The sequence below is a fragment of the Moschus berezovskii genome, chromosome 12, assembly GCF_049115385.1.
Source record: "Moschus berezovskii isolate FMDL1 chromosome 12, NW_MosBer_1.0, whole genome shotgun sequence".
NCBI lineage: Eukaryota > Metazoa > Chordata > Mammalia > Artiodactyla > Moschidae > Moschus > Moschus berezovskii.
The window spans coordinates 64249460-64393638 of record NC_142471.1 but is presented as its reverse complement, the minus strand read 5'-3'; the positions used below and the strand labels follow the sequence as shown (position 1 = coordinate 64393638).

At 43.1% G+C, this 144179-nt stretch overlaps 3 protein-coding genes and 1 non-coding gene across 4 annotated transcripts; 3 read left to right on the top strand and 1 right to left on the bottom strand.

Moving 5' to 3' along the window:
- The first annotated feature begins 17469 nt into the window (after positions 1–17469).
- FRAT2 (FRAT regulator of Wnt signaling pathway 2) lies at positions 17470–19699 on the top strand. The gene has a single exon (XM_055424967.2). The coding sequence runs from the start codon at positions 17640–17642 to the stop codon at positions 18327–18329; it is 690 nt and encodes a 229-aa protein (XP_055280942.1). The 5' UTR covers positions 17470–17639; the 3' UTR covers positions 18330–19699.
- An 8793-nt stretch (positions 19700–28492) lies between these two features.
- Positions 28493–31052, bottom strand: FRAT1 (FRAT regulator of Wnt signaling pathway 1). Its single transcript, XM_055424968.2, has one exon. It carries the CDS (start codon positions 30886–30888, stop codon positions 30058–30060), a length of 831 nt encoding a protein of 276 aa, XP_055280943.2. The 5' UTR covers positions 30889–31052; the 3' UTR covers positions 28493–30057.
- A 7429-nt stretch (positions 31053–38481) lies between these two features.
- On the top strand, positions 38482–38613 carry LOC129556053 (small Cajal body-specific RNA 11). The gene has a single exon (XR_008685892.1).
- Positions 38614–47408: 8795 nt separating this feature from the next.
- On the top strand, positions 47409–108632 carry ARHGAP19 (Rho GTPase activating protein 19). Its single transcript, XM_055424969.2, has 12 exons — positions 47409–47478; positions 71805–72070; positions 73006–73086; positions 75012–75221; positions 78534–78760; positions 80224–80310; positions 92519–92584; positions 95014–95205; positions 97779–97877; positions 99910–100020; positions 100537–100615; positions 104802–108632. The coding sequence occupies exons 1-12, from the start codon at positions 47423–47425 to the stop codon at positions 104804–104806; spliced, it is 1479 nt and encodes a 492-aa protein (XP_055280944.1). The 5' UTR covers positions 47409–47422; the 3' UTR covers positions 104807–108632.
- The last annotated feature ends 35547 nt before the right edge of the window (positions 108633–144179 follow it).

The following is a 144179-nucleotide window of genomic DNA, read 5'->3' as shown; positions in this document are numbered from 1 at the left end:
AAAAATCCTGGTCCAGATAGCTCCACCAGCACAAGTTTAAGAATAAAACTGCATCAATATTGCACAAATTCCTTCATACAGTAGATAAAAGGGAACATTCCTACCCATTTTATGAGGCTAGAACGACTCTGATTTCAAAATCTGTCAAAGCCATTATAGGCATACCTTGGAGATATTGCAGGTTTGGTCCCAGACCACCACAATAAAGCAAATACTATTACAATAAAGGGGGTAACACAAGGGGAATTTCCTGGCAGTCCAGAGGTTAGGACTTCACACTCTCAATGCTGATGATCCAAGTTCAATCCCTGGTCAGGGAACTAAGATCCCACAAACTGTGGGTGGGGCCAAAAAATAAACAGGGTGGCAGGGGAGTAACATGAATGTTTTGGTTTCCGCATGCATAAGAGTTATGTTTAAGTTATGCTATGTTTATGCTAAGTGTGCATTACTGTCATAGCTAAAAAAAACCACCAATGCTGAGGGACTTCCTTGGTGGTCCAGTGGTTGAGACTCCATGTTCCCAATGCAGGGGGCCTAGGTTCAATCCCTGATCAGGGAATTAGATCCCACATGCTACAACTTGGAAGAAAAGTTATGACCAACCTAGACAGCATATTAAAAAGCAGAGACATTACTTTGCCAACAAAGGTCTGTCTAGTCAAAACTATGGTTTTTCCAGTACTCATGTATGGATGTAAGAGTTGGACTATAAAAAAAGCTGAGTGCCGAAGAATTGATGCTTTTGAACTGTGGTGTTGGAGAAGACTCTTGAGAGTCCCTTGGATTGCAAGAAGACCCAACCAGTCCATTCTAAAGGAGATCAGGCCTGAATGTTCATTGGAAGGACTGATGTTGAAGCTGAAACTCCAGTACTTTGGCCACCTGATGCGAAGAGCTGACTCATTTGAAAAGACCCTGATTCTGGGAAGGATTGGATGAAGGAGGAGAAGGGAACAGCAGAGGATGAGATGGCTGGATGGCACCACTGACTCAATGGACATCAGTTTGAGTAAACTCTGGGAGTTGGTAATGGACAGGGAGGCCTGGCGTGCTGCGGTCCATTGGGTTGCAAAGAGTTGGACACAACTGAGTGACTGAACTGAACTGAATTGAACTGATGCCGCAACTAAGAGTTCTCATGCCACAGCTAAAGATTCTGCATGCCGCAATGAAGATCAAAGATCCTGTGTGATACAACTAACATCTGGCACAGCCAAATAAATAAATTAATTTTTTTAAGTTAGAAAAAAACAATGTCTATACCTTAAAGTACTTTATTGCTAAAAATAAAATAGGAAATAGGATGAACCCTTTAAAAAGACAAACATAATTTTTTAAAAGCAACAAAGAGCTAACAGCATAGCAAGGAATTACCTGACCAAGCCTCAGGAGCAAACAGGACTCAGAGAGTCCAGCAAAAGGCAACCGTTTGTGTGAGTGGGTGAGTGGGGTACAAACTGTGTGGCTGAAATGCGCTTTTAGGGGTCTTGTGAGGTTAAGGGGACAAAAGTTTGAGTTCAGGAATCACGAAGAATGGAGACCCAAATAAATTACACACACGTCTTCAGCTGGGACCTTAATGGATTACAATCTTGGAGTAAGGGTAAATCTAAGGTGTATCACATACACTTGAAAGTTACCATCAAGTAGTCTGGGTGGCCCAGAGAACTTTGAGGCTAGGACTTGGAGTAAAGTGGTTTCAGACTGCTAGTGTCCTCACGAATTTGACAGAAAGAAACAAAAATCTTATGTGGAGGATCATCTTAGCTCCCAAATTATTTCTATTGTACAAACAATTTTTCAAATGCAATGTCCAGGATTCTATCAACAATAACCCGGCATACAAGGATAAAAAGTATGAGTAAGAGAAAGGAGAAGCAACAGCAAGAACAGACCACAGGCAATCTGTTTATACCTCTGTGACTTCACCCATCACACTGTGTTGTTATTATTTATCTTTCTTTCTCAGTGGGGATATTTCCTGGTTTCTTCCGCAGCAATTATTCCATTCTTTTCCCTTCCCTGCACTCTTGATTTCAGTTCTGATTATAATGTGATACTGGAGAGGTTGGCCCTCTCACCAGCTGTAGGAGTAGGGCATATGAACAATCCATGGACTCTCTCTTCCTGTCCACAGGATTGACTCAGGGGTGCACATGTGAACTAAGACAGTCCCGTGGGTGAATCCCAGCCTGTCTGGGAGAGAATGCTGATACACAGACTCTCTACTCTTGAACAGCGAAGCATGTCCCTCTAAGAGCTGCAGGCTGTAACACTGAGAGTAGCTAGCTCCAGGTTGAAATCAATGCTGTGGAAGATCAAACTAGAAAGAAATCAGGTCTTGGGTAACACTGTGAATGAAGCTACTAGATCAAGGTTCACCTGTAGCTAGACCTACTTCTAGAGCAGCATTGACCAATAGAAATATAATGCAAGTCACCTGTGAAAATTTTCTAGTGGCCACACTTAAAAAGCAAGAAGACTTCCCTGGTGCTCCAGTGGTTAAGACTCTATGCTCTCAATGCAGGGGGCCCCAGTTTGATGCCTGGTTGGGGAACTAAAATCCTGCAAGTCACATGGCACTGCCCAAAAAAAAGGGAAAAGGTGAAATTCATTTTAGTAATATACTTAATTTAATTTAATATATCCAAATACTATCATTTAACATATGTAATAATTATGTTCATATTAACACATGTAATAATGTAAATAATTACTAATGACTAGCTTATATTCTCGGAGAAGGCAGTGGCAAGCCACTCCAGTACTCTTGCCTAGAAAATCCCATGGATAGAGGAGCCTGGTAGGCTGCAGTCCATGGGGTCTCTAAGAGTCGGACACGACTGAGCAACTTCACTTTCATTTTTCACTTTTACGCATTGGAGAAGGAAATGGCAACCCACTCCAGTGTTCTTGCCTGGAGAATCCCAGGGATGGCGGAGCCTCGTGGGCTGCCGTCTATGGGGTCACACAGAGTTGGACACGACTGAAGTGACTTAGCAGCAGCAGCAGCAGCAGCTTATATTCTGTTATTCATGCTAAGTCCATGAAATCTAGTTTGTATTACAGTAAACAGCATATCTCAATTCAGACTAGGTATATTTCAAGTGCTGATTAGTCCCGTAGCTGGGGACCATCAAAGAGCCCTAGAATTTTCTTTTCTTTTCCTTTATTGAATCTATATATATCCTTAGAGCAAGGTTTAAACTGCTTTGTGCTTGCTAAAGTCGCTTCAGTCGTGTCCAACTCTTTGTGACCCTATGAACTGTAGCCTGCCACGCTCCTCTGTCCATGGGACTCTCCAAGCAAGAATACTGGAGTGGGTAGTCATGCTCTCCTTCAGGGGATCTTCCCAACCCACGGATTGAACCCATGACTCTTATGTCTCCTGCATTGGCAGGTGGGTTCTTTACCACTAGCACCACCTGGGAAGCCCTTAACTGCTTTATTGATGTATAATTTATATACCATTAAATTCACCCACTGTAAATGTACGGTTCTAGGCTTTTTAATAGAACAAAAGTTGTGCAACCACCACAAGCCTCCAGTTTTAGAACATTGCCATCAACCACAAACTTTCCCTTGTGCCCCTTTGTTGTCACTTTCTACTCCGATCCACAGCCCCAGGCTGCTCTACTCCACAGCCCCAGGCTGCTCTACTTTCTTTCTGTACATTTGCCTTTTCTGGAATTTCATATAAATGGAATCAAGTAATATGTAGAGTTTTGCCTCTGGCTTCTTTAACTTAATGTAGTTCGTGTTTTCTGAATGTTGAGCTTCAAGCCAACCTTTTCACTCTCCTCTTTCACTTTCATCAAGAGGCTTTTGAGTTCCTCTTCACTTTCTGCCATAAGGGTAGTGTCATCTGCATATCTGAAGTTATTGATATTTCTCCCAGCAATCTTGATTCCAGCTTGTGCTTCTTCCAGCCCAGCGTTCCTCATGATGTAATCTGCATATAAGTTAAATAAGCAAGGTGACAATATACAGCCTTGACGTACTCCTTTTCCTATTTGGAACCAGTCTGTTGTTCCATGTACAGTTCACTTCATGGGAAATAGATGGAAAAACAGTGGAAACAGTGTCAGACTTTATTTTTTTGGGCTCCAAAATCACTGCAGATGCTGATTGCAGCCATGAAATTAAAAGACGCTTGCTCCTTGGAAGGAAAGTTATGACCAACCTTGATAGTGTATTAAAAAGCAGAGACATTACTTTGCCAACCAAGGTCCGTCTAGTCAAGGCAATGGTTTTTCCCGTGGTCATGTATGGATGTGAGAGTTGGACTGTGAAGAAGGCTGATCGCGGAAGAATCGATGCTTTTGAACTGTGGTGTTGGAGAAGACTCTTGGGAGTCCCTTATACTGCAAGGAGATCCAACCAGTCCATTCTAAAGGAGATCAATCCTGGATGTTCATTGGAGGGACTGATGCTAAAGCTGAAACTGCAATACTTTGGCCACCTCATGCGACGAGTTGACTCACTGGAAAAGACTCTGATGCTGGGAAAGGTTGGGGGAGGGAGGAGAAGGGGACGACGGAGAATGAGATGGCTGGATGGCATCACCGACTCTGTGGACATGAGTTTGAGTGTACTCCGGGAGTTGGTGATGGACAGGGAGGCCTGGCGTGCTGTGATTCATGAGGTTGCGGAGAGTCGGACACGACTGAGCGACTGAACTGAACTGAACTGAGTTCGTGTTTTTGAGGTTCCTCCATATTTTAGCATAATTCAATACATTTCTTTCTATTGCTCAATAATATTCTAATGTATGGACACCTATTGTGTTTATCCATTCACCAGTTGATGGACATTTTGAATGTTTCCACTTGTGGGTGATTATAACAAAAGCAGCTAGGAACATTCTTGTCCAAACCTTTTTATGGATGTGTTTCCGTTTCTCTTGATAGAGTCTTAGGAGTGGAATTCCTGGGTCATATGCTAAGTTTATATTTAACCTCTTAAGAAACTGCCAGACTTCTTTCTTTCTGGCCTTGTCTAGTAGCTTGCCCCAGGGTCTTATTTCCCAGACCAGGGATTGAACTGGAGCCCTCAGCATTGAGAGCATGGAGTCCCTACTGCACCACCAGGGAATTCCCAAAACTCACCCTTTCAAAGCACATAATTCAATGTTTTACAACTATCACCACTAATTCCAGAACATTTCCACCACTCTAAAAAGAAAATCTACACCCGTTAAGTGGTCATCCCTCATGCCTTACTTCCTTTCCCCAACTCCTTGGAAGTCTACTTTCTGTCTTTATAGATTTGCCTATTCTGGACATTTTATATAAATGGAATTATGTAACACGTGGCATTTTGCATCTGACTTCTTCCACTGAATGTAACATTTTCAAGTTTTATCCTTGTTTAGCGTGTATTGGAAAAGGAAATGGCAACCCACTCCAGTGTTCTTGCCTGGAGAATCCCAGGGACAGGGGAGCCTGGTTGGCTGCCGTCTATGGGGTCACACAGAGTCGGACACGACTGAAATGACTTAGCAGTAACAGCGTGTATTAGTGCTTCATTCCTTTTGTTTGTTGTTGTTTAGTGGCTCAGTTGTGTCTGACTCTTTGCAATCCCATGGACTGTAGGCCACCGTGCTCTTCTGTCCATGGGATTTCCCAGGCAAGAATACCAGAATAGGTAGCCATTTCCTCCTCAAGGGGATCTTCCTGACACAAAAATCAAACCCACGTCTCCTACAAGTCTCCTGCATCGCAGGTGGATTCTTTACCAGGAGCTCCTGGGGAAGCCAAGTCACTTCATTCGTTATTAAGGCTAAATAACACCCCATGTATAGATGTTGTTGTTGTTCAGTCTCTAAGTCGTGTCTGACTCTTTGGGACCCCATGGGCTGCAGCACTTCAGGCATCCCTGTCCTACACTGTCTCCAGGAGTTTGCTTAGATTCATGTCCATTGAGTTGGTATACCATATTTCATTTATTCATCCATTAGTTGATGGACATTTGGGTTATTTCTACTTTTTGGCTACTATGAATAATGTTGCTATGAATATTTTTGTACAAGTGTTTGTATGGACATATGCTTTTAGTTCTCTCAGGTATATGCCCAGGAGTGAAACTGCTGGCTCATAGGCTTCCCTAGCGGCTCAGATGGTAAAGAATCTGCCTTCAGTGTAGGAGACCAGAATGGGTAGGGAAGATCCCCTGGAGAAGGGAATGGCTACCCACTCCAGTACTTTTGCTTGGAGAATTCCATGGACAGAGCAGAGAAGCCTGGTGGGCTACAGTTCATAGGATCACAAAGAGTGGGACACAACTGAGCAACTAACACTTTCACTTTTTTCATGCCAAGCCCATGTTTAACTCTTAAGGAACTGCCAAAATGTTGCACTGTTTTACATTCCCATCAACAATGTATAGGGGCTCCAATTTCTCCATATCTTTGCCAACACTTGTTAACATCTGTCTTTTTTCCTTTTTACAGGCAACTGGTACTTCTTTTTTCACTGTGATAAAATAATTACATAGCTTAAAATTTGCCATTTTAGCAATTTTAAGTGTATAGTTCAGTAGCATAAAGTACATTCACTTTCACATTGTTATGCAACATTTATCAACACCATTCATCTCCAGAAATTTTTCATCATCCCAATCTGGAACTTCATATCTGTTAACTTCCATTTCCCTTCTCCCCCCAGTCTCTGGAAGCCACTGTTATACTTTTTGTCCCTATGAATTTGGCTACTTTAGATATTCCATATGACAGGAATCATGAAATATTTATTCTTTTGGGACTTGTTTGTTTCACTTTGCATAATGTCCTGAAGTTTCATCCACATTGTCATATGTCTTAGAATTCCCTTCCTTTTTAAGGAGGAATGACAGCCCATTGTATAGCTATATCACTTTTGTTCATCTGTTCATAAATCTGGATGGACATTTGGGTTGCTTCCATTTTTTGGCTGTTGAGAATACTGCTGCTATGAATGTGGTGCTTTCAATTCTTTTAATTTAGGGTATATACCCAGAAATGGAATTGCTGGATCATATGGTATTTCTGTCTAACTTTTTGAGGCTTAGAGCCATTTCTATAGGACAGGGGCCACTACTTAAGGACCCTTGGCCCTTGAAGTTCCTACCTTAAGTTTGATTGGTCTGTTTACCTTTTAGAGGGTTTTCCCTTTGTGTGGTAACCATGACTCAACCATGTTTTGAAGCAATTTTATTTACAATGTACTTTCATTGTTCAGAAAAGAAAATAAGAAAGTCCCATTTAAGGATTCATAAGGATTAATGGAGGGAAGCACCGAACAGCAGCAACAGCTCAGAGTGGGTGGTTACTCACGGATGTATTCAGCTGACTTTGCTCTTCTCTTCAGCCAAGCTTTTTCTCCTGATCAAAGGCTGCATGGGACGGGGCAGGCTCAGAGCTCTCATCCTAGCTCTGGCTGAGCCAGAAAAGTGGGCTCTGGTTAAAAGCTGTAAAAAAAAGTACAAAAATAAATAAATAAATAAAAGTATGTGCCTTTTACCTTGGGTACTCCCAATCAATGCCTTCCCCTTTCTGTAAGTATGGGAAGGGGTTTGGTGGAGTGGATAATGTACTTTTGCCAGGATATAGTGGTGGTAAGGATAGCGAGGGTGAGAAGTTAAAAAATTATATGTGGTAGTAATAGGGATACAAATAATGATAACTGCCATTAATATAACAAGCACTGCAGAATGTCTTTGAGGAACAATGTTGTCCCCCATGAGGACCACTGAGTTACTGTGACTGACTGTCCTGCTTGGCCTGAGATAAGGGTGGTTTCCTGGGACAGCAGATTTTCAGTGCTAAAACAGAGCGTCTCGGGCAAACTGGCGTGGTGGTTCACCCAAAGGTAGTCCCCCACTTCCTAGCTGTGCAACCCTGGGCTGGTTCCTTTACTTCTCTAGCCTGTTTCCCTAGACATAATAGCCTCAGAGATAATCATATCTAAGTCAAGCATTTGTTTTGAGGATAAAATAAAATCTATGCATAAAGCATTCCCAGTATGTGGCACAGAGTGAAAAAGTTGGCTTGAAGCTCAACATTCAGAAAACAAACATCATGGCATCTGATCCCATCACTTCATGGGAAATAGATGGGGAAACAGTGGAAACCGTGGCAGACTATTTTTTTAGGGTTCCAAAATCACTGCGGAAGCTGATTGCAGCCATGAAATTAAAAGACGCTTACTCCTTGGAAGGAAAGTTATGACCAACCTAGACAGTATATTAAAAAGCAGAGACATTACTTTGCCAACAAAGGTCCATCTAGTCAAGGCTAGGCTATGGTTTTTCCCGTGGTCATGTATGGATGTGAGAGTTGGACTGTGAAGAAAGCTGATCGCCGAAGAATTGATGCTTTTGAACTGTGGTGCTGAAGAAGACTCTTGAGAGTCCCTTGGACTGCAAGGAGATCCAACCAGTCCATCCTAAAGGAGATCAGTCCTGGGTGTTCATTGGAAGGACTGATGCTAAAGCTGAAACTCCAATACTTTGGCCGCCTCATGCGACGAGTTGACTCACTGGAAAAGACCCTGATGCTGGGAAAGATTGAGGGCAGGAGGAGAAGGGGACGACAGAGAATGAGATGGCTGGAGGGCATCACTGACTCGATGGACATGAGTTTGAGTGAACTCCGGGAGTTGGTGATGGACAGGGAGGCCTGGCGTGCTGTGATTCATGGGGTCTCAAAGAGTCGGACACGACTGAGCAACTGAACTGAACTGAATAGCCACAAATACATGTTAGGAATTATTACCTAAATTCTTTTTTTTTTTTTTTGCTGCTGAAAGATCCAATAGCTTTATTTTTAATTGGAGCATAATTGCTTTACAACATTGTGTTTGTTTCTGCTACACGACAATGTGAATCAGCTATTTGCACACATATATCCCCTCCCTCTGAAGCCTCCTTTACACTCCTAAATTCTTATCTACTTTAATCTTGTAAGGTTTGTTTGTTGTTTTGGGGAGAAATTTTATTTGTTTAAATGTAGAGTCCATTTCCATTCGCAAATTTATATAATAAAAGCCAAAGATACAGCGAGACTGCTAGAAAAGAAAATATTAAAACCACATAGTAGATGAGAGAAAAGAATGAGCCCTTTCAAATCAAGGCCAATAGATTTCTAAAAGTGTGCATTCCTGGGGCCTAGATTAAGAGGGTGGGGTCATGGTTTACTTGGGGTTGGCAAGCTGAGCACTGGGTGCAGATGGCTCCTCCTTCCCTGTTTAGAGTAACTCCTAAATTAGATGATTTTATTATGTTCATTTTACACAGTTGGAAACAGAGTAAAAAGCACGAAGTCTCCCAGCACCCTTGTCAGCTTTTCCGGCACTAGCTGCTAGCCATCCTAATTTTGCTAGATAGAGGACCATGAGGGAGGGTTAGAAATTACAAGCTTGGATATCATAGCCCAACTGCTTGCCCAGTATCCCAGAACCAAGGGAGCCCTTAGGAGTTGAGTCCAACCCCTGGCTTTACAAATGGAACCATGAGGCCCAGAGCTGGAACTGCTGTCCCCAGCATCCAGCTACTGGAGAAGAACCCAAGTCACCCCACTCCCAACGAGGTGTCCCCTGTAACGTTGGTCAGGACCAGACAGACTGTGGTCCCTGGACAGCTCACTAGACCTAGGGACACAGGCCTGCAATGGGCAAGAATGAATTTATACAACATCCTCAAGTCTGCATTTCCAAATGGGCTTGTCTTCCCATATGAAGTTGTGTGGTTTTTCTGCGCAGACCAGCACTGACTCCGAGGCCGTCTGCTGTCTGCCTGCAGGAGTCTTAAACAGGAAAGAGAAGGCCTCAGCGCACCTGTGTGCAAGGTCTACAGGTGAGTCCAGTTGCTGAACTCCCTCACCTCAAGATACTAGAAGCAAAGCTGCTCCGGCAGGAAAATCCAGAATGGCCTACTAGAAGTGAATTTCCCTCTATAGGACAAACTGTAAGATGGTGAAATGCTTGGCCTGGCCTGCAGGACAGGGATGGGAACCCAACCTGGTTGTGGCTCATCGGAAGCTCATCTGGGCTGTGCACGATCAGATCACAGAGTGCTTCCTTGAGCAGGGAGGCCTCCCTTTCACCATCATCCCAAACTGGCATCTGGCCTTTACATTCACTTCTTTGGGGTTTACTTCCTCTGGGCCCTGGCGCCTATAGGCAGATTACTACTTTTATTTATTTTTATTTTTTGTATACATGCATGAATTTATTTATTTTGGTTGTGCTGCATGGCATGGTTACACCACCAGGGCCCCAGCAGTGAAAGAGCTGAGTCCTAACCTCTGAACTACCAGGGAATTTACCAGATTGCTCTTTTTAAAATGCAAATCAGGTCTCAGGTGGCCCACCTGTGCTCACAACCCACCCAGTGCTTACCTGTGCAGCTCAACCTGCACCCCATCCTTCACATACCCCCTTTTGTGCCTCCTCTAGACACTGGTCCAGCCATATTTGAGCTTTTTCAAGTTGCTTAGAGGTGCTACTCTTCACCTCTCTCTTCCCTGTTAACCTTCCTCCATCCCTGTTGCTTAGTGTTATGCAGGATGCTGTCACAAATCTCAAACTTTTCAGCACTTAACACAAAAAGTGGTTTTCAAATTCTCATGAAAAGCTAAACATCTGGTGTTCCTAGATGTTGGGTGATAGGGTTGGGGGCGGCGTTGCCCTTTTCCATGTGTGGCTTCCAAGATTGCCCTGGGCATTGACATCGCTGTGAGTACAGTGGGAAAGAGCATTGGATGAGCACATGAGGAGGTTTTGTTGGATCAGCACGCATCGTTTCTGCTCAGGTTTCACTGACTAGAGCTCAGCCACGTGGCCAGAGTTAGCTGCAAGCGAGTCTGGGAAACATATTCTAGCTGTATTCCCAGACAAGAAGGAATGGGTTTTTGTGAACACGTTGCCACACCATCCTTGAGGCATCAGTCTGGGTCACTTTTGTAGAAAGTAATTCCTAACTCATTGAGTGGGTTGAGGGGCTCCTTGATTGAACCATCACACTTGGTACTCAATCTTTTTATGACCCATGTTTAAGGTAGGGTACAATAATTTTTTATACATTTTTCTGCATTAGACCATGCATTAGTTTCCTATTGTTTCTTAACAAATTACCATAAATTTAGAAGCTTAAAATAACACACACTTATTATCTTACTGTCTAGAGGTCAGGAGCCTGAAGTGGGTCTTCCTGGGTTAAAGTCAAGGTGTCAACAGGGCTGTGTTCCTTTCTGGAGGTTGTAGGGGAGGAACTGTCTCCTTTTCCAGCTTCTAGGGGCTGTCTACATTCCTTGGCCCATGGCCCCTTCCATCTTCAAAGCAATCACAGCATTCTACCTCTAATTCTACCGTCACATCTTCTCTGACCACCTGCTTCCCTCTTCTTTAAAAAAAATTTTTTTTTCATTTATGGTAGCTGGGCATGGACAAACTCTAGTTCCAGTGAGCAGGGGCTACTCTCCAGTTGAAGTGCTCAGGCTTCACACTACAGTGGCTTCTCTTGTTATGGAACACAAGCTCTAGAGCACGTGAGTTCAGTAGTTTTGGCTCATGGGCTTAGTTGCCCCACGGCACGTAGAATCTTCCTGGACCAGGGATCAAACCCATGTCCCCTGCATTGGCAGGCAGATTCTTGGTCTAACCACTGGACCACCAAGGAAATCCTGTCTCCCTTTTGTGATTACATTGGGCCCATCTGGACAATACAGGATAAACTGCCCAACTCAAGAGTCCCTTAATCCCATCTGCAGAGTCCCTTTTGCCATGTAAGATAACATATTCACAGGCTCCAGAGCTCAGACCGTGGACATTTTTGAAGGGCCATTATTTTTCCCACCACAGACTGTTAGGCTCTGTAAGGACACTATGCAGGTACCCTTCAATGTGTTGGGTGATGGAATGAAGGGAAGTCACAGCCTCTCAAGCTGAGCTCCAGGCTGTGGTGACCCTGCCAGGATCTCCCTCACCCCACTCCCTGCTGGTCTGTCACACAACCATCATCTTTCCTACTTCCCCATATATGATTCACAGAGAATGTATAGGGCATGTCTTTCATGTCCCAAGGCAAATTTTTGAAAATCAATTTTATTGTGGTATAATATAATTGTGTGTGCTTACATGCTCAGTCGCTCAGTTGTGTCCAACTCTTTGTAACCCTAAGGACTGTATCCAGCCGGGCTCCTCTGTCCATGGGATTTTCCAGATAAGAATACTGGAATGGGTTACCATTTCCTTCTCCAGGGGATTTTCCCAACCCAGGGATTAAACCTTGGCCTCCTGTGTCTCTTGCATTGTAGGTGGATTCTTTACTGCTGAGCCATTAGGGAAGCCCTATAATATAATTAAGTCACTCATTTAAAAAGTCCACTGGGTTTCTTTTTTTTCCCCACACCACAGCATGTGGGAATCTCAGTTTCCCTACCAGAATTGAACCCATGGCCCCTGCAGTGGAAACTCAGAGTCTTAATAACTGGACCACCAGGGAAGTCCCTGTCCATTGAATTTTGACAAATACATATATACCCATGCAACCACCACCATAATTAATATAGGTATGTGCGTTTAGTTTGTTTTGGTGTACAGTTCTAAGTTTTAAGATCTGCGTAGATGTGTGTAACCATTACTGCAATCAGGACATTGAGCAGTTCCATCGGCCCCCAAAATTCCCCTGTGTTCGCTTTTGTAGTCACAGCCTTCCCTCTACCAACTTAACCTTTGGCAATCACTGATCTGCTACCTGATCCCATGGTTTTGTCCAAGGCAATTTCTAATCATGATTACCTAGGTAGACATTTTATTAAAAATAATTGCAAGGTACGCCAACATGTGACCTTAGCACAAAGAAGAGAGGATGGAAAAGATGACCGAAGATCTTCATCAGGACCACTGGGGTCCCCTGGCTGCCGCTGGACTAGTTTTTGCTTGCTTGCCAAAGGAAGACAGCGACCCAGTTTACCTCAGTCAGAAAATCACACAGCAGGAGTGAGGGAATCAGCTGATTTGGCATTTTCAATGGACTTCAAAGTTGAAAAAGATCTGTGGCCTGCACTGGAAGCATGGTGAAGATTGGATGACTTCACATCCGCTAGTAGGTTGCGGTTACAATTACAGAGAAAGAACTAGATCAAATGTTAGGAGCCCTAACATCTGAGTAGCCAGGATAGGCCTGAGACCTTGCTTAGGCCTAAGTTTTGATTTCCTGGAGAGAGGGTGGAGGCTAAGTCCACAGAAACTCCTCCCTAAGAAGATCCCGCCGGCGCCAAAAATTAAGAAACTCCTCCCTAGAAAAGTCCCGCAGGCGCCAAAAGTCGAGCCAATCAGAGTACAAAGGGAAATCCCCCAGAAAAACCCCGCGCACGTATAAACTGGCCAATGAGCTTCCGCGCGCGCATGAATTGGCCAATGAGCTTCCGCCAGCTTGATCTTTTGAACAGAAATAGGTGCTTATGTAACCTGAGACTATAAAAACCTCTGTAAGCTGGGCTCGGGGCTCTTGTCCCACTCCACTGCGCTGGAGGAGGCATGAGCCCTAGCTCGAGCTAGAAATAAACCCCATTCTTGCTTTTGCATTGCTGCGAGTGTCTTATTCTACCAGTATGGGGGAACCGGACTCAGGGCATAACACAAATACCAGATACAACATAGAATTTCTTATTGAGGTGATATGCGCATAACATAAAATTAGCTATTTCGAAGTATACAATTCAGTGACACTGAATACACCCACAGAGCTGTGCAACCGCTACTATCAAGTTCCAAAATCTTCTCAACACTCCAAAAGGAAACTTCGCACCCTTTAGCAGTCTTCCCCCCACCCCCACCATTCTCGCTCCCCAGGCCTAAGCAACCACCAACCTGCTTTTTGCCTCTGTGGGTTTACCTTTTCTGGATATTTCCTGTAAGTGGAATCCCAATACATGACCTTGTGTTTCTGGCTTCTCTCACTTCACGTAATGTTTTTGAGTATAATGTGGCACATCATCACTTCCTTTCTTCTTATGGCTGAGTAATATTCCATTGTGTGGCTACACTGTTTACTTAGTCATCCATTAATGGACCACAGCATAGAACTTGCCTTTTTTTTTAGGCTTAAACATCTCTAAGACTATTTCTGCTTCTCTGAGCTTCATTCCAATATCACCCCCAGGGTCATGCGATGAGTTTTTCCATACATATTCTTATGTAATATAACAATTTTGTAAAGAAGGGATCACCCTCCGTTTTACAGATTCAGAATCTGAGGCACAGAAGGATGAAGTGGCTGGATGCAGGTGGGATTCCAAGCCTATAGTCTATCTCTCTTCATCCCTGCTGGCGTCTCTGAGTGCAGATGACTGAAAACAAAGTCCATGTGGAAACCAAACTCCTTGCGAAGAATTTCAATGCAGTCTAAACAAATGCAGAAAATCCTTGAATTCTGTGTCCTTCCATGGATGATGCTGAATACCCTCCATGTCTCTTTCCAGGCAGACGGCCAGCGTGCCAGGCACACAGCTCTCATCGTTTCCCTTTCTGATACCCTCTCATTACTTTTAATTGCATCTGAGTCTCTCTAGCATCTTGTATTTTGATTCCTAATCCAGGGCATTTCTCTGCCTCCCACTGGTCCAGCACTGCACTTTCCTCTCTCAGAGCTCTCCAGAGAAGTGCCCCCAGGAAAATGGAGTTGGTCTCCAGTAATGAATTCCTCTCTATAATGAATAGCATAATATCTGAGTCCCGGCATATTTACATAGCAATCTCCACACAAAAGCAACATTACAAAGGGAAGATTTTTAAAAGAATGCCATCTCAGCTCCATTTCCTATAGTACTAAGAGCACTGTGGGAATTACCCTGACAAGAAGACAAAAAACGACTTCCAGGGATGCTGGGTTAGAGACAATAGCTACACCAACCCCATTAATGTTTAAAGTCAATGGAGCATAAAACTGCTTTTCTCTACTTACAGGCAGGCATCATCTTACAGAGAGGAGGGGAAAAAAATTACGATTTAACTCTGCTGAAATCCATAAGACCTCCCCTAATTTTCATTCCCCTTGAAATTCTCTGGTAAGTGTCATCAGAATGAAAATGAGACTCCTCTCTCTCTGGGGGCAACGGCTTTCAGTTTGCATCCATAAAGTATGTGAAGAGCCCTCCACAGAGATGCAGGAGGAAGTCTGCACATTGGGAAAGGATCCGTCACCAAAACCTGCAGAACTAGTTGTGGGGTCACACCTTGGGATCTGGGAGGCTTTGGACTGACTTCAAGCAATCCCAGGTCCCATAAGCAGGAGGCAGAATTCAGGGGCCAGTCAAGTTCAAGGAAGTAATGCCTTGAGGGTACATTTTACTTAGTGGGCTGCAAGGGGGGAAATTCAACGTGAATGTATTAGCTGTGTTACCCTGAGGGAATGGCTGGAGTTAAGCCAGACCTCTGTTAGTAAACCACTGGACCTAATCCCACACTACTTTGTGTAATGCCTGACAAAGCCTGTTCCCATTATCTCATTTGATCCTGAAAGCAATCCTCAGGGGGAGGCAGGGCCAGGATTATTTTTTTCCATTTTACAAGTGTTTTCACTAGTAAACTGATTTGCCAGAAGTCACACACCCAGACGTGGCAGGAATGAGACACGAATCTGCTTAGGTCTTTGTACAACCTGTTCAGGTCTTTTTTTCAACTGATCATAATATTCCCAGTCACACCCAGACCTCACAGCCTTCGGCTTACCCGCCAGCTGGGAGCTCATCACGGAAGAGCTTGTGTCTATAGTACCCAAACAGTTCTGGCCCAATGAAGAAATACAGCCCTGCCTGTATTCCGCTGTGCCTGCAGCCTCGGGGTGGGAGGGTGTGGCATCATATTATCTCCCTGCACTTGTGACCAAAATTAATCCAGGTGGATTTGAAAAAAATCAAGACACTAGGAAAATCTCAGGAAAACAGAACTGAATATTTAATAACTTTCTGGAGGCCAGACTCTAAATTTAGCATTGTATTAAAAGTTTCAAAGGAAGGGACTTTATATAGATATGACTATATTAAAAGTTTAAGTTTTAGTGAAAAATAAAAAACTTCACAAGGCCAACAAAAACGGAAGAAAGAGTCACAGCAAAATATGAGAGAGAAGAGTTAGTTTCTGGTATGTAGAGGAGTTATGCAAATACAAAAAAACCCCAAAAAACTCAATAGGAAAAACTTATGAGACAACTATTCCCCCCAAAAAGAATTACACTGGTTAATAAACATTTAGAAAACTCCTCTAACAAAATCAAATAAATAAATACGGAAATTAGTTATCCATATCACTTACAAAACCAGAAAAAAAAGTAACTGTAATACTCAAGTACTCCTGAAGGCACAGTGAATACCATATGCTTACACATGAATGACTGCAGAATAAATTTACCCAACTGTTGGAAGGAAAGCAATTTGGTACGTTTATCAGAAATCTTAAAACATCCATATCCTTTAACCAGAATTTCCATTCCTGGCAATATGTTCCTAGGAAAGAATCAACACGGAAAAAATTTCTGCGCACAAAAATGTTAATCACATACTTATTTTCAACGGTGAAAGAAGGTAAACAGCAAACGTTAAAAGAGTTGTTTAATAATTCATGGCACAGTCATTTAATGGAAACTTACGTAATCATTAAATGTTCTCAAAGCGCAAGCAATAACACGAACACCATTTATGGTGTAATGCTAGTGGGAAAGTGAATAACGTTGTATACGAATGACTGCATAACACTTTTAATAGAAAAAGGCTGGAAAAGAAAAATTCTAATATGTAAACCATGTTTGAGTTCTATAATTAGAGTTTTTTTTTTCCATTGCCCTATATTTCTATTTAAATCTTTTTTTTTTTTTAATGAACAAAGTCAGCTCTTCCTTAGCCATACGGTGGCGCGTCCTTCTCTCGCGCTGGGCATGGAGGCCGGAAGCCTGGGCGGAGGGGGTAAGCTCACAGACCCCACGTCAGGTCGATTAGGCCGGCCAATGCGACGTCGCCCTCCCCGGCCCCAGTTTCCCCAGCCCCACCCTTTCCGAGCCGGCCGGCCGCAGGGCCCGCCCCTCCCCCGCCACTCGGGGTTCGGGGGACTGCGGGCGCGCGGGGGTGGAGCAGGCAGGCCCTGGCCGTGCTGACACGTGGGGAGGGAGGAAGCCTCCGAGGAGGAGGGCTTGGGTGTGTGGGTGGGTGTGTCTGTGAGTGGGAGAATCCAATACAGGTCTCCTCAAGAGTCTTCATTTTCTTGTGCTGCTGATCTGGCCGGGGAACTACGAAGTTCTCCCCACTCTCGTAATCCCCTCCTAGGCCGACACCGAGCGCAGATACAAGAAGGCTCCGGCTGCGCCCCTGCGCTTCCCGCGCCTGCCCGTGCCGCGCCGCCTCCTCGCGTGTTCCCCCCTCCCCGGCGCGGTGGTAGGGCCCGGCGGCGACGTCACCCATTGTTTACAAATCAACCCGAGCCAGTAGGATTCCGGCTCCCGCGGTTGCAGGCGCGCGGCGCGAGTGCCTGGCGGGCTCCGGTTACCTCCTCGGCCTCGGCGTTGGCCTCAGCACCGCGCCCGGCTCCGCCGCGGCCCACCGAGCCCCCGGGACAGCCGAGCCGCCAGCGACTCCCGCGCAGCTCCGGGTGCCGGCGCGGGGGGCCATGCCGTGCCGGAGGGAGGAGGAAGAGGAAGCCGGCGAGGAAGAGGAGGAGGAGGAGGACAGCTTCCTACTGCTGGAACAGTCGGTGACTGTGGGCGGCTCGGTGGAGGTGGACCGGCTGGTGGCCCAGATCGGCGAGACGCTGCAGCTGGACGCGGCGCGGGACCGCCCTGCCTCCGCGTGCGCGCCCCCGGGGCCGCCACTGCAGCCCCCGCGGCCCCCGGCGGCGGTGCGAGCGGACAAGGCCCGGGCTCCAGCGCAGCCGCTGCTTCTGCCGGCCGCGTCGGTCGAAGCTGGGGGCCCGGCGCCCCCGGGGGCCTTGCGCTGCGCCCTCGGAGACCGCGGCCGCGTGCGGGGCCGGGCTGCGCCCTACTTTGTAGCTGAGCTCGCCACTGGAGCCAGCGCGTTATCCGGGCCGTGCCGGCGAGGATGGCTGCGGGGCGCTGTCACCTCTCGCCGCTTGCAACAGCGACGATGGCCCCCAGCTGGGGCGCGCGCCAACGACGACGACCCGCACCGGCTTCTGCAGCAGTTGGTGCTCTCGGGGAACCTTATCAAGGAGGCCGTGCGGAGGCTCCAGCGAGCAGTCGCCGCGGTGGCAGCCACAGGCCCCACTGGTGCCCCCGGACCGGGGGCCAGCCGCAGCCGACCGGACCCTGTCTCCCTTCAACCCTCCGGCGCTTTGCACTGACCCAGGGCCCCTGGAAGAAGGAAAAGAAGTCGCTGCGCGGACCCTACGGCGTCCTACTTACCCCAACCTTGAGCTGAAGCCCCCGTTGGCGTTCTTGGAGCGACCGCCTAGACTGCAAGGAGGCGCGTGGGGAGAGACCTCGAGCCGAGAAGTTACTGGTCCCGGCGAGGCTGTCGGAGAAAACTTGACCGTGGAGAAATACGCGGGCCTGGGCGCGTGCTTGTCGCCTGAGAATTAACCCCGGCCCCAGGGACCTGGGACAAAACTGGGAGAACTATGGCAGCTATTTGCATCAATTTGTACCTGACTTAACCCTTGGGGATGTCGTGTGCTAGGATTGTTTAAAGATTCGGCTTCAAGGGGCGAGAATCGTGAGGGCTTTATAACAATACTTGAAAACTGATGACTCGAATACATTTTCTTTATTTTCCGGTGGAGGAGCTTAGTGAAAATGGTGCTACAATCGCTGTGCAAGGAAATTCCAGAGAGAAGAAGAATGTAAAAGCTTGGTGGTGGGTGGGTTGGGATGCTAGCCCCCTTACTCTCCCACCTCATCCGGTGACTAATCGAGGTGGGAGATGGGAACTTCAGTTGTTTGGGTCAGGGAGGTGGAGAATTTTGAAGGTGGGTCGACTTGGATGTGGGCTTTTAAATGCCTTGACCTTGCCACCTGTGATTCAAGGTCATGGTGTGCTGTAGGTGGAAGGCTGTGGGGTTCCTGGGAAAGCTAACTCACCGCTGTGTCTTTTTCTCTTGTTCCAAGAAGAGTCCTGTTTATGCTTTGCTACCTCTTGGAGCGGACATACAGATGTAAGGAGAATTGTTTTTTCTGTGCTTTCTTTTTATCCAGAACTCCGGTGAGGCCACTCTTGACCATGCCCTGAGCTTTCTCAGAGACAGTCATAAACAATCCCTTGAGTTTTTTCTGTCCTCCTGCCTGGCCTTTCTTATTCCACCGTTTCTGACGTCTGCACTGCACGGATGAGACCCTGGCTGTTTGTCTGCTCTGTTTTGGCCCTCAGTGGAGCCATGAACCTGAGTCTGAGGGTCCTCACCTCTTGTTTCCTCTAGGCACCAGCTCTTTGCGAGTGACAGAAACTGTGTATTAAATGTGACTCTCCAAGAGGAGAAACTGCTGGCTTTACCCGTATGAAACTTAGGAAACTTGAGGGCACTTTAAATAAGGTGCCACCCCCAAACTTTAAGGGAGCTAAACTAACTTTTTTAAAAAAGGTTCAATGGCTTGCTCATCCTTCAGATGTAGCTGTTGATGTACACTTCGCACCGGAGTGTCTGAAATTGTGGTGGTCCTGATTTCTAGGATTTCTTAATTAAAATGTCTGCTGAATAAATTGGGTTTTTGTTTTGGAGCATGGTTTGGCTTTTTGGTGGAAGACGGGAAAGAAAAGCATATAGGTGACACCTTTCATAATGAAGTTATAATGGAGAGGGCCCTTGGGGGGTTCAAGGTGGGAGGTGGAGACTGGTGGAGCTGCGGTCCAAGAGTGCTTCTGGATCAATATTCCACAAGATACAAAAATTCAGTCCAGGTTTTAGAGAACATGGTAGGTGGGCTTTCAACACCCTTTGTGGAATAAAAACATAGGCCAGAAACTTTCTAGACTGGAGGGAGGGCAGAGGCCAAGTGATTTGCTGTATCTGGAAGAAGGTGGAGGAAGGTGAGTTTTCTGAATGTTTTGTGTTTGAAGAATGGGGAGGGTATAGACGGAGCCTCGCTATTTTCATCTTTAAGACTTGACCCAGTCTTGAGCTGTGGCCTAGAGAAAGGACAGTAGGGTTTTATAGCAATGTACTTGGTAGTTGGTGTGGTTTGAGCAGGCAGAGTTCAGTTCATGAAAGTGGCCCTCCTGGATCCCCTGCTCTCCATCCCATCTTCCCCTGGCATGGGCCCCCTTCCCCCAAGGAAGCCTTACTTGGTACAGCCCAGCTCTGCTAACTCGCCCCAGGGGCACCGGTCCTGCCCAGTACCTTCCCACATGGGCTGCAGGGGAAAGCTAGTGCTCAGTGACTCGGTTTGACTCAGCCCTGCTGCTCACCATGTGTGTCATACCAGGCAAGTGACAGCTTTGCATTTTTCTCCTCTCATTTATAAAACAATACTGCTAAGTGTCATGAGGACCTGAGATTTCTGGGACACTTAAGGACTGAAAAAATGATAACTTGATTCTTGGCATCAGCACTGCGCCTTCTTCCCTCAGCAGGCCCCTATGTGTCTCTTCGATGTGCTCCACATGTCCTCACACTTAAGACACCCCTTGATCTCCACTGTGCTCACAGTCATTGCCACCTCTTTTGCTTCCATATTCTATAAGTCCCTTTTCCTGAATCCCTTCCAGAAGGCCACCTCCACACACCTTCCAAATGGTCTGTCTCTGCTGTTGTTATTACGGGGGTTGGCACTTGACACGTGCCAGGTACTGTTCTGGGTATTTAAATCATCTCATTATGTCACAGCTTTATTACTTGTTATGATGTAGGCACTATTTTCTCCATTTTCTAAATGAAGACACTGAGGTCCAGGAGATTAAGTGATTTGCTGAAGTCATCACCTTTTTAAGTTAAGGAGCTGGGGTTTGAACCTAGGCACTCTGGCTCTAGGTTCTCCTGGTGTCCTTAACCAGAGCTTCCAGTCATGCTGTGTACTACCTCCACAAGATGTTTTTGACAGCATTTTCTCCCATGTTGGATTTATTAAATTCTTAAGAGCATTCCACAAAAACCTTGACCTAAAAAATACCTCAACCCTGTAGCATCACCATTCTCACAAAGTTTTCTAGCAGGCCAGCCACATATGTGCAAGGCACTGGGGATCTGGGATGAGGCAAGGTTTCAGACATCCTGGAAGAAACTGCAAGCAGGTTTGGGGCCAAGACCTTCATATAAGTTAATAAGAATTGTGTTAAGAGAGGCACAGATAACCAATGGTAAATGGCTGCTCTTTTTAGAGCCTTGTGTCTTCTGTAAGATGAGGGCATAAGGCCAATGCAAACATCTTCTGCATCTGCAGCATGTCCTGGAATGAAATTAGAATGGTGACTGGACCAAAGGACCTGAAGATCTACAGGCCCTGACAAAGCATGGTAGAGAGAGAAGGAAACCAACCGCCCCATTTGTGCGGAACTCTGCCAGGCACCTTTAACAAGATGGCCCTTCAGAGATGAGACAGGAGAGATAGATATCGTGGGTGGTAGAACAGAATCTGAACTCATGACTCTTAACCTTTTATCTCTTAACCTCCTTCTGAGCCTACCCACACTTTTCCTCCTGAACCTCAGCCCCAGCTACTGATCAACCATTTGCAAAGGCTGTAGAGAGCCAAGTCCTGGCCCTGGGCCTGGGAAAGGGTCTCTGTGCAAAGGAGGCAATGGCTGTTTCACGTGTTGCAGCTTGGGCTAGCCCATTCCTAGTACCTGGCCCAGGGGTGATTGTGGCTGGCATATTCCCATTCCCTTGGAATAGGTGGGCATAGAACTAAGGACATGGGCATGGGCAGAGCTGAGACAATTCTATCTGCTCCAGGATCCGAAGCCTAGGTTTCCCTGGTAACATTCTGCAAGTTTTGAGTCCAGAAGGACTCGGGCAATAGGGAAGTTGTAAGAAGATGGTTGTGTGAGTGTGTGGTGGGGGGCTGGGGTTGATGAGGCATTTCATGTGGGAAGTTACAGCAACAGCAGCCTGCTGCCTCATCGATGGTTAGGAGTTGGAAGAGCGATCAGGGCTGAAGATAAAGACTGGGTGCTTAGTGCTAAGGTGGGTGGATGGAGCCTGGGAGACACTGTTGGTTGGGAAGGAACACCAACCAGTATACATAGCACTTACCAGGTGCCAGGCTCTGTTCTAAGCACTTTAAGAAGATCAAGAGTAGAACCCAGAAGCCAACGGAGGCTAAAGGGTGAACTGTGAGGGATGGTTGGGTGTGTGTTATCTACACACATGCACAGGTGCACACACACAAACATGCAGAGCTATAGGTACGTGATCTCTGTATACCCTCCGTGGTCAGGTCCAGGGTATATGGAATCAGATCTTGCTCAGTGACCTTCACTATCTTTATTTAATCCTGAAGTTATTCCACTTCTCTTTATCAGCACCATTAAGCAGTGTGTTTTGAACATCTACACTGTGAATCCTTGTCCTGCTTAACCCCGCTGAAGAGAAGTCCTATTTATGGTGAATTTGGAGAAAGGTGGTGATGTCTGGGAAGATTTTCAGGAAAACCTAGGAAACCGAATCTAATTCAGACAGTAAAACAGAAATGGGCAAAAGGTAGGGCAAAGGTAACAAGGTGATAACCAGCTTGTGATTCTCTTTTAACCCACCCGAATCAATAAGTCAAACAAACTCCCTGAATAGCCTATCAATGGGGGGTGGTGAATTTTACCTCCTGTGAGTCAATTGAGGAGGGGGAGTAGTTAATAAGCTCCCAGATACCAGACTTAGATTTCATTCTGCTGTAGAGTATGGTACAGAGAAGAAAGACTCGTTCACGCAAAAACATACCCAGCCATCTCAGGCACAAAGGGTTATACAAAGTTGTTTCAACAACAACTGGTCCCCAGCCTCTCTGGTAGGATAGTATGTGACTTAGAGGGCTATCACAGGGGACATCCACCTCTAAGGTCCCCCTGAGCCCTGCTCTTCAAACCTACGTAGACTGAGCACCCCATCCCTTCCTGTCTCCTTTAGAAGCCTCATCCTTTATGCATCTTCCCTTTAGTTCCTTCCTTTCCATGTCCTCTATCCGCATTTGGACGAGCGCAGGTCTCTCCTGCTTGAGCAAACCTTCCCTTGATTCTCATTTCCTTTTTTAGTTGCTGTCCTTACTTCATCCTCCCCAAATTCCAGACACAATTCATCGTCTGTGCCCCAAGCACTCTTTTAGCCTCCACAAGTCTGTTGAAATCGCCTATTTGTTTGCTTTGCAAATATTTACTAAATGCCAATACCCAGGTGTTGTTACTAAATGCAGCTATGTTTCAGGCAGTGGCCTAAACATTTTTACTGTCACTAACTCAATGAATCCTCGCAACCCGATGAGGCAGGGACTTTATTATCAGACTTGGAGGTGAGAGAGGTGAAGTAATCTGCCCACGGTCACAAGAAGGAGCTTTAAAATAAAACTAGGATTTTGACCCAGCAGAGACTTCATTTTAACAGCTACTGTGCTGAAGGCAATGCGTTTTCTTTCTGAAATGTGTCCTTTCTTGTCTATTCCTTTCTCTCTGTGCCCAGACCCTTATCTCTTAATGCCTGGATGCTATATAGGCATCCAACTGACCATAAAGGCTCCCTCTCCACCCCAGTCCATCCCCCACACTGCGTCGCCTGATAATCTGCCTGAAACTTGTCACTCCTGCTGTCAAAGAATAAAATAATCTCTTTGGAAAAAGAAGACATTCACATATGAGCCCCTGAGATAACCCTATAATAACAGTAAATAAAATGGAGAGTGAGAACAAGATGAACTTGAAGATCACCTCCTGTGAAGACATTGCAGTTTTCTCAGTACAAATTATAGATGGGAGTGGACAGGGCAGGCATGAAGACCTTCAGCTGAGCGCTGAATTTGAATTAGAAGGGTTTCTGATAGGAATGGTTGGAAAGATCCTCTGGAGAAGGGAAGGGCTATACACTCCAGTAGTCTTGCCTGGAGAGTCCCATGGACAGAGGAGCCTGGCAGGCTACAGTCCATGGGGTTGCAAAGATTTGGACACGGCTGAGTGACTAACACTTTCACTGATGGGAATGGAGGACTTAAGAGCTGTGTCCTCCAGATGCTCTCCCCACAAACCCTTTCCTTTGTTAACATTCCCTACTGCCCCTACTGTACAAGTCTCAGTCCTGAGCTGTTTTCAAGTTTCCACTTGAAGAAGACCTCCACCCTCTTCCCATTAAATCTCTTCTAGGCAATGGCAGCCCACTCCAGTACTGTCGCCTAGAAAATCCCATGGACGGAGAAGCCTAGTAGGCTGCAGTCCATGGGGTTGCTAAAAGTAGGACATGACTGAGCGACTTCACTTTCACTTTTCTTTTCATGCTTTGGAGAAGGAAATGGCAACCTACTCCAATGTTCTTGCCTGGAGAATCCCAGGGACAGGGGAAGCCTGGTGGGCTGCCATCTATGGGGTCGCACAGAGTCAGACATGACTGAAGCAACTTAGCAGCAGCAGCAGCAGACAAGTATTCCCTTCCTCTACCCTGCCCCAGTTTCAATCCCTGGATTGGGAAGATCCCCTGGAGAAGGCAACCCACTCCAGTCTTCTTGCCTGGGAAATCCCATGGACAGAGGAGCTTGGCGAGCTCTTCTCCGCAGGGACGCAGAGTCAGACACAACTGAGTGACTAAACCTACCCACCTCCCTACCTACCTACCCTTCCCTTAGCACTTTATACAACAGGAGTTCATGTTTAAGAAACGTCTTATCCTTGGAGCAAACAGGTTAATGCCTTTGAAGAAACATTGAAGAAGTCACTAAGAGGCAAGATTTCTCCACAAAAGACCTAAAGTAGTAAACTTAATGGAGTAGCTTCCAGGAAAGATGTTTTGTTTTGCTCTTAGAGTGCAATTAGAGATCTGATTTCTTTCACCTTCACTCAGTTCTTCAAGGCAGGGGCTATTTTTTTTTTTAACTTTTATTTATTTGGCTGCACTGGGTCTTAGTTGCAGCACTCAGGATCTTTTAGTTGCAGCACATGGGATCTAGTTCCCTGACCAGGGATCAAACCCAGGCTCCCTGCATTGGGAGTGTGGAGTCTTAGCCACTGGACCATCAGGGACACCCCAGGGTAGGTGCTCTTCTTATCCCATTTTGCAGATGAGTTAATGGAGATGATTGAGGTTAAAGATCCTGTCTGAAGTCGCACACTAGCAATGCAGAGCTGCCTGCACAGCCCACGCTCTTGTCTATTACCCCTCCTGGGAAACACTGTTATGGGCAGGTCATTTGTTCTCCCTTCTGTTATGGTTGGAAAACCAGGAGGAAGCGCTGCATGGGAGAGTTTTGCTGCTTCGCTTGCACCAGCCTCCTCGGTGTTCAAATGGAGTGCACCTTCGAGTGGAAACCTCTCTGTGCTTCCATCTCTAAATGAGGCAGTAGCACTAGACCACTGAAGGCTGAGCTCTCCAGGGGCTGACATTCTGTGATTACTGAGCATTGTGGAAGGGTGTGTGTTGGGGGGGAGCTAATTGAGTGAGTTAGTAATTTGGTTGCCAGGGTAACTCTTTCCTGATTGGAAGGAAGGGATCACAGGGTTTGACACAGACTTTGCTGGATAGGAAAGTGGTGTCTGATGTACTCTCCATGTTTCTGCTTGTGAGCTGGAAAAGGAAAGAGCAAAAAAATGGTAAAGTGGAATTCAAATATTGTAGCGTTTATGTCTAATTTAGAATGAAATCTTGGGGTGGCAGACTTTGGAGTTATTTGTGAAGTATGGCTTTCTTTTCTCCAAATCACTTATTTGTCAATTTCTGTGTTTTAGTTTATTTAGTTTTTTTTTTTTTTTTCATTGAGTTTAATAGCTTTGGTCTTTTATCTTACCCAGGCCATTTTTTGTGGACAGCTGTCTTCATAGGATGCTGAATGTGAGAAAACGGTTACAGCATACCTAGCTTTCCCTTGGAGAAGGAAATGGCAACCCACTCCAGTGTTCTTGCCTGGAGAATCCCAGGGACAGGGGAGCCTGGTGGGCTGCTGTCTATGGGGTCTCACAGAGTTGGAAACGACTGAAGCGAGTTAGCAGCAGCAGCAGCAGCTTTTCCTAGCTCAGCCTAGGTATCTGGGGCATGGTTTTCCATGGTTCCAATGGCAGGATTATCACGTTGGACAGCTGCAGGGGTGTCAGTCACATTATAGTATATGTGGGGAGTTGTGCAGTGAACAATATCAGACTGTGTATGATGACATCAGGCTATTGGAAAGAGGACTGAACTGGGAACCCAAAGACCTGGTTTCTAGATTCTGTCAGATATTTGACTTTGTAAATGACTTTCTAGGTCATTCTGCCCTGCCCCCTTCCAACTATTTTTCCACCTATGCCACTCAGTCGTGTCTGTCTCTTTGTGAACCCATGAACTGTAACCCTCCAGGCTCCTCTGTCCATGAGATTTCCTAGGCAAGAACACTGGAGAGTGAGTTGCCAATTTCATTCTCCAGCGGATCTTCCTGACCCGCAGATTGAACCCGAGTCTTTTGCGTCTCCTGTACTGGCAGGCAGATTCTTTACCACTGTGCCACCTGGGAAGCCCCTTTCTACCTATAAAATGGTCTAATTTTTAAAAATTATGTAAACCCTGACTTATCCCAAAAAAGGTCTTGGGGGTGACTAGTAAGACCTTGCAGCATTTTAAAAAATGGACAGTGACGGTTATAGGGTTGTAGTGCAGTTAAGGCTTCCCCAGTAACTCAGCTGGTAAAGAATCTGCCTACAAAGTAAGAGACCCCAGTTCATTCCCTGGGTTGGGAAGATCCCCTGGAGAATGGATAGCGCTACCCACTCCAGTATCCTTGGGCTTCTCTGGTGGCTCAGACAGTAAAGAATCCGCCTGCAATGCAGGAGACCTGGGTTCAATCCCTGGGTTGGGAAGATCCCCTGGAGGAGGGCATGGCAACCCACTCCAGTATTCTTGACTAGAGAACCCCCATGGACAGAGGAACCAGGCAGGCTACAGCCCATGGGGTCACAAAGAGATGGATAGACTGAGCCACTAAGCACAGTGCAGTTAAAGTATCTCATGGTAGGCATTAGTTTTCTCCAGTATTCCTTTTTGAAGAAGGGGGTTATACTACGTGAACCCTATAGTTGAACCTAGCCTTAACCATGTTTACAAGAAGCCAGCACGGTTTGGGCAGTGGCATTGAATCACGGCCAACTTGACCCTGGATTGCTCCTAACTCTTTGACCTCCAGGAATACCACCCATGTTAAGAAGCAAGGGCCTTAGGGCTCCTCCAATGCCAGGGAAGGTTGACACTTGATCAGTTTCCTCCTACGCAGTGCCTGGAGGTGATAGCTCACTGGATTATTGGATCCTGCCCCTCCTCCCCCCGCCCTTCAATTTGTATTAGAGCCTCGAGTCACCATTCCCTTGCTCGGTAGCACAGGACTGACTCCCCCACAACCCCTCCTGGGGAGGTTGAGGGAGATGGCTGCCTTGGTGTACTCTGCAGTTACCATTAGGATCTGTGTGTGCATTTGGAGGGAGAGAATGAGGAGGTATAAACAACAGGCATTGAGTCCAAAAGGGACTTGGGAAATCAGGGTTCTAAATCACATAGCACTCTATCCAGAAAGCACTCTTTGGATCATGGCATGCCCTTGTTTCATGACAAACCAAGGACCCAGTCGATTGGCTACCAAGGGACAGTCCTGGGAAGGAAGGGGTAGGGACTAGACTATTTTATCTCCAGGATGTGCCAGTCACAAGGAACTCATTTTCTTATCATCTCATTTCTCATCTGTTATACAAATGGGGCAACTGAAACCCATAGAGGTTAAGCAACTTGTCCAAGGTCCCCATTTAATAAGGGAACTTGAACTCGGATGCCCTGTTGTCCAGCGTGGCTTCTTCCTGGAGGAAACAGACTGAAGTAACTGAGAACGGGAGGGACAGAGATGGGCTGTTGGGGAGAAACTGGGAGTAAGTGTGCCAAGGGCAGAGAGAGGCGTCCCTTCATACCCCCCAGGCAGCTTTCCCACTGCACGCTTGCACCCTGAGTACCCCCTAAACAAGAGCTGACCTCAGCTCTTAAAGGGCCACCTTGTGGAACAAGTCCACTTAATGACCACAGTAGAAAGAAAAAAGCGGTAAGCTTCCCAGTCTGCAGTGACTGATCTGATGTCCTTTGCTAATACAGTCAGGGGCAGCTTCTCCAGCACTGACTAGTAATCCAGAAGCTCTAAGGTTTGAGTGAATGGGACTGGTCCAAAACCTGACCTCACTTTCATTTAATTTCATGCCAGCACCGATACACACCCAGCCGGAGCAGACCCTAACTAGGGAGCTGCTCAGACACAAAGGCGCTCTAATTACCATCCACAAGCCAGGCCTGACAAGGATTTCAAGTGTTTTCATGTTTATGGAGATCAGAGAAATGTGTTCTGTGCATCTTTCCCACCGCCGACGAGTATAAAATAAAACCAAACAAAAAACCCAACACATTTATTAAAAACAGATATTTCAGTTAAGTTAACATCCTATAATCAGGATAGCCACAATTCCAGACACTCCGGTGCGAAGTGTAGGTATGTCAATAGCCACATCTGGATGACGAACATGCCATTGAATCTTATAAAAACTAAAACATCAACAATACCATCTTAGAGCCTTTAGACTGCGTTAATATTATGTTACGAGCACTTCACCAGGTTCACAATGGCAAATTCTGCAGCTTCTCCATTCGGAGGGTCACATTTTTTTTACTCGGTTTCCTTCACTTACAAAGGCAGGCTGGCACGGCTGGGGGAGGGGCAGAGGGAGGAAATCAACTCCATCTATCCAGGGAATTGCAGCTGTTATTGCAAATGGCCCCGGAGAGCCCATTATAAGCTGCTGCGCTAGGCTGTGTGTCCCTGGAGTGCCCCATCACGTGGTGTCTCCCAGCCCCCAGCCTGGGCCCCCAGGAACCGCAGCGCCACCGGCTAGAGTCGGACAGCAGAGCCGAGGGGAAGAGCAGGGACTCGAGGCCACTTCTCCGGGCAGTTTCCGTGAAAGCCCGGGGCGCGGCCGCCCGCAGGAGGCACCGGCGCCTAGCACGTCGCCACCTCCCTCAACCCGCGGTGGCAGCGGTGCCCGTGTCCTCAGGAGACTCCAGCACTTGCAAAACACCGCGTACTACTCCGAGTACAGGCAGAACCGGGCGAATCTGCCCTGCTAGAGCCCCGCAATCTCGTTTGCGCCCAGGAAACGGTGACCTTGAACCCGAGGAGGGGCGGACAGTCTGTGAAAACACACATTCAAGAGGACCGCGGGTTCACTCCGTGCAGCGCTCTCACCTTTCCCCAGGACCTCTCACCCCCACGACCAATTAGCATCCCTTGTGCTCCGCCTTCCCCCGCAGCTCTGAGAAACGCAGACAGTTGCAAAGCGGGTGGGGGTGGGGGTGTGCAGAGAAAAGTTTCCTTCTATTCAGTTCTCCAAAATGTCCTTTCACGGTGCCGCGTGTTTTATACCAAGAACAAGCACCTCAAAACACACGATATAGGTTTTTTTTTTTTTTTTTTAAAGTGTCGTAAAATTTCAAGTCTGGCAGTTAGAGGTACTCCCTTAAATGATCTACAAATGTTCCCCTCTCCTAAAGTCAATCAGGAACCAGCCTTGGAAAGGTAAAGCAAGTAACTGGGATCATTTTTGTCCTTTGGGCGCTCCGCGATCCTGAGAAGCATGGACTCCGGCCACATGGTTGCCGCGTTGGAGGACCCCAGTGCACGCTGCGCCACCAGGGCTGGTCACACCAATGAGGAGTCCTACTGACTGCGAGCTTGGGGTGCACTCTGTAAACTGCCTTCAGTGGGACCAACGAAGTAAACCACGTCGGGGCCCTCGACCTCAGTTCCCGCGAACACATTCTCAATTTTTCCATTCCTCATTTTCATATAATGTATTTTCTCGCTTCCAGAAGTGCGACTTCACCAGTTTGAGTACAGACATAGCCCTCAGGGGAACCCCTTGCCCTTCAGGCAGAGGCTCGCGCAGTGGCCACTCTCGAGGTGTTAGCTGCCGGGGACTAGAACGCTGTCGCCTGCTCTGAGCTGCGCCCTCCTCCCGGACGCGCCGGGGTCGCTGCAGGCCGCGCGAGGGCTGCGGGGCGAAGGGGGCTCATGCACTGGGGCCGTCAGAGGGCCCAGGAGCTGACGCTGGGGGAGCTTTGCGTGCAATTGCAGCCGTCGTGAATGAAGCCTCCGCACGGCCTCCTTGATGAGGTTCCCCGAGAGTACGAGCTGCTGCAGGAGCCGGTGCGGGTCGTCGTCGCCGCTGCGGGCTGGAGGCTGTAGCCCGCGTCGGTGCTGGAGGCGGCGGGAGGCGGCGGCGTCCCGCAACCAACCTCGCCGGCAAGGGCCCGACAGCGGCTGCGGGGAGCCCCGCTTGTCTGCTCCCAAAGGCCCATCAAGGCTGGGCTGAGGGGGCAATGGGGACAGCGCGCTGGGGCCTGCGGCGAGCTCGGCCACAAAGTAGGGCGCAGCCCGGCCCCGCACGCGGCCGCGGTCCCCGAGGGCGCAGCGCAAGGCCCCCGGGGGCGCCGGGCCCCCAGCTTCGACCGACGCGGCCGGTAGAAGCAGCGGCTGCGCTGGAGCCCGGGCCTTGTCCGCTCGCACCGCCGCCGGGGGCCGCGGGGGCTGCAGTGGCGGCCCCGGGGGCGCGCACGCGGAGGCAGGGCGGTCCCGCGCCGCGTCCAGCTGCAGCGTCTCGCCGATCTGGGCTACCAGCCGGTCCACCTCCACCGAGCCGCCCACAGTCACCGACTGTTCCAGCAGTAGGAAGCTGTCCTCCTCCTCCTCCTCTTCCTCGCCGGCTTCCTCTTCCTCCTCCCTCCGGCACGGCATGGCCCCCCGCGCCGGCACCCGGAGCTGTGCGGGAGTCGCTGGCGGCTCGGCTGTCCCGGGGGCTCGGTGGGCCGCGGCGGAGCCGGGCGCGGTGCCGAGGCCGAAGCCGGAGCCCGCCAGGCACTCGCGCCGCGCGCCTGCAGCCGCGGGAGCCGGAATCCTACCGGCTCGGGTTGATTTGTAAACAATGGGTGACGTCGCCGCCGGGCCCTACCACCGCGCCGGGGAGGGGTGCTCCGTACATTTGGGGGCCGGGGCAACCTCTGGGCAAGAATCCTGGGTGAAGCCTTGCTGCCTCTGAGCTTTACAGCCCTGAATGCTGTTTGCAGGGGGAACTGGTGAGCCGATCTTCGCTCTCTGAGCCTGGCATGATTGACATTTCCAGAAGATGGACACCGGCGTGGCCTCTGTTGGTTTCTTCCACACACAAGCACAGACACTTACACCCACACACCCACACACTTCTCTAGGCGCGTCAACTTGTCTGGTTTTGGCATTTACCCCTTTGAGGTTAGGGATGCCGGCATTTGGGAAGTGATGGCAGCGTGAGTGAGGCGAGTGATGGAGAGAAGACGTCGGGCTAGGGATCTGTCTGGAGATTAGGGAAACGAGGCTGACAGATGAAAAGGAAGAAGGGGACCCTGCGGTGCGATGGGGGTGGATTGGAAATTGGCAAAGAAAAGCCACTGATTAATGTTTTTTTTTTGATCGGGAGCGTGGGTATGTGAGGACCTGGACAGGGACTGGAGAGGGGGTTGCTCGTCTTGGGAGGGGCGGCGAGCTAGAAAGTTCTTTTAAGAAGAATGCCTCAACCCAGTAGGGGAGTATCCTTTCTGAGGGTGGTAGCAGGAGAGAAAAATGGTCAGCTATTTGGATGGAAATGGAGACACGGCCATGGTAACCCTCCAAGTTATCGTGTTTGGCTTAATGATTAACCAAGACTTCATTTTTTTAAAAGAAAGAGAGATAGAAAACGATCCTTTATCACCATATTGTTTGGAGTTTTAAAACCTGTATTCAAAATCCCAAACCCCTCAGGCCTAACTTCCGAACATTAATTACCCTTGTAGGTACATTTTTGGTGGACCAACCTTTATAGGGGAGGGATAGTAACAGGGTGATTGAAATATTCCCAAACTGGATTATGGTAATGGTTGCACAACTCGGTAAATTTTCTAAAAATCATTTATTAAAATATATATATACTTTTTAAATTTAATCATTGACTCAATGGACATGAGTTTGAGCAAATTCCAGGAGATAGTGAAGGACAGGGAAGCCTGGTGTTCTGGAGTTCATGGGGTTGCAACGAGTTGAACATAGCGAGTGAACAATTTCTTACTGAAGAATAATTGCTTTACAATATTGTGTTGGTTTCTACCATACATCAGCATGAGTCATCCATAGGTATACATATGTCCCCTCCCTCTTGAATCTCCCTCCCACTTCCCACCCCATCTCACTGCTCTAGATTGTCACAGAGTGATTTGAGCTCCCTGAGTCCTATAGCAAATTCCCAATGGCTGTTTTATATATGGTAATGTATATGTTTTCATACTACTCTCTCCATTCGTCCCACTTTCTTCTTCCCCCGTGTGTCCAAAGTCTGTTCTCTATGTATGCGTTTCCATTGCTGCCCTACAAATAGATTCATCAGTACCATTTTTCTGATTCCATGTGTATGTGTTAACATACAATATTTATTTTTCTCTTGCTGACTTACTTCACTTTTTATAATAGGCTTTAGGTTCGTCCACCTCATTAGAATGGACTCAAATGCATTCCCTTTTATAGGTGAGTAATATTCCATTGGGGCTTCCCTGGTGGCTCAGAGGTGAAAGCGTCTGCCTCCAATGCGGGAGACCCGGGTTCGATCCCGGGGTCGGGAAGATCCCCTGGAGAAGGAAATGGTAACCCACTCCAGTATTCTTACCTGGAGAATCCCATGGACGGAGAAACCTGGTAGGCTACAGTCCACGCGGTCGCAAAGAGTCGGACACGACTGAGCGACGGAACGGAACGGAATATTCCATTGTGTGTATGTTCCACAACTTCTTTATTCATTCATCTGTCAGTGGACATCTTGATTGCTTCTATGTTGCTTCTATGTCCTAGCTGTTGTAAATAGTGCTGCAATGAACACTGGGGTACATCTATGTTTTTCAGTTATGGTTTTCTCAGGGTATATGCCCAGTAGTGGGATTGCTGGGTCATATGGTAGTTTTATTCCTAGTTTTTTAAAGGAATCTCCATACTGTTCTATTAGTGGCTGTATTAGTTTGCATTCCCACCAACAATGCAAGAGGTTTCCCTTTTCTACACACCCTCCTCAATTTTTATTGTTTGTAGACTTTTAAATGATGGCCATTCTGACCGGTGTGAGGTGATACCTCGTTGTAGTTTTGATTTGCATTTCTCTAATAATGAGTGATGCTGAGCATCTTTTCATGTGTTTATTAGCCATCTGTGTGTCTTTGGAGAAATGTCTTTTTAGGTCTTCTGCCCACTTTTTGGAGAAGGAAATGGCAACCCTCTCCAGTGTTCTTGCCTGGAGAATCCCAGGGACAGGGGAGCCTGGTGGGCTTCCGTCTATGGGGTCACACAGAGTCGGACACGACTAAAGTGACTTAGCAGCAGCAGCAGCAGCAGCAGCCCACTTTTTATGATTAGGTTGTTTGTTTTTCTGGCATTGAGTTGCATGAGCTGCTTGTATATTTTGGAGATTAATCCTTTGTCAATTGTTTCCTTTGCTATTATTTTCTCCCATTCTGAGGGTAAAAACTCATTTAAATGAGAGAGTTTTGTGAATGTAAATTACATGTCAATAAAGCTGTTTTAACAATTAGCCACAAAGTACACACATACAAACACAGAAGCCAGGCAGCAGAGAACTACTTTAAAATATGGAGCAGGAGACTAGCATTATTTGGAAAGAGACTGGAGCCTGGGGATCCAGGTAAGTAGAAACAAGGGTCTTGGTGGCCCCTTCCAAGATTATCATAACAGGAGCAAAGCTTCAGGGAGGAGTGGGATGGAGGGAGAGGTGGGAAGTTGTTAAAAAACAGTTGGGCTTATTTTTGTCAAGTTTGGAGGGAAGAATGTGAGAATAAAGGAAGAGGCAGTATGAAGAAAGCAAATGAATTTTTAAATCTTGGAATTCTGGACTTCTACAGGGTGTCTTAAAATAAATCACCACCTTATTTTAGTGGATTCTTTAGGATTTTCTGTATACAAGATCATATCATCTGCAGACAAATGAAGGTTTTATTCTTTCTTTCTAATCTGGATGGCTTTTGTTTTTCCTGCCTAATTCTCTGGCTGAAACCTCTAGAACAAGGTTGAAGAGAAGTTGTGAGGGCAGACATCCTTGTCTTGTTCCTGATCTTAAGGGAAAGTATTCAGTCTTTACTATTAAGTATGATATTGCTTCTAGGTTTTCATAAAGGGCCTTTCTCAGGTTGGGGATGTTCCCTTCTTTTCTCCTTTGTTGAGCCTTTTTTATAATGAATGGGTCATTTCTCTTTATCTTTACTTGAGTTATAATTGATGTATACCTTATGTAAATTGAAGACATTCCCTCGTTTATAATCATTAGTCATTTGAGAGTGGTCAGTGCAGCCAGTTATTAGCTAGATTATTCTGAACTTAATTAAAATTTTAAAATGAAAATAATTAGCAGCAGTTTAGAATTTTTGTTTTGATTTTTTTGGTTCAAAATATTATAAGTCTCATGCATTGTTCTATATGTGAAAATGGTACAACCACTTTGGGAAAAGGTCTGGCAGTTTCTTACAAAACTAAACATACACCTGCCCTATGATATAACTCCAAAGCTAGATATTTACCTAAGAGAAATGAAATCATAGGTCCATGTCAAGGCCTATAGGCAGATGAATATAGCAGCTTTATTCATAAAAGCCATAAATTGGAAAGTGCATAAGTGATTTATCAATGGATAAATGGATAAACTATAGCACATTCACATGATGATGGTAACAAAATACTCTTCAGCAACAAAAAGGGCTGGAGTATCGCTACAGGCAGTAACATGAATGAACCTCAAAAACAGTATGGTAATTGGACTTCCCTGGTGGTCCAGTGGCTAAGGTGCCATGCTCCCAATGCAGGGGGTCCTGGGTTTGATCTTTGGTTAGGGAACTAGATTCCACATACCACAACTAAAGATTCTGCAAGCCACAACAAAGATTGAAGATCCCAAGTGCCACAACCAAGATCCAGTGCAGCTAAATAAATAAATGTTTAAAAAACAAAAACAGTATGCTAACTGAAAGAAGCCAGACAAAAAAGATCATGTATGGCTTAATCCTCCTTATATGAAGTTCCAGAACAAGTAAAATTAATTTATGAAAACTGATTGCTTTTGGAGAGTTTGGGACAGTAGCAGGGACTGACTTGGAAGAGCCCTGAAGGAGATTCAGGGCGTGGTGGGAATGTTCTGTATCTTGATATCTTGATTCCAGGTTTCCCAGGAAACTCATTGAATCCTACACTTAGAATTCATTGTATGTAAATTTTACGTGAAAAGAAAAAACTGTTTACAAATATTGATTTCTAGTTAATAGACACACTGAGTGAGGTATACTGATGTTTGCAGTTTATTCTCAAGTGCCCAAAACCGTGAGATGGATTGATACATAGATAGGATGGTTAGGACAGGTAGGTATATGATAAAGCATGTATACTGACATGCTAATGTCACTGTATAATTGAGCAATTCCACTCCTAGGTATATATGTGGGAAATTTGAAAACATAGTCATTCAAAAATTTGTACCAAAGTGTTTACAGCAGCATTATTCATAATAGCCTCAAAGTAGAGCAACCTAAATGTCCAGTAGCTAATGAATGGATGAATAAAATGTTATCTATTCATACAATGGAATATAATTTATCGTACAAGGTATGAAATACTGTTATATGCTACAGTATGGTGAACCTATACACAGTATGGTGAAAGAGTTGGACATGACTGAGCAACTGAATTGACTGCTGGGTGAACTTTGAAGACAAAAGTGAAAGAAACTTGACACAAAAGGCAACCTATTGTATGATTCTATTTATATGAAATTTCCAGAATAAACATATCTGTACAGACAGAAAGTGGATTAGTAGTTGTCAGAGGTTGGGAAGAGAAGGGAATTAAGATTAATTGATAACGGGCATGAGATTTCTTTTGAGGTGATGAAAATGTTCTGGAATCAGTGGTGATGTTTGTACTACATAGTGAGTACACTTGAAACCACTAAAGCACACACTTCAAAAGTTTACACTTGATTTTATTTATTTACTTATTTTGCTGTGCAACTGTGGGATCTTAGTTTCCCAACCAGGGATCGAACCTCAGACCTTGCAGTGGAAGCATGGAGTCCTAACCACTGGACTACCAGAGAATTCCCCGAAGTGTACACTTCAAAAGCCACTTTAAAGTGAATTTTCTGTTATGTGAAGCATAGCTCAATTTTTTAAATGCTAAGCAATATTAATGATAGAATCTAGGTGCTGAGTAATAGGGTTGTTCACTATTAAATTCCTTCCAATTTATTGACAGTTTGGAACGTTTTAGAGTAAAATGTTAGAGAAAAAAAAAAGCCACCGAAAGGAAGCAACTACTTTTGTGACTTCTTTTAGAAATGGCCAGGGCACAGGGGGCTCTGGGCTGACTGTTGGGAAGGAAGGCAGGAGAAAGTGTACACCCTGCCAGCATGTTGCCTAATGCCTGACGGGGCAATGGTGTAGATTCACAATCCAGTGTTAAAAAGATGTAGACAGGCTGCTGCGGGTTGACTAAATTCTTGCCCACTGTGGAGGATTTCAAACTATATGGCAGGAATAACACTTGCCACTGTTTTAGAGGTCAGCGGCATCCTTGAGCAATGGGCCTCGGAAACAGGAAAGCAGACACAGTCTTGCTCCAATACCCCTGCTTTCATTGCCTCCCAGACTGGAGGCTCTAGAAGCTGGGTTGGTCAGGGAGGAGGAATTTGTACAGAGAAAATTTAGGAGATTTAGGGGATTCACATTGAGATGCAAAAAGGTGCTAATGAGTTATTAAACACCTCTCTGTAGAGTAGCAGCTGAGAAAGCTGGAAACACCAGGGAAGGCAAAATTTGAAAATGTCTTAGAGGCTGCTTATAGGATGGGAAAGATAACTGCCCACAGGTTAAACAGGGTGCTAGGAACAGTTAGGTCTGTAACTCAGTAGTTAAAATGGATTAAAGGATTGGGCTAACAGTGATGCAGTAATGTGGAATATTTTGCCATTTATAAAAGTAGAAAGGACTCAAGATTGGAAGGGTTTTGAGGGATGTGGCCCCAGAGGTGGAGACTTGAGTAATGTACTGAGTTGAATAGGATCCCCTCCAAATACATGGGGCCTTCCAGGTGGTGCAGTGTTAAAGAATTTGCCTGCCAGTGCAGGAGACACAAAAGATGTGGGTTTGACCTGGGTCAGGAAGATCCCCTTGAGTAGCAAATGGCAACCCACTCCAGTATTCTTGCCTGGAAAATTCCATGAACAGAAGTCTAATGGGTACAGTTGATGGGGGTCGAAAAAGAGTAGGACACGACTTAACAACTAAACAACAGCCACCACCAAGTTTGTGTCCATTGATGATCTGTAAATGTGACTTTATTTGGAAACAGGGTCCTTGAAGATGTAATCAGATTAAGATAAGGTCAAACTGGATTAGGGTGGGCCGTCATCTAGTGACTGGTGTCCTTTTTTTTTTTTTTTTTTTGGTGTCCTTTTAAAAAAGGGAAGTTTGGGGACTTTCTTGGTGGTACAGTGGCTAGGAATCCACCTGCCCATGCAGGGGACATGGGTTCGATCCCTGGTCTGGGAAGATGCCACATGTTGCGGAGCACCTAAGCCCACACACCATAACTACTGAGCCCTTGCTCTAGAGCCAGTGAGCTGCAGCTACTGAAGCCCCAGCACCTAGAACCTATGCTCTGTCCACAAGAGAAGCTATAGCAATGAGAAACCCAAACACCACAACCAGAGAGTAGCCCGCACTCACTACAGCTAGAGAAAGCCTTCCCGCAGCAATGAAGATCCAGAACAACCAAAAATAAATAAATATTTCAAAAAGAGGGAAATTTGGACACAGAGACACACAGGAGGATGCCATGTATGGATAGAGGCAGAGATTAGAGTGATGCTACCACAAGCCAAGGAACACCAAGGACTGCCAGCAACTACCAGAGAAGAAAGAGAAAGCATGCAGTAGCTTCTCCCCGCTGAGTCCCCAAGAAGGAACTGACTCTGCCAACTGACACCTTATTTATATCAGACGTTTGGCCTCCAAACCTGTGAGAAAACAAGTTTCTGTTGTCTTAAGTCACCAAGTTTGTGATAATTTATCACAACAGCCCTAAGGAAACTAGTGCAAATAGTTTTGAGGAATTGTTTAGAATGTATAAGCTATGGAGAAATTTACTGAAGATTCCTGGGGATCGTTCTGAGACTCAGTAGAAAAAAACTGAAGGACTATGAGTGTCTCTGATGGATTTTGGGTTATGCTAGGCCCAGTCAGGTCTACCATCAGAATAGGAGTAAAGAATGAAGAGATGTGGTCCTGGTTTATGCTTTCTCTACTTCCCTGTGCTCAGTTTTAACCAGGGAGTCTGTCAGGACACACAGCAATCTCCCTCTCGTAGTTTAGGAGGGCTGTCCTAAGAATAGGGCTGCTGTGAGGGGACAGTTAAAAAAAAAAGTCGGGGGGGGTACTTCTCTGGCAGTCCAGTGGTTAAGACGCTGTACTTCCAATTCAGGGTGCACGGGTTTGATCCCTCATTGGGGAGCTAAGATCCTACATGCCATGAGTTGTACAATCTAAATACATTTTAAAAAATACAAAAAAATATAAAGAATGAAGAGATGAAAAGACAAGGAGCCATCACACTCTCATTGTATTTTGATCATAGGTAAAAAGTGGCCATGTAGGAACACGTCTCTACAGGGACTATCAGGGTGATCCTACATAGGCTGATGCAGTTAGTGCTCCTGTTTCTGGGACTGCAGAAAGGGCAGTACTGCCCTTGCCAAACCATGGCAGTGAGAATAGAAAAGCAGATGCTTGGACTTGCAGAATGACTGGCTGCAGGTGTCAGAGGAAGGCAGTCTCAGACCTGCAGTAGCTTTGTGTGTGTGTCTGGATGCCTGGGTGTCAACAACATTGAAAATCAGGAGACACAGGTAGCATTGTTCAGTATTTCAAAAAAAGACCTTAGGACTTCTCTGCTAGTCCAGTGGTTAAGAAACTGCCTGCCAATGAAGGGTTCAATTCCTGGTCTGGGAGGATCCCACATGTGGTGGAGCAATGAAGTCCGTGCACCACAACTGCTACGTCTGTGCTCTAGAGCCTGCATACAGCAACTACTGGAGCCCACGTGCCCTACAGCCCGCGCTCCACAAGAGAAGCCACCGCAATGAGAAGCCCGTGCACTGCAGCAACGAAGAGTATCCCCGACTCACCACAACTAGAGAAAAGCCTGCACAGCAATGAAGACCCAGCACAGCCAAATATAAATCAATAAATAAAATTTAAATAAAATTTGCAAGGGTGGTTTGGAGGGCAATGCCAGTCAGGCAAGGCCTGAGATGTACTTAGATCAGGAAATGAGACAGATAATAGTAACTACCACATATTGATTACATTTTTATCAGTTTTATTTAGATATCATAAAATTCCCACATTTAAAATGTACAGTTCCGTGGTTTTTAGTATTTTTAACAGCTGTGCAACCAGCACCAAAACCTAATTTTAGAATATTTGCGGCATTCTAAAAAGAAACTTTGTACCCATTAGCTAATATTTTAATTTTAATTTTTAAAAATATGTATTTATTTATTTGGTTGATCTGGGTCTTACTTGTGGCTGCAGCATGTGGGCTCAAGTTCCCTGACCAGGGATTGACCCTGGGTGCCCTGCATTGGGAGCTCAGAGTCTTAGCCACTGGGCCACCAGGGAAGTCCCAAGAGCACTTTAAAGAGATTATTTTCTTTAGTCTTCCAATAACTTCTTTATTTAGTATTATCCTCTTTCATGGACAAGAAAACCAAGGCCCAGAGTTAAGAAAAACTTGTGCAAGATAACACAAACTGCCAGTGCCAGAACCAGGATTCAAACTTGGTTCTGGTTGATGCCAAAGGGTGCCCTTCTCAAACCATTACCCAGGTTCTGTAATCTGTTCTTCTAACTGCATGGTTCTTACTCCCTAAGGCCTGTTTCTTGCCCTCAGGGCCTCTGCCAATTGTCATGTCCTATTTCTGGTCCCACCGGCCATACCCTTCATGTTTCCTTGCCTGGGTTCCTGCAAGTTGCTTCTGGGCCCTACCTTCTTTCCCTTTAATCCACTCTTCTGGCAGACCAACTTTCTAATGCCCAGTCTTGCTCAGGTTACCCACCACCCCTACTCTGAACAGGTCCACAGTACCTCCTGAATAAAATCCTTAGCTTCTTAACATAGTATCCAGAACTCAAAGGCATGGTCCTGGTCCACACTTCCAACCTTCTCTTGACCTCACAGAAGCCCTTTTCTCCTATCACACTGGGCCCTTGCCACCTTCCACACGTACATAACATGATCCTGTCTCCCCATATTTGGTCCTATTCTTTCTGCAGAGAGTACTATTCCCCCAAATCTCTATCCAGCTAAAGCTTACTTGGTCCAGCTACAAACCTCCTCCAACAGGGAGTGGTTCCTTCTGCCCTCTGCCTTCCCACCCCATTCAGCTCACCCAGTGGGGCTCTTACTACATACTTTCTGTATTAACTTGGGTTGGTCCGAACTGTAAAATCCAGAGAGTCCTTTGATTGCCCGACCAGAGTAATTTGCCCACTCCTTTAAAAGACAGAGACAGCATCAGTGCCACCCAAAACACACCGAGGATAGGGGAGCAGAGAACCCCTAAAGAGATGCTGGGTGCATTGAAACAAAGACGTATGTCCAAGTATAGGTGGGATGTAGCTTTTCCATAAGACCTGTGTAACCTCACTATTTTACTTAATACCTCTTTGATATATTTGGTTCACATGTTCCTTTATTCATTCAAAAATAGTTCAGTTCAGTTGCTCAGTTGTGTCCGATTGACTCTTTGCAACCCCATGAATCACAGCACTCCAGGCCTCCCTGTCCATCACCAAAAAACCAAATATAGTCCTTAACTCATAGAACTTACAGTCTAGTGGGAGAAACCAAAACTAATCAATAATAGAAACAAACCTGGAAATGCTGCAAAACGGTAACCTGAGGCATAGTGATTGAATCTCCAGAAGGTTTTCAGGTTTTCTAATTCACACGATCCTGTAAATTATTTTAACTGGGTGATGAGCCTTTTATTTCACAATTAAACTGGTCCTTTAAATTTACATGTTCCAGAAGAGGTACCTTCGGATTTAATTCACGCTGAAGTGTGAATGAGCAAGGCAGGCCTCTCTTCCTAAATCCTTGAAAGGAGATAGATCCTGTGGTTGAGGATGACTTCAGAGGCCTAAGGGGGCTAAAGAACAGTTGCCTTCACTTTCTGATTTTGACTGGGGGATACTTGGAAGCTGGCTCTGAAGGATCCTGTCTAGAGGATAGGAGAGGTGTGGAAGTCATAAGGCCTTTGCTGACCTTCACTCTTCTTAGTAGCTATAGAAGCTTTATGTGCAAAATTTATCTGTGTACCAAAACAACCTGCACAAGAATGGGTTATGATGGCAGGAAAAAATGATCCCTCCCAGCGTCAGCTCACATGACGGTGGAGATAACACCCAGCACGGAGCGTTCATGATGTACTAGCCCATTTCTGAACATCACATATATGTTACTCCTTTGAAACTTACCATCAGCACCTGGGGCCTCCTTACCTGAGGTCTGGGGTGTTTTTGATTAGAGCACCAGAGAGATTCCAATTCAAAATGATTCATTCGGTTTGCAGGTCTTCCAACTCACCCTGAAAGACTGAGGACCACTGCCATCTCCCTCAACTCCACCTCACACCAAGCCTGGCTGCTTGCGGTACTTTCAGGCTTTCAGAGAGTTTGGTCTTTGCCTCTGCTATGGCCCAGACAGCCTGGCCCCCTTGCCCTCCAGCTACAGTCTGAGCTTTTGGAGTGTAGGATCCATGACTTATTCAACACTGTAGCCCCAGATGGTGACTCCCAATGAGTAATGCTTCAGGACTGTGTGAGCTTCCAGTCCTCTTCTCTGCCAGCTTCTTACCTCTGACCTTGTGGTCCTAGATGGGGAAAATGACCCTCAGAACTTTCACTCTGGGGTTCCAGCCCCAAACTTGTTTGTTTTTAGCTGTATAGAACTGGTTCCTCTCCTTCCCCTCACTGAGTTCCCTCCCTGGATTTCTGGCCCTGTGTCCAATTTTGAAGAGGATTCCGTAGCAAAGCTGGACAGTTTTTTTTTTTCAACATGTGAAATATGTAGATGTTAGTCTTTAGTGTGTCTGAAGGAGACTGAAGGGTTGAGCTTTGCCCCAGCCTGGAGTAACCATGTGCCCCAGGAAGTAAGCTATTGGGAATGATTTGTAGCACACATCTGTCCTTTAATTTTTCCCCATTTTTGCTGGTGATCCCCCACTGGGTGAGCTTTGTTGGGAGACAGAGCTCTCCGCCAGGAAGAAGGGTAGAGGCAAATGACCTCGGCCAAGTCAATTGGATTCTTCTGATGACTCTGCCTCTCCAGGGGTGTGACTTGGAGACCCATGGACAGGTGGGAAATCAGCAGAGGGGTGACTGCTGAGAGCCAAGTGACACTAAATGGACTGACCTTCGCTGGGTTTCCTGTTCCTTAGCCCCCTTCCTTCTTGCCAGCTCTTCAACCTAGTTTCATTCCAATGAATCCAGTTTCTGTTATGTTAGCCAAAGTTAGTTTCCAGAGCTTGCAATCCAGATTGACATAAATCTGAATGTATATCTGCAGGGGATGGTTTAAATAAACCAGGGAACGTCTATAAAATGGAATACTACATAGCATTTCAAAAGATTAATGGCAGGGAATTCTCTGGTGGTCCAGACGTTAGGACTCCAGGATTTACTTTAGAGGGTGTGGGTTTGATTCCTGGTTAGGAACTAGGATCCCACAAGCTTCGAGGCACGACCATAAGAAAAAGTTAAAAGAGTTATGGCAGATCTAGGTGTTCTGACACGGAAAAATCTCTAAGATGCAAGTCTAAGTACAATGTGTACAGCATTTCACCACCTATCTAAAACTTAAAATTATGTATTTCTCTGTGTATGTATGTATTACCAGTAGAATGAGAAATCATGAGAGTGATGTTGTTTTGTCATCCTATATTTTCAGGCCTAGAACAGTGGCTGGCACATTGTAGGCACTCAATAAATATTTGTTGAATAAACGTATTGCATAGAAAAAGATCTGAATGAACACACATCAAACAGAAAATAGGGGTTTCTTAAAGGAGGGACAAGAATTATTAGTATTTTTTTAAACAAGGAATATGTCTTCATGTATTACTTGTATTATTGAATATAAAAATAAAAGAACTAAATATGAACAGGTGATTAAAAAGCCATTAAAATGTTGATTTCAAAGACTTTAGCATAACAAATATAAGTTAGTTGGCAAGGAAAGGGGGAGAGAATGGGTATTCCAGATGAGTACATGATATTTTGGTGAAGTTGCTGGCCTGTTTGACAAGAGAACTAATCATTACATTTTTTAGGCCTTTTTCCTTTTTTTTCTTCAAATGCTCAATAAACAGCCTCATCCCATCCCTAACCAGGCTCAATATTGATGCAAGACTCAGAAAAACTTATTGTACACATGATATTTTTATATTTTGACCTAGGCATCAAAATGTCCCACTTTAATTCAAGGAGAATGAACAGCAGGAGCAAAAGTGGAAAACAGGAAGTTGCATCTGGGAATTCCAAGTCACTTGCTTTGTTGGAGGGTGGGAGTGGAGAGGACGATGTTGGAACTGCTGTCACGGGCAGATCCTCCTCTTCTTTCTCTTCCACCTTGTTCCTTCTTTTACTTCCCTCCTGTATTTCCTCCTCCTTTTTCTCCCTCTTCCCTTGAGGCGAGGGCCTGGAAACACAAAGATGATTCAAATACCCCCTCTGCCTTCAAACTCCAGATCTGTTGGGATAGGTAGATGGATTCAATCACATTTGTGGTGGACTCAAGTCCACGCCTCTGCTCTTTAACCATCCTTTAGATCCCTGGCCTTCCTTTCTCCACATTTCTGAATTCCTGCCAATCTGTTCTCTACTTGGATATTTAGACCGTCATAATTCTAAACTGTGTTCTGTTGTATGTGACTCATGTGTTCATTTGTCTCCCTGAGTTTACTGTAATCTCCTTGAGGGCTGGGGCCACTTTTCTGTGACCTTTTGTTCAGCCAAGCAGTTGGGAACAAGATGATTTTCTGAACGTTCATGAATGCCTGTTATACAGCTGTGCTTATCATCATGCTGACAATCAATAACTCAACAGGGTAAGGATGATTTCAGGGGAGCCGTGACATCCTTGCAGAAACAGGGTGTGCAGGCTTGTCAGCTGTGGGCTACTTTTACAGCACTCAGTCAGCAATGATACTTGCTTTTAATCAGAAGCCACAGAATAACAGTTGGTTTTGAGGAGGAACCCTCCCTTTTTCAGGGTAACCGATTAAACTGTAACTACAAGTGCAATGTATGGTCCTTATCACACAGTAATGGAGATAGAAGGGCTATCTGAGAAGGGAGTTCAGCTATTTTTTTTTGGCCACATGATGCAGCATGCCAGATCTTAGTTCCCTGACCAGGAATTGAACCCATGCCCCCTGAAGTGGAAGGGTAGAGTCTTAACTACTGGACCACCAGGGAATTCCCGTGGAGTTTAGCATTCTTAATACTTACCGTCTCACCTTGAACATTTATCAAGACCTAGTGTGTGCTAGGCACTCTGCTGTGAAGCAGCTCTTCAGAGAGGATCTTATTTAATCTTCACAATACCCCTTTGAGAATTATTATTGTCCTTGCTACTGCTGCTAAGTCACTTCAGTTGTGTCAGACTCTGTGTGACCCCATAGACGGAAGCCCACCAGGCTCCCCCGTCCCTGGGATTCTCCAGGCAAGAACACTGGAGTGGGCTGCCATTTCCTTCTCCAATGTGTGAAAGTGAAAAGTGAAAGTGAAGTTGCTCAGTCGTGTCCGACCCTGCAGCCATCAGGCTCCTCCATCCATGGGATTTTCTAGGCAAGAGTACTGGAGTGGCTTGCCATTGCCTTCTCCGATTATTGTCCTTACTTTACAGAAAAGGAAACAGAATCAGAAAATCAAGTAACTTGTCTGGGGTCACACAGCTCGAAGTGATGGAGCCAAAAATTGAAAGTAGGCTAACTTTACAGCCTAACTCTTAATTATAGTGCTGCAGTTCCCAATATTAAGGACATTGTGTAAAAAAAAAATGTCATCAAAACAGATGAACCAGAAATACAGTTGTATGGTCTTCTTCTAGTTGTGGTAGTAATAGTTTAAAGTTTTGAACATTTCATTTGTGTGAAAGCATCAATTTAATTCAGTCAATTAATTGATGTCCTGGGTGTCATGGGACCAGGAAAAAAACCTAAGAAACTTGTTCACACTTCAGGGAAATGGCAGGATTTGAGCCTTGGGTTCCCTTCTTTGTATATGCAGAAATTATACAACCTGGATTTTCCAAGGCTTTCTGGGGTTCAGTGAAAAATTTCACTGTTTGTTGAATTTTGCCTTTCTTTTCATGCATTTGCACAATAAGGACAATCTGTTCAACATAAAACTAAATGCTATTTTATTTAGACACTTTTACCCATTTTACAAATTCATCAATTGAAATAATCAGTTAGAACACATGATTCAATTTTTGGTTTGGATAACAGAGTCTGAGGATTTGCTTATTCATTTGTCCAAAAAATATTTATCAAAAGGCCACTATGTGCCAGATGCCACAGGGAGCAAAATAGATGTAGCTTCTACTTATGTGTGGCGGGAAGTCTAGTTGGGGACCCTCACATGAAAGGAACGGTCACGTAAACTATATAAGTTGTGGTGAGAGCTATGAAGGAAGAGTTCAAGTGCTATGTGAAAGTTTCGTAGGGGAACTGATTTATTCAGAGGGGACCATGGAAGCCATCTGAATCGGTGACTTTTATTTATTTGTTTATTTTGGCTGCACCACTCAGCTTGTGGGGATCTTGGTTCCCTAACCAGAGATCAAACCAGGTCCCCCACAGTGGATATGCAGAGTCCTAACCACTAGACTGCCATGGAATTCCCTGAACCAGTGACTTTTAAACTGAGATGTGAAAAATAATAAGGCAGGCCACCCAGGAAAAGCAACAGAGCAAAGGCTTTTGAGAAACTGAAATGTATGTGGATAGAACTTAGTGAAAGAAAAAGAGAGTGCTGGGTGATCCTCGGGTGAAAGGTTGTCAGAACGACAGGAAAAATATCCATAGAAAAACCCAGCAGAGGAAAATAACACAGAGAAAGAAATTAATGCTTTAAGTTTACAATGTTCTAGCATCTGTTGCCTCAGTTAATCCTCACCAGAAGCCTGTGACGGAGAAGGCAATGGCACCCCACTCCATTACTCTTGCCTGGAAAATCCCATGGATGGAGGAGCCTGGTAGGCTGCAGTCCATGCGGTCGCTAAGAGTCGGACACGACTGAGCGACTTCACTTTCACTTTTCACTGTCATGCATTGGAGAAGGAAATGGCAACCCACTCCAGTGTTCTTGCCTGGAGAATCCCAGGGAAGGGGGAGCCTGGTGGGCTGCCGTCTATGGGGTCGCACAGAGTCGGACACGACTGAAGTGACTTAGCAGCAGCAGCAGCAGAAGCCTGTGAGGCAGGGAGGGAGAGCATAATATGGTTCTTTCTCTCTTTGAGGATTAAAGCTCGGCCAGGGACAAAATAATGCAGGTTTTGGCTCCATGATTCAGATCAGAGAGGCAAACTGTGGCTTCCCTGGGAAGCCAGAAGGGAGCGGGTGGAATGAAGAAGTGACCCACTGGTATGCTGTTTGCAGAAAGCAGGCTGTGAAACAAATTTAGTAAGTACTTCTTGGCTGCCACTCTATACCTCTGCATCAGGACAGAAAACTTATCTTGCAATTTTAGAGTGACTCTTGAAGTCACTTTCAAGTTCGACAATTCTGTAATTCTGAGACTTACACATCAGGACCACATTTGAGCGTAGGCTGTATATTTCTGACTTGAAGCTAAAAGTCGGTGGAATCCGAAGAGTTAATCAAAATAAGAAACTACAACTCCCCGCAGGCCACGGGGCAAGGTTTCCCACCGCCCCCTCCTTAGCCCCTCACCCCTTTCTTTTCCGCCACCACAGGGGGCCACTAATGACGGTTAGTTATTTGAATAGACCAATCACATCATGAAGCTATTCGGGTTGAGGCGGGGCGGGCAAGTTACCCAATCGTATAAAAAAGGGGGTAACACTTTAGCCAATCCAGAGGCATGGGGGCGGGGCCAGGGTTGGGGGCGGTGCAAGAAGTTCGCTGACTAAGATGGCGACTGAGGCGCAGCGCGAAGGGGAGGTGCCAGCCCGGGAAACTGGCCGGAGGTGAGCCCAGTTCTTGGTCCAGCTGCCTAGGAAACGAGGCCGTGGGCTGGTCGTACTGACGCCTTTCTCTTGGGTCACGGTGACCCAGGGGGCCAGGCTTTGTTCCTTTTTTTCTGCGGCGTTTCTCATCTTTGCGCCTGCAGGGACTGAGGCTCGGTGGTCTAGGCGCCGGCGCTCGGCACAGCCAGGACCCTGCTTGGTCCTGCTGATGCTCTTGGGAGGTCCACTAGCGCGGTTGGCTGCAAACCGACCTGTTTGTGGTGGCAACGCTGCGTGCCTTTGCGCTGAGACTCATCTTGATGGTGAGGAAACAAGCCAAGAGCTGTTAAGCGAACTCCCCAACGTCGCACAGTGCCGGGAGAGAACGCTGTCAGTACTTTTTAATCTCTTCCAAGGCAATTTATATGGTTAAGTCGGAGCACAGATTTGAGTGTCGTTTAGATATGGATTTGAGTCCTTGGACCAGTTAAACATTTGAAAGATTTTATAGTAGTGAAAACACTTAGCATGAGATCTACCCTGTTGGTAATATTTTACGAGTACAGTGAGTGCTGTCGACGGTAGGTTGTGTCGTGCAGCAGATCTCAAGAGCTTATTCATTTTGCTTAACTGAAACTTTAAGTAAATAGTAACTTCCTATTGCTCTTCTTCCGGCTGCTAGCAAGCCCCCATTCCATTCTTTGATTCTGTGACTTTGACTATTTTAGACACCTCGTGTAAGTGGATACCTCATGTAAGTGGAATCATTTGTCTTTCTGCAACTGGCTTATTTCAGTTAGCATAAAGTCTGCAAGTTTCATCCATACTGTCACATACTGCAGGATTTTCTTTTTTAACGGCGAGTAATATTCCACTCTATGTGTATACCGTATTTTGCCTTTATCTATTCATATGTCCATGGACATTGAGGTTGTTTCCACATCTTGGCTATTGTTAATTGTGCCTCAGTGAACATGAGACTGCTAATAATTCTTTGAGATCCCGATTTCATACTTTTGGATAAATACAAAGAAGGGGATTGCTGGGTCCTAGGGTAGTGCTGTTTTAAATTTTTTTGGTGAACTTCTAGGCTACTTCCTGCTGTAGTTTAGTCTCTAAGTTGTGTCTGACTCTTTTGCAACCCTATGGACTATAGCCCGCCAGGCTTCTCTGTCCATGGGTTTCCTAGGCAGGGATACTGGAGTGGGTTGCCAGGAGATCTTCCTGACCTGGGGATCAAACTGGTGTCTCCTGCATTGATAGGTGGATTCTTTACCGCTGAGCTTTGCACTGCCCGATTTTGTTTTCCTACCAACAGTGTACAAAGGTTCCAGATTCTCCAGGTCCTCACCAACACTTTTTTTTAAAAAAAATCATAGCCATCCTGACAGATGTGAGATGATACCCACTGTGGTGAGGAACAAGGCAAGGCTACCCACTCTTGCCCCTTCTGCTCAATAGAGTATTGAAAGTCCTAGCCAGAGCAGTTAGGCAAGAAAAAGAAACAAGGAGGGATTGAAATAAGAAGAGGAAGAAGTAAAGTTATCCCTCTTTGCAGACATGATTTTATATATAGGAAATCCTTAAGATGCTAACAACAAAAAAAAACTGTTAGAATTTATAAACAAGTTCAAGTTGCAGGATACAAAATTAACATACAAAGTTATGATTCTATACGCTAAGAATGAACTATCTGAAAAGGAAATTAGGAAAAGAATCATAATTATAGGAGCACTAAAAAGAATAAAATACTTGGGCCAATTTTTAAACTTCATTCAGCTTCAGTTTCTTCATTTGTTAATGGACATAATGATGTCTACTCCAGAGAATGTCAGGATTAAACCAGACAATCCTTTTAAAGCTGTCAGTGCAGAACCTAGTAGTTAATAACCACTCCATACTTAATAGTTTTTGTTCTTCTAGTAGAAGAACTAAAGAACATATCAGAGGAATCAATTTAGGAAATCATTGCCTTATTTCTCCAGAGTGTTTTCTCCCAAGTTAGTACACTCCCAAGTTAGCTTTTCCTAGAAAGAATTTCTAGGTGGTTTTACCCCAGCTTTCCACAGCAAATTCCTGGTGGCTATCTCTTTTACATATGGGAGTCTGACTATTTTGCAACCCTATGGGCTTTAGCCCGCCAGGCCTGTGTTGTATACATTGCCCCAGTGTAAATGAGTAAAACTTTTGGATGGTATCTGTTGGTGCTGTTTGTACTGAATAGGAGAATCTACATCCCGGAAAGCTGGGTTTGTGGGTAGGACCTGGACTCCTTACTTAGCAGAGATGGGAGTGGTTGTATGTTATTTCATATTTTATAGGGAAGAATTTTCCCCTCTTGGTTCCCCCGCTCCAGAAACCATAGAGGAAATTGATGAGTTTGATTAGATCATCCTTCACTCTGCTCTAAAATTTTGAATTATGATGAAAATCTGAAGACAAATACCATTCAACAGCAGGAATGGTTTGAATTTCTTTAAAGGATATTGCTATTTGAATTTAAATTTGGGGCAATAGTATTAGTTACATAATCAGTCGATATTCACAGACTTGTCTGAATCTGAAATAGTTCATAGAGAAGTTGAGTTTTCTAAGGGCTTTTTGAGGGCAGGTCACGTATATTTTTATTATGTATTCCCAACAATTAGATTTGTGTAGGTGGTCTCCAGTTTACTGGCCAATACTTTGGCCGCTTGATGCAAACAGCTGACTCAGGAAAAGACCCTGATGGTTTTGAAAGATTGAAGGCAAAAGGAAAGGAGGGCAGCAGAGGATGAGATGGTTAGATAGCATCACCAATTCAGTGGACATGAACTTGAGCAAACTACAGGAGATAGTGAGGGACAGGGAGGCCTGGTGTCCTGCAGTCCATGGGTTCGCAGAGTCGGACACGACTTACTGGCTGAACAACAGTAACTAGGTGGTCGGTAGTGAATGAATAATAGTTTTTGGTATTTTTAAGACAAAAATATTACCTTGTGATAAATGCCATGCAGATTACTTTATGCTCTGCAGATATTAACCTTTCTACTGTTGGTGGTATGGTCCCTGTAGTCCATAAAGAAGAAGAAAGAATTGTCTGATTTGCACAAATCAGTATATATTTGCGTGTTGAATGGAGAATATATGATCATCTGTTTAGAACTGTTTAGCTTTCTAGTTCTATTTCTTCATTATTATTTTAAGCCTGCAACTAATAAGGGAAATCCACAAATTGAAGCTATCCACTCTACCGGTAGTAGTATAAAAATAATAGAAAAAAAAAGTAGAGACTCTCAAGGGTCAAAGAGAGAAAAAGCAAAAGCAGGAAAAGAATTATAGCCACCTACCCACATAATTGGCAGTAGGGAAATATGGCTCAGTATTTTTTTAGTTGAAAGGAGGCATAAAAAGAAAGTCCTAACTATTATTAGATGAAGAGGGGAAATTGATAACAGAGTCACAGGCTTTTTAACCTCAATATTCCCTGAAAACAGGAAACCCATTGTGAACCAGAAAAAGCAAACAAGAACATATAGGAGTGGAGGGAGGCAGAGCAAGTCATGGAAGCGATAGCATTTGTGAAAAGTTGGAGACAGTTAATATACCAGCAGTGTCTAAGTTTTGGAGCTCTGCCCGTGGGATTTAGGAATAGCAGGAAGCTTTTGAACAGACTTTGGGATAGTTACATCCCAGTTTGGAAATGTTTTTGGAGGATAAGGAAGGTGTCTGAAGAAGGGGAAAGTGCCCTGTATCCTGTTGAATCACTGCAGTGTAGATTTCGTAAAGTCCCTTTTTAAAATTACATTGTTCTTTTCTCTTAGAAGACAGCACTGTGGCCCTTCAAGAAAAGTGATAGAACCTGTTGATCTTAGGAAGAATTTTCTGTTCTCACTTGTAAAAGTAGAAAACATGGTTTAAATGTCTGAATCCAGTTTTTTTGGCTGCTGAGCTGTGAGGCATTCGGAATCTTAGTTTCCTGACCAGGGATTGATCCTGGGCCCATGGTAGCAAGATCTCCGAGGAGTCCTAACCACTTGACCACCAGAGAACTCCCTGAATCTAATTTTTTATTTGTACTGTCAAATTCTGTGAACCTAAATGAGAAATAGATTCTTTAGGAGTCTTTCTTGAATCAGAATTTTTTTATTTTGCATTTTTATCAGTTTATCTGGCTTAGAGAGTTTATTTATAGGCAAGGGCACTCTTGGTGGAAGGAGAGGGGAAGAAGAAAATAGAATTTTAAAGTTTTTTAAATCTTTATAAACCTGTCAATGGCCTACCTTTCTTTATCTCTAACCTTTAGCTGTAGAGTTTGTAAAGTTAAACAGTGTTGAAGAAGGAGGTTTCTGGGTGGTTGTGTGGAAGGTCCTCAGAGAGCCACAGTCTTTTTGTTGCTGCAAGTTCAAAAAACTGTTTTATCTGTTAAATGGATTTAAGGACTGATTCCATTCAGGTTCATAAGCCAATTGATAAGGCAATTTAGGTAATTTGCATAAAGTGTATAAATGAACTTATTTACAAACCAGAAGTAGATTCATAGACATAGAAAACAAGCTTATGTTTACCAAAGGAGAAAGAAAGGTGGTGGTGGGGAGGGGAGGGATAAATTAAAGAACTTGGGGTTAATAGACACATACTATATCTAAAATAAGCAACAAGGACCTATCCGTCAGTAGCACAGGGAACTATCTTCAATATCTTCTAATAATCTGTAGTGGAAAAGAATCTGAAAAAAGAATATGCATACACACATATATAACTGAATCACTTTGTCTGAAACATTGTAAATCAACTACGCTTCAGTGAAAAAGAAATAAAAGAATATACCTGATCTGTATGTCAGGTTGTCCCATTTTATGTTTGAAAGAGACTTATTACAGTTGATGGATTAGATTATTGCTTTCTTTTTTTTTTAATCAGCACTTATCAGTACTTTCTTCCTGAAGATACCTTCTGACTACCTTGAGTAAACCCTATTAATTGCATTTTATTAACCATGTTTCTAGAAATGCCAGAGTCCATCTATTTTGTGCTGATGTTTTGCTAGTTTTACCTGATCTATCAGTCAGGGTTCAACTAGGACACAGAAACTATACAGTAATTTGAACAAAGAAAGTTTAGTATAAAGAGTTATTGATTCTAACAGGGAATTGGAGTAACAAGGGATTGGCTAATAAATAAAGAGATCTCTGAAGAATTACAGATAGAAACCAGAATCAACTATGCACTGCATATGTATATCAAATCATCATGGTGTACACTTTATAAATACTGTATCTTATCATTTTGTCTGCTAATTATACCTTGATAAAGCAGGATAAAAAGAAAAGTTGACTCACTGGAAAAGACTCTGATGCTGGGAAAGGTTGAGGGCGGGAGGAGAAGGGGACGACAGAGAATGAGATGGCTGGATGGCATCACCGACTCTGTGGACATGAGTTTGAGTGAACTCCGGGAGTTGGTGATGGACAGGGAGGCCTGGCGTGCTGTGATTCATGGGGTCGCGGAGAGTTGGACACGACTGAGTGACTGAACTGAACTGAACTGATAATTCTTAGGGCTGAGATAGAATGTGCTAAGAAAAGACAGATACCGTAGGGCAGAGATCCCACGTTGGAGCCACAGAATGGCAGAGAAATAATGTGTGGTAGAACTTGTTGGAAATTCACCTTGAGGAACCTTCCAGAAACCCACCCCTTTAGGATACTTGGGAAAGCTGTTCCTAGGGAGATGTCTCAGGGGGGTGGGGGGTGGGGGGGTGTGGAAAACAGTTGGCTTATGGGTGCTGCTGACTGCTATAATCTGGAGCCTGTCAGTGGAGAAGCTGAACCCTAAAGGGAAAGGCCCTGCCTCCTGCTCTGTCTCTGCAGTGTTCTTTATTAGTAATGCTGAACATCGTACCAGCTAGAAAAGGAAGCACACTTAGAGGCTCTGACTCCATTTTGCAGAGTAGTCAGTGATGGATGAGAGGCAATAAGTTGATGACTGGCACATGGAAAATCATGTTATCTCCGAGTTCCTGGTTTCCCTTCTTGCAACACTATCTAGGTCTATTCTATAGAGAAGTATGAGGTGGAAGCTTCCATAAGCCTCTTATCCTTATCCGTCAGAGGGCAGATGGAATGAAAACCACAATCACAGAAAGCTAATCAAACTGATCACATGGACCACAACCTTGTCTAACTCAATGAGACTATGAGCCACGCCATGTAGGGCCACCCAAGATGGATGGGTCATGCTGGAGAGTTCTGACAAAATGTGGTCCCGTAGAGAAGGGAATGGCAAACCACTTCAGTATTCTTGCCTTGAGAACCCCATGAACAGTATGAAAAGACAAAAAGATAGGACATTGAAAGATGAATTCCCCAGGTTGGTAGGTCCCAATATGCTACCGGAGAACAGTGGAGAAATAACTTCAGAAAGAATGAAGAGATGGAGCCAAAGCAAAAACAACACCGAGTTGTGGATGTGACTGGTGATGGAAGTAAAGTCCAATGCTGTAAAGAGCAATATTGCATAGGAACTTGGAATGTTAGGTCCATGAATCAAGGCAAATTGGAAGTGGTCAAACAGGAGATGGCAAGAGTCAACATCGACATTTTAGGAATCAGTGAACTAAATGGACAGGAATGGGTAAATTTAACTCAGATGACCATTATATCTACACTGTGGACAAGAATCCCTTAGAAGAGATGGAGTAGCCATCAAAGTCAACAAAAGAGTCTGAAATGCAGTACTTGGATGCAATCTCAAAAATGACAGAATGATCTCTGTTTGTTTCCAAGGCAAATCATTCAATATCACGGTAATCCAAGTCTATGCCTCTACCAGTAATGCTGAGGAAGCTGAAGTTGAATAGTTCTATGAAGACCTACAAGACCTTCTAGAACTAACAGCCAAAAAAGATGTCCTTTTTATTATAGGGGACTGGAATGCAAAAGGAGGAAGTCAAGAGATACCTGGAGTAACAGGCAAATTTGGCCTTGGAGTACAAAATGAAGCAGGGCAAAGGCTAATAGAGTTTTGCCAAGAGAATGCACTGGTCATGGCAAACACCCTCTTCCAACAACACAAGAGAAGACCACACGTGGACATTACCGGGTGGTCAATACCGATATCAGCTTGATTATATTCTTTGCAGCCAAAGATGGAGAAGCTCTATACAGTCAGCAAAAACAAGACCAGGAGCTGACTGTGGCTCAGATTATGAACTTCTTGTTGCAGAATTCAGACTTAAATTGAAGAAAGTAGGGAAAACCACTAGACCATTCAGGTATGACCTAAATCAAATCTCTTATGATTATACAGTGGAAGTGACAAACAGATTCAAGGGATTAGATCTGAGAGACAGAGTGCCTGAAGAACTGTGGACGGAGGTTCGTGACACTGTATGGGAGGCAATGATCAAGACCATCTGCAAAAAGAAAGGCAAAATGGTTGTCTGAGGAGGCCTTACAAATAGCTGAGAAAAGAAGAGAAGTGAAAAGCGAAGAAAAGGAAAGATATACCCATTTGAATGCAGAGTTCCAAAGAATAGCAAGGAGAGATAAGAAAGCCTTCCTCAGTGATTAATGCAAAGAAATAGAGGAAAACAACAGAATAGGAAAGACTAGAGATCTCTTCAAGAAAATAAGAGCTACCAAGGGAACATTTCATGCAAAGCTGGGCACAATAAAGGAAAGAAAGGGTATGGACCTAACAGAGGCAGAAGAAGAGGTGGCAAGAATACACAGAAGAACTGTACAAGAAAGATTTTCACGACCCAGATAACCACGATGGTGTGATCACTCACCTAGAGCCAGACATCCTGGAATGTGAAGTCAAGTGGGCCTTAGGAAGCATCACTACAAACAAAGCTAGTGGAGGTGATGGAATTCCAGTTGAACTGTTTCAAATCCTGAAAGATGATGCTGTGAAAGTGCGGCACTCAATATGCCAGCAAATTTGGAAAACTCAGCAGTGGCCACAGGACTGGAGAAGGTCAGTTTTCATTCCAATACCAAAGAAAGGCAATGCCAAAGAAAGTTCAAACTACCGCACAGTTGCAGTCATCTCACACGCCAGTAAAGTAATGCTCAAAATTCTCCAAGCCAGGCTTCAACAGTACGTGAACGGTGAACTTTGAACTTCTAGATGTTTAAGCTGGATTTAGAAAAGGCAGAGGAACCAGAGATCAAATTGCCAATATCCATTGGATCATTGCAAAAGCAAGAAAGTTCCAGAAAAACTTCTGCTTTATTGACTTTGCCAAAGCCTTTGACTATGTGGATCACAACAAACTGTGGAAAATTCTGAAAGAGATGAAAATCCCAGACCACCGTACCTGCCTCCTGACAAATCTGTATGCAGGACAAGAAGCAACAGTTAGAACCAGACATGGAAAAACAGACTGGTTGCAAATCCGGAAAGGAGTATGTCAAGGCTGTGTATTGTCACCCTGCTTATTTAACTTTTATGCAGAGTACATCATGTGAAATTCTGGGCTGGATGAAGCACAAGCTGGAATGAAGATTGCCAGGAGAAATATCAATAACCTCAGATATGCAGATGACACCACCTTTATGGCAGAAAGTGAAGAAATACTAAAGAGCCTCTTGATGAAAGTGAAAGAGGAGAGTGAAAAAGTTGGCTTAAAACTCAACATTCAGAAAACTAAGATCATGGCATTGGTCGCATCACTTCTTGGCTTGGGAACAGATGGGAAATCTGTGTAATAGTGAGTGAAGTCCGTCAGTCATGTCTGACTCTCTGGGACCCCATGGATTGTAGCCTACCAGGCTTCTCCGTCCATGGGATTTTTCAGGCAAGAATACTGGAACGGGTTGCCATTTCCTTCTTCAGGGGATCTTCCCGACTCAGGGATTGAACCCAGGTCTCCCGCATTGTAGGCAGATGCTTTATTGTCTGAGCCACCAGGGAAGTCCTTAATCTATATAATCTATATATTTGTAATATAAAAGATGTATAATATTTTATATAACATATATATAATATTTTAAATATATATAACAATAATATTATATAATAATTATTTTATAATATAATTATAACATATAATATAATAATATTAATATATATATAATCTATATATACATCTATATAATATATATAATCTATTCCCAAATATATGGGAAAACAATGGAAACAGTGAGAGACTATTTTTTTGGGCTCCAAAATCACTGCAGCTGGTGACTGCAGCCATGAAATTAAAAGACACTTACTCCTTGGAAAAAAAGTCATGGCCAACCTAGACAGCATATTAAAAAGCAGAGACATTACTTTGCCATCAAAGGTCTGTCTAGTCAAAGCTATGGTTTTTCCAGTACTCATGTATGGATGTGAGTGTTCAACTATAAAGAAAGTTGAGCACTGAAGAATTGATACTTTTGAACTGTGGTTTTGGAGAAGACTCTTGAGAATCCCTTGAATTGCAAGGAGATCCAACCAGTCAATCCTAAAGGAAATCAGTCCTGAATATTCATTGGAAGGACTGATGCTGAAGCTCTAATACTTTGGCCACCTGATTTGTAGAGCTGACTCTGGAAAAGACCCTGATGCTGGGAAAGATTGAAGGTGGGAGGAGAAGTGGGTAGCAGAGGATGAGATAGTTAGATAGGATCACCGTTTCATGTACATGAGGTTGAGCAAACTCTGGGAGATAGTGAAGAACAGGGAAGCTTGATGTGCTGCAGTCCATAGGGTTGCAAAGAGTCGGACACGAACAGCAACAGCATGGATCTTTGCAGTTTCAAACTTGCGAAGATCCCAGCAGATACGTTGTTTACTGATAACTTTTCCCTCAGTTAAAACAGTGTGTGTCTTTGAGCTAGCTACTTTAACATTTCTTGTCTTTTTTGGGGGGTTACTGGTATATAGTTATATGAGGTTTTAAAAACTGATGTTTATAATGATCTGAAATAGGTGTAATTTAAAAATTATTTTATTTGTTTGTTTAAGCCCACGCACAGTGAGCATGCGTGCGTGCCAAGTCTCTTCAGTTGTGTCCAACTCTCTGCAACCCCGTGGACCATAGCCTGCTAGGCTTCTCTGTCTGTGGGCTTCTCCAGACAAGAATACTGGAGTGGGTTGCCGTTTCCTCCTCCAGGGAATCTTCCCGACCCAGGGATCAAACCCACGTCTCCTGCGGCTTCTGCATTGCAGGCAGATCCTTTACTGCTGATTTTATGGTTGTGCTGAGTCTTTGTTGCTTCATGGGCTTTCCTTTAGTTGTGGCGAGGGGGGAGCTACTCGCTAGTTGTGGTGCATGGGCGTCTCATTGTGGTGGCTTCTCTTGTTGCAGAACATGGACTGTAGGGTGGACAGGCTTCAGTAGTTGCAGCACATGGGCTCTAGAGTGCAGGCTCAATAGTTGTGGCTTGTGAAAATCTAGGAAGCACTGGAAAAATGGTATGGAAGGGAGCAGAGCAAGAGAGTAGATGAAAATGAAAAAAATGAAAATATGGGGACAAGAGGGTGACTTACTGTAGGGGCTGCCAGCCACAGCCACAGGGGCAGGCTTTGGAGGCAGTGCTGATGAGCCCTGTAGGACGGGGTCTTGGAGAACGGAAACTGTCCAAAGGAGGAGGTTGGGAGTCAGGGTGCTCAAGATGAGTACTGTCAAACTCTGTCAAACCCTTCTCATCTTTAAGACCTACTGCAAATCTCAACTCTCCTTGTATAAGAGTGAAAGATTCTCTCCTACCTCTGAATTCTTAGAGCTTTCGTTGTCTGTACCATGCATTCGGCAGTTAATGATCTTGTTATTGTCTTTTGTGTTACAGTTTTTAATGCCTACTGTAGGAAAACTGCTGTTCTTTTCTGTAATTTTAAAATATAGTGATGGATAAAAAAGGAACAATTTTGTCAGAAGTTCATAAGTTTTGTGATCTACTTTATAAATAATTTTAAAAGTATGGAGTGAGTTAATGACAGTACATTTTATAATGGGAAATGTGTTAATATCAAACTGTAAAATTGTATAAAGCCATAGCTTCTAAGATAATCAGATGAAAACATAACAATATCAGTTATGAAATTAAATATAAACGATTTGTCAAGCTGAACTATGATATTGAACAGTTGCTGTATGTGTCTTAATTATCTCAATACATTTGAGAAGGGGCAAACCTCATTAATTTAGGAACTATAAAGAATGACATTGGGATTATATAATGTAGAAGTTCTTCACTTGTTTTATTTTTATGCTGAACACAATTACAAAGATAAAACCAAGAATGTTAAAAAACAATGAAATTAAAGAAAAACTCACCAAATAACAGGAAACTAACAATTAGGAGAAGATGAGAAACCAAGAAAGTGTACAGCAATAGTATTTAGTAACATTCTTGACATTATCTTCAAATACTTTCTGTTCTCTAAGAAAGTCAAACTTTAATCAGAGAAAGCTACATGCACTATAATAAGCCCTTTGAAATCTGACTAGCTTTTTTTTTTTTTTCTAAATCTGACTAGCTTTTGTATGGTTAAGTCTATTTATCATTTTAAAGTTTTCTGAATTTCAGAATCCCTACAGTCTCTCATTGGTTGCAATAATAGTTGTTTTTTCACTCAAATAACAAGTTCTACTTTATTTTTTTTCTTTTGATCGGGTCATTTTGTAGTAGCTGTCCTAATGATCAAGCTTTCCTTAATTAGATCTGCTATTCAATCTGCTGCTTTTGTTAGGATGACCCTAAGCAAGAAATCAGTCATTTTTCCATTTGGATTTTTTATCAAATAAATATGGCTTTTAAATATTAAAAATAAGTATACCAGTATGAAGCATACACTTATGTCATTGTGTTAAATTTTCATTAAAATTTAAATTGAGAGTGTGTGTGTTAAGGTGTGTACAGAGGATAAAGCCTAAATTTTTCAAAGCCATAACTGTTTTAACTGACACAGTAGTTTCTTTTTAGGAGTTAAGAAATAAAAAGTGGTTCAGCAGTTAGGTCTCTGTGCTTTCACTGCCAAGGTCCCAGGTTCAGTCCCTGGTTGGGGAACTAAGATCTCATAAGCCCCGAGATATGGCCAAAGAAACTAAAATACTTTTTTTAAAGTGTTGAAAAGAAAATGGGATATTTAAATTTAAAAAATTTCATGCACCATAAAATTTCATATATTAGAATCTATCTTTTCGATATCACATATCTCAACAGTTGGTGTCATTCAGAAGGTGTTGAGTGAGAAAGTGTATGATGTTTCCCCAAAGTGGTGGTTGCCTAAGATTTACCACAGTGGAAAAAGCCTCATAATTACTTCCAATTTCAAAGGAGTTTTAGCAAATACCCAAAAATCTCTTTAAAATAATAACACATAAAAGACTAGCATGTATGTGCAAATGCAGTAAAAGAAAAATTATTTGCAGCCTAATTTTCAAAGACCTCTCATAGGGCCTTCTGGATGCCTATGTGCTAATTGCACCTGTAGCTGACCATTTGTATTTTTGAAAATAGAAATAGTGGAAAACAAAATAGCGTCTTATAGTATTCAGTGAAATTTAAACTTTTGGGCACCACAGACTTAGTTTAGTTTGCTTTAGTTTGTTCCTGTACCTTACAGCTTCTTAAAATTATAAAGCACTAGGTATATCACAATTAGTTTGAATTTAAATGACATGTGAGTAACTGTGATTCCTTGTTTGGCTAACATGTGCCTCAGAAAAGCAACTCACTTTCTTGTGCTAGCTGATGAAGAGACTTACTATTAGGTTCGTTGAGCCCTGACTAAGAGATTAATAAAACTCTTAAGAATTTTCAATATGTGAAGTTGTATAGATATGAACAGTCATGTGCCAGAGCAAAAGCATTAGCAGTCTCTTGCATAGTATCATTCTGGACTTTGGAACAAGTGGATTTAGAAGTAGTCTTTTGAAAGATAATCTGATAATAAGTAGAAATCCTTTGGTTTTAATTGCCTGAGACTCATGGTATTTAAAGTCTATAGGAAAAGAGTCTCCTGAAGCTTTGACTGTACTTTTTTGAGGGGTAAACAGCTTTTATGTAATGATAAGAGAGACACTCTTTTGTCAGTGAAGCATCCTATAAAACTTTCTCCAAATAAATAGGGAATTTTCATGTTACTTTTCCAAACAAGTAAACTTTCTTCCAATTGTTCACCAGCCTTGGTGAGAAAAAGTAAGTGAAGTGGCAGCAAAAGAATTAATACCAATTCTTGTGACTCCCAAAGGGATAAAAATTGACAAATTAAATATATGTTAATTAACTTGCATTATTGGTACTCAGAGGAAGACAAATTAGTCTTTTAGACTGAGAACTTTCCATTGTCGTTTCATAGGGTTAAAATCTTAATCACATTTGCAGAATGTTTAGGTTAAGAGGGTAAACGATCAGGAATTCCTTCATCTGCCACTTTAATTCAGATAAAGTTGCTCTAGTAGTCTGAAATTAGTTCAAGTTGGTATCAAATAAAGGGGCCAAATATATTTTTGTAGACTACTGAAGTCTAAATTAGTGATAAGAGGTCCATATTACTAAACCTTGGACAGCTACTCTTAAGGGCAGATCTTGAGATGTAAGCATTTCAAAATTTTTGTTTAAGGAATTAGATATTATTTCCTGAAAAACTATGGTACTACTTATCAACCTTAACCTGTGTTATAAAAAACCTGCCAGCTTGAACACCTGGAGCCTGCTTTATCCTTTTTGTTTATGTACAACTTTTATACCAGTTTAACTTTGGCAGGTAGAAAAAGGGAGAAATAATAGCCTCTTGTTTAATACTTGTATGTATTCATATGTAACAGCTCTTTAATAAAGTGACACATTTAAAGCCATGTTTCACAGCTAAGGTTGAAAACATAGTAAGAGAATGCATACTTCTCTTAGGGTGGTAAGTCAGATTTAGATGACTTTAAATATAGCTCATATTTTGAAAGATGTTGCCAAGATTGTGGTTCTTGGAGAACAAATCAAGTTAAGCAATTCACTAGGGAGGAAACATTTAGTTTTGTGGGTATGCATTTTTGGTAGTAGTCAGCCAAAAGATACATCTGTAGGATATAGGGTTTTTTTTTTTTCCCCACTGCCTTGAATTTTAAAGATTCATGGGTTCAAAATGCCTCAAAAGCACTTGCATTTCATTTTTATGTAATTGATTTTTCAGCTGTGGATTTTGTTTCCAGTCCTTCACTAAGCATATCACCTTACATGTAGAGTTCCATCTAGCGGTAAAAGTAATCACTGCAGACTATTGATATTAAAAAATACCCTTTCTAAGGGATAAGTCTTGCCTCTGTTACTCTTTGGGATAGTTGCTTAGTATATGCTTTTTTTTTCCCTTCTATTCTTATAGTCCTTTAATTAAAAAATATTTATTTTAATTGGAGGCTAATTACTTTACAATATTGTGGTGGTTTTTGCCATACATTGACATGGATCAGCCACAGGTGTACATGTGTACCACCATGCTGAATCCCCCTCCCACCTTCCTCCCCACACCATCCCTCTGGGTTGTCCCAGAGCACCGGCTTTGAATGCCCTGGTATATCCTTTCAAATACTGAAGTCTTTGCTATCTCTGTTTGCCTTTATACCTAACTACTAATTCTCCTGGTACTCGCCATCTATGCAAAAAATTTTGTGGTGAGGAAATTAACCTTTAGTATATACTGTATTTTGATTTTCTATGATATTTACATCAAATTGTAGCAAGATTTAGGTCAAATCTATACTTGGTTTTTTAAAAAAATTGTCATGAAAGATATTGGTTATACATACAAGTAATAATATAATCAATACTCTAATACCCAGCTTCAACAAATCTCACCATTTTCCATATTTACTTCAAATGAATCAGTCCCGTTTCCCCACAGCCTAATACTTTTCCCCAAAACAGTGCTGCTGCTGCTGCTGCTGCTGCTAAGTCACTTCAGTCGTGTCCGACTCTGTGTGACCCCATAGACTGAAGCCCACCAGGCTCCCTCGTCCCTGGGATTCTCCAGGCAAGAACACTGGAGTGGGTTGCCATTTCCTTCTAGCACCCTACAAACTCTCCTTATGCCCTCTTGTCTTCTCATAATCACTAACCCCCAAAGGTAACCATTATCCTGAATGGTAAATACATCTTTGCTTCTCTCTACAATTTGCTACTTAAGCAAGTACAATTCTTCCTTGCTTTACAATAGAGTTGAAAATTCATTTAATACACCCAACCTATTGAACACGATAGCTTAGCCTAGCCTAACTTAAACATGCTCAGACCACTCACATTAGCCTGTAGTTGGTCAGAATCATTTAACACAAAGACTGTTTTCTAATGAAGTATTGAATATCTCATGTACTATAGTGAATACTGTATTGAAAGTCAAAAAACAGAATGGTTGTAAATGTTTTGGTTTACCGTCATGACCTCATGGCTACCTGGGAGCTGTGGCTCGTTACTGCTGCCCAGCATCACGAAAGAGTATTGTACTGCATATCGCTAGCCCAGGAAGAGATCAAAATTCAAAAATTTGAAGTAGATTTCTAGTGAATGCATATTGCTTTCACACCATCATAGAGTTGAACAATTGTAAGTTGAACCATTGTAAATTGGAGACTTATCTCTAAACACTATTTTTTGTCTGTTTTTAAAATTTGATATGAATAGCATTATATGGTAAGTAGTTCGTGTGTCTGTGTGTGTGTGTATGAGAGAGAGGACATCTTTCGCTCAGTTATCTGTGAGATTCATTGTCCTTTTTCATTGCTATAAAGTCTGCCATTATTAAAGAATCTGCCTGCCAGTGCAGGAGACACGGTTTTGATCCCTGATCCAGGAAGATCTCACATGCTACGGAGTGACTAAGCTCATGGTCCACAACTATTGAACCTGTGCTCTAGAGTCCGGGAGTGGCAACTACTGAAGCCAGTGAGCCTGTGCTCCAGAGCAAGAGAAGAAACCGCAATGAGAAGCCTATGCACTGCAATGAAGAGTAGCCCTTGCTTGCTACAACTAGAGAAAAGCTCACATGTAGCATGGAAGACCCAGTACAGCCAAAAGTAAATCAATACATAAATTTAAAAAAAATTGCTATTATATATGCCACATTTTAAAAACCATTCTGCTGGACATTTTGCTTCCAGTCTTGGCTGCTTAGAAATTAATGTATCAGTGAACATTCTTGCTTGGGATTTTTGGTGCCCATGTTGCTGCATGCACATGGTAGGCATGTTTTTAGAATTGCTGCTCATAGGGTATACTTGTTCATTAATATTGTAGATAAGATGAAATAGTTACAGCCCCATTATCTGTATAAAAGTTACTTTATGGTTAGAGTTACTTTATAGTTAGAATTATTTTTTCTAATCCTTGGTATTGTCAATATTAGCCATTCTGTTGGATGATAGTATGTCATTGATTTTTAATTTGCAGTTCTTTGATGTCTAGTGGTATTGAGTAGTTTTTAAAATGAGAGTTTCTTGAAATCGCATGCTTGTTTTTCTGTTGGTTATTTATTTATTTTTTCATATTGATTGTACGAAGTCTGTATATATTCAGAGTATGAGCCTTTTTTGACCATATATATTATTGATATATTTTCCCACCATATATAGTAGATATATTTTTCACTTTCTTAATGATGTCTTTTGATAACATAGTTCTTATTTTAATGAAATCAAATGTACTGAGCTTTTTCTTTGTGGTTGCTATTTTTTAATTTGTAATTTAAAAATTATTTTCCCACTCTGAGTTCAATAATATATTCTTCTATATTAACCTTCTAGTAGGCTTACTGTTTTGTTTTTCACCTTTAGATCAATAATTCACCCGAAATTGACCTGTGTCACTTGTATAGTGACATAGGTGTTAATTTTCACTTTTCCCCCCTATAGTTGTCCACACTTCTCAGCACCATTCAGTGAAAAGGTCATTCATTCCCTGTTGATTTGCAGCACCTTATCCTGAGTCCAGTAAAGAAGAAAGGAAGTAATAAAGATCAGAACAGAAGTTAGTGAAATAAATACCAAACATGTAGTAGAGGAATTCAGCAAACCCAAAAACTGGAACCTTGACAATGCTAATAAAAATTGATAAATCTCTAATAAGATCCATAAATTAAAAAAAAATTACCAGTATCAGAAACAAGGATGAGCAGATCACTATGGAACTTGTATACATTAATAAATTCCTCAGAGGATATTACAAACAAGTTTATGCCAGTAAAGAAATATGCAACTTATCGGAGAAGGAAATGGCAACCCACTCCAGTACTCTTGCCTGGAAAATCCCATGGACAGAGAGGTCTGGTAGACTACAGTCCATGGGGTCGCAGAGTCAGACACGACTGAGCGACTTCACTTCACTTCAAGCTACCCAGACTTTTCCCAGTTGCTACTTCACTAGGGAAAGAACCGTGTAAACGTTGGCACTTTAAGATGACCTTCAGCTTCACAAAGCATCGTGGGAACTTTTTCCCCAATGACCCAGAGCATGCATCCCAAAATAATTAGAATGGGCTTGTGTATCTTGAAGCCTTATCTAATTGGTGTTCAAACCTGTTGCTGCCTCTTCTTTTCTCTTATCTCTAAGGACTCCCAGCAGAGAGGAGAACACATCCATTAATTACACCTTCTCTCTCCCTACACACACTCTCACGTGCCCGTGCTCACATGAAGACCCACACACAACACCTTTCATCCCCTCCAACTCCAATCCCTGCAGACACTCAGGACCACTCAGGAATAGAATTGTGTTCGATCTGGAATGGACCAGAAATAACATCTAGGCCCGCTTTCTCCTTTTATAAAAATGGAGAAGCTGATGTTCAAAGACAGGTGGTACACAGCAGAGCCAGGACTCAGATCCAGTTCTTCTAACACCATCAGCCCCATGTTTCCCACCAGGAGCTCAGGGTTTCAAGGAAGTGCAAAAGCACCTTGATTCAACTCTGTATATCTGCCATTTACTCTCTTTGTATATGAAACATTGTGCTGAGTTCCAGATGTGTTTTATAGGGGAATGAGCTATTATCCTGGTCCAGTGAGGGCAAATGAAGATGCATGTAAATACGTCAAGGGCAAGCAGATTGCTAAGTGTTCCCATAGAGGCATCAAGTAATTTGGAGATGAAAGTCAGAAGAGATTTGTTCAAATTGAATTATTGGTTCCAGGTGCCCCTTCTGAGTTCCATGGAGAGGGTTTTCACTGTGCTTTGAGAAGCTAAAGATTATATTAAACTATTGGCATTGGCATTGCTCTTTCTGCCCTTGTTTGGAGAAACTTCGGAAGTATTTCCAATTAAAATAAATACTATGTTTTTGCTTTGAAAACATCAAAAATAAAAATAATGAAAATACGTAGGTTTGAGGAGGGCATGAGGAAATGGGAATGTTCATACATTACTACTGACAATTATGATAAATATATCAGTATGTGTTGGGAGCTTAAAAATGCACGTATTTTCTAATCCAGTATATCTGACTCATAGAAATAACAGCCTGAAGGAATGCATGAGTGTTTGTGTGCATTTAATTATGTATATATTTTGTGTCTATGTAAAGAATGAACACAAGAAATGCTTGTTATAGTGCAAGGGAAAAAATGTCAAGGGGCAAGACAATATATCTTCTATTAAAATCTTAAAAAAAAAAAGAAATATGCAACTTATCAAAATTAATATAAGAAGAAACAGAAAATTTAAATAGTTCTGTAACACAAAATAAATTGAATATATATAATATAATTAAAAACCTTACAAAGAAAACTCTAGGTCCAGATGACTTCATCAGCTAATTCCATCACTTAAGGAAGAAATGACAATAGCACTTAAGCTTTTTCAGAAAATAGAAAAATAGGACACACTCCCCAACTCATTTGACAGGCCAGCACAACCTTGATATAAAACCTAATGAAGAAAAATATAAGAAAGGACAATTCCATGCTAATCTCACTTGGGACATATATGGAGAAACCTAAACAAACAATTAGCAAACCAAACTCAGCAGTATATAAAAATGATAAAACATCATTACAATTTTGGGTTTATTCTAGAAATACCCAGTTGGTTTAACATTAATCAGTGCCATTCACTACATAAACAAAGGAGAAAAATTATATGATTATCAAAAAATTTTGATAATACTAAGCACATACTCATGTGAAATGCTGGGCTGGATGAAGCACAAGCTGTAATGAAGATTGCCAGGAGAAATATCAATAACCTCAGATATGCAGATGATACCACCCTTATAGCAGAAAGCGAAGTAGAACTAAAGAGCCTCTTGATGAAAGTGAAAGATGAGAGTGGAAAAGTTGGCTTAAAACTCAACATTCAGAAAACTAAGATCATGGCATCTGGTCCCATCACTTCATAGCAAATAGATGGGGAAACAATGGAAACAGTGACAGACTTTTTGGGCTCCAAAATCACTGCAGATGGTGACTGCAGTCATGAAATTAAAAGACACTTACTCCTTGGCAGGAAAGCTATGACCAACCTAGACAGCATATTAAAAAGCAGAGATATTACTTTGCCAACAAAGGTCCATCTAGTCAAAGCTATGGTTTTTTCATTAGTCATGTATGGATGTGAGAGTTGGACTATAAAGAAAGCTGATCGCCGAAGAATTGATGCTTTTAAACTGTGGAGTTGGAGAAGACTCTTGAGAGTCCCTTGGACTACAAGGATATCCAGTCAGTCAATCCTAAAGGAAATCAGTCCTGAATATTCATTGGAAGGACTGATGCTGAAGCTACAACTCCAGTTCTTTGGCCACCTGATGCGAAGAACAGACTCACTAGAAAAGACTCTGATGCTGGGAAAGATTGAAGGCGAGAGGAGAAGGGGACAACAGAGGATGAGATGGTTGGGTGGCATCACTGACTCTATGGACATGAGTTTGAGTAAGCTCTGGGAGTTGGTGATGGATAGGAAAGCCTGATGTGCTGCAATCCATGGGGTCGCAAAGAGTTGGACATGACTGAGCGACTGAACTGAAGCACAGACTCATGATCATAAATAACCCTTAGCAAACTAAGAATAAGAAGATATGACCCTAATCTACTATCACCTGAATCTGGTAGGCTTCCCTGGTGGCTCAGCTGGTAAAGAATCTGCCTGTAAAGTGGGAGACCTGGGTTCAATCCCTGGGTTGGGAATATCTCTTGGAGAGGGGAATGGCTACCCACTCCAGTATTCTAGCCTGGAGAATTCCATGGAATGTTCAGTCCAGGGGGTTGCAAAGGGTCGGACACGAGTAAGCGACTTTCACTTTCACTGAATCTAATAGTTTCTGCCAAAATGATAGATGGGGGAAGATACCATTTTTCAATTTGCTTTACCTTTTTAACTTCTAAAGTTAAGATTATTTTCATATTTATTAATCATTTAGACTGCTCTTCTATGAATTGGTCATATCTTTTGACTAATTTTCTTTGAGTGTTTTTCTTATAAATTTTAGTCATATTGATAAATTCTGAATACTAATCCTTTTGTATGAATAAAAGTTTTTTTTCAGCTTATGGCTTATCTTTTATTAATACTTAAAAAATTTAAATTTACTTATTTATTATGAATGAGTAGCATAAATATGTTCACTTGAATCAAAAATCCAGAAAATACAAAACAACATACAGTGAAAAGTTTCTCTCCCATTCCTGTTCTTTCATCCAGTTCCCCTCTCCAGAGGTACTGTGACTTCATTTTTTAAGAACTTTGTTTATAATGTCATTTGTTGAACATCATTTAAAATTTTGATGTAGTTAAATGTTTCAGTCTTTTCTTTGTGGATTGTACATTTTATGTTGTGTTTAAGAAAGGTTTCCTCTGCCTCATTAATTTATTTTTCCAAGTTTGACTTTTTATATTTAGATCTTTATTCTGTCTGGAATTTATTTTTTGTGTATGATGTGAGGTAGGGATCTCTCTTCCCTTTATATGCTTGTCCTTATACTCTTATATTGTGTGATTGTTTTGTCTAATACAGCGTTCAATGTGATGGGAGACTGTTGTTGAGCTTCATCTACGTGTTGGCAAATATAATTAACTGGTCCAGTTTTAAATTTCTGTTTTGTTCCTGCTTGCAGATGAATGCTTAAGAGTCCTAATAAGTACTGCCTTTCAGGCCACATAATGTGCCTTGTGTCCTCTAACATATCTGGAATTTGTGTAGGCTGTGATAGGGCAGGGAAAGGAGGGTTTCTTTGTTACAGCAAACAAGGAGAAAGTTTTTTTCCTGTCTCTTCGATTTACCAATGCCTCATCAGAAGCTTTCAGCACTTATGTAAGAAATTAATTTTTTTCTTAAACTTGAACAAACTTACAGTTCATTTTAAAATTAGTTACTGTAGAGGGAGGAAGTGGTTTTTTCTTAATAATAGTATTTATTTATTTATTTTTTTCTTTAGCCCTTCTCTTAAGTTCTTGACCATGTTCCTTGATATTCTTAGCTTTACATTGTGGTACTATGTATTCCATGGAAAGAGATTATTGGACTTTGTGATATGGGGATAATTTAAAAGCATAACCTACTATATCTCTTTGCTTCTCTTATCTTCCGTTTTACTTCTTTTTTAACCATTTCACTCCATTTTTGTCTTATCACATGCTCCACTCAGAAAAAGTGAGGAAGAGGACAAAAAAGAATTGGGTTAAAGAAATTAAAGTGAGACACAAAAGCGAATGATTATGGGAAGCAAAGAGAGAAAAAGCAGAAGGGGAAAAGAAACTGAGTTTGCTTACTGGTTACTTCTGTATAAGGACTCCTTAGGTATCTTTTTCTTGTATTCCTTGTAAATAGGTCGGGGCAGCCTTGAACTTACTTATTCTCCTACCTGTTCTAACTATGAGGGAACAGACTGCAAGTCAGAAAGGATTCTGTTGAGAAACAGTGTAGTAGGGTTTTGTGCTTCTAGCTCCTTTCTACTTGTGTATTTGATCCAGTTTAGTGCCTGAGGGTCAACTCTGATGTAAGTTTTGGAATCTCAACTGAGTCTTACTCTGGATATTAATAAACTGAAGATCTGGAGGTTATATGTATGTATGTATTTCTACTTTAGGAATATAATGGATGCTGTTCATGTACATTTATATGTTAGAAGTAATTTGATCTGAATTGCTTTTCAGAATTAAAGAGATGTGACAGCCATAAAAGCTTAGATTTGATAAATTATAAGACTCTTTTGGTGCTAATCCATTTCATGATTTTCTGACTCTCTCAGTAGAGTACTAATTTTTCATTGGCAGTGATTATAAATAATAGTCTATTGACTCATATCTTGACTGAAATAAGCCAACATTTAAAATAAAAAGAGGCTTTGTCAATGACTTATGATGAAGATTCTTTTTGATTTTAATTGGCTCATATCGTAATCATTGGCATCTTTAGCCTTAGTATGTAAAAAGGCTGAGGAAAGAGCATCTTTAGTTCTCTTTCTTAAGATTTTGGCTTGAGAACACATATTTATAATTTTTGTTTTATATGAATTCATATATTATCATTTTAGAGAAAAAGAAATTTAGTAGTTACCAACTGAAGACTTGGGCTATTGGTTAAAATTAGGTAATAACTTTTCAAGGAAGTAGAGATGAACTCTGAAATTTACCCACACCTTGTTTTCATTAAACCAAATTAAAAATGATCTTTGTAAAACTTCCCTAGCTGTCCAGCAGTTAAGACTCTGTGCTTCTACTGCAGGGAAACTAGGATCTCACATGCTGTGGGAAAAAAAAGAGATCCAGGTAGTATTGGTAAAGTGTGTTAGAGATTAGTTATATTTAATACGTAGAGGTATCATTTTTCCTGGAACAGAGGTTTAGTAGCTAGGGTGTTGTGGAAACTTGTAAGTTGTGATTGTTTTATTGTGGGAATGTTTGATCGAGTCAGATAAATTTCAGCTTTGCCTGACAGATGTGATCAGTTGTTCTTTCTGGCTTGTGTTACATCAACTCATTGGTTGTATAATAGATGACTGTTTATATAATAAGAATTAGAACAAGCCATTAGAGATAATTGATAATAGATATAAACAGGCGGTGATATGTCTTCTACAAGAGATGGAATAATACAGTTCTTATATGTAACATGTTAAAAGTAAAAAGAATTTAGTAATTACATATTAGAAAACAATAAGGAAGAAAGTATTTCTGAGAGTCAAAGGAGCTTTTCCAGAAGTATAGCCCAGATAATGTAGGAGTGGAAAACCAGCTAAGATCAGGGGCCAACAGAACATATCTGCTGAGTATTACTCGGTGATAGAAGAGATAGAAGAAGCAAAATATAAATTTTTTTTCAAGTGCCTTAGAGAGGAAGGACCTTGAGCAAAGTTTGGACTTAGGCGATGGGCCAGAGACATCCAGAATGAAGGATTTTAAAATAAAACCTATTTCTGAACCTGGGCAAGGCTGAATTAATATCTGTTTTATGTACCTGTAAGTGCCTTCCATTCTAGTGAAGGCTTATGAGGAACAGAATCCAGGGATACTTGGCTCATCTGAAAGGGACTGATTATAAGGAAACACCTGTGTGTGTAGGGACCTAGGAACCAAAAGACCCTAAGGGTAGGGTAAATGTCTTCAAAATGTCTCTTATCCTAGATATAGTTTTCTCTCTTCAGTAGTCTCATGCTTACTGTCACGTGGCTTCTGTGGCATTTGCGAGTAGCCTGACTGTCGTACTATCAGCAGTTGATCACTGGATGGGAAATACCATATAGTGGTGGCTGTACTCCCAAGAGGGGGCTTCTCTGGTGGCTCAGTGGTAAAGAATCTGCCTGCAATGCAGGAGACCCAGGAACACAATTTCAATACCTGGGTTGGGAAGATCTGGAGGAGGGTGTGGCAACCCACTCCAGTATTCTTGCCTGGAGAATCCCATGGAGAGAGGAGCCTGGCGGGCTATAGTCCATAGGGTCAAACATAGTCAGACATAACTGAAGCGACTGAGCATGTACACCCAAGAAGGCCTTAATTTAATGGTTACCCATTGCCATGTTAGGGGGAACAGTTGCAGGTCTGATGTTTTTAAAGTATTTAACAATGATGATGGTTTAGAGTTTAACTTTTAATAAGGAAATGTGGTGTATGTGGCTGCCAATTCTAAAATACTGTTAGACTCAGGCTGTAAGGGTCTTATCTTCTTGTAAACTGAATGTGTAAAATTAAGAGGCAAATTCAGGTCATATGACAGAGGCTATCTGATGTCTTTTCTTTAAACTAAATTTCTGAGTATCTGTGTGGGCATAACCTCAACAGCAGCAAGTCTAGATTGTCTCCTTTGTGCAGTCAACAGATCAAGTATTAGGTTTTCACAAGACTGGTATATGTAGATGAGCCCACAGAAAGAATGAATAATTGTGTTGTTGAGAGGGAATGAAAAACACATACAAAAATGATCCCCTAAAGATTCTTCTGTTCCATTGTTTTCAGTGATGCTATCTGCAATTTTGTTATCTGCAATGACTCTTCCCTTCAAAGTCAGCCCATTATCTTCAATCCTGACTTTTTTGTGGAGAAACTCCGACATGAGAAACCTGAGGTGTTCACTGAGCTGGTGGTCAGCAATATTACCAGACTTATTGATCTGCCTGGAACTGAGTTGGCTCAGCTGATGGGAGAAGTGGACCTTAAGTTGCCTGGTGGGGCGGGCCCGGCATCAGGATTCTTCCGGTCTCTGATGTCTCTAAAGCGAAAGGGTAGGAGTTGTGTCTGTGAAGGGGGCAGGTCTCAGTTGCTTCCTGGGCTCTACTCTGAACCTTTGCACATTCATGGAGGAGTTACTATTATTGTAAAGTGTTTTTTAAGTCATTTTTTTCATTACATGAATAGTAAAACTTTAAGTAATATTGATAAAAATGATAAAAATTACCCAGATTAATTAAAGCATATATATCAGTTTCCAGGAAATAGCATGCTTAGTTTACATAGTTATCAGGAGCACCCTGATTTTCATGCTCTATTAATACTATACTAAAATAATATTAAAAGAACAAAGTTATACAGCTGGTGAATACAGTAAAGAAAGTTTGACCATTTTTTTATTGCAGTAGTTCTCTAATGTTTTCATTCCATAGAATGCTTTGATAAGGCAAATATTAATACTTGTGAATCACTCAAAAAGCCTTCTTGGAAATAAGTTATTAATTTTATATACTATATGATTATTAACACTGTTTTTGATAAGATGTGAAAGAGATTCTATTTTGTTTTATTAAATATAAGGAAATCCCGAGGGCAGCAAAAAAGTTTAAGCATAACATACCAACTCTAGTGATAAACTATCATGGTCTAATAATCATGGGTCTAAGTTTTATTTTTGGTTTGTTTTTAAGTTAAATATCAATATTCCAAGTATTGTTAATTAAAGAAGAAGATGGTCTTTGCCTTCAGGGAACCTACTATCTAAGATTAAACTTTCAGAGAGTTGATTGAAAAGTGTTCTGATTTCATTTTCTGATGCACTTCCAACTCTATATATAGTTTTTTGTACTGACCATGTGAACATACTTGCTCAACTGTAACATAGGATGCTTGAGGGGTATGCTGATTTTGGGTATGCTGATTTTAAATATGCTGATTTTGTACTATTTGTGGAAAATATAGCCTTGTTCTATTGTATGGCTTTTTTCAGAAAAAGGAGTAGTATTTGGATCTCCACTGACAGAGGAAGGCATTGCCCAGATATACCAACTGATTGAATATCTACACAAGAGTAAGACTACTTGAAATTTTTTCATTCTTTGTTAATGAACAGTTGTCAGTTTTCTGTTGGGAGCTTAATAACTATTAACAAAGACACTAATCAATGATAATTTCAGGTGGCATGTTTCTCTATATATTTCCTTATAAATTTCATCCCATGTATTGATTTGCTTTATACTCTCAAACACACACACACACATATATTAGATAGTGTCTATGAAATCACATTTCGCCCTTGATTGAGAGAGGCATTTCTTCTGGAAAAAATACATTGCTTCTAAAGAGTATCAACATTTATTCCAGGGATAATAATTTATTGCCAAAGATACCTTTCAACTCTAGGATTCTCTGATTAAAATATACTCAACTTAATTCCCTTTTCACTTTTTTAGTAGTCATACTGGTTATGTCATTGCTTTAAGTACTTGGCACAGCTGAGTGTATATGAAATGTGTGGCTTTATGTGATACCATGATGAATTCGACACTAATGGTTATTTTTGGCTTGCTCTACCTGGGACATTGTGCTGGGAGATAGAGCAGAGATTACAAACTGCCAGCCTAAGGGCTTAAGTTATCTATTTTCATGTTTTGTTTGGCAAAGGATTAAGTTAAAAATAAAATTAGTTTCCAGTCTTTTAAAATGGGAAAAGTCCAGGTTTTCAGCTTTCTTTGGATAACAGGAAGATCTGGCATACTTGAGCCCTGTGGCTTCTTGGACACAGTCATCTGGAGCACAGGCAGGTGCTCACCAGTTTGTAAGGGTTCCTGTTCATTTACTGTTGCCAGTGTGGCTGGCAGGCATTTCAACTTGGAAACCTGAATTAAGGAGCTATTCAAAGAAATCCATATCTAAACTGAAAACAGGAACTCTCATGCTTCTACCAGATCAAACTAAAACAATGTGTCTCATCTGTTTTAACCCTTAGATTAGCTTAGAATCTAGGTTGAAGGGAAGAATTGTTTAGTTGGAATGACTCTGAGCTTCTGGAAGTCTCTTACATGGAAAAGTGATCTGACTGACTAGAGTTCTAATTCCTGGGGTAGTGCAGACCCTCAGTTCATTTTAGGCTGGGAAACTGTTTATAGGAGCATTGAACCTCCACAGATGAACTCAGCCCCTCCAACAAAGTCTGGGATGGCTCTTGGGAAGGGGACTTCAGGAAGATGTGGCTTTCCTTCCAATTTATTTTTCAAGCTCTATTATATATAAAATAGATAACTAACAAGGACCTACTGCATAGCACAGGGAACTATACTTAATATTTTGTAATAAACTATAATGCAAAATAATCTAATATATATATACACACATATATACACATACATGCATACATACATATATATATATATATATATATATATATATGGGTTTCCCTTGTGGTCAGCTGGTAAAGAATCCGTCTGCAATGTGGGAGTCCTGGGTTCGATCCCTGGGTTGGGAAGATCTCTTGGAGAAGGGAAAAGCTACCCACTCCAGTATCCTGGCCTAGAGAATTCTATGGACTGTGTAGTCCATGGTGTCGCAAAGAGTTAGACACAACTGAGCAACGTTCACATATATATATATATATATATATATATATATATCTCACTTTGCTGTATACCTGAAGCTAACACAATATTTTAAATCAACTATATTTCAATAGTTAAAAAAAAGACTGGATAAAATTCAGTCTCCAGATGTGCCTCAGAAGGTTCAGTGACTCCTGGGTGGACCATCTGTCAGCCTGCAAGATCTCTGGGTGCTCAGGGATGTTTAGATAAGTTTCCCCAGGGGCCAGTAGGTCTCAACTCCTCTGAGAAGAAAGGCAAAAACCTCCTTCAGGGTCTTTGTAAGGGTCTTTCAAGTATAAAGTGGTCTTTTAGATGACTTATTTTAATCATAATTCTGTTTCTTTTTTCATGTCCTCTGTTTTTCTTCCATGCTGAACAGACTTACGAGTAGAGGGTTTGTTTAGAGTACCAGGGAATAGTGTCCGACAGCAGATTTTAAGAGATGCTCTCAATAATGGAACTGATATTGACTTGGAATCAGGGGAGTTTCACTCAAATGATGTTGCTACCTTGCTGAAGATGTTTCTAGGAGAGTTACCTGAGCCCCTACTGACACATAAACATTTTCACGCACACCTTAAAATTGCTGGTGAGTATCGGAGGTGAGAAGGGGCTGTAGGTACATTTATTTCAATTTAGTAAAGTCATATGGAATATTCTGTTGTTTGTAACCTACAGACTATACTTCATGATATTTCTGGGCTCTCTGAATACTCATAAGCATTGGCTAGTTATGTTTGATTTAGTCAAAATTTTTTGTCGAATAAACTTTGGAGATACAGTCTGGGTTTTGTTTATTTTTGTGTTCCTGATGGATCCTAGCATTGTGCTTTGAACATTTTAGTTGTTTAATTAATGTATGCTTTTCACTGGATTGATTGACACACCCAAGTCAATGGTCACAGTTTTGATGTATTTGCCTTGGTTTGGAACTTTTGCTAAGTATTAATATGCCTCGTGCCTGGCAGGGTACAGTCCATGGGGTTGCAAAGAGTAGGACACGACTGAGCGACTTCACTTCACTTCAGTATGCCTCAGTTGAGATCATCGCTGCTGCTGCTGCTGCTGCTAAGTCACATCAGTCGTGTCCGACTCTGTGTGATCCCATAGACGGCAGCCCACCAGGCTCCCCCGTCCCTGGGATTCTCCAGGCAAGAACACTGGAGTGGGTTGCCATTTCCTTCTCCGAGATCATCGCTACTGTTGGAAATTTGCTTTTTAAAAAATAATTTTGCTTGTTTTCTAAATAGGCAATATATTCTCATGAATTAAAATTCAAAAGGTTCCAGAGTATCCAGTGAAAAGCCTCTTTTCCGTCTCTGTTCCCTGGCACTCAGTTTTTCTTCCAAGAGAGGACCAGTACTGTTGATTTCTCATGTATCCTTACAGAGATATTTTAGACACTTACAAACACCTGCATATGTTTCTTTTCTCTCTTTTTATGTAATGGTAGGGTGTTACACCGGAGAAGGCAATGGCAAGCCATTCCAGTACTCTTGCCTAGAAAATCCCATGGACGGAGGAGCCTGGTGGGCTGCAGTCCGTGGGGTCGCTAAGGGTCGGATACGACTGAGCGACTTCACTTTCACTTTTCACTTTCACACATTGGAGGAGGAAATGGCAACCCACTCCAGTGTTCTTGCCTGGAGAATCCCAGGGACGGGGGACCCTGGTGGACTTCCGTTGATGGGGTCACACAGAGTCGGACACGACTGAAGTGACTTAGCAGCAGCAGCAGCAGGGTGTTACACACATTTTCAGTGGTTTGCTTTTTTTATTTAATGTGTCTTGGAGAATGTTCCATTTTCAGCTCATAAATAGTTTCCTATTTTCCTTTTATGCCTGTGTGGTAAGGAATTCATTCTTAAATGGCACAGCAGTTACACTGCTGTAGGCTCTAAGTGCATACAGCATCAACATCCATACTGTATTTACTTAGTTTTCTACCCTTGAGCCTTTCTCTCTTGCTTCTAATCTTAAGGAAAATAAATAGAAGATTTTTTCTTTTGAATAATTTTTGCCACTTAGAAAAAAATAGGTTTTGAATTTCTAAAGTAAGATTAGATTTTGTTAGCACTTCCAGGAACAATTTAGATGATACAAATGAGAAAATATTACTAGAATATTATATAGCTTTATAGTTTTGTTGGCTTCCCTCGTAGCTCAGTTGGTAAAGAATCTGCCTGCAGTGCAGGAGATCTGGATTCGATCCCTGGGTCAGAAAGATCCCCTGGAGAAGGAAATGGCAACCCATTCCAGCATTTTTGCCTGGAAAATCCCATGGACAGAGGAGCCTGGTGGGCTGCGGTCCATGGGGTTGCAAAGAGTCAGGCACGATGGAGCGACTAACACTCAATATCATCACAGTTTTTTGGGGGGAGAAATAAAAGTTTTTGGATCTTTGAAAAAGATATGGAAAATATTGATAAGTTCTTTTTATAAGGGTTAACATGAATAATGCCTGTTCTGTTTGCTTTTCTGTTGAGTTAATTTAGTACAGTATCTGAAACTTCCCCTCCACCACCCCATGATTCACTGGTCTTTGAGATGACAATAAGGTGTGGCACAGGTGTAGCATTTGATAGGCCTTAGGGGGAGATATTTGTTTTCAATTTCGTATTAACAGGAAACAGTTTCTAGAAATATTATTTGCCTTTCCTAAACCTGGAATTATAATTGAAGTTAAACAGCTTCAATAACACAGTGTAATCATTTTCAGGTCTATATGAATTATACCCAAATGTTTTTCAGTGTCTTTTGAGATTCTGATGATCTAGGTGAGAAGACAATGGCAACTCACTCCGGTACTCTTGCCTGGAAAATCCCATGGGTGGAGGAGCCTGGTAGGCTGCAGTCCATGGGGTTGCTAAGAGTCGGACACGACTGAGCGACTTCACTTTCACTTTTCACTTTCATGCATTGGAGAAGGAAATGGCAACCCACTCCAGTGTTCTTGCCTGGAGAGTCCCAGGGACGGGGGAGCCTGGTGGGCTGCCATTTATGGAGTTGCACAGAGTCGGACCGACTGAAGTGACTTAGCAGCAGCAGCAGCAGCAGGGGACAGTTTTTATTGATAACCTGTATAGCCTGTGAGAGAAGAAGCCATGATTCTGACTCTGTAAGGAGCTGCCTGGATCATCCTGGTATCAGGTCATGATTCACTCATAGTTTTTTAGCAGTAAAATATCTTGTTGAGGAAGTGTGAAGGGGGTGGCATTATCAGAGATATGTGTGGACTGCTTTCATTTCTCTTGAGTATATAACTGGGAATGGAATTACTAAGTCATGTGATAACTCTATGTTTAACTTTTTGAGGAACTGCTAAGCTGTTTTCCACAGTGGTCACACCATTTTTTACATTCCCACCAGCAATGTAGGAGAGTCGTGGTTTTTTTTTGGCTCCACTGTATGCGTGTGGAATATTAGTTCCCTAACCAGTGATCAAACCTGCACCCCCTACAGTGAAAGTGCAGAGTCTTAACCACTGGACTGCCAGGGAAGTCCCTGTAGAAGAGTTTAATTTTCTCAGCATTCTTGCCAGCACTTGTTATTGTCAGTCTTTTTGACTATAGCCACACCACTGATTATGAAGTAGTATCTCATTGGGGTTTTGATTTACATTTCCCTGATAGCTAATGATGCCGAGTATACAAATGCTTTTTGGCTGCTTGTATATCTTATTTGAAGGAATGTTTAAGTCTTTTGCCTATTTTTGACTGGGTTTTTGTCTTTTTATTATTAAATTGATATGATTTTGTTATTATATTTTGCTATAATCTCTGTTTATACTTGATTCTTTTTTTCCTTTCCCTTATTGGAGGATGATACATTGTAGGAACATTGATTTTTTTTCTTTCTTGTATATTTTCCATCCCTTACAATCATCTCTTTTACCCTCAAGATTTGATGCAGTTTGATGATAAGGGAAACAAGACCAATGTACCAGATAAGGAACGGCAAATCGAGGCTCTTCAGTTGCTCTTCCTCATTCTCCCTCCACCCAATCGTAACTTGCTGAAGTTACTGCTTGATCTCCTGTACCAGACAGCAAAGAAACAAGACAAGAATAAGATGTCCGCCTATAACCTCGCCCTTATGTTTGCACCCCATGTCTTATGGCCAAAAAATGTAAGTGTCGGGGGGTACAGAAAGACTGCTTGGTTTTCTTGAGCTGGGCCTCATCCTATAGCTGTACTTCGTGAGGTTATCAAGGGTCAAAGTTCTGGTCTTCAGCTTTGTAAGGTTAGGAGCTTACTTTGTTAGATCATTTAAGAGTTATCAAATTGCCAGTTCCTGTTAATCTCGCTTATAAATCAATCTGATAAACCTGAATTACAATTTTAGTGGGAATTCTTAGTGGAAGATTATAGCTGCTAAATATACCGGAATACTCATGTTGGGTGGTCAGTGTAAACTCCTTCTTAACATGAAAGCCTTCTTGGGAAATCAAATTGATTTCTGAAGATCAAATGGTATGAATTTAAACCAGAGCTGTATGATCTTACAGGATAGTGTCACTGAGCTTTTAGATAAGAGCTTTTAGATAGAGCGATACTGCCTTGTCCTAACTTTTCTATATCCTGTAGATGTACTCTCCTTAGATAAAGCTGAATGTCCTTCTTTTTTTTTTTCAACTTTAAACTTTTTATTTTGTATTGAGGTATAGCCAATTAACAATGTTGTAGTAGTTTCAGGTGAACAGCGAAGGCACTCAGCCATAGATATGTATCCTGAATGTGCTTCTTTAACTGAGACCACGGCCTTCCTAGTGACTTACATGAGAAGTAAATTATATAGTCTTTTGAGCTAATTCTTGACCTGGAAGCCCGTAGTTTCATATTCCTATCCATTCATAAAACAGAGCTTCTTCCCAGAGGAAGACTGATGTGGGGAGGGATACGAGAGGAAAAAGACATACCAAGATTTGTCCATGTTAAGGGGATAAAACCTCATAACTAAAAGAGTTTTAGAACCAGCTCAATGAGACTGAAAATAAACAGGTGATCTATGACTGTAATGTTAAGAGGTCTTAGAACAAGCAAACATTAAGTAACAAAGATACATGTTGAGAATGCGGACTTTGGGATAGTAGAGATGCTGAAGTGCTTAAAAAAGAGGCAGGGGAAACAGGAGAAGGGAGTCAGTGACCTTTTGACTATTTTTAAGACACGGGTGTCACCTTTAACATCAATTTGTAGTGACAGTTCTCTTTTGTCTTTGGAGAAACTAGTTTCTCTGGAGAGCAACGTTCTTGGTGACTGGTATGGATTCTGTTCTTCTTGTCCCTTTTCCCAGGAAAGATGATCTTCAGCATACATGTCTAATTCTCAGGCAGAATTAGAAAAGGAAAATTGGTTCTCTTGGATTTCCTCAGGGACACATGGTTCTTCCTAAGTTATATCATTTCAAGTGGAAACCTGCTGAACCAAAAAGTCTTTCCAGAATTAAACACTGTATTAAAGTCAACTTTCTTGGTGATAGACGCTATCATACATTTGAAAGAATTAGCTTATTAATAAGTAAATGGGAGTGTCTGCCCTCCACTTCCCAGCTCTTCATCTCTCTTTTTTGGTGTCTTTTGCTCTGAATAGGTCACTGCAAATGACCTTCAAGAGAATATCACAAAATTAAATGATGGAATGGCTTTTATGATTAAACACTCTCAGAAACTTTTTAAGGTAGGTAATAAATGGGATTTGGATAGTGAGAAGATAAAGAGGTGGAGCAAGGTGGGAGCCTGAGAGTGCTGTAAAAATGACTAAATAAGAAAGGCCCTGACTGGAACTGGAAACCAAATTAGACATTGGTAAAACTGAGAGGGAACGACCTAGGTGGGGAAGAATATGAAGGTACCTGAGAGCCGAGCAGGGCTTCACCTCCTGGACTGTTGGCTCTACCCTCTTGAGTCATCCTTCCTTTTTCATGAAAAACAGCAGATGTTGGAAGCAGAGTAGTAGTTTTATCCTGCTTGCTTCCTGCCAGTTGAAATTTGACAGCCTCCTTTCATCTTGTATTCATAGTCATTTTTAGTAGAAAAGCAGCAGTGTTTCTGCTAAACGTAATTTTCTCAATAACTTTGTGGGTCTCTGTGGATTTTAGTGAGATTCACTCGGAAGATAAATTTGAAGATAAACCCTTTTCTTCCATGGACTCCTGCTGAGAAGGCTGAGGGACAATACCTTTCAGCTTCCTAGAGGCCCTCTGGTTGTGTTGAGAGGCTCTGGGAGGCACGCCTTTATCCTTTTGAAAGGGCTCTTTGTGTAACTGAATATTTTTGACCTTTTGATGTTCCCAAGATTTTAGCAAAAGGTTTTACAGTCACATCCTTGGTCTTTTCTTTAGAGTGTACTTTCCTGATGGTGAATTTCTTAATTTTAGTGTCTTTTGCCATCTGGAAAAGCTGAGAATTTTTGAGACCACTCAGTTCTGGTTCCTTTTTTTGCCTTTCTTAAAAAAAAAGTGATAAAATATATATGACAACATTTACTATAGGTGTACAGGCCAGTGGTATTAATTACATTCATACTGTTGTGCAAACCATCACCACCATCCATCTTTTGAACTCCTTTCATCTTCCTAAACTAAAATGCCATTAAACAATAAAGTTAGTTTAGTTAAAAAACTAAAACTCATTAAACCATAGCTCCCCCATTCACCCCTTCCCCTTGGCCCTGGCAGCCACCATTCTGCTTTCTGTCTCCGTGATTTTGACCATTTTCAGTCCATCGAAAAGTAGAATCAGTCATACAGTATTTGTCTTTTAGTGACTGGCTTACTTCCTTTGGCATGTCTGCAAGGTTCACCTATGTTGTAACATATGTCAGAACTTCCTTCCTTTTTCAGGCTGACATTTCATTCATTGCATATACCACATTTTGCTTATCTGTCGAGGACACTTGGGTTGCTTGCATGTTTAACTCTTGTGAATGCTGCTGCTGCTGCTGCTAAGTCACTTCAGTCGTGTCCGACTCTGTGTGACCCCATAGACGGAAGCCCAGCAGGCTCCCACCTCCCTAGGATTCTCCAGGCAAGAACACTGGAGTGGGTTGCCATTTCCTTCTCCAATGTGTGAAAGTGAAAAGGGAAAGTGAAGTCGCTCAGTCGTGTCCGACCCTTAGTGACCCCACGGACTGCAGCCTACCAGGCTCCTCCATCCATGGGATTTTCTAGGCAAGAGTACTGGAGTGGCTTGCCATTGCCTTCTCCGAACTCTTGTGAATAATGCTTCTCTAAACCTGGGCATATCATTTACATTGTATTTACAACTACATAGCATTTATATTGTATTAGGTATTATAAGTAATCTACAGATGATTTAAAGTATACAGGAAGATTATGTAGCTTATATGCAAATACTGTTAATACACCATTTTATATAAGGGACTTGAGTATCTATGGATTTTGGTATCTATGGGGAAATCCTAGAACCAGTACTCTTTGGATTCTGAGGTATGACTCCATACCCAGAAATGGAATTGTTGGATCATATGGTCTAACAGAACTGCCGAATTATTTTCCATAGTTGATGCAACATTTTACCTTTTTAACAACAGTACACAAGAATTCCCATTTCTTTGCTTCCTTAACAACACTTGTTATTTTGTTTTGGGGATTTTTTTTATTGTAACTGTGTTTTTGGGTGTGAGATGGCAACTCATTGTAGTTTTGATTTGCATTTTCCTAATGATTAGTGATATTGAACGTCTTATCATGTCTTTATTGCTGATTTGCATATTTTCTTTGGAGAAATGTCTATTCAAGTCCTTTGCCCATTTCTTTTTTTCTTTTTTGGCCATGCTGCATGGCCTGTGGGATCTTAGTACCCTGACCAGGAATTGAACCCATGCCATAGGAGTGAAAGCATCAAGTCCTAACCATTGGACTACCAGAGAATTCCTGCCCATTTTTGAATTGGTTGTTATTTTTTGTTACTGAGTTGTAGGTATTCTTTATATATTCTAGATATTAATCACTTATCAGACATATGATGTGAAAATATTTCTTCCCACTGGGTGGATTGCTTTTACTTTGTTAATAGTGTCTTGCTGCACAAAATTTAAAAAATATTTATGAAGTCCCATTTGTCCGTTTTTTTCTCTTGTTGCTTATGCTTTTAGTGGCATATGCAATAAATCATTGCCAGATCCAATGCTCTGAAGCTTTTGCCCTATGCATTAACAGTTTTATTGTTTTATGTCTTATGTTTATCTATGTTTGGTAATTTTTGTATATGGTATTAGGTAGTGGTCCAGTTTCATCCTTTTGCATGTGGATATCCAGTTTTCCCAGCATCATTTGTTTAAAAAACTGCCTTTCCCCATTGAATAGTCTTATTTGTCACTCTTATTGAAAATCCATACATATGAGAGTTTATTTCTGGAGCCTCTTCTGTTCAGTTGGTCTGTATGTTTGTCTTTATGCAATATCATACTGTTTTGATTACTGTAGATTTGTAGTACGTTTTGAAATAAGGAAATGTGAGTCCTCTAGCATTGTTCTTCTTTTTCAGTATTGTTTTAGCTATTTGGGGTCCCTTGAGACTCCGTATGAATTTTAGGGTGGATTTTTCTATTTCTATAAAAACTATCATTGGAATCTTGATAGGGAGTACAGTAGATTATTTTGGGTAGTATTGACATTTTAACAGTAATAAGTCTTCCAATCCATGAATCTGGGATGTCTTTCCATTTATTTATGTTGACTTTAATTTTTTTTTCAGCGAATTTTTGTAGTTTTTATTGTACCAATCTTTTACCTCCCTGGTTAATTTCTAAGTACTTTATTCTTTTTGACGCTATATGTAGATGAAGTTGTCTTCTTAATTTCCTTTGTGGATTGTTCATTGTTGGTGTATGGAAGTACGACTGATTTTTATGTGTTGACTTTGTATCCTGCTACTTTGCTGAATTTATCAGTTCTAACAATTTTTCTGTGAAATATTTAGGGTTTTCTACATAGGAGATCATATCATCTATGAATAGAGATAATTTTACTCCTTTCAAATTTGGCTGTGTTTTATTTCTTTTTCTTGCCTAGTTGCTCTGGCTAGTTTTAGTTTCTTTTTATTTAACAGTTTTTCTTCAGTTTGTCTGTCTTCTTACTTTATAGTCTGCAAGGCCAACAGGAGAGTCTCTCTAGTGTGTGCTAACAAGATGGAGTTTGAGATGCATTTTATATATAGCATATTATAAATATAATATCATAATTTAATCATAATTGTTTAGCTGTATCATGTAACCTAATCATCACAGGAATAACAGTCACCAGTATTCTGTTGGTTAGCAACAGTCACAAGTCCATTCACACTTAAGAAGAGGGAGTTACAAGGAATGTGGACATGGAGGCCACCCTAGAATTTATCCATTCAGGATGGTGTGATCCAAAGTTCAGAGCTTAGAAAACACAGGTCAGAATCTTTGGCTTAGTAGCCTGGAAAACAAAGGGTCAGGGCTGTATTGGAGGCTTAGGTACCCAAGTCAAAGATTATGATCAATTAGAAGTCAAGATCTAGATAAGTGAATTAGAGCAGTAGTCACAGGACAACTGGAGAAAGAACAGTTTTTAATGGTGAGCAAAGGTCTCTCAAATCAGTTCTTATACTCCTCATTTAGAGGAAGAACTAGTTCCAAAGCATGATTTTATGGGAATAAGTTGAGAGGAGTTGTGAATATGAAGAGTAAGGCAGTAGTTGTGAATCAAAATGGGGAATTTCCAGGTGCATTTCCTAATAGAACTCTAATTCTGTTGAGTTCTCTTGCTACCGTTGCCATGGGCTTAACTTTTTGTGGCCCACCACTCATAAGTTGCAAGAGAGATGGGATCACAGAGATCTCATTGCATCTCACAGTTTAGCTTTCCCACCTTCTGATCTGTTATCTGTGAAACCCATTCTCTTGCCCTTGGTCCAGTGTACACAATTCAAGTATATGATGAAGTTGTACTTCACTGTGAAGGATTTTCTTAAAGAGACTTAAAACAACACAGATTTATTATCTTACATTTCTATAGGTCAGAAGTCTGGCAGGAATCTCACTGGGCTAAAACTAAGGTGCTGGCAGGGGTGCTTTCCTTTCTGGATGTTCTAGCAGAGAATCTGTTTACTTGCCTTTTCCAGCTCCTACAGATTGCCCATATTCCTTGGCTTGTAATCCCCTTTCTCCGTCTTCAAGGCTAGCAATGTTGTGTCTCTCTGATCCTTCTACTATAGTCATGTTTCCTTCTAACCACAGCTGGGAAAAGTTCTCTGCTTCTGAAAACCCATGTGATTATGATTATGATTATAAGTGAACCTGCTTGGATAACCTGGGATACTCTCCCATTGCAAGGTCTTTAACTTAATCACACCAGCAAAGTCTCTTTTACTTTACTGAGTCAGGTAACATATCACTGTGGAGAATCAGAAGAATACAGATTATACCAACCTTAGAGATAAAACACGAGTACAGTCTCCTAGATGTATTTGGCTTGGTTCGGTTCAGTTTAATTCAGTCACTCAGTCGTGTCCGACTCTTTGCGACCCTATGGACTGCAGCACGCCAGGCCTCCCTGTCCATCACCAGCTCCTGGAGTTTACCCAAACTCATGTCCGTTGAGTCAGTGATGTCATCCAACCATCTCATCCTCTGTTGTCCCCTTCTCTTCCCACCTTCAATCTTTACCAGCATCAGGGTCTTTTCAAACGAGTCAGTTCTTTGCATCAGGTGGCCAAAGGATTGGAGTATCAGCATCAGTCCTTCCAGTGAATATTCAGGACTGATTTCCTTTAGGATTGACTACTTGGATCTTCTTGCTGTCCAAGGGGCTCTCAAGAGTCTTCTCCAACACTACAGTTCAAAAACATCATTCTTCAGTGCTCAGCTTTCTTTATAGTCCAACTCTCACATCCATACATGACTACTGGAAAAACCATAGCCTTGACTAGACAGACCTTTGTTGGCAAAGGTCTCTGCTTTTTAATATGTTGTCTAGGTTGGTCATAACTTTCCTGTCAAGGAGTAAGCGTCTTTTAATTTCATGGCTGCAGTCACCATCTGCAGCGATTTTGGAGCCCCCAGAAATAAAGTCTGTCACTGTTTCCACTGTTTCCCCATCTATTTCCCATGAAGTGATGGGGCCAGATGCCCATGATCTTAGTTTTCTGAATGTTGAGCTTTAAGCCAACATTTTCACTCTCCTCTTTCACTTTCATCAAGAGGCTGTTTCTGCCATAAGGGTGGTGTCATTTTCATATCTGAGGTTATCAGTATTTCTCCTGGCAATCTTGATTCCAGCTTGTGCTTCTTCCAGCCCAGCGTTTCTCATGATGTACTTTGCATATATAAGCACCTGTATAAAGGTGACAATATGCAGCCTTGACGTACTCCTTTTCCTATGTGGAATCAGTCTGTTGTTCCATGTCCAGTTCTAACTGTTGCTTCCTGACCTGCATATAGGTTTCTCAAGAGGCAGGTCAGGTGGTCTGGTATTCCCATCTCTTGAAGAATGTTCCACAGTTTATTGTGATCCACCCAGTCAAAGGCTTTGACATGGTCAGTAAAGCAGAAATAATGTTTTTCTGGAATTCTCTTGCTTTTTCGATGATCCAGCGGATATTGGCAATTTGATTTCTAGTTCCTCTGCCTTTCCTAAAACCAGCTTGAACATCTGGAAGTTCATAGTTAACATATTGTTGAAGCCTGGCTTGGAGAATTTAGAGCATGACTTTACTAGCGTGTGAGATGAGTGCAACTGTGTGGTAGTTTGCACATTCTTTGGCATTGCCTTTCTTTGGGATTGGAATGAAAACTGACCTTTTCCAGTCCTGTGGCCACTGCTGAGTTTTCCAAATTTGCTGGCATATTGAGTGCAGCACTTTCACAGCATCATCTTTCAGGATCTGAAATAGCTCAACTGGAATTCCATCACCTCCACTAGCTTTGTAGTGATGCTTCCTAAGGCCCACTTGATTTCACATTCCAGGATGTCTGGCTCAAGGTGAGTGATCACACCATCGTTATTATCTGGGTTGTGAAGGTCTTTTTTGTACAGTTCTTCTGTGTATTCTTGCCTCCTCTTCTTAATACCTTCTGCTTTTGTTAGGTCCATACCATTTCTGTCCTTTATTGAGTCCATCTTTGCATGAAATGTTCCCTTGGTATCTCTAATTTTCTTGAAGAGATCTCTAGTCTTTCCCATTCTGTTGTTTTCGTCTGTTTCTTTGCACTGATCTCTGAGGAAGGCTTTCTTACCTCTCCTTGCTATTCTTTGGAACTCTGCATTCAAATGGGTATATCTTTCCTTTTCTCCTTTGCTTTTCACTTCTCTTCTTTTCAGAGCTATTTGTAAGGCCTCCTCAGACAGCCGTTTTGTGGTTTTGCATTTCTTTTTCTTGGGGATGGTCTTGATCCCTGTCTCCTGTACATTGTCACGAACTTCTGTCCATAGTTTATCAGGCACTCTGTCTATCAGATCTAGTCCCTTAAATCTATTTCTCACTTCCACTGTAAAATCATAAGGGATTTGATTAGGTCCTACCTGAATGGTCTAGTGGTTTTCCCTACTTTCTTCAATTTAAGTCTGAATTTGGCAGTAAGTTCATGATATGAGCCACAGTCAGCTCCTGGTCTTGTTTTTTCTGACTGTATAGAGCTTCTCCATCTTTGGCTGCAAAGAATATAATCAATCTAATTTCAGTGTTGACCATCTGGCGATGTCCATGTGTAGAGTCTTCTCTTGTGTTGTTGGAAGAGGGTGTTTGTTATGACCAGTGCATTCTCTTGGCAAAACTATTAGCCTTGGCCCTGCTTCATTCCGTACTCCAAGGCCAAATTTGCCTGTTACTTCAGGTTTTTGTTGACTTCCTACTTTTGCATTCCAGTCCCCTCTAATGAACATTTTTTTTGGGCGTTAGTTCTAAAAGGTCTTGTAGGTCGTCATAGAACTGTTCAACTTCAGCTTCTTTAGCATTACTGGTCGGTGCATAGACTTGGATTACCATGATATTGAATGGTTTGCCTTAGAAATGAACAGAGATCATTCTGTCGTTTTTGAGGTAGGATCCAAGTACTGTGTTTCGGACTCTTCGGCTTGGTACAAGTTCTAATTATTCCATTCTTTCAAACATTGTCTAGTTTTGCTCTTCCTTTCTGTACATCTAGTTTAGCTCCTCATCCTTGGGATTTTGATTCTTATTTGCTATTTATCTTTGTTTCCAGGCTAGTGTGAGCACTCTTTGAGCCTCTGTTACCTCTAAAGGAGACAAAGATGGTCTTTTCTTTCTTTCTTTCTTTTGGGATTTGTTTTGGTCTTAAAACTTTTATCTTTGGATTTGAGTCAGAACTGTTGTTCTTGTGGGCACCTGCTTCACTGCTTTGGCTCAGTAGGTTCTTCCCTGAGCTTTTCCCTGGATGAAAAATGGTTGATTATTCTGTGCGCTCTATATTCTGAGAGGTCCTACTTTACCCCAGATTGTTCGTCTTGTGCTTTTCTGTCTTTTTGTTCTCAGGTTCCTTGGGTGGACCGTTTATCTGTTAATCCTCATATTCTATGTTGTTTCATTCTGTGTACTTTGTATTTTTTCCCCTAAAATTATTCCTAACTACTTGAAGTTCTGTCTTCTACTATTATAAGTGCATCTGACCCATTATGGTTTTCTCTCTTCTCAGTAGGAGTCACATCTTTTCTCGGAAATTATCACACACACACACACATCTTTTCTCGGAAATTATCACACACACACACATATCTTTTCTTGGAAATTATCACACACACACACACACACACACACACACACAGCCAATCCCCATTTTATGTGAATTGGCCTTTTGTCACACACACACACACACACTCCCCATTTTATGTGAATTGGCCTTTTGTTATTTTTCTATGAACTGTAAAACACCTCAGACCCCCTCAGATTTTCATTTAAACCCATCTACTTTTGATTACTTTTGATTCCCTTTCTGAGTATCCCTTCAGCTCATAGTATCTTTTTGGGGCAGTGGTTTTTATGTTTCTTAACATTTTTAAATTATCTGTTTATTTTTGGCTGTGCCTGTCCCCTGCATTGGCAGTTGGATTCTTAACCACCAGGCCATCAGGGAAGTTCACTGCCCTTTTTCTTTTTGTCATTGATTTGTTGAAGTATTCAGGCCTACTGTGTTGCAGAATATTCCATATTCTAAATTTGTCTTATTGTTTTCTCAGGGTTGTTTAGCTTGTTCCTTTATCCTTTATTCCTTTCTCCGTGGCTCCTATAAACCGCAAGTTGGGTCTAAAGGCTTGATTAGGTTCAGAATAAGCATTTTTGGCAAAGATTCATAGGTGATATTTGTGTACAACATATTGCATCATATTGCATCACATTAGGAGGCACAGAATGTCAGATTGCCTTAGCGATGCTAGTTTTGCTAATTGCTGCCACATCTCTCAATTATCAAGGTGCATTTTCCCCTTGGCAGTTAGTAAGTCACCTGCAGAGGGATCACTGAGTGTAATGGTTTTAGCATCCACTGATAATCCTGCTGGCATCTGTAACTATATTGGGTATTACAATATAGTGATTTTCTAATTCTATTATTTAATCTTTATTAGCTGACTTTCTTCTTTGGACAAGAGCTTTTCTTCTCTTTCTCTTATTTAAAAAAAATTAATTTTATTTTTTGGCCACAGCATGTGGCATGTGGGGTCTTAGTTCCCCAACTAGGGATTGAACCTGTGTCCCCTGCACTGGAAGCACAGAGTCTTAACCACTGGACCTCCAGGGAAGTCCCCTCTTATTTTCTTTTTTATGAGTCTCTGTAGACTCATGAATTTTTAGTTATTCAAAGTGTTAGTCAATTTCTGTTGTTAATTTTGATATTCAAATTGTACTAAATTTGGTCCATAATAGCCCTTGCAAGCTGTTTCCTGCTGTGTCTTTTTGACAGGACTCCATTAGTCTTTGAGTGTTTCCATTCTGGCATAAATGTCCCTAGCTTATTTTGTACTTGCTCTGCCCTGGGCCTGGAATCAGTTATTTTCTTCAGGGAGTCCTAGATTATTCCACTGACACTGGGTGTACCTACTTATTGTTTCTTGGGTGACATTGCTTCTAGGCTCTTTGAAGGCAAGGAAGTAGATCAAAAATTTTTTAAAAAGGAACTCATTAGTTCATAGTAGTATTTCCAATTCAGATTTAACACTGCAGAGCTTTCTTTTTCTTGACTTCTTTTACTTTATACTTATATAAATTTTTACATTGCAAATTCTAGATTTTAATAGCATTTATATATGTTATTTGTTTTATCCTACAATATAACAAATTAGTTTCAAAATAATGCAACTATTACTACTAATAATAAACTTCTGTATATCTGCTGATGGAAGTTAAGATTTCCTTACAGTTCCTTTTCCCTTGAATATATCTCACTAGACTGTATACTGTATAGTCAAATACAGTTTTTAAAAGTTGGTTGAATAATTCCTTTCTCTGTGCTTGTGTTGTCAATATGATATACAGATATGCTTATTTTGTTGTTGTTAACTCAGTTTAGGGTTTGCGTTTTTTTCTTTTGGATTTATTTTTTTAAAACTGTGGTATGTTTACAGGGTTCAAAAGTCAAAACTTCTTAGAAAAGTATACTTAGAGAAATTTGAGTTCTTTTCCTAATCATTTTCATTATTTTCTGGTTTATTTTCTTAGTGTTTCTTTTTGTAAAAACATATTACTGTATCAGTTCCGTTAAGTCTCTCAGTCGTGTCTGACTCTACTGTATATATGTGTGTATACTCTTGTTTCCTCTTCTTTCTCACTCAAGTACTTATACACTGCTGTGTAACTTTTCCAATCAACAGCAGGTCTTGGAAAGACTCATATCAGTTCATAAAGTGTTTCTTCCCTCCCTCCTTTCTTTCCATTTTAGTTACTACACAGCAGTTCATTGTATGGATTATATCAATAAAAGCTTATTCAACCAACTTCCTATTAATAGACATCTCAGTTCAGCTCAGTTGCTCAGTTGTGTCCGACTCTTTGCGACCCCATGAATTGCAGCACGCCAGGCCTCCCTGTCCATCACCAATTCCTGAAGTCTACCCAAACTCATGTCCATTGAGTCAGTGATCCCATCCAGCCATCTCATCCTCTGTCGTCCCATTCTCCTGCCCCCAATCCCTCCCAGCATCAGAGTCTTTTCCAGTGAGTCAACTCTTCGCATGAGGTGGCCAAAGGATTGGGGTTTCAGCTTTAGCATCAGTCCTTCCAATGAACACCCAGGACTGTTCTCCTTTGGGATGGACTGGTTGGATCTCCTTGCAGTCCAAGGGACTCTCAAGAGTCTTCTCCAACACCACAGTTCAAAAGCATCAATTCTTCGGCGCTCAGCTTTCTTCACAGTCCAACTCTCGCATCCATACATGTCTACTGGAAAAACCATAGCCTTGACTAGACGGACCTTGGTTGGCAAAGTAATGCCTCTGCTTTTTAATATACTATCTAGGTTGGTCATCGGAGAAGGCAATGGCAAGCCACTTCAGTGTTCTTGCCTGGAGAATCCCAGGGACGGGGGAGCCTGGTGGGCTTCCGTCTATGAGGTCACACAGAGTCGGACACGACTGAAGTGACTTAGCAGCAGCAGCAGCAGCAGGTTGGTCATAACTCTTCTTCCAAGGAGTAAGCGTCTTTTAATTTCATGGCTGCAATCACCATCTGCAGTGATTTTGGAGCCCTCAGAAATAAAGTCTGACCCTGTTTCCACTGTTTCCCCATCTATTTCCCATGAAGTGATGGGACCAGATGCCATGATCTTAGTTTTCTGAATGTTGAGCTTTAAGCCAACTTTTTCACTCTCCTCTTTCACTTTCATCAAGAGGCTTTTTAGTTTCTCTTCACTTTCTGCCATAAGGGTGGTGTCATCTGCATATCTGAGGTTATTGATATTTCTCCTGGCAATCTTGATTCCAGCTTATGCTTCCTCCAGCCCAGCATTTCTCATGATGTAGAGTCGGACACGACTGAAGTGACTTAGCAGCAGCAGCAGCACTCTGCAGATAAGTTAAATAAGCAGGGTGACAATATACAGCCTTGATGTACTCCTTTTCCTATTTGGAATCAGTCTGTTGTTCCATGTCCAGTTCCAACTGTTGCTTCCTGACCTGCATACAGGTTTCTCAAGAGGCAGGTCAGGTGGTCTGGTATTCCCATCTCTTTCAGAATTTTCCACAGTTTGTTGTGATCCACACAGTCAAAGGCTTTGGTATAGTTAATAAAGCAGACATCTGGTTGTGTCTATTAATTTTATCCAAGTATGTTTTGTATTTTTGGAGTTATATTTTCAGGATAGGTTTTCAGAAGTGAAATTTCTGGTTTAAAGGATAAATGAAAATGTAATTTTTTAAGATACTGCCACATTCTCTTTTGTAGTGGTTATTTTATTTATTCTTCTACTAGTGCTCTTTCAGGGTACTTATCAGAGGACTCTGAGTAGTATATCAGTAAGCTAAATTATTCCTTTTCTGTTGTTACTCCACAGTAATTCTAAATGGTATTTTCTATACAGTGTTTCTAAAATGTGATTTAGGGGCCACTTGAAATTTGTAAGGATTTGGGGGTAGTTTTTGTAAGTATAGACATTATTATAGATGTCTGTTTCGGTTCATTTGAAAACAATTATATACACACACACATAGGTGCCATATATGATTTTTAAAACTATGGTCATGTCTTCTTACAATGTTCCTGTTAGATTTCTTGAGCTATCTTTTTGGTGGCAAGAGAAGAGAAACTATGAAATAAGGCATTTTGAAGATCTTTCATTTTCTAGAGTAATCTGCCAGTCAGATCATTTTAAGAATCACTGTCCTCATGATCTGCAAGAATTTTAGATATTGCTAACTGTTGTTCTTGATTTTCTTTTATGTCCTGCCCAGGCTCCTGCTTATATTCGGGAATGTGCCAGATTGCACTATTTGGGTTCCAGAACTCAAGCATCAAAGGTAAGAATAGAAAATTGCTCTTGGCCCAAACAAGGAGAGAGCTAATTAAGATTAGTGGAGATTTAAAACAAAGCACAGAATCAAAGTGAAGACATAGGAAAATAAAATTTATAAGAAAAGTCTGTAAATAGCAAATGTCTTAAGTATTTTTAGCTACGAAAGTACATTTTTTATATAAGACATTCTTTCCAGTTCATTGGTAAGGTAACACTGAAATGTCTAAAAGACCTAAGACTGTATGAGCTTAGAAAGCAAATGTGTGATGCTTATTAACAAGATTGCAGCTGCTGCTGCTGCTAAGTCGCTTCAGTTGTATCTGACTCTGTGCAACCCCATAGACAGCAGCCCACCAGGCTCCGCTGTCCCTGGGATTCTCCAGGAAAGAACATTGAAGTGGGTTGCCATTTCCTTCTCCAATACATGAAAGTGAAAAGTGAAAGTGAAGTTGCTCAGTCGTTTCCGACTCTTCGCAACCCCATGGACTGTAGCCTACCAGGCTCCTCCGTCCATGGGATTTTCCAGGCAAGAGTACTGGAGTGGGATGCCATTGCCTTTTCCTATTAACAAGATTACATATGATTATTGAGCTTTAAAAGTGAGAAGTTAAAAAAATGTCACAAGCACTTTTTGATGATTTCTGTTTAGTCTGTCTTGATTAGAAACTTTAAGCTGTCATCTTATGCTTTTTTTCCTGCTCCTGTTGGTTTCTACCTCTCAGTTCAGTTCAGTTCAGTTCAGTTGCTCAGTCGTGTCCGACTCTTCGCGACCCCATGAATCACAGCACGCCAGGCCTCCCTGTCCATCACCAACTCCCGGAGTTCACTCAAACTCATGTCCCCAGAGTCAGTGATGCCATCCAGCCATTTCATTCTCGGTCGTCCCCTTCTCCTCCCGCCCCCAACCTTTCCCAGCATCAGAGTCTTTTCCAGTGAGTCAACTCGTCGCATGAGGTGGCCAAAATATTGCAGTTTCAGCTTTAGCATCAGTCCTTTCAATGAACACCCAGGATCGATCTCCCTTAGAATGGACTGGTTGGATCTCCTTGTGGTACAAGGGACTTTCAAGAGTCTTCTTCAACACCACAGTTCAAAAGCATCGATTCTTCGGCGATCAGCTTTCTTCACGGTCCAACTCTCACATCCATACATGACCACGGGAAAAACCATAGCCTTGACTAGACGGACATTTGTTGGCAAAGTAATGTCTCTGCTTTTTAATATATTATCAAGGTTGGTCATAACTTTCCTTCCAAGGAGTAAGCGTCTTTTAATTTCATGGCTGCAATCAGCATCTGCAGTGATTTTGGAGCCCAAAAAAATAAAGTCTGACACTGTTTCCACTGTTTTTCCATCTATTTCCCATGAAGTGATGGGACCAGATGCTATGATCTTTGTTTTCTGAATGTTGAGCTTCAAGCCAACCTTTTCACTCTCCTCTTTCACTTTCATCAAGAGGCTTTTGAGTTCCTCTTCACTTTCTGCCATAAGGGTGGTGTCATCTGCATATCTGAGGTTATTGATATTTCTCCCAGCAATCTTGATTCCAGCTTGTGCTTCTTCCAGCTCAGCGTTCCTCATGATGTACTCTGCATATAAGTTAAATAAGCAAGGTGACAATATACAGCCTTGATGCACTCCTTTTCCTATTTGGAACCAGTCTGTTGTTCCATGTACAGTTCTGACTGTGGTTTCCTGACCTGCATACAGGTTTCTCAAGAGGCAGGTCAGGTGGTCTGGTATTCCCATTTCTTTCAGAATTTTCCACAGTTTATTGTGAACCACACAGTCAAAGGCTTTGGCATAGTCAATGAAGCAGAAATAGATGCTCTTCTGAAACTCTCTTGCTTTCTACCTCTCATTCAGCAAGTATTTGGTGTGACCAGGAAAACAGTATTTTATTTTAACTAGCTTAACTGGAGTGTGGTTTTTCTTAGAAAGTTGTTTTTACTTCTCTACTATTGCTGTGTAGTATTTCACATATTGTCATGTGTAGGAAAGAGCACCAGCCAAGAACCTGGTCTCCAAGATGCATCTGTCACTTTAGTATCTAGATGACTTTAAGCTTACAACTTAACTTCAGTTTTTACTTCAGTGAAATGGTAATAATGATACCTTGCTTAACCCATAGGGTAATAATGAGAAATATGAGATTAAAAGATGCTCTGAATAGTGGACTATAGATAAATATATTTTTTGATGGCAGTATTCTAAATGAGTTTAGGTTTTCTGGGCAGGTCATGGGAGTAGGCTATTGATACAGTCTTTAATTGTAGGTTTCTCTTTATCTGAAGATAGTATTTAGGTTTTTCTTGTTTCTGCATCTGGATGTACGCCACATCTCACCCTTCCTTTTTTCTTCCAGGGTTGTGGGAATCTGGAAACAAAGCTGGCAAGATATAATAATTCACTTTTCTTTTAAATTTTCCATAGGACGATCTTGATCTGATAGCTTCATGTCATACCAGGTCCTTCCAACTGGCAAGATCTCAAAAATGGAACCGTGTAGATTCCTGCTCTCGTCAGGAGGAGACCCAGCAGCGTACAGAAGAGGCACTAAGAGAATTGTTCCAACATGTTCACAATATGCCAGAGTCGGCAAAGAAGAAACAGCTCATCAGACAGGTGCTGAGGGCAGGGAGATAGTGACAGGGCTTTAGGGATGTGATTTTTGCCTGTAGAATCACTAGGGAATAGTATAAACAATTTCATTTAATTTTTGTCTTTTACTGGCCCAAGCTTTGGTTTAGTCAAGAAAACAGATGTGTCTATAGACCCTCAGTGGTGATCTCTGTCTGCTGCCCCACTGGGGAAAGAGATGGAGGCTCTTGGATTTCTTGAGTAAACAGAAGGATCCAGTGTGGTTAGTTTTCCTAACTTGGTCATGTACGACGTTTAAGCCTGACGAATAACCCAGTCTTTGTGAATTTCTGTCTTCTTATTGGTAATTGTAATGCCCATGTTCCGTGGTTGTAAAGATTAGAGAGAATCTATGTAAAGTGGCTGGCACAGCAGGACAGAAGTGGTGGCTCATCAGTGAGTTGTTTGCAGTTAGAAAACACAAAATCAAGAGCCTAGTCTGATACTAAAAATAGAAATTTTAGTGGCTAAGTTTGTTTATTTTGGAGCTGTGGGAGCAAAATTAGGTCTCTTATTTGCCATCTTGAGACTCACAGTGTAAATACTGATGACATGGTTAGTTTCTTTCTCAGGAAATTTATTTTGTCTCAATCCTTCTTGAATTTTAGCTTAAAAGGCAAGGTCAGCCTCTTGACTTCTTATTCAACTGGGACTTTCTTGAGGGATGAATCTGTGTTTTTATTTTTTATAGTTTATCTTAAGCATGGGGCCAGACAAAAGTGCTCCAAAAATGTTGAACTGAGCTGTTCTTAACAGTTGTCAAAGTCCTTTAAGAGAAATTTTTATGTCACTGTCTTTGAAGTTACTTTGAGATCTAGCAAATTGTGCCGTGACTGGAATTTTATGGCTGAGTAATGCTACAGATTTAAAGCAGTTTTGTGGTTTAATTCTTGATAGAAACTAAGCCAGTAATTCAGGTAGGAGAAGTGTAAATGACGTCTCTCATCAAGAAGACTGAGGTCAAAGATAATACAAAGGAAAAAACTAGCATTAGTTTTGCTCTTTTTAGAAAACTGGAAAATTATAGAGAAGGATTAAAAGAAAATAAATCACTCATCCTCCCAGTGTTTACATATTGGATATTCTTTCAGTCTGTTTCCTGTGGATATATTTTGACATAGTTATGATCGTACCATATACTTTCATTTCTCCCTTTTTCATTAACCATTACAGCATACATGCTTTCTCACGCTTGCTTGTAAACTCCTTGCCTACATTTACAATATTGCCATTTATTTTTGAAAAAAACTATAATTTTACTATTCTCCATCATTGTAAAAATAATGAATACTCACTGCAGAAACACTGAAGTCTCCAGAAGAGTGTCAAGAAATTAAAAATCATCTATAATCTACTGGTCACATTTTGGAGTATTTCCTCTTTGTATTTCTTTCCGTGAATATATATTTCATATTTCTTTTGCTTAATTGAGGTAAAAATATATATTCCATTTTTAAAATACCCTACCCTTTTCATATAACATTATATCAGAACATTTTCCATGTCATTAAAAGTGTATAAACATTTTTAATGCTTGTGTATTTCATTGTATATAACCTGATGTGTATAGTTTGTCCTCTGCTGGACATATTGGGGAAATTAGGCATTTTTTTACTTTATACATTTTTGTTCATAAGTATTCTCTTTGCAGATTATTTCCTAGAAGTGGCATGACCAGAGGGTATATGCATTCTCTGGGGGAAGCTGATACAGCTGCTAGGTTTCTTTTAATACATAGGTCCCGTCTCTCCCCTTCCTGTTTTTTTCTCCCTAAAAATTGCTGAAGCTTGTTTGTTTGACTAAACTTTTAAATTTGAAATAATTTAGATTTGGAGAAAAATTGAAAAGATAGTATAGAATTCCCACATACCTTTCACTTAGTTCCTTCTAATGTTAACTAATGTTCCTCAGTTGTCAAAACTAAGAAGTTAACATTCAGTTCAGTTCATTTCAGTCGCTCAGTCGTGTCCGACTCTTTGCAACCCCATGAATCACAGCATGCCAGGCCTCTCTGTCCATCACCAACTCCTGGAGTTCACTCAAACTCATGTCCATTGAGTCGGTGATGCCATCCAGTACATTACTATTAACATTGCAAACTTTATTTGGATTTTACCAGTTTTAACACTAATACCCTTTTTCTGTTATAGAGGCCAGTCCAGATACCACATTGCATTTAAACACACATACACACATCCTCCCGCTCTCTTTGCACTTTATTTGTGAAAGAAGGCAGGTGGTTTGTCTCCCACAGTCAGGATTTTGCTGATTGCATTCCTGTGGTATTATTTAAGATTCTAGAAGCTTGATCTCATTCCAATTTGATTGCTTTGGGGTATGTAGTATTTAACTTAGCCTCAGGCTAATTTAATAAAATTTGACTTCTTGGTGGCATAATTTCTGCTTTTGTGATTTGCTTGCCAACCTACTAATCCATGTATGTACACATTCACTTATTCCTGTACGTCTCTGGGTATTTACATTTAGCTATTAATTGTCACAGAATGCTGTCTCTTGATGGGAGACTGTAACAAAATGTTCTCTATGCTTGCTTCTAGTTTAATAAGCATTCTGGGACGCAGACACCGGGACGCGAGCCTTCTACTCCCCCGGTGCAGAAAAGGGCTCGCTCACGGTCCTTCAGTGGCCTCATTAAGGTAGGCATGCTGTGCTGTCATTTTCAATGTTCATGGTGAGAAAATTTAGCAATCCGGCTCTTCTTAGGCATAAACAGTTTTGTTCCATTCTTTGGGATTCTGTAAAGGGTTCACTTATAAAGAGAAAAGGATAGAATTTGGAAATGCTTTTACTTTTCAAAGCATTCTGCTATGTTTCAAATCAGAGAAGGGACTCTGTGGTTGGAGAAGTAAGGGGTAAGAGAAATAAAGGTCCTTTGCTGTCTTCTGGGGCTAAGGACAGAGTCCTCATTCCTGATTTACAGTGCAGGTTGCTGAAATTAGAGAGAAGTGAAAAAGTTGACAGACACTAGAAATAATTTTCTAATAGCCTAGTGACTTTTAGGTAAACCCCAAATTTTGATCAGTTGTTTTCTTTTCTTCGTCTAAAACTTCATTAAAAATCTTGTTTTTAAAACAAATGCAATATATACTTCTGTGCTGTTGCTGCCATCATTGTTTGTATATTCAATTTACTCAGGTCTTCATGGATGATCTGAACGTGTAACTAAGGGATATTGCCAGCAGGTGGCAGTAGATAGCTGATTATGGGGGTTCAAATTTCCAGGCATAAAGAAACCAAGGAAAGTCTGTCATTCTTCTTGGTCATAGAGATGATTGGTAATAAGAAAAGTAATAGTTAAATAAATGTTTTTCTGTGTTAGTCAAACAAGTGTTCCTTTAACTGAAGTTCGATGGGTATAGTTTTTTCTTCATAGTGAGCTCTTCTGCTGTTGGTTCTAGAAGTATTGCTAATTGTTGTTTTAAAGGTAAGAATATAATATTCTCTTGGCATCTGCCCTTTTCTTTACTGAGAGATAATTTAAAACTTTAGAATTATAAAAGAGCTTATAATTCTATCAGGAGAAAACATTTCAGAACAATAAACAGTGTTAGCAAGTTTCGTAGGACAGAAGGGTCAAGTGTTTTTGTTGTAAATGAGGAGACTTTCAAGCTAATAATAGATGTAGGTTTCTGCTTGACAGCAAAGGAATAGTGAAAGCTCTGTTAAAAAATTCAGTGGAAGCTTTGTAGCTAGTCCTATGACTCCTGGCATCCCCTATTCAGCTTACTATGAGGTGGTATCTGACTTCTCAAAGGAAGATGGACTGGCCTTATTTTTCCAGCATTTCTGTGTTTTAGCTATTTGATTTCTTTCCTTCTTTGATACCTTTTTTTTGGTTAGACTTTGTTCCTCCAAAATTCCTCTTATGTAAATGATTTATTGCATCAGAATATTCCTACTGATGTTTATATTGTAAAGTTTAATGTTCTAGTTTTGATATGTTCTGTTTTTGGAATTCAAATTTATTCTCTAAGGAGAAGAAAGAGAGGATTTCTTCAAAGATGGTAGAATTGTCACTGTCAGCTGTTACAGTAGGTTACATCAGCTTCTAAGCTGTTCAGAGATGAAAGGGCTTTTAGTCTTGCATTGAATGTCAGTATAGTCACATGACCCTTTTAAGAAGGCCCATATCCTCTTTTGGTTATAGTAGGAGCTCTTAGAGAATTTTTCCAAATTTTCCAATCCTGTGTGAGGAAGACATGACAGGGAAGCAAAATCTTAGAGTGGACCCTGTGTTAAGTGTCTCTTAGTAGGGAGGGGAGGAGGGACTCTTAAAAGCTGCCAGAGACATGTCTTTAGGGAAAAAATTATACTGGTAGGTAACTGGCATTTCTTTTATTGCCTCAGAAACATTGTAATTGGCTCATATTAGTTGGTTTAAATCAACTATAAAGTTTCTTTTAACATTTCAGCCCTTTAGATAGTTTAAAGAGGAATAGTGATCACCTAAAGAAAGGCAATGATCTTAGGTGTTTTAGTCACATGCTTTTTGGCCTCGCGTGTAAGATGCCTGTGGGACTTTATCAGAGAGCTAAGATTTTTTTTTAACTTAAGAAACTGTAGTTTTGAAGGCCAATATATATATATATATATATATATATATATATATATATATAATACAGATATAGTAGCTGTTTATAAATCAAATATTTTCTTTTCCTAAATCAGCGGAAGGTCCTGGGAAATCAGATGATGTCAGAAAAGAAAAACAAGTACCCTACTCCGGATTCTGTAGCCATTGGTGAATTGAAGAGAGCCAGCAAAGAAAATATGAACTTAGTAAGATACTGTTCTTTGTACTTTTTCTTTGTATGTGTTCATCTGTAGAAAAGAAGAAAATTAATATGCCGTCATTTGTTTTACTGTGTTTCTTTGGGCCATTCAGCCTTTTTTCTCAGTCTTTTCATTTATGCTGATTGTCTTCTTTCTGTAGGCTTTCATTGACTCATTCAACAAACACATTTCAAGTTCAGGGAGGACATAGCCAGTTATAGGCAGAAATGACAAATGCAGTGAAATAGCTCCACACACAAAGTGCTGAAGGGAGCAGTTCTTATTGGGAGACTCCACAGGGTGGGTAACATTTGAGCCAGGCCTGCTTGACACTGCATTAGCCATGGAAAAGGGTTACTTCATTAAGCCAGCAATAAAACAGTTAAGATTAATGAGATATGAATATGTTGGTAAAACTCTTCATATTGAAATTGAACAAGTAAATAATTCCTCTGTTAGCATAATCTGTTTATAGGAATGACATTAGGACATTTAAGCCACTCTAAAATTTTCTTGTTACAGTTATTTTCTGGCTCTCCAGCTGTCATGATGACACCAACAAGACTGAAATGGCCTGAGGGGAAGAAAGAGGGGAAAAAAGGTACTAATTGTACTTATTCATATGTCTTAGTGAATATAGTTCCTTTCTGCATCTAGTCAGTGAGTAGCAGGTTTTGAATTCCCAGTGTGGTGTGGTGGTAGTTGGAAGTGATATAAAAATTACAAGGCTGGGTCCTTATCCTGGAGTTCATGTAGCAGATGGTTATTGAACATCTACTCAGAACTGTCCCAGGTGCTGAGGGCAGAGCTGTGAACATAGACCCACAGGGTCGCTGAATCCTCAGACAGACAGGACACATGGGAAAGATATTTTAAGAGTACTTGTTAAGCAAATTAAAAGCAAGTGTAAACTAACTTGTGAAACCAAGTACAGGAGTGCTGAGAAGGTGCTCAGCAAACATGGAACAATTGTGTTCTTTTTCTGTGTAGACTTTAGCTTTGTTTATTCTATTAGGCTTTCCAAATAAAGAGCTCATGCTAAAGGACTCTGGAAATCAGATCATACAGCATGTTTTTAAGGATATTTAAGGTAAAAAGGATAATTTAGTGCTGAGACTGCTAATTGCTCAAGGCTGAGCTGATGGAGGGCAGTGACTGCTGCGCTTTCCTCTGAGGAAGCCACATGACTCACTGGAAAGGCCAGGGGATCTGTGGTTAGGACCAACCACTCCTTCTCAGCCCAGTTTCTCCTCCGAAAATGGAGATGATATTAATAGTTGTATCTACTTCTTAGATTTCTAATGAGTCTCAGTTAAAACAATGTTTTGAGAGCGCATTGTGATTGTTAAAGCATTAACAGGCAGTAGTAATTGTTACTAAGGAAAACTGGGCAAGACTTGGTCTGGTTCTATAAGGCTTGCATGGCAGATGAAGTAATTTCTGGTTTGATATGCTCATTTTACCATTGAAATACGAGCATACTTACTGTTTGAGACATAAGCAATAGAATGAGAACAAAAGCCCAACCCTTACAGATGAATCTTTATTCTGTTTTCTAGGAAATTAAATTTCAGTATGGTCTTCTTACTTATCCTTGAATGAACGATCTGAACTCTCTCTTCTTTCCTCATTGTCTCTGACTTGTAGTCTCAGTTGACTGACTGAGGCAAGTTAAGGGTTTGGAGTATGTGTGTCTAAAGATTTCTACTTGTATCGTCTAAGTCCAAACCAAGCATAAATTATTTTTGAAGGATACATTTGTTTGTAGTAGTTATACCTTTTATTGCTTTCATTTTTGAAGATAATCAAGAAATACTGTCTTATGTCGACAGCTCTACTTTTGGAAGAAAGAAATGCATTTAAAAAATAAGCTAGTTTAATGTTTTACCAGGGAGTTTTAGAGCAGAGATTCTTCCTGTTTACTGTGGACTTTCTAAGAGCTCTAAGAAAGTTCCTGGTGGAATTATTGATGGAGTTTTATGTGTAGGTGCATATGAACAGGTTTCTGGAAGAGAGAATGTATAGTTTTTATAAGATTCTCAAAAATGTTAGTGATTCAGAAAAGTGGAGGCCCACAGATAATGAATGATCTCCCACTGCCTTAGGCAGTGGTATTTCACTTTACCTTCTCCCTGTTCACTTCCTCTTGTCTGGGAACACCTGTGGGTGTCATGACTTCACAATATTCTCCTTCCTCTTTAATTTTTTTCCATCTCTGCGGTGCTTTACTGTTGTCTGTCTCCCCTTCCCTCTCTTCATGTTTTTTCAGTGCTCTGTCTTAGGGCTCTGCCTGTCCCTGCCCTCGCCTCCATGCCTGTCCCCTTAGCAGTTTGGTCTACTTCTGCAGCTCAGTTCTGTTCTCTGTTTGATACCCTTTCCCCAGCCTGCAGCTCCAGATCTGAACTGTCTAGTCTCCAGGTCCACAGATCCAAGTGCCTGCCATCTCTTTCTTTTACACAATACCGTACTAGATTCTTTTTTTTTTTGATGTTGATTTTATTAAAGGAACACATTTTTTTTTTAAGAAGATAATGCAATTTTATTATCATCATCTATAGTGTATTCCCAAAGACATGTATTTAGCCTGGAGTTTCTCAGGTGGCACTGTTGACATTTTAAGTCAGATAATTCTTTGCTGTGGGGAGCTGTCCTGTGCATTGTGTGAGAGTTCATAGCATTCCTGGTCTCTACCCACTGGATGCCAGTACCCTTCCTCCAGTTATAACAACCAGTGTCTGCCCCCTGACATTGCCAAATATCCCTTTCAGGGCAGGGGGCAGAATCACTCCCGGATGAGAACTGCTGATTTAGCACCTATGTATTAATGGGCATTATTTTCAGCAGTCAGAATCCTAGCCATTGTTCAAAGCCCAGCATAAACCCTACCTCCTCTGCGAAATCTTCTTTGGCTAACTCAGACAGATGTACTTTTTCCTTTGAACTCTTACTGACATTGCTAAAATGTTGACATTTAATGTGATTTATCTTAGTCATTTACTTCATATGTTTTGTCTTACTTCTTTAGCTAGTTTCTCTTCTGGAAGACAAAGGCCAAACTTAATATATTTGTGACCCTCCGCCCCTTCTCTTCTGTACAGTAATGACTGCCTTGCATCCAGTAGGCATTTAGCAAACATTTGCTGATGAGAGGTGTAATGGTGGTAAGAATATGAACTTTGAGTTCAGTTAGACTTGGTTTTAGTCCACAGCCTTAATAGCTATATATCTTAGGGCAAGTTCATTTGTATAGGCTTCAGATTCTTTGCCTATCAAATGCAAGAACATTACTTCACGCACAGTTTTTTGTGAGAGTGAATGAGACAATGTACATAAAGAATTCAGCAACGCCTGACACAAAATACACACTCAGTAAAGGTAGTGTTATTGCCATTAAGATGATTTAATAAAGTGAGATTAAGGCAAGAGAACAAAATGATGCTTACTTGGTAGAGAGTAAACAATTCTCAATTAGACTCTCACCTGCAGTTCAGTTCAGTTCAGTCGCTCAGTCGTGTCCGACTCTTTGCGACCCCGTGGACTGTAGCACACTAGGCCTCCATGTCCATCACCAACTCCTGGAGTTTACTCAGACTCACATCAATTGAGTCAGTGATGCCATCCAACCATCTCATCTTCTGTCGTGCCCTTCTCCTCCTGCCTTCAGTCTTTCCCAGCATCAGGGTCTTTTCAAATGACTCAGTTCTTCCCTTAGGTGGCCAAAGGATTGGAGTTTCAGCTTCAGCATCAGTCCTTCCAATGAATATTCAGGACTGATTCTCTTTAGGATTGACTGGTTGGATCTCCTTGCTGTCCAAGGGACTCTCAAGAGTCTTCTCCAACACTACAGTTCAAAAGCATCAATTTTTAGTCACTCAGCTTTTTTTATAGTCCAACGCTCACATCCATACATGACTATTGGAAAAACCATAGCTTTGACTAGACGGGCTTTTGTTGGTAAAGTAATATCTCTGCTTTTTAATATGCTGTCTAGGTTGGTCATAACTTTCCTTCCAAGGAGTAAGCGTCTTTTAATTTCATGGCTGCAGTCACCATTTGCAGTGATTTTGGAGCCCCAAAAAATAAAGTCTGACACTGTTTCCATTGTTTCTCCATCTATTCCCCAAGCATAAGTTATTTTTGAAGGATACATTGGTATCCCATCACATGAAGTGGTGGGACAAGATGCCATGATCTTAGTTTTCTGAATGCTGAGTTTTAAGCCAACTTTTTCACTCTCCTCTTTCACTTTCATCAAGAGGCTCTTTAGTTCTTCTTTGCTTTCTGCCATAAGGGTGGTGTCATCTGCATATCTGAGCTTATTGATATTTCTCCCAGCAGTCTTGATTCCAGCTTGTGCTTCATCCAGCTCAGCATTTCTCATGATGTACTCTGCATATAAGTTAAATAAGCAGGGTGACAATATACAGCCTTGACATACTCCTTTCCCGATTTGGAACCAGTCTGTTGTTCCATGTCCAGTTGTAACTGTTGCTTCCTGACCTGCATAGAGGTTTCTCTAGAGGCAGGTCAGGTGATCTGGTATTCCCATCTCTTTCAGAATTTTCCACAGTTTATTGTGATCCACACAGTCAAAGGCTTTGGCATAGTCAACAAAACAGAAGTAGATGTTTTTCTCTGTTTCTCTTGCTTTTTTGATGATCCAGCGGATTGATCTCTAACCCTCAGGTTGTAGAAAATACTAAGTATAGATTTCTCTAGCTTTTAGGTGGGATATTTGCAGAAAGAAATATTTACAAATATGTTTAATGTTCCTTTTTCTCTTTCAGCCTAGGATTCTTTTGAAGGATCCAGAGTTTTCCTGTTGTCCACCCAGAATTCTTTCTTCTGTGGGCCAGGGGCCATGATCACCCACAGAAAAGCTGGGACTTGCAGCTCGCTTGCTGTGTGTTGAATTGTGAAAGCCAACTAATCCTGTGACTCAACTGATACCTCTAACCTCACTCAGCGGAGATGTCTGCAGATTCTGCCTACTGAACCGGTGCTAGCAACTCTCTCTCTCTTTAAAAAAAAATGTTCTGGGGAAACCACTAAACAGCCAAACCAGCTTACACACAGCACAATCAATGAGCAGAACTAGGCAGACTCCTCTGCCTATTGCATGTGTTTGTTTAGCAGGTTCTGTTTTTTGAAAATTTGAAGTTTGTGCTCAACTGCAGCAATTTTTTTTAAAAAAGTCAGTCAATCCTAATGGATTGATGTTATTTTTAACTGATAGTTTGGACTTTTCTCTGTTTTGATAGTATTGGGGGATTGTTGGGTATTGTTTTTGTTTATTTGTTTTTTCTTATTTTTTTAAAAGCCATATTTTGGATAGGTAATTGAAATGGGCTCTAAGCCAGATGTCTTTTCTCTTTTTCACCGTAAGCTCTTTGTCTTATGAGGCTGTATTCCTCAGTACCTATTTGTGTCCAAAGAATTTATCGCTTTCCTGGGAATTTTTTGTTGTTGTTGTTATGATTTCTTGGGTCTGAGATTGTAGGTGTTTGGCCTGCAGTACTGAATAATTCAGAATGATGCAATATCTTAACAAATGGTATTAAACTGTGTCCTTTCTTCCCTCCTCCCTTTCTTCCTCTTTCCTCAGTGATGTCAGAATAGTCGTATGGTTGCGGAACCCCTTCCTTCCTTCAGATTCCTCTCACCTAAAACACCTCTGGTGCCAATGTGGTGCCCTCTGTGCCCAGTCACTGTGACTCAAGGCATGTCACCAGCAGTTTACTTGAGGCTTGCTGAAATACCTGTATGTAGTGGAAGCTCCGGAGTAGGATTAGGCTGGAGCTGGCTTTGTGGCCAGGATGACTCCTGACGGATGAGATTATATTGCATCCTTCTAAGGGATCAGGTGTGCAGGCTGGACTGTCTCCTGAGAGCAAGCTGGAGTCAGAGGAAGGAAGCGAGCATCTTTCTCTGCAGGGCTGAGAGATTTAAAGGAAGAATGTTCTTGTTTTTAAGCAGTTATCGTTTATCACCTGTGTTCAAGGGTGGCTGCTGGCCCGCCCCTTTCCTTGTCACAGTGGGCACCGGGAGTGGTTTGGAGATGGGCTGGAGCTTTGACTGGGTTGGGGATGTTCACGTGTCTTTGAGGAGAATGGCAAGGCTCTGATCCAGTGTGAGACGTCACTGTCTAGAGAGCAGCAGGGGCAGGAGGGAGCTTATGCCTGCTCTGTTAGATGTGTAACCATTCTTACCCCATGTGCCGGAGCGGAGTCAGGCCTCAGGTGAAAGGCAGTTGCCCATCTAACTATGACTTCAGCCCAACTGTTGAAATGGTGTGTTATTGCTGAAACAAAAGCTGATTCTGGGGAGCATAGTTTGCTTTTGTATCTGGAAGTCAGTCTTGTCTGCTGTATTTTCTTTTTCTTTTGCTGCCATAACGACAGTAATGGATAAAAATGGAAAATTTGGCCATCCAACTTGATAGATTGTGAATAATAGATGGTTAGGAGTATAAAGCTGCTCAAAAGTCCCTTTCTCTACAGTAGTTTTATGTCATTATTAAGAAATACTTATTAGCAAGTTCATACATGTAGGGTTTTATTTGACTTTTTTCCGTATAAAATTTCTTGCGCCAGCTGTCAGTGAGTTCAAACAGAGACCCCTTTTGGTATGACCAGGCGAAAATGGTGTCCTCCCTTAACTCAATACTTGCTTTCTTAGTTTGTCTAAGCATCTCCTTCTGGAGTGGTGTAGTCTGCTAAACGTGGTCTGGCACAGGTGGAGGGAGCAGAGCAGTGACCTCATACCTCTTTGTTATTGAGTTGGTTCTGTGGTTCTATTTGAGGGAGGTTCTATTTGAGATTTAGTTGGTTGAGTTCAGTTAGTAATCCAGGCTAGTGTTCTGGTGCTGGGGTGGTGAGAGATTCTGTTACAGGCTTCTAATAGCTTGCCCCTTTGGGCAGTTTATGTGGGTATTTGGGTATGCGTATTTCACTAAAATATTTATTAAATATGATTTCCCTGGCTGTAAGGGTATGATAGGTCTTTTCTTGTTTGTTTTTTTAACAGAAGCTGTGATCTAGTTGGAATCCAAATTTGAGAAATAAACAGCATAACCTTCTGCCTTATAATATGTAACTGTTCTAATCCTGTGGAATCTTATGGAGAATGCAAAGACAAAGACCCTTTAAGCATTTGCTACAGGAGGGAACTGTTGCCCTTCTGACTTGGTGGGCAGGCATTTTTGAGCCAGTATTTAACAATTTAAAAAATATGTAATATTTAAAAAATCTGTTTTATGTTTGTTTTTCATGTTGAAACAATTTCTTTGGAAATGCCTCTTGTTGCTTTTAAAATTTCCTTTCTTTCTGGGGTCAGTTGCAGTGGATTTTGATGTAATATTAATGTGGGGCAGTATATCTTGTGTGGGCTCAAGCATAAAAATGCAGACCACTTCTTTAATTCAGATCAGTTGGCACTGGGTGAGCTATCCTGGTTGAATCAGTGAAAACCTTGGACGCTGGACTTTCTAACTTTCTAACTTGGTGCAGTGGTGCAGTGTACTCGCTTTGAAAGATTCCACTGCAGCAGTGAAAGAGGATTAGATGATACTGATTGTACCTTGGTGCCAAAACACAGTCAAGGAGGTGGTGCCTCATGAATCCTAACTGAAACTGTAGTTGACCCTCCGCCAGCTCATTACCCCGAACGATTCTTCCGTAGTCAGGAATGGCAATGGGCCACCTTGGGAAACAGAGCAGTTTGGGGTTAACTGCAGTGATCACTGGGTGTTCCAGCAGTGGCTGTTTTGTTGGCTTGTAAGAAAGCCAGTGGTTCCAGAGTGTCAGAGCAGAGCCATTCTCTCCTCTGAAACAGCAGTGTTTCTGTTAAGCTTTCCTCATAGAAACCTCTGTTAGGATACGGTTTAAAACATTGCCTTCCAGGAGATCCTGTGGTCGCAGAGTGGTCTCTCGACTTCATCTGCTTCCTTACTTCCCGCAGAGCCTCACACAGATGCTTGAAACTGGCTCTCATTCTGAAGTCTTTTCTGAGTAGAATTCCTTTCCCCAGAAGAGAGCCGCATCCATTTGGAAGCCTTGGTACCGAAGACAGGACCTGGATCCAAAGCTGGATACCAGCAGTTGGCAGGAATGCTGTAGAAATTGGGGAAGATTCGGGTTTCTAAGATGCACAAGCTTTTCAGACCAGTGGTAATCTGATCTAAAACTCACTGTGGGAGGGCTGGCTTTCCTCCCCAGGTCATGCTGAGCTGTTTCTACAGGTGGAGGGTGGATGGGAGGGCTGGCGAGGAGGTGGAGTTAAGACTTAATAGCCTGAGTGCTTGGGTTACCATGGAAACTGGAGTGTGCGAGGCCACAGCAGATGCTAACGAGCCATTGAGCACTCCCCCAGACATGTTTGGGGACCAGTGGAACTGGTTGGGAAAAACACTTCTGCCCCAGGGTCCTTTCTTCATAGCAAGGCTTGCCTTTTCACTACCCCCAAGCTCACTCAACAAGAGAAGGAAGGTTTCTTAACTGTCTAACCATTTTTAATTTTGTCATTCTTATTCAACTATATCCTATATATATATATATGTAACTGTAAAGAAACATGTATTGTTTTTCTTTTATATTCATGTAATATTCTGAAATTAAATTTCTTTTGTTTCATATCTATAGGCTTTGACCAGTCTCTTCATTTACATTTGACTGATGGATTACTTTAAAGAGAGGTTGCCTCTTAAAAAAATTGTTTGTTTCAGGTTTGACTGAGTTGTTATGACAGAGGTGGCCTCTTGTTTTGAGGACTATGACACCTAAGAACAGTGTGTCTTTGGCTTGCTCTCCAGCTGGGTGGGTGGGTTCAGGGGGAGTAGGGCTTTTTTGGCTGATAGAAAATGGGATTGGAACCTCTGGGAATTTTGAGTTTCCTGATTTCCCTTGGCTGAGTCTAAAATGCTTTGCCCAGATTTCAGTTTCTCACATAATCTTTATTTCCTCATTTAAAAATAAGGAGTGATGCCTATAGTAACAGTAAAAACCAAGTGACATTTTCATCTAGGCCAGCAAGCTGTAGTGTTTAGACAACTCTGGTTGAGATGTTGTTTCTGTCACTTACGTATGTGGGCTTGGGCATGTTCCCCACTCTGTAAGGGAGTGGGTAATGATACCATCTTAATGATGCCATGCTCAAGAGGCACATGTAAGGGCTTAGTACAAAGGTTTTAATCTGGAGTTTGTGATTTCAGAAATCTTTTGGTCCTGTAATTCTATGTAAAATTTTGTGTATGTTTGAATTTTTGTAAGGGAGAGATTTCAGAGCCTCCATAAGAATCCCAGAGGAGTCCTTGACCACTAAATACTGAGCACCACTAGCCTTACATAGTGCCTGGCAGATGGCAGGTATTCATTAAATGTTAACTTTCTCTGTCTCTGCCAAGGACACATTTTATAATCAGCTGCTTACTGATGCTGACATGGTTTATTTTCGATAACAAAAGAGTTACATCCAGAATAGAAATAAAAAACTCTTGTTTTTGCTCCATTACCTGCCTGTGTGTCCTCTTGAGCTGTGTTAGCTCCCTTAGGCGCCGCTCAGACCGCCTGTCACTCTCTCCTCATCCCCCAAGGACCGGTTCATGTTATTTGCAATAGAAAAAGGAGCTAGTTCTATTCCTTTGAAGTGTGGAGGGACTCTTAACAGCACATGGGAAGCTCAGTAATGCAAAAGGAAAAGGGGTAGAGGGACAGGAGTTATTCTGAAAAATAGGAAGAGGATCAAAATGTCTGGTCCAGTGCTGAGCACATAACCATTAATCACTGAGTAACAGAATGGAATGAAGACGCAGACATGCATTAAACAGCGGGAAGAGTAGGTGGGAAAGGAGAGAACTGGAAAGAGTCTCCGGCTCTCTCCCACTCCAGGGCCTCTGTGCCCCATGGCAGGTGGCCCATTTTTGCCCCCCAAAGATGCCTGAATTAGAAGCACAGAGAGTGGGAACAGTGAAGAAGCCTGAGACCTAGGCTAGAGGGTTGTGGTGGGACCATCAGGGTTGGTAGGTGCTTCTTTTATGTCCTAGCTTCTTAAATTTCCTATAAAAAGCAAAAACAAAAATTGGGGTTGAGCAGTGGCCAGGTCTTGATCCTAGTTGATCATTAATATCTTATTCTTTATTGGAAACATCCAGTGCCCAGATCCCCAGTCTTGGAGCCAGTATGCAGATTAGTAGGAGGGGCCCTTGGTGTCATTGTTAGCTTTCTCCTTTTATTACTGGAAGTCAGTCTTTTAAAATTTTCAATGCCTTGGCCCCAAGGAATGCTTAATTCAGTAGAGCCATATCCATGGGCAACAAAGAAGGGAAACAGACTATCTTAAAATTTTAAGTGCGGAAGCCATTCCTCAGCACCAAAGTCGGGTATGCTTTTAAGAGCTTCTCCTGCCCGTGTACTTGGCCAGTTTTCCAATACTGGAAGAGGAATATAGTAGGGGCTCTAAAGAATTCACGTCTGAATGAGAAATTAATACCACAATTTTTTGAGCGCTTATGTACTAAGCTTTGTGCTGGCCAATTAATTCCTTTTCTCGTTAAAGTCATACATCTCTGTGAAGTATTCTTAACTCCCGTTTTATAGTAAAAGACACATATGAAGAGTTTAATGTATCTATTGTCAGCTAAAAAGTGGTAGAGTCAAGGTTAACATCCAGGGCTTTAAGAACTGTGGTCTTAAGCAGGGTCACACACCCCAATGTCTGTAGGAGCCAGGAAGGAAGTGTAAAGTCATGAAAACAACAACTACTTTAGAGATTTAAAAACACCATGGGAGGGACTTCCCTGGTGGTTTAGTGGCAAAGACTCTGAACTCCCGATGCAGGGGGCCTGGATTCAATCCCTGGTCAGGAAGGAAACTAGATTCGACATGCTGCAACTAAAGATCCAGCATGTTGCAACGAATATTGAAGACCCTATATGCTTCAACTAAGACCTGTAACCACATAAATAAATAAATATTAAAAAAAAAATTGTAATACACGTTCCTCCCACTGGCTATCTTCAAATGAACAGCCAAACAGATGAGAATAAAGGGGAGCTATCACATGATAGAAAAACTCCTAATAAGTCCACAAAACTGGGGGAGGGGTGAATTGGGAAGAACAGGGCCAAGTATAAAGGAAAATAAAAATACAATGACACTTAAAAAAAACCCCAAAAAACCACGGGAGCCAAACACAAGTCCTCCACAGTCTGGCTTTGGCCCTCAAGCCCCATGTGGCATCTTCTGCACGATGCTGCGCTGCTCCTAGCTGGGACCGAGGTCTGCTTAGGACTTTCTTGAGCGATGCCCAGTGCTGGCTCTGGGATGATAGCGTGGTGTGCCCTCCAGGAACGGCATTCAGACCCAGGAGGGTTGGTGCCCACTGAAACACACCATACCCCCACCCCTGACTGCCGGGCACTACTTAGGGAAAGTCTATCCTCATTTGTTGCTCTCCCACATGCATTGCCCAATATGGTAGCCTCTGGCCACATGTGGATACTGAGCACTTGAAATGTGGCCAGTATAAATTAAGATGTTCTGTAAGTGTGAAATACACCCCAGAATTCAAAGACTTAATAAGAAAAAGAATATAAAAATGTCTCTCATTTTATATTGATTCCTTGATATTTTAGTATATTGGATTAATTATATCATTAAAATTAATATTACCTATTTCTTTTTATCTTTTTAACGTGATTGCTAGAAAATATTAAATTACATATATGACTTATGTTGCTTTTTTCCCCACAACTCCCGGGGCTCTAATCCAAGGCTATTCTTTCTTCCCCAGAACCTGTTCTTCAACTCCATTGGTTCCTGTGGTCACATCGCCTCTTTTAGTCCTGAGACCACCATGGGGAGTGGAGGGGAGGGCAGAAAAAAGCAGTGACAGGTTTATCCTTTGGCCTCTCTGGGCTTGGCTTCCGCCATTCATGGCTGGCTCTGCGAGTCCTCAGCGTGGTCCAGCTCACCAATGCCTATGGGCTGCAGCCCTGGGGCGGTGAGGGTCCTACAGGAGGACTTTGCTCAGGGTGTGTGTCAGGCACTGCCTGTCTCTCCCAGAGGGGGCGCTGCCCTTCAGGGTTTGTCCATGTTGTGATCCATCAAGATGTTTTTAAGTTAATGAATTCACAGTAGGTAGCGTGTGTCCAGTATTTTCCATGTGGATAAAAATGTTGCTATAACCTGTGGAGACTGAAATGTGTGTGTATTAAGAAGGCTCTTCCTATTCCTAGATGCAGGCAACTACTGAAAGCAGAGATGGAAGCTGTGCTGGTCAGAGGAGAGGAAACTAAAAATGTAACCTCCCTCTCCCATTCCCCATTGTCCTGGGCATAAGGCCCCATTAGGCATACTGTACAGCTTGGATGTCTAGGGCCAGGGCCTTTTGCCTCTCGCTGGTGAAAAGCCCTTGGGACTTAGTGGAAGCCTCATGCCCCAGTAATCCAGGCTTTATTAAGCACTTGGATGTAGCTGAAATTGACCATTGATGAGGGGGCTTGTATGGCAGCCTTGAACACTAGCTGTGTGTGCTTCATTGAATGAACTAGGGCGAAGAGGAGAGACATGGCCCTCCTCCTGGTCTCTGCTTCGCTTTCCCAAGCCTCCTCTTTCCAGACGAGTCTGGAAGCCATCTGGTTTGGAGGAAAGGGGGGATATATTTAGTCTGAAGTAGAGATAGATGTAGACTCAGAGCCAGTCAGAGCTGTTTGGGACTCAGCAGTAGTGGCGGCACCTTGGGGTCCTTGTGAACAGGGGAGGGGGTCTGAGGACACCAGCCTTCCCACGCCTGCTTCAGCCACGGAGCTCCCCTGTCTCTGGCTTAGAGTAAGATTTTCACTCTTACTGGCAGAAAGAGAGATTTGGAAAGATGGTGACGTGGGGCTGAGATGAGCCAGCAAGTGAGAGGCAGTGCGGACATTTGAGTTTGTGTCTCTCCTCAAATCAACTCTACCAAGTGTACCGTTTGATAGGTTTTGACAGATTTCTGCATCCCCGAAGCTCACACCCCAATTAAGATGTATGACATCCCTATCGCTCCAGAAAGTTCTCTCCTGCCACTTAAGAGTCAGTCCCCCACATGCCTGCCTCAGGCTGCCGTCTCCTTTCTGTCACTGGAGATTATTTATGTCACGAATCCCATCTCCTCATTTGTAGTGAGTGTGTTGACAATGTCTCCTTTCACTTCCTGGCTGACTGTACCTGTTTTGAGGTGGAGGAGGGAGGACCCTTGTTTCTGTATTTCTGGGACCCATGGCAGGAACGGAGAGGACTGATTCTGGGCTTTTGGAGACCTGAGTTCCTTGAAGGCAGGAGCTGTTCTTCATATTCTGTTCCCATGATGCTTCATACAGTGCCTGGCACAGAGAAGGCTCTTAGTAAATGTGCTGAACTGGATCAGACCTATCCAATAATAGAAGGATCATCTGTCAGGGAAGCTGGTTCCTTCCTGGCTGGAAATGTGCTGAGGGGTACTGGTGCCTGTCACTGAGGAACACAGGAGGACTTGGGCTTTCTTGCACTGAGTGATAGATGCCATGGCTGGAGCTATATCCAGTCATCTTGGTTCTGCTCCTGCGATGCAGTGCAGTGGGAGAGACAGTGGATTCTAATATAACCCAGGAAGTGGCAAGGTAGAGCTGAGTGCTGTCTGTGGTGCCTGTAACTTAATGGCTCTGAGTGGGAGGAGGGAGTTTATGTGGCCCCTGAAGTCGCTGTTATCATAAGATTCTTTAAGTAATAGGTTTGTTGATACACAGATGACACCACCCTTATGGCAGAAAGCGAAGAAGAACTAAAGAGCCTGTTGATGAAAGTGAAAGAGGAGAGTGAAAAAGTTGGCTTAAAACTCAACATTCAGAAAATTAAGATCACGGCATCTGGTCCCATCACTTCATGGCAAATAGATGGGGAAACAGTGGAAACAGTGACAGACTATCTTTTTGGGCTCTAAAATCACTGCAGATGGTGACTGCAGCCATGAAATTAAAAGACGCTTGCTCCTTGGAAGAAAAGTTATGGCCAACCTAGACAGCATATTAAAAAGCAGAGATATTACTTTACCAACAAAGGTCCGTCTAGTCAAAGCTATGGTTTTTCCAATAGTCATGTATGGATGCGAGAGTTGGACTATAAAGAAAGCTGAGCACCGAAGAATTGATGCTTTTGAACCATGGTGTTGGAGAAGACTCTTGAGACTTGGATTGCAAGGAGATCCAACCAGTCCATCCTAAAGGAAATCAGTCCTGAATATTCACTGGAAGGACTGATGCTGAAGCTGAAACTCCAATCCTTTGGCCACTTGATGCGAAGAACTGAGTCGCTGGAAAAGACCCTGATGCTGGCAGAGATTGAAGGCAGGAGGAGAAGGGGTCGACAGAGGATGAGAAGGTTGGATGGCATCACTGACTCAGTATACATGAGTTTGAGTAAACTCTGGGAGTTGGTGATGGACAAGGAGGCCTGGCGTGCTGCAGTCCATGGGGTCGCAAAGAGTCGGACACAACTGAGCGAGTGAACTGAACTGAACTGAAAGTGCCCTCGGATAGCCACACAAATTCGTGACTTGGGTCAGAAAATGGCCTGATTTTTTCCAACTGTGTTTTGCTTTTTGGGAACAACAATGGAAATGAGTGGATGGCTGGTTGAAACATTTTGGGCCCTGCAGACATGAAGAGAGACATAGAGGCAAGGAAGCATCTGGTGTCCATGAGAGCCATGGAAAATTCCAAGTGTTGCAACACAGAGCACAAGGGGAGCTTATATGTGGCTGGTGTGGTGGTTTAGCGCTGTCATGTCTGACTCCTGTGACACCATGGAGTGTAGCCTGCCAGGCTCCCCTGTCCATGAGATTTCCTAGGCAAGAATACTAGAGTGGGTTGCCATTTCCTTCTCCAGGGGATCTTTCCGGCCCAGGGATTGAGCCCAGGTCTCCAGCATTGCAGGTGATCTCTTGCATTGCAGGTGGGTTCTTTACCAATTGAGCCATCATGTGGCTGGTGGGAGTGTTATATTTGTTCAGCCATTTTAAGAAGAATCAGCAGAGTTTGCTAAAGCTGACCACCTAACCTGTAGGTCAGTTATTCCTCTGATGTGTCTATTGTTGTTTAGTTTCTAGTCTGTCTCTTAGTCGCTCAGATGTGCTTGACTCTTTGCGACCCTAAGGACTGCAGCCCACCAGCCTACTCAGTCCATGGGATTTTTCAAGCAAGGATACTGGAGTGGTTTGCCAAGTTGTGTCTAAATCTTTTGCACTCCATGGACTGTAACCTGCCAGCCTCGGTGTCCATGGGACTTCCCAGGCAAGAATAACGGAGTGGGTTGCCATTTCCTTCTCCAGAGGATCTACCCAACCCAAGGATCGAACCTACATCTCCTGCATTGGCAGGTGGATTCTTTACCACTGAGCCACCTGAGGAGTCCCCTGATGTGTCTATGCCCAACAGAAATATGCTCACCAACTCTTTTGTACTGGAACAACCTAAAGGCTCATCAGCAGTACAGCAGACAGATATGTGGTGGGTGTGGTAGGCAGAATAAGGCAAACACTCAGATGTTCACATCGTGTGAGTATGTTATCTTACATAGCAAGGTGGAATGAGGTTGCAGATGGATTAAGAGTTTAATCATCTTAAAGAGATTATATTGGGTTACCAGGGTAGGTAAATGTCATAAGGTTCTGTAAGTGTGGAAGAGGGAGGCAGAAGTGTCACAGTTGGAGTATGTGACATGAAAGTCAACCAGCCACTGCTGGCTTTGAGGATGGAGGGGGCCATGAGCCAAGGAGTATGGGTGGCCTCTAGAAATGGGAGAAGACAAGGAAGTAGACTCTTGCCTTGAGCCTTCAGAAAAAAATGTAGCCTTGACAACACCTTGGTTTTAGCCCAAGGAGATCTATTTCTGACCTCTGACCACCAGAACCGTAAGATAATAAAGCTGTTGTTTTAAGCCACTAAATTTGTGGTAATTTGTCACAGCAGGAATGGGAAAGTGATACAGTGGAATTTTAAATAGTACACAGCCATGAGAACGTGTAAGAATATGGCTGAAAATCAGACATAAAAATGCATACCGTTTGATCTCATTCAAGTACAAAAATGGGCAAAATGAATCTTTGCTATTAGAAAATAGAGTGCTTACTCTTGGGTAGGGGTGGACAGTAATTAATGGCAAGTAAGTGAGCAGGAGGAAGTTCTGAGGTGCTGCTTAAAGAGGTGTGTTCAGTTTGTGAAAATTCATTGAACTGAGAACTTATATGTGTACTTTTGTCAGTGTATATTATACCCCAACAGAAAGTCTGTCTGTATGTGTGTGTCTAGTCTAGATCAGCCTGGACTAGATTTTGAGGGCCATGAAGGAGATTATTTTTGACTGGGTACTAATGATTTAAGGGTTTAGCTCTTGGAGAAAAGGTACAAAGACTGGGGTGGGGAGGCCCAGGGAGACTTTCTGGAGATACTACAGAGAGCAGAGGGTGTAAGGAGAGGATCTGGGGTGCTGTGGCCACATCTTGGTGGCCCAGAGTTCAGTCATCCCATATGTACTTATTGGGCTCGTGACATTTCATGGGGAGTCCTCAGGGGTATCAGAGTCACGGGCGGGTGAATGAAAGGGTAGTCAGTGGTCCAGAAAGGGCGCACTGGTAGAACGTGCAGTGAGATGAGAGACAAAGGGGAAATTGAGGCTCTGGGGGACGGGCAGGGGGTGGAGTGTGTTCTGGGAGAGCCAGGCCACTCCTAAGGCCCTGTTTCCCCCAAATGACTTTTAGGTGGTGCTTGGGATGAACTCCACATTTTAATAGGGTTTATTTTAATGTGCAGTGGAAAAATATAACTTGTATATTGTCTGAATTTATAGGTTCTTTAGGGCCAGGCTAACATGCATATTTGAACTAGTGTCAGACTTCAAATTGTTGAGTAAGAAATAGAAAAGTGGCCAGCCCGTGTGACAGAAAATACAGAGGTTTGCTATGACTGAGCTGTGGTCAGCATCCCTGTGGGCAATGTGGGCAAGGGGGAGAGAACAGGATGGTGTCAGGTACTGGGGGTGACGGGACAGAGGAGGTGGCGAGGAGAAGGCGAGACCTGGCTAAGGAGCTGAGAAGAAGTGGCCTGGTGGCTGAGCAAGGCTTTGCGGTGCCGTGGCTCTGACTTGACCATTAGAATTCCCTGGGGGACATGCTGCAGCCTTGCGGAGCTCTGCCCCCCGGGGTTTCTGATTCCAGTGGTCGGGGGCCCAGGAATCTGCATTTCTAACAAGTTCCCAGACGATGCTGCTGTTGCTGGACCAGGGGCAACACTGAGAACTGCTGACGTAGAGGTGGCAGCGGGTGAGCAGTGTGTGCCCCGTCGTGGGTGTGGATGCAGGGGCTGCGGGGGGGAGGCATAGCTCACTGTGGAAGGGGAGGCGCAGGTGTGTGGACTGGGAGACACCCAGGCAGAAGGGCAGATTCAGCCTTGCCTGGCAGGGTGCAGAGAGAGCTGGTGCCTGGTGCTGGGTGCATAGTTGGTGCTGATGGTGGTGGTGGGGGGCATCCAGGAGGGCCACAGCTGGAGCTGATCCTCCACAATGAGGGAACCCGATGACTCAGCTAAGGCACCTGCAACTGAGCAATAATGTGGGAGAAGAGAAGCAATTCGAGTGCCTCTGACGGTGCCTGGGGGAGGCCACCTCCTCTATAGTTTTCCTGGCATTTTTATCAGCTCTGAGAGGAAGGAAACCAGATTCCACTGAACACCCACTCTGAGGAGTTTTTTATATGCCTTATCACATTAATCATCAAAATCCCATGATAGTGGTATCATTAATCCATTTTAAGAAGGAGGAAACTAAGGCCCTGAGAAGTGCAGGAACATATGTGCACACTGCTGTCTAGACAGACAGGGGAGGCAATCAGCCCTGGAGCTGGCTTTGTCTAATTAAGCTCCTTTGCTGCTCCCCCTGCTCCAGTACTACCATTTTAACATTCAATCAATATAAAACCAATATTTAATCATTATGAACAGTTGTGAAATATTTTACTTTTATTTTTGACCTTGCTGCAGGTCATCTGGGATCTTAGTTCCGGGACCAGGGGTGGAACCTATGCCCCCTGCAATGGAAGTGCACAGTCTTAACCACTGGATCCCTAGGGAAGTTCTTTTACTTTCTTTGTTTTGTTTTGTTTTGCATTAAGTCTTCAAGATCCAGTTTGTAATTTACACCTACAGCACATCTCAATTCAGATAAACCACCTTTCAAGAACACAGTAGCCTCCACATCTCACTACATTGTTCCATTGAGCGCCCTTCCGGGATGAGAAAGTCCAGGTAGGAGTGCCGATAATCACCATCTCGGCCACTAGATGGCGCAGGCGACCTACCCCCCCACCCCATTCCCCTACTTAAAGCATTAGGAGTTAGCGATTGGGTGGATGGGGACCTCTCTTCAATCTGTCTTTAAATTTATCCGGAAGTAAGCTTAGAAGATGGAGAAGGAAATGGCAACCAACTCCAGTATTCTTGCCTGGAGAATTCCATGGACAGAGGAGCCTGGTGGGCTCCAGTCCATGGGGTCGCAGAGACAGATACGACTGGGCTACTATCACTCACTCACTCACTCAAGCTTAGAAGAGGGCTTTCCTGGTAGCATGCAGAAGCTGCGGATTCAATCCTTGGGTCTGGAAGGGCCCCTGGAGGAGGGCATGGCAACCCACTCCAGTATTCTTGACTGGAGAATCCCACGGACAGAGGAGCATGGAGGGCTACAGTTCATGGGCCACAAAGAGTTGGACATGACTGAAGTGACTTAGCATGCATGCAAGCTTAAAAGATTCCATGATAAACCTACTCTAGAAGTAAACACATAATAGCTGGGTTCATGTGTGTCTGGGGCCAATTGAATAACTGGGAGTTCTTCAAGTTAATATCCATATAAAATTTAATGTTTATTAAAGGATAAGTAGTAAAAGCATGTCGATTTAAAGCTTACTTATGTTAGTAAAACAATAGTAACAGTAGCAGTTGTTTAGAACTTAAAAGGCTTTTTTGGTGAGGCATATTCTCTCATTGATATTCTTTAGAACTGAAGGTATATGGTGATAATAAAAAGCAGATCAACTATTCGTTGATTATTTGCAAAAGTCCTCCATGGACAGCTGACTCCCTTGTGCATCCACCCTTGGTCCACCAGTGGTACTTGCTGTCCTGGGGCTTCCATTCTGTTTCAAGCATGGGGCCTGGTTAGGCAACTTGCTTCCATTTGCATCCCATGGGTGTTGATGGCCACTCCAGTCCTCTTGCCTGGAAAATCCCATGGATGGAGGAGCCTGGTAGGCTGTGGTCCAGGGGGTCGCGAAGAGTCGGACACGACTGAGCGACTTCACTTTCACTTTTCACTTTCATGCATTGGAGAAGGAAATGGCAACCCACTCCAGTGTTCTTGCCTGGAGAATCCCAGGGACGGGGGAGGCTGGTGGGCTGCCGTCTATGGGGTCGCACAGAGTCGGACATGACTGAAGTGACTTAGCAGCAGCAGCAGCAGCGGTTGCAGCCATACTGTTTCTCATGTCCGTGTATAAAAGCCCTGAGCTAAACACAGTGGCTGAGAGCCCAGCCCCTGCAATGCACATAAAGGCTGGGCTCAGGGGGCCTCAGAAAATTGTTTAGCAAATGAGGAACAGAAGAAAATAAGTGGCCTCCAGACAGTTTAGAAGCTTAAATTGCTGGAGGTAGGGGGACCAGTCAGTCGGCCGGCTGGGGGCAGATTGGTTACACTGGACCTCTTCCATCCTGCCAGGGCGTTGATTTGGTCCTCATTGGAATAGACACTTATTCTGGATATGAATTTGCTATCTCTTCCAGCAAATTCTTCTAATTCAAATTCTAATTCTTCTGCCAGCCCAACCGTCTGTGTGCTCACAGAAAACCTCATTACTGTCCCAGGATTCTTTCTACATAATGTTGCTTCTGGCCAGGGAACTCATTTCAGAGCAATGTGAGTGCAGCAACAGATTTGTACTCTTAGGAATTCACTAGTCCCAGCACTTGTCATATAACCTGGAAGCAGTTGGCCTGATAGAATTATGGGATGGTCTATTGAAGTTTTGGTTATGTTACCAGTTGGCCTGGAGGTTTCTTTGGGGCTGATGAAAATATTCTAAAATTGACTGTGCTTATGGTTTCACAATTCTCCAAATAAACTAAAAGTCATGGAATTGTACTCTTTGAATGGGTGTCATGTATGGTATGTAAATTATATCTCAATAAAGATGTTTCTTGGTCCCTCACTTCCACATTCCCTTCCCCAGCGTATCCATTATTATCAGTTTATTGTGTGTGCTTCTGGAGATGACACATAAACACACACAGATATATAGTGTAGTTTTTACATAGGTTGGTAGCACGAGATACAAACTGTTTCTTTATTTGCTTTTCTTTTTCCCATTCTATGAGCTACTTACAATCCTTTGAATTCATTGCTTTTCTCACTTAATTAAAAAATTATTTAAATTTTATATAATTTAAATTATATAAATGTTAAAGCTTTTAATATACCTTGGGGTCCATTTCATATCCGTACAGATACCTCATCCTTTTTAATGTCTGGACAATATTCCCCCGTGTGGATGCATCCTGTGGTTGGCTGAATAATGGCTTCTGAGAAGATAGCCCCATCTAATCCCTGGAACCTGTGAATGTTACCTTTATGGAAAAAAAGGGCTTTGCGGATGTGATTAAATTAAGGCTCTTGAGATGGGGGGCACTGTCCTGGATTATCTGTGTGGGCCCTGAATACAATCACATGTGTCCTCATTAATGGAGAGGTCGAAGACTTGACACAGAAAAGAGGAGAAAGCAGTGTGATTGCTGAGGCAGAGATCGGAGTGATGTGGCCACGAGCCAAGGTATACCAGCAGCCACCCCACCAAAAATTGGAAGAGGGAGGAAAGAATTCTTAGAGCCTCTGGCCCTGTCATTAGGTTGATCTCAGCCCAGCAATACTAGCTTCAAACCTCTGGCCTCCAGAACTATGGGAGAATCCATTTCTGTTGAGGTAAGCCACCAAGTTTGTAGTTTTTGTTACAGCAGCTACAGGAAGCAAATCTTCACAGTGATGGATATTCAGATTATTTCTAATCTTTTGCTTTGCAAATCCTGCTGTAGTTAGTTTCCTTGAACATATGTCATTTCACATGTGAATGAGTAAGTCTATCAGGTAAATTGTAGAGGTGGAATTGCAGGACCAAAGAAACACAATGTTCTTTGTGTAATTTAGTTCTGTTGCTCATGTCCAAAGAGCATGGATTCACTTTGGATCCATGGGGCAAGTCCTCCTTCCCGACTTTCCCCAGTGTCATTCAAGACCCAGCTCAGGGACTTCCCTGGTGGTTCAGTGGTCAAGACTTCACCTTCCAATGCAGGGGGTATGGGTTCGATCCCTGGTAGGGGAACTAAGGTCCCACATGCTGTGAGGTATGGACCCCCCAAAAAAAGACCCAGCTTAAAAGATACATCCCCCAAGACGCCTTGCTCTCACAGGCAGAGCTCTTTGTTCCACGGGCTGAATTCCTGCAGCTTCTTGACTGCATTATCTTTCTCTCTCTGGTCCAATTGTACCGCGTTCATACGCCTGTCTCTCTCGGAGATGATGAGCTCCTTCCGCGAAGGGCCCGAGTCTAATTCACCTTTGTGTCTCCCAGGCTTGGCGTAATGCATGGAGCACAGGCTCTGTAAATGATGGAGGGCGTGGAAGAAGGGAAGCTGCCTCTTTCGAGGGCTGAGAATAGACGGCTGTCTTAAGAGGTCCGTCCTAACTGGGTAATGCCAGGGCTCACGCCGCTCGGGGAACTGGAGGATTCTGAAACTGTGGATGCTGTCCTCTCACTGCAGAAGACGGGAACCGCTCTCTGAACCTGGAAACCCGTGGGTGCGGGTTGTATATTGGTGTGAACGTGAGGCCAATGATTCACTGTGAGGCAGGAGAACAGATCCGAGGACGGGCAAGACAGGGAGTCCCCAGGTTTTAGCTCAAACAGGAAGCACTTGCAGGGCTAAGGGTGGAGGTGTTGGCGGGTAGACCTGACCATGGAAGGAAGCACCTGACCATCCTTCCCTCTTGGTTTCCTTTGGGTTGTATCTGGAGCCTCTCACTTCTATGGAAGCCCTTTCTCCATCTGCCCCACTGACCCAGGGCCTGCCCGGGAAGCCAGCGGGGAGTGTGGGGGCCTACCTCTTCCTGCTTGATGGGCACATGGTATCACCTGGGGGTGTCCATTAGATTTCCACAGACTTAGTAATGTAGCTGCCTCCTTTCATGAAATGAACCTGGATTTAAGGTTTAGCTCTCTTTAATGTTTTAGGATGAGGCACTTGTGGAAATCTCTTTCTTCTAAGAAAGTGCTGCCATCCGTGCAAGGAAATAGTGAGAGGGATGACTTTTTCTGAGTGGTAGTTTGACTCTAAGTAGGGCATCCCTTGCAGCTCAGTTAGTAAAGAATTTGCCCACAAAGCAGAGACCCAGGTTCGATCCCTAGGTTGGGAAGATCCCCTGGAGAAGGAAAGGGCAACCCACTCCAGTATTCTTGCCTGGAGAATCCCATGGACAGAGGTGCCTGGCAGGCTACAGGTCGCAAGAGTTGGATACGACTGAGCAACTAAACCATCACCACATCAAGCCTTAAAAATTTCCCTTTGTATTTTCATTAATTGTTTTTAGATGGAACTTCACTCGTGGTCTGGGGGGTAAGACTCTGAGCTCCCAATGCTGGGAGCCCAGGTTTGATCCTAGTGAGGGAACTAGATCCCATATGCCGAAGCTAAGAGTGTACATGCTGCAACTAAAGATCCCTAAGTTCAGTCAGTTCGGTTCAGTCCTCAGTCGTGTCCAACTCTTTGCAACCCCATGGACTGCAGCACACCAGGCTCCCCTGGCCATCACCAGCTCCCGGAGCTGGCTCAAACTCGTGTCCATCGAGTTGGTGATGCCATCCAACCATCCCATCCTCTGTCATCCCCTTCTTCTGCCTTCAATCTTTTTCAGCATCAGGGTCTTTTCCAGTGACTCAGTTCTTCACATCAGGTGGCCAAAGGATTAGAGCTTCAGCTTCAGCATCTGTCCTTCCAAAGAATATTCAGGACTGATCTCCCTTAGGATGGACTGGTTGGATCTCCTTGCAGTCCAAGGGACTCTCAAGAGTCTTCTCCAACACCACAGTTCAAAAGCATCAATTCTTTGGCGATCAGCTTTCTTCACAGTCCAACTCTCATATCCATACATGACTACTGGAGAAACCATAGTTTTGACTAGGCGGACCTTTGTTGGCAAAGTAATGTCTCTGTTTTTTAATATGCTGTCTCGGTTGGTCATAGCTTTTCTTCCAAGGAGCAAGCGTCTTTTAATTTCATGGCTGCAGTCACCATCTGCAGTGATTTTGTAGCCCAAGAAAATAAAGTCTGTCACTGTTTCCATTGTTTCCCCATCTATTTGCCATGAAGTGATGGGACTGGATGCCATGATCTTAGTTTTCTGAATGTTGAGTTTTAAGCCAATTTTTTTCACTCTGCTCTTTCACTTTCGTCAAAAGGCTCTTTAGTTCCTCTTTGCTTTCTGCCATAAGGATGATGTCATCTGCCTATCTGAGGTTATTGATATTTCTCCTGGCAATCTTGATTCCAGCTTGTGCTTCATCAGTATTTCGCATGATGTACTCTGCATATAAGTTAAATAAGCAGGGTAACAATTAAGATCCCTCATGCCTCAACTATAAAAATAAAGATCTCCCCACCAAAAATGTCCTTTGTTTTAGAGGTACATACTGAAATATTTATGGTGAAATATATGGCATCTGGGATTTGCTTCAATATAATCCAGTGGGGATGAGGGATGTGTGTGGGGTGTAGCTGAAGCAAGCTTGGGTTGATTATTGCTGAAGCAGCTGGATGAGGGCTTCAGGGCGGTTCATTATACTGTTACATCTACATTGATATATTTAATTTTTTTCCCATAATACAAAGTTAAAAAAATAAAGTCCTCTTTGACCCAGCATGTGTGTTTTGATGATATCAGTCCAGCCTGTGTCATATCTCACCAAACTTTTCTGTTTTCATTCTTACCCCTCCTGCTCAAGAGGGCTCAAGCCTTGTTTGAGCTCCTCTAAGCTCTCAGGGCTCCCTGGGCCCTCTGGGTCAAGAGCAATCTCCTGACATACCTATCTGGCTGTAACCACTTCCTTCTCGAGCCTACCACTGTGCTTTCTGCCCACCTGACACCAGGTTTTCAGACCCCAGAGGCTGCAGGTGGCCTCTGGCCTCCGGGCTTTTGTCCCGAAGCTCTCCCCCTCCCCCGCATGGTGCCTACCCTTTATCCCATGTCAGGGTGAGCTTCATTTCTGACTTCCAGCAGAGTCATGCTTTTCTGTTAATCTCTCAGTATCCACACGGTTCCTTCAGCTCTCACTACTCTGGGTGGTTACTATAAACTGGTGATTCTTGATTTTTCAGTGATGTCTGCCTCCCTCATTGGACCATGAACTCCTGGGGAGTGGCTGTGTGGCTCACCATCACATCCCTGGGCCCAGCAAAGGAGCCTGCATGTAGAAGGCTTTCATTATTTAATGGATAAGTTAATGCATGAGGAGGGCACATTTTGGGAAAATCTTGGATGAAAAGAGGGTATGACATTCTAGGCAAACCCTGCATGATACACTCGACTTGCTGAGAACTCCCTGCTGGCTCCGTCAAGGGGACTGGTTCAGATTATTTGGATCCAGACACCATCAAAGGGCGGCAAATGAAGGAGTGATGTGTGCTCCAGGCAGCTCCTTTGGCCATCTGTGGTGGACAAGGAGAGGAGGCCAGACTGGATGGGCTGCCCCTGGAGTCCTGATTAGGGTCCTGGGACCTTGAGCCGAGATCAGGGCGGTGGTGACAGTGGTGCAGGAACAGAGTCAGAGTCAGAGTCTGAGACAATTAATCCAACCCAGCGAATCTTGGCCCTTCTTCCCTGAAGAAACAGCATATCTGCACAAAAGGGATGGGAAGACAGCCCCAGAGGAGCCTGGTGGGGGCACAGCATGTCCACAGATACATCTTGGACCATGAAGAGTTTTGCAAATGGTCCCTGCAGAGGCAGTCACCAGGAAACAATGAGACAGCCCCACGGCTTGGGGCCAGGCAGGGCCCTCGTCCCTCTGGCCAGGAGCTGCGGTGACAGCAGAGCTTGGCACTGGTGAGGGGAAAGTTGGCTTGTTATGCAGCAAATCTCTCTCCAGCACGCCTTCATTTAGGGCTTGACTCGGGGCCAGGGGAAGGAGCAGGGGAGACCCTGGAGCCTGAGAAGCCACTGGGGCCTTTGCAGGCCTCCTGGTCGGGGCCTTCCACTGGAGCCGGAAGGGGTTGCCGCTGCGGATGAGGTGGGTGAGTGCCACCCTCCAGGAGCGGCCGCCTGGGACCCGCTGCACTTCTGCTGTCCCAGCACAAGTGTCACACTTTCTCTCCATTCCCTAGGAGACTCATAATTGGTTGCAGAGATGGAGAGCAGGGCAGCCAAATCACCAGCTCTTCTCCTTGTGGGAAGTCGCTGTGGGGAGGCCAGATGGTTGGGAAGAAGCCGAACAAGAACCTGTGTAACAGCTACCATAGACTGCTTATTCCACACCACACCCAGCGTCAGGCTTGTTTAATCGGAGCTGGGTCCCCTTTCTTTCTCTCCCACAGAGCTCTGTTCTAGTCCTGTACAAGACTTGTAATAGAGATATTTGTTTATGCATTTGTCTATTTCATGTCTGTCTTTACTGCTAGACTGTACACCCCATGAGGGCAGAGAGGGGTCTCTCTGTCCTCGACAGTGGCTCCAGCACCTCAACATTGCCTCTCATGTGGTTGGAATGTGTTTTTGTTTTTTGTTTTTAATGGATGAATCAGTCTCACAGAAGCCCCGTGAAGCAAGTACAATTATTTTCTTCATTTCAGATTGGGCAAACTGAGACATAGAGAGGCTGGGTTTCCCAAGCCACAGAACCAGGATTCAGACTCATACAAGGAGCAACCCAAGGGTGAATTGTGGCCCTAGTTTGGCCAATGAAACTCAGGCTGCGGAAAATGAGACCTTTGTCCTTTTTGGCCTTTGGCTATTGGGATGTGAGACTAAGGCTGCTGGTGAGGCTCGCCTAGAGGGGCAGCTGGTCTGAGGGCAAGATGTCACAGAGAAGCAAAGAAGAGAGGAGAACCAATGCATGCCGTCTGAAGTGGAGGCTGGCCCTGCTCACGTCTCCTGTTCTTGTGATGGGGAGCTCCCATGAACATGGTGGCCTGACTCTTCCACACTGCAGGTGTAGTAGAAAGAGCGCTAAAGACTTGGGTTTCAGTTCCAAGTCTACCAGACTCTTAGCGGGTGACAGAGCAAGTTCCTTTCCATCTCTGGCTCTCAGCTCCCTCCCCTGTAAAATGAGCACAATCATTCCCAAATCTTAGGGTGAAAGTGGTGGTACTGAAAGAGATTTAAGGTTTGGGATTTGGTGCCTGGTATCAGCATTTGCTTGCAAGGGTCAGCTGCCTGCCTCGTCTTTGTAGGTGGCTTTCAATGTAACAGAAGACTCGTCCAGGGTCAGCTTAAACGGTGTAAAACAGTATAGAGTTTCCTCAGAAAAATTAAAATAGAACTACTCTATGATTCTGAAGATTTATCTGGAGGAAATGAAAACACTAACTTAAAAAGATAAATACACCCCATGTACCTTGCAGCATTATTATTATTTACTTTTTTAAAAAATTTATTGATGTATATTATTGATATATATTATTGAACTGTGGTGTTGGAGAAGACTCTTGAGAGTACCTTGGGTTGTAAGGAGATCAAACCAGTCCATCCTAAAGGAAATCAGTCCTGAATATTCATTGGAAAGAATGAATATTCATTGACTGATGCTGAAGCTGAAACTCCAACACTGTGGCCACCTGATGAGAGGAACTGACTCATTTGAAAAGACCCTGATGCTGGGAAAGATTGATGGCTGCAGGAGAAGGGGACGACAGAGGATGAGATGGTTGGATGGCATCACCGACTTGATGGACATGAGTTTGAGTGAGCTCCAGGAATTGGTGATGGACAGGGAGACCTGGTGTGCTGCATTCCATTGGGTCACAAAGAGTCAGACGCGACTGACAGACTGAACTGAACTGAAGTTGATTTATAGTGTTGTTAATTTCTGCTGTTCAGCAAAGTGACTCAGATATATATATAAACATTCTTTTTCACATTCTTTTCCTTTATAGTTTATCACACAATATTGAATGTAGTTCCTCTCTAGTTGTGACACGTGGGTTCAGTGGTTATGGTGTGTGGGTTAAGTTGCCCCGTGGGATCTTAGTTCCCTGACCAAGGATTGAACCTGTGTCTCCTGCGTTGCAAGGCAGATTCTTAACTATTGGACCACCAGGGAAGTCCCTTATTATAGTTTTGATTTGTATTTCTCTAATAATTAGCGATAAGGAGATCTTTTCATGTGCCTATTGGCCATTTGTGTCTTCTTTGGAGAAATGTCTATTTAGGTCTTCTGTAGGGTTGCATCCTTTAAATGGAATAATAACACTACTACCTCTACTACTAAGTACCAATTCCTTACCCTGAGTCAGGCTCTCTTTTTGAAGACTTGATGTATTTTAGCTTATTGAGGCCCCATAACAACCTTGTGAAATACTTACAAGCCCCACTTAATGTGTGGGGAGACAGGCCCTGAGACCATAAGCAGCTGTCACCTAAGCCCAGATTTAGAGCTGGGCAGCCTGAGCCAGAGCTGTACTCTCAGCTACAGCCCCCAGCAGCCTCCCATGCGTGCTGCAGGCTGTGTAAGCATCAAGGACTCCGTGCTGGGACGCTCACGGTGCAGACTGACAGAAAGCTGGTGCAGTCGTGACCCTGTGACGGCACATTATGGTGGCACAAGGATTTCAGCAGAATTCACATTAGAGAATTTGGGAACCAGAAAATGAAATTTGACAGCTGACAACAAAAGCGTCCGAGTCTTATTTTCTTCATTCATGTGGGTGAGACCCTGGCTTGTCACGCTGCCCAGTCTTGTTTCCCTCTGTGACCCCAGGCAGAGCTCAGCTGTTGCAGCTCTGTGAGACTGGCCCTGTGGGTGGATGGGGGCTGTGTGTGTGCCGGACCTGGGCTTCGAAGGCAGCGGGGAGACACAGGGCAGCGCAGGGCTTTGCAAAAGTACTCAGCAAGGGGTAGGTGAGGTAGACCCGGTTTCCAGCCACCGCACTGCCAAACTCTCCCCTTTCAGATGAAAGGGTTATTTGGCCAGAATATGCTGACAGGATGGCAGCAACTTTCTTTTTTTCCTTCAGTATTTTTGTCTTGCTTTTTTTTTTTTAAGTAATTTATTTTTTATTGGAGGCAAATTATTTTACAATATTATATTGGTTGGTTTTGCCATATATTGACATGAATTCGCCCCGGGTTTACATAAGTTCCCCCTCCTGAACCCCCCTCCCACCTCCCTCCTCCCTTTATCCTCCCTCTGGGTCATCCCCGCATGCCAGCCCTGAGCATCCTATAACATGCATCGACCCTGAACTAGTGATTCGTTTCACATATGACAACATACGTGTTTCAATGCCATTCTCCCAAATCATCCCACCCTCACCCTCTCCCACAAAGTCCCAAAGACTGTTCTATACATCTGTGTCTCTTTTGCTATCTCGTATACAGGGTTATCATTTGCATCTTTCTCCACCGCTGCCTACTTGTCTTGCTTTTTAATTGCATTCAAAACAGTAGAGAAAACTGCAGGAAATGCACATTATACATAACATGATGATGATTATTCGGTGATCACTTTAGTCAGTTAGCACCTAGGCCAGGATCTCCAGGAGCCTCTTCATGCCCTGTCCCAATATGCCACTCCTTTTCTCTCTCCCAATGGCTCCATCCCAACCTTTATGATGATCACCTCCTTCATTCCATCCCAACCTTTATGATGATAACTTCCCTCCATTTCTATATAATGTGATCAACCATGGGCACCTTCTTCAATCTGCCATTTAGTCTGACCCACTTTTGAAAGTTAAATTTAAAAATTTAACTATAGTAAAAAGCATAACATAAAATTCACAATCTTAACTGCCTTTCGGTGTATGGTTCACTTGTGTTAAGTGTAGTCACATTGGTCAGCAACAAATCTCTGGAATTTTTCATCTTGCAAAACTGAAACTCTGTACCCACTAGACAACAAACTCCTTTTCCACTTTCCCTTGGTAACCTCCATTCTCTGAATTCTCTGACTCTGACCATTCTGGATATCTCATATAGGAGGAACCATTCAGTGTTTGTCCTTGTGTGACTGTCCTATTTCATGTAGCATAAAGTCCTCAGGGTCCATCCATGTTGTCGCATGTTTTAGAATTCCCTTCCTTTTTAAGGCTGAATAACATTCCACTGTTCTTCCACACCACATTATACTTATGCGGTCATTCCTCGATGGACATTTGAGTGGTTGCCTCCTCTTGGCTTTTGGTGACTAGTGCTGCTATGAACACGGGTGTGCATTTACCCTCTTTCTGATTCGATGTGTCTTTTAAATCTCTTTGAATCCAAAGATTCTCCCTCTATTCCTCTTTCCGCCTCTTTTAATCTGTATGTGGAGGAACAGTTGACCTTGCCCAGTCTGGGTTTTGCAGACTGTGCACAGGTGATGCAGCTCAGCATGTCCTTCTGTCCTTCCAGTAGGCTGATAGCTGGATGCAGACATTCCCGGTTTTGATTCTTTGGCAACTGTAGGTGGTAGCGTGTTCTCTTCTCATTTTGTGTGTGTGCTGTAGGGGTGTTAACAGCAGCTGATACTCAGTGCCTAGATCCATTAATTAATTTATGGGTACGAAATGGGGTTGTTCTAATTTGATCGTTCTTTTCCCATTAAATAGCTGCAGCAACTTTCTTACCTGTTAGCCAATGGGGAGAAACTATTTTACAAGCAGTGCAATATATATGATGTCGTGTGTCTTCGATATTTGTCTTTTGCATAAGATTTTGTTTGAAGAAAATGTCCATGGCTTATGAAAATGAATAAAAGCAGGTAACTTCTGGGTAATGATAACTGATTGAGTTGGTCTGCTTTTTCTCCCTTAGAGTCCTGTTAAACTGACGGAAAAAGGATTTTTTAAAAAGGTGTAAGACCTGCAAGAATAGGTATAACAGAAAAGGGCTGATGGCAACAGAATGTTGGGTGAGTTGGAAAGGATTGAGCATCCTCTATGGACTTTTTGGGAAAAGGGATGGGAGAAGTAAATATTTTGAGACCTTGAATATCTGAAAATGTCTTTATTTTACCCTCATATTTGAGTGATAGTTTGGCTGTGTATGGAATTCTAAGTTGAGGATCATTTTCATTGAGAATTTTGAAGGTATTATTTCACTGCTTTCTGTGTTTCAGTGTTGGTGTTGAGAGGATCAAGGCCATTGGAACTTCCAACTCTTTGTAGGTGACATTATTTCTACTCTTTCTGGAAGCGTGTAGCATCGTCTTTGTGCTCTTAGTATGCTGAAACCCCACAGTAATTCAACTTGGTGTGGGTCTATTTTCTATATATGGTAGAGATCAATTATAAATTAAACAGTTTAAAGAGGTCAAAGTTGTTGACTCTGAGGAAAGCAAATGGGCTGGGGGTTAGGGGCCCTGTTATTTTTCTAACAAATCTTATAGACCGATTTGGCCATTTTTCTGCATGTATAGCTTTGATGTAAAACGTATGGACGTGAGAGTTGGACTGTGAAGAAAACTGATCGCTGAAGAATTGACGCTTTTGAACTGTGGTGTTGGAGAAGACTCTTGAGAGTCCCTTGGACTGCAAGGAGATCCAACCAGTCCAGTCTAAAGGAGATCAGTCCTGGGTGTTCATTGGAAGGACTGATGTTAAAGCTGAAACTCCAATACTTTGGCCACCTCATGCGACGAGTTGACTCACTGGAAAGACTCTGATGCTGGGAAGGATTGGGGGTGGGAGGAGAAGGGGACGACAGAGAATGAGATGGCTGGATGGCATCACTGACTCGATGGACATGAGTTTGAGTGAACTCCAGGAGTTGGTGATGGACAGGGAGGTCTGGAGTGCTGTGATTCATGGGGTTGCAAAGAGTCAGACACGACTGAGCGACTGAACTGAACTGAAAAATGAAAATTCAAACTAAAGGAAAAGACAAAGAAGGAGTCTGTGTTGGGAGTAAAGCAGGCCTGGGTTTGAATCTTGAATTGTTAACTTGGTTAACAAAGTATTTATGAATTACATGATATCTCTAAGTTTCAGGGGTGTTTTTTGTCTTTACCATTGTTCTTTTAGTTAATTAATTAATTTTTAAAAATTGAAGCATAGTTGATTTACAACGTTGTGTTAGCTTCTGGTGTACAGCAAAGTGATTTGGATATATATATATGTATATATATAATATTTTACTTTATTTTCCATTGTGATTTATTACAGGATATTGAATACTGTTCCCTGTGCTCTACTGTAGGATTTTGTTGTTTATCTATTTTATATATAGTAGTTTGTATCTGCTAATCCCAAACTCCTCATTTATCCCTCCCCCTACCCTTCCTCTTTGGTAACTATAAGTTTATTTTCTATGTCTATGAGTCTGTTTCTGTTACATAAATATTAGAATTTTCATAAATATTTTATTCCACACATAAGGAATATCATATGACATTTACCTTTCTCTTTCTGACTTACTTCACTTCATCTGATAATCTCTAGGTATATCCTTATTGCGGCAAATGACTTTATTTCATTCTTTTTTATGGCTGAGCAATACTCCACTGTACAAGTATACCACATCTTCTTCCTCCATTTATCTGTTGATGGACATTTAAGTTGTTTCGATGTCTTGGCTATTGTAAATAGTGCTGCTATGAACATTGGGGTGCCCATGTCTTTTTGAATTACAGTTTTCTTCTGAATGTATGTACAAAAGTGAGATTGCTGGATCCTAACTCTCTTTTTTAATTTTAAAAAATCCCCCTCCCCCCTTTTTAAAAATTTTACAAACCCTTGGGTCAAGGGCTGACTTTCAATAGATCAAAGTGAGGGAACTACTCTGCTAGATATGAAACCTGAACCCAGAAGCAGGTCGTCTAAGAATCCAGGTGCCCCACACATGTGCTGTGCATGACAGGCATTGTTTAGTTTTTTAAGAACTTCCACACTGTTCTCCATAGTGGCTGGACCAATTTACATTCCCACCAACAGTGTAAGAGGCTTCCCTTTTCTCCATACCTTTTCCAGCGTTTTAAACCTCAGTTTTAAAATTTCAAATGGAAGAAAGGTATTTCCACTCTGTTCAGATCAAGTGGTTGTATGAGAGAGAAGGTATTCATTAGAAGGTTTTGTAAGTTGTGAAGAATGAACAGGAAGAGTTAGCACCCCTGATAATACAGCAGGAGCTGGGGTGACTGCTCACACGGTGGCCGTTTCCAGCTGCCAGAGGATCTCGGGCAAATCAAGAGGTTGTCATTTCCTGCAGTCCAGCCTTTCTCTGCCTCCTTTTCCTTCCCCATTTCTGCTAGTAGAGAAAGATCAGTTTGTTTTATGTGGTACTGTCAACTCTAGCCTATGCTGTTATCTGTCAACTCTAGCCTTACTGTTATCTGTGGGGCTTCCTAGCTGGGTCAGTTGTAAAGAATCTGCCTGCCAATGCAGGAGACGCGGGTTCAGTCCCTGGGTGGGGAAGATTCTCTGGAGGAGGGAATGGAAACCCACTCCAGTATTCGTACCTGTGAAATCCCATGGATAGAGGAGCCTGGCAGCCTACAGCCCGTGGGGTCACAAGAGTCAGACACAACTGAATGACTGAGCACACCCTGTTATCTGTGATACTGAGTTACTCCCCCAGCCCGTGGTCAGCAGGCTCCCTCCCAGCGTGTGCCCCTCACGCCCCCATTCTCCAGCTTCCAAGTACACTCTTCCCAAGCCACTTTCTCCTGGGAAATGAACATAATATTCAGGGCGCCTGCCACCAGGCTTTCCCAAAGCATGGAGAAACAAATTGAAGATGATAGCATCATACTTTCTCTCTTAATTAAGATACTTGTGTATACAGGAAGGAACATCAATTGTTTTCTTCTCAAAGCAGACTGGCTGGAGCACTGAATTGAGAATGGTTCTGATGCTGAACTCAACAAAAAGCAGTGGTGGTTAATTAATATTAATGGGCAATTAATGGGCAAGGGAGGGGACCTTGATAGCAAGACCACCATATACGTGTCATCCCTGATAAAAATTATTATTTTCTTTTTTCATTAGGATATAACCTTCATAAAGAGCACAATTTTAAGTGTACAACTTAGTATATTTTACACACACACACACACACACACACACACACATAACTGTCATCTAGATAAAAATACAGAATATTTCTGGAAGCCCAGGGTCTCCATTATGTTCCTTTTCATCACTGTTCTCTCAAATGCAACCATTATTTTGAGTTCTATCACTGTAGATTACTTCTGCTTATGTTTTACTTCATATAAATTGAATTAAACGTTATGTATTTTCACATCTAGCTTCATTCACTCAGCATAATGCCTATGTGATTCATTCATATTGCTTGTGGTTTGTTCTTGCTCATTATTCTGTTATAATGATCCACCACAATGTATTTATCCGTTTCTGTTGCTGAACGTTTGAGTCATTTCCAAACTTGGGCTTTTATGAATGAAGCTGCTATAAATATTCTTGTACACGTTGTTTGGTGGGCTAAACCCCTCAGTTCTGCTAGGTACTGTTATGGACTGAATGTTTGCATGTGTACATGCTCAGTTGTGTCTGACTCTTTGCGACCCCATGGACTATAGCTCACCAGGCTCCTCTGTCCACGGGATTTTCCGGGCAAGAACACTAGAGTGGGTTGCCGATTCCTTCTCCAGGGGATCAGCAGAGCTGACTTTGACTGCAGAAGGGAGCAGAGCTGCCTGGGTGCCCCTCTGAAGGCTGGCTTGGTCCTGTTTATCCACACTGTAGCCACTCTGGTGGGGAACAGCTTACTGTTCCCGGATTTCTAAGTTTTGCCTTTCCTCAAAGATTGAGGATCTGGGTTTCCTATCCCAGTACATTTCTGTTTTACAAACATTTATTGAGTATTCACTAAGTTCCAGGTACTGGAGTGAGTGTTAGCCTGTAAACATGAATGGTGTGGAAGCTGATGTGATAGGCAGGCAGGCAGACACATTGTCTCAACGTGCACATCATGGTGATGAGGTAAACAGAGGGCATTCTGCTCTGTCTCCATCAGTTCCTGACCCTGGGTGTCTGACTTCTCCTTTAGGGGCTCTATTTCCTTGTCTGTAAAATGCGGGTATTGCAGTGCTTGTTTCCAGAGAAGCAAAAGCCTTATACTGTGCTTAGCTGCGGCGCTATGTATCTGTCCCCACCGAGGGAAGCTGAGGACAGAGTGGCTGGGCTTCTAGACTTATTCACAGAGCTGGACCTGCTTGCCTGGGTGCAAATCTGCCCTCAGCCTCATGCAGATCGTGCCTGAATCCTCCCAGAGGGGCTCTGTTCCACCGGCCCCCACCCCTATTTGTCCACAGACGTCGTTCTGAGGATTCAACAAAAACTCCGAACCCCTCTTAACAGACCAGACAGCGGGTCCAGATGGCCCCACCCCACCCTCTGGGCGCCCTTGCCCTGCTCTCTCTCCTGGGAACCCCCCAGGCGCCCCATCTGTGACCAGTCAAGGAGTCAAAGGGAAGTCAGAAGTGGGCTGGAACCTAGTGGACGCTAGGTTCCAGGCCGTTACCCCAGCTAGCCCAGGCCAGTTGATGAATGTTCACTGAAGATGCTGAGAGACCCTCCAAGGAATCAAACTGGCTTGGCAGAAGCCCAAAGCAGCCTAACAATTGCTTAAAAAAATTTCTTTCTGCCCTTCCTGAAAACTCCTTCCCTGGTCCTTCGACTCGATTTCAATACTGTGCAGATTGTTTCCAATCGCTATCGTTGACTGGGCTTTGCAGACACCAGCCCACCTTTCAGCCTGGGTCTGAGAATAAAGCTTTCCTGGATTACCCACCTGGCTGGATACACTGGCAGGCAGCTCATTCTCAGATTCTGTCTGTGCCTAGGGATAACATCACCTCCCTGTTAGTTACCTGCAGATGGTTCATGTCTTGTAGAAAATCTATAGCGACAGCGCTGTCACGGTGGCGTGCAGTGAAGTGGTTACAGCTGTGACATCTGGAGTCAGACTGCGTGCATTCACGTCCCAGTCCCCTGTCCCTGTTGGTGGTCCATGGTGAGCAAGTTATTCTCCAGGCAGTGCTCCTCGTTTGTGATCACTATTGTTTTCGTCATTGATCGAGCCCTTCCTGGGCAGCAGGAGACAAGGACCTTTGGGAGGAGAAGGTTTTCTAAGCCATATCTACTCCCTGAACTGAGCCATCACTTATTTTTTGTCGTGGTAATTATACATATGGGCTTCCCTTGTGACTCAGCTGGTAAAGAATCTGCCTGCAATGCAGGAGACCTGGGTTCAATCCCTGGGTTGGGAAGATTCCCTGGAGAAGGGAATGGTATCCACTCCAGTATTTTGGCCTGGAGAATTCCATGGGGTCACAAAGAGTAGGACACAACTGAGTGAATTTCACTTTCAATTATACATATATTTAAAAATGCCATTCAAACCATTTTAAATTTTATTTTATAATTATTTTTTTCTTTCTTTCTTTTTTTTTTTTTTGTCATATCATGTGGCATGTGGGATCTTTAGTTCTCTGACCAGGGATCCAACCTATGCCCCTTGCAGTGGAAGTATGGTGTCTTAACCACTGGACTACCAGGGAAGTCCCTTAACCATTGTTTAAAACATGTGATTCAGTGGCATTAAATACACTTACAGTGTTACACGACTGTCACTACTATTTCCAAAACTTTTATCACTCCAAATGGAAACTTTGCCCAGTAGGTAGTAACTTCCCCTCTCCTCTCCCTCTGGCCCCTGATAACCTCTAGTCTGCTCTCTGTTTCTATGAATTTGTGTGTTCTAGATTTTTCATACAAGTCATCACTTTTTTAAGCCCCCTCTGCAGATCTATAGCACCTCTGACAGTGCAGGAATGTAAAATGTGTTATTTAGCACATTTATTTGCTCATAAAATCATTAGATTTGGTATATTAAATTTAATGGTAATTGTATTCAGGCAATCATTACAGGTTTAGTAACTACATTTTTATTTCTATAATAATGTTTAAATTTTTGGTTATAGCCTGTTTATAATATAAAATATGGGAAATAGAGAAAAGTATAAAATAAGAGGCTAAAAGTCACCTAAAATTTCAGTGACGTTATCATTTTGATGCTTTTTAAAAAATAAATTAGATTTACAATGAAATACATTCAATATTTTTAGGCTATGAGCTGCTGAACTTAGGTTTTTGTTCAGTTGGAGAATGATTACTACCTTTGAGGTTGGAAAACACAGCTTATGGTCCATGAAGACAAGGAAAGCTTGAAGAATATCTGGACTCTGTGTCAGTTACATTGCTAGGCAGACACAGAAAGCAACATTTGCAGAAGGAGCTGAAGACAAAGGAGAGAAGAAAGTGCTGCAAAATTAATTATATAGTGTTTGTCAGAAGAAATTATCTCTAGCCAGACCTTTCCCCTAACCTAAACTCTTACCAGTTTTGGGTGTTTTTGAAATGAACACATTTTCCACATGTCAGGACAGCATAAGGCTCTTTCATATGCATTTTCCATTCAATCTCACACCCTCTTTAGGAGGTCGATCTTATCCCTATTTTACACCACACCTATGCTACCTTTGTGCTGTGTGACCTTGGGGGAAGTTACTGAACCTGTCTGTGCTTTGAACATTCTCATTTGTAAAAATAACATCCATCTCATAAGCTTATTGGGAGAATTAAATGATTTATTTGTGTAAAACTCTTGAAATAGTATAAGCCCTTAGAATTTACAGGCGCAGTGGAAATGTTAGCTGTCAGGATTATTCTTTACAGACGAAAACTTCAAGATACAAGGGAATTAATGAGCTCCCAGACGCCAGTTTTTGTCATTTTCTTGGACTTTGGAGGCCTGCAGCCTGGCTCCCATAGAGGGTTTCAGCCTGTCCTCCACTGCCTCAGCAGCCTGCTCTCTCACACCCCGATTCAATCTCATTGTTCCCCAAGGAATTCTCCTCTAGCCAAATGTGCCTCTTCATTGCTTCCACTCTGACTGGAGGCCTGCCTTTTCTGCACCTTTATTCTCAAGATTCCTTCTCTCCAGAATGACCTCCCTACAATTCAGTAAAATATACTTATTCCCCCTGCGTCTCCCAAGTGCAGGGCCCTGAACAGGCAATAGAGAAGAAGATAGTTGCAAACCTGTCACTTCAGCTTAGAGGGAAAGAGAGATGGATAAACAAGTAATTACAAATGACGATTTCATGCTCTGAGGGAGGCATGGTGAGCCAGGAGATCACATGACAGGCCACGGGGCTGACTTACCCCTAAGCGGGTCAGAGAAGGCTGCCCTGAGAAGATGCTGTTTAGGATGAGGATTATGGAAGGGGATCTGGCGTGGGGACTGTCACACACACAGAGTGGGAGGAGCTTCTTCAACTGAGAGAAGCAGGCCCCGCCCCGCCCCGCCCCTTCCCCCGCCCCTTCCCCCGCCCGCCCCCAGCAAGGCTGAGGCACTTCTCTCCGGCAAGTGCAGGATACTTGTCGGAATCATGTAATTGTCTGCTTCTCTCTCCGCAGCACACTGGGAGTGTTTTTAGGGTAAAGAGGATTGCTAAAAAATCTCTCACAAACTTCTGTTTCTGGCCAATAGAGAGCAATGGGCCAAATTTACCATTCTGCCTTAAACAACTAAAAAGCCAGGAAAAAAAAAGATATGAAACAATCGTTTTTGGACATTGGACAACGGGTCATATGGGACGATGATTCCTTTAAGAGGGAAAACAAGGGTGGTGAGAACTGTAATTGCCTCCAGCTTGTAACCTGGAGAGAGTTTCTAGGCCACAGAGCAAAAGGGGTACCCAGGCAGAATCTGGTGTGAAGCTGAGTTTCAGAGTCAAAGGTGAGAGTTTGGGAGGCTAAGGGGGCTAGTGGTCGTAGGGGAGAGAGGAGAGAAAATTGCTGCACACAGCGAGAATGGCCAGGGATTTCCAAATAGTTCTTCCCTGTGGCGCCTCATCCCACTGCCAATGCAGAATCATCATCGAAGCACTCACAGAGTTGGGAAGAATTGGTGTTCACATCAGCTTCATCTGCCAGAGCTGTTCTGGATGCAATAGTGGCTTCTATAAAGGCCAGTAATCTTACAAGTGTGCTCCAGGCTTTGTCATTGGCAGCCTCGAATGGTCCAGCCTCCTTCAAACTTGAGTATACCAAGCGGGTTAGAGATTAAAGCTAAAATATCCTGGGTTCTGCCTCCGCAGCCTTCCAGGGACTTCTGCTTCCTCAGTCCCTGTGGGGGTGACAGGGTCAGGAGGAGAGTCTGGGATGGAGTATTGATGCTGGGTTCTACCCAGGTGTGGGTCTAGTGGAGCAAGATGCGGCCTCGTCCATGGCTCACCTCTGCAACTCCTTTGTGAGGTTCAGCTGCTTCTCTTCTCTGGACCGCCAACTGGTCAGTGCTGTTTGGATCCGATCACTTATTAATCCCTTTCCAGCTCTGATATCTTGTGATTGAGCTACTCTGAGCAGTGTCACAAGGCTCCTGCCCTCCCCTCCCCTTCCACTCCCCCGTGACTATCTTTCTCTTTGATGTGTCTCATCCTGGCTAAAAGCGTGTGGAAACTGGAGAGGAGGGAGGCAGGCAGGCCTCAGACCCTTTGTTCCCGCCAGGCCCCCTTCCTTCAATGACTCCCCAGAGTTTTCAGGGCCAAGTTCAAACTCATTAACTCAGCACACTGGGCCTTGATTCTTAGATCACTGTCTCTGGAACCACCTGCGTCAGAATTGCACTTCTTCATGCTCCGGTTTACTAACAGTGAAGGTTCTGATTAAGGTCTTGGGTGGGTCCTAGGGGTAGGCCTTTGTAATAAGCATCCCTGGGAATTAAAAAAAAAATGTTTAGGTGGTAATAGAGGATGATGTCATACTACACAGGTAAACAAATCCAAACAGTGGAAAATGACAACAACATGTGCTCAAGTTGCCCCTGCCACCACTGAGTCCCTTCCCTGGAGGCCACTGTCACTGGTTCAAGGGACATTCCAAGTATACACTCATATAGGCCTGTCTTGGGCACAGGGACAGGCCATGAGATTCTGAAAGCCCAATAAACCAGAGAGAATGGATGCACCAGACCTCTGCTAGTACTCCCTACCTGAACCCCCCTAATGGAACTTGCCACAGCTCAGCCGCTGAGGATGCTGCTGCTGTGTGCCTTACCTCATGCAGTTCTCTTTGGCCAGAAAGTCTGCCTTCTTCTTCTGCTGTTCACCAATGTAGCTCAGCTGGTAAAGAATCTGTCTGCAAGGCAGGAGAGACCCTTTTTTGATTCCTGGGTTGGGAAGGTCTCCTGGAGAAGGGATAGGCTACCCACTCCAGTATTCTTGGGCTTCCCTGGTGGCTCAGGTGGTAAAGAATGTGGGAGACCTGGATCTGATCCCTGGGTTGGGAAGATCCCCTGGAGATGGGAATGACAACCGATTCCAGTATGCTTGCATGGATAATCCCGTGGACAGAGGAGCCTGGTGGGCTACAGTCCATGGGGTTGCAAAGAGTTGGACATGACTGAGGGACTAAGCATAGTACAACAGTGCTTAAGATTCCTATATATATGTGTGTGTGTATGTGTGTATATACATATATATATGTTCAGTTAATGCCTATTTATCCTTCAAGTTTCGGCTCAACTGCCTCCTCTTCCAGGAAGTCTTCCAGCCTTACCACAGGTCCCACACTCTAGCTGCTCTGCAATTCCACATTCCCTGAGTATGCCACCTATCGCGCTGAGGGGGTTTTTCTTTCTATTCTCCTGCTGGACCGTCAGATCCCTGAGGGTCAGGGCCATTTGTATTCCTTGTTGAATTGCTGACTTCCAGTACAATGCACATAGTACACATGTAGTCAATAAATGGTGTCTAATTAATGCCTAAGTAGTAGGCTTTCTGTTTCATTCTTGCCTTTTGCAGTTTGGAAATCCAAACCACAGTGAGCCTCATCCAGGCTTCCCACTTTCTTCTGCTTCAGAGGGGCTGGTGGTGCAGAAAGTCAGAAAGAGGCACTTTCTCCCGGAGTTACAGGCAGGAGGTGGCCCTCAAGTCCAGAGCACGTGAGGCTGAGGGGATGCCCAGGAGGCTAACACCACTGGACTACGAAGACCCAGCCCACAACATCCCCTGGGGGGTTGCCCTGCTGGTGGCCAGTGGGCAGAGGGGCTTGGAGGAGCCTTCCTGGGAGGAGCAATGTGACAGTCCTGCCTCCTCCCCAGCTGTGCAGAGGGAGCAGGTGGCCCGACTGTAGGGAGTGGGTAGGGAGATCCAACAGAGGGAGGGGCATGGGAGAGGAAGCTGAAAAAGCAAACCGGTGGGGTAGGGGGTGTGCGGCTGGCCAGGCGGTTGTTTAAGGAGTAAATGTGCTGGGAACATTAATGAGCTGCGTTCATTCATGGTGAGTGAGCTGCTTCCAGAATCGGGGAGCCAGCCAGGTTCTGGGGTGGAGGAACTGGGGTGAGAGCCAAGTTGGGGAGCTGCCTTGCCACTCGGGCAGGGCCTCCCATGATGGGCTGGCAGTGGGAGTCTTTGTCCTGGGTCTGAGGGGCCCTCTTTCCTTCTCCCCTTTAAAGGAAAGGCCAGGCTTTGCCAGGCAGTGACAATTTGGCTTAAGGCCTGCTTGGGATTCACTGTCCAGGCTGGTCTGAAAGCTACTAAGGTCGTGGCTGATTCTCAGGAGCCACTGGCAGGGCTAATGCTGCAGAATCCTGCCTGCTCCCATCCCTCTGCCTGCTTCTCCACTCTGCCACTCTGAAGCCCCCAGGGCATGTTGCCCGTTAATCAACACTCATCCTCCCCACATGGGTCCTGGCTTCTGAGGAGCCTTCTGAAATCAGGGGCCCAGGGAGGCACCGCTGGAGCAGAAGGTTGGAGACCAGACGTCTGTGACGGGCCTACTAAGTGCCAGGTGCTGGGTTAAGTGCCAAAGCGAGGAAATGAGGAAGCTGCAGGGGGGTGGGGGAAGAGGGCGGTGCCTCTGTCCCAGGAGGAGTGTCAGAGAAGGAGCCACATGTGTAAACAGAGATCCAGCTGAGAGGATAAAACGGAGGAAGGAGGATTTCTCTTTGCCTGAGGCAGCAGGGGAGGTCTGAGGAGAGGAAAGTGTCTGAGGGCCTGTGGAGAGAGAGAAGGAATTCGTGAAGGAGAAGGGAGAAAAGGCCCTTGCAGACAGCGAGCTCTGGCCTGACTTGGGGGAAGGTTCTCTAAGATCATACCACACAGGGACCCTCGAGAAAGAGGGCTTTCCTGGTGGCTCAGAAGGTAAAGAATCTGCCTGTAATGCTGGAGGCCCAGGTTCAATCCCTGGATTGGGACTATCCCCTGGAGAAAGTAACGGCAACCCACTCCAGTGTTCTTGCCTGGGGAATTCCATGGACAGAGGAGCCTGGCGGGCTACAGCCCGTAAGGTCACAAAGAGTCGGACACAACTGAGCAACTAACCCTTTCACTTTCACTACTTTCTCTAAGATCACACCACACAGGGACCCTGAGAAAATCCCTTTCCCATGAACTGTCACTAAATTGGTGCTCCAGGACCCACGGCCCTAGGTAGAGGTCACGGGCAGGACTGTGTGAACACCCAAAGGAACTGTCAACAGCCCATAAAGTCAGTCACACTGGTCCCTGTTCTATCTATGACAGTAGAGATACTCTGCATTTTTCATTAAGATAGAAAAGAAAAAGAAAACCCCTGAGCCTTGATACACAGTGAGTGAGGCGGTTTAATCTTGTAGAGTCTATCAATACTGCACCCTGCTGTACCTACCCCTGGCACCTCCTGGATCAGTCACCTTTTCTTTCTGGTTTCTCTCAAGCAGAAACATGAGTAGCCAACTCAAATGAAGGGAGGTGGTTCTTCATCTGTTCAATTGCTTCTTCTTCTTGGGCTCCAGGCAACCTTGAATCAGGGCCACAAGCTCACAGTTAACAACTTCTGGGTTTTCTAGGGGGTACCAACAGCACTCCTTGATTTGGGGGAGGTCCTTATCTTTTCTGAGTTGAGGTGAATTCTCTCTCCACTTGGATTTCCTGTTCACACCTGGGTCCATACTGGTCTTACAGCGATCCTTCCGTGACAGGATCATTTTCATCTGTCTTCACAATGGAGGAACCTGGTGTGAACCCACTAAGAAATTTGCAGGATTTCCAACCCCCATTGATATTCTGGCAAGTCAGCATTGCCTAATGGGCAGAAATAACATCTCCCAGAAGTGCCACTGTCCAAATGAGGGTCACTCTCATTCTAGGAGGAGTTAACTTCTGCTCTCACTTTGGAGAAGTGGGGTTGCTGCCATCTTGTCAGAGAATGTGTTGAGGGAGGGGAGGAAACTTGCTTGGCCTTTGGCGTTTGTGCACTGCCAACCGCCCCCCCCCGCCCCCCCCCCCCGCAACACACACACAGCCTGGTGCTCCTGTTCCACCCTTAATGTCCCGGGTTAAGTGATACAGGGGACTCAGCGAGGTCACCGGGGGCTCGGGAGCGTCCTTTCACCAAGAATTGAAAAAGCAAGTCTGGTGGGGCCCGTTTCTGCCGTCGGGGAAAGCTTGGCTGTCGCCTGGGGAAGGGGGTCCAGGCTGCAAAAGAAGATCCCCTCCCCCAACACTGGACCAGCAGCTGCGGCTGCGGGTGCTGGGTGCCTGCGTCCAAGTGTGTGCATCCTCGGCGTGTGTGTGTGTGTGCAGATCGGGACGTGACAGGTCGAACTGTGGGCCCCCCACTCCCCCGCAGCCCCTGCCGGCTCTCGGATGTTCCGCCTTTAAAACTGTAAGCCCGCTCGCAGAGGCCGGCGAGGGTCTTCGGGAGGCGGGGGCGGGGAGGGGGCGTGGGGGAGGGCGGGGAGGAGTCTGGCTCTGGTTGTGTGCTTTTCGATTGATGGATGACTGCCGGGTGGGAGCGGGCGTGCGGGTGTGAGTGTGTGTGTGTGTGTGTGTGTGTGTGCGCGGGGTGCGTGCGCGCGCGGGGCCTGCCCATTTTCCTCCTCGAAGCAGTCAGTTGGGAGCTGGAGGGAGGGAGGGAGACGCAGCCAGGGAGAAACGGAGAGGAGCCGAGCGCCCTCCGCCCAAGGCGCGCTCCCTCCGTCCGCGCACAGGCGCCGGCGCTTGGAGGAGCAAGGTGCCCCCCAGCCCGCAAGGGCGCAGCGCACAAGCTCACGGTCTCCTCGGTGGCTCTGCCCCGGGACTGCACCTGGAGGCCTCCCCGGACGGGGATGGTGAGCGGCTGCCGCCGTCTGGCACAGAAGCGGGACGCGGTGAGGGCACCATGGCGCTGACACCCCCGAGGGGGCCCTCGGCGTTGCTCGTCCGGCCCGCGCTCTGGTTGCTGCTGTGGGCAGCCGCCTGGCGCTTGGGTGCCACGGGGTGCCCCGCCCTCTGCACCTGCGCTGGCACCACGGTGGATTGCCACGGCACCGGGCTGCGGGCCGTCCCCAAGAACATCCCGCGGAACACGGAGCGCCTGTGAGTATGGTCCCCATCCTTAGCCCTCCGGGAGACCGGCGGAGATTGCCTTCCCACCCCGACACAATTACACAATTCAGGGCCGAAGGTGGGGGCAAGACCGTCGGGGCCTGGGCTCTGCAGCGAATAAAGGAGTCAGTGCCTGCCAGGGGCCAGGAGCCGGGAGCGCTGCTGTTCCCCTTTCTTGGGATTGGAAGGGCCCTTGTGGGGCTGTCAGCTCCCATCCTCACACCTGCATCCTGCGCTCAGTATCGCAGGCCTTCCCGCTGCGCCAGCACTTGCTATGAATTTGTGCCAGAAAGCGTTCCTGGCCCCAGGAGGGAGTTCCTGCTCACCAGGCACTGTAGCTCCTTCTGGGCACATGGGGCTCGGTCTGTGTTCTGAGTGGAAGGTGTGCCTTTGGGCTTTGAGGGCTTGCAGGTTGCTGATGGGCAGCAGGAGGGGATAGAGTTGAAGTTTCTAGTCCTCCTACCCCCCACCCCTCCACCCGCGTTGCTCCCCATTGT

Excerpts from the sequence above, each read along its gene's own strand:
- FRAT2 (XM_055424967.2), top strand. The coding sequence starts at position 17,640 with ATGCCGTGCCGGAGGGAGGAGGAAGAGGAAGCCGGCGAGGAAGAGGAG.
- FRAT1 (XM_055424968.2), bottom strand. The coding sequence starts at position 30,888 with ATGCCGTGCCGGAGGGAGGAGGAAGAGGAAGCCGGCGAGGAAGAGGAG.
- ARHGAP19 (XM_055424969.2), top strand. The coding sequence starts at position 47,423 with ATGGCGACTGAGGCGCAGCGCGAAGGGGAGGTGCCAGCCCGGGAAACT. Across the intron at positions 75,222-78,533 it reads CGCACACCTTAAAATTGCTG|ATTTGATGCAGTTTGATGAT; the intron begins GTGAGTATCGGA and ends TTTACCCTCAAG. Across the intron at positions 100,021-100,536 it reads GCAAAGAAAATATGAACTTA|TTATTTTCTGGCTCTCCAGC; the intron begins GTAAGATACTGT and ends TTCTTGTTACAG.